Here is a 144179-nt window from a genome sequence, read left to right as displayed (position 1 = left end):
GCTGTTAAGAAATGTGAAAGAAATGCTTCTCTTTTTCTATGTAAATGTGGAATTTCCCTTCTGAGAGTCAGAAAAGCTTAATTTATTATTGCTATAGCCTGATAAAGATGTTGAAAAATGTTATAGCATAAGCACAGCACTTCCTGTGACCGTTGCGGATGGTCTCTGATCCCACTTATTTTTAATACATTTCCGATATCTCCAGACTGCTACTTGCAGCACAATGCAAACGTTTTCCACGAAGTGTGCCATACTAGGAGGTTCATTGTTGCTTCTTTCACTGATGGCTAATGTTACGTTTACAGTATATATTATTTGGCATAAAAATCAATGCACTCTGTGGCCAATGGGTTGCTGTGGAAATGGAACGCCAATGTGTAGGTCACTCCCACCATACTTCAATTTAACTGTAAGTAATTAATTGCTATTTTTGTGTTATTTATGAACAGAGTAGTATTTAAAATTTAGAACTGTAAAACTTTAAGACACCTCTCACTTTTATTCCTGAACACATTGCTTCAAGGATGTATTTAATCTGTTTTGAGACACCAGATTATTTTTATACCTCTTGAAAAGTAATATACTGAAAACTATCAAATGAACCATCCTGAAGTTACACTCCTTGTAAGATAATGGCAGCTTTTTGACTCAACACTGAATAATTGATAATATTTCATCCATTACATTTTCCTTTGCTATAGAGAGAAACAGTATCGCATTCATATATATGATCTTTATCAAAGTCCCAGACTTCCTTTACAGAATGAATTCTATATTTCTCACATTTCACTCTCAGATAACATATCAATTATTTTGACTAATGTTATGTTTATCAATTCTCAGCTGGTCACTAAAATTAAGAAATGGTAGTTTATAGTTGCCATTCCAAGACAAGTTATATTTACATTAAATACTTAAAATGCTTCATTGTTTACTGTTTTTCAAATATTTAGTTTGATTCATTAAGTTGACAGAGCAGATTAAAGCTGAATGCTATCAGCACACTGCTAAGATAAGTGAGAGTATTATGCATAAAGCTTTACAGGCCTTAGACTGATGACTAAACACTTGAACAATAACTGTAGCAATTGGTACAACAGGACAAAGGCAGAGGAGAAAGATTTAACAATAGAGAAAATAGTAAACAAAAACTGTGACCTGACACAGTGACAATAAGTATTGCACATTCTGCTATGATCTAACATGGCAGTGTAAAGCAATGCACATTAAAACCGCAAAATAAAAAGCTAGTCTAGGTCAGAGAAAATCTCACTAAAGTCACAGGCCATATTTCCAAAGGGAATATCAAACAGGACAGATCAGCAAGGTAGAAGTCCCAACCTGAAACTGCAGGCACAAATGCAAATAATTAGAAAATATATGTGCCAAGTTATCACACGAACACAGATAATTTATTATTTATTTTATATTTGTTGAATCCTGCATATTTCAACATTACACATAAGTGTTTACCCACAAGGGTAGAGCTGAACAACTATAAGAGTGGCAGAAGACATTAGAGTTACCTGACATCAAACTACACTATATGAACATTAATAGGAATGTCCACAGCAGGAGAGGTGCAATGCATAGGTCCAGATATTGCAAAATGCAGTAGTAACCTGGAAAATACAGATATATTTTATTTATTATTTGTTTACTGGGAAAGTCCGACTTGGAATGAGCCAATTTTCAGCAGAGGACTGGGGAGAAATGCATGTCTATCTAACATGGGAGGAAACCAGAGCACATGGAAGAAACTCACATGAATGCAGGAAGGACATGCAGACTCCACACAGAATGCATCCCAACAGAGAATCAAACCGGAGAACCTCTTGTTGTGAGACAACAACATTAACCACTGCACCATTGCCCTTCCATACATATTACAAGGTATCCAAAGATGTTTTGCATACAGAGGTACAAGGTGCTAACATTGTATTAGGATAGGAGTACGTACTATTCTAATGTGTAGACATTAGCAATTCATAACCATATGTATCAACATATGTCATAATTTACGGCACAGAGAAACTCCAAGCAACAGTAAATATGCAGCAATGGCTCAGTGAGGAAAATGCAGGTTCAAAATCTACGACTGTGACAGATTTATGACTCCCAAAGTTATGAAGTTGTTTCACTGTAAAAGACTGGCATTTCACCATGGTTGTGTGATTGTGATGTTAGTACATATAAATTCCCACACACAAGGAGTACCCATGCATACAAAAAAATTTGTTTACTGACTGTGGTGTTCAGGAAAGTTATTTGTAGTTTTGGGTCATGCAAAGTTTACCTATGGTGAGCAAAATTAATTGCAAAATCAGCATACCATGAAGAAAAAAGAATTTAGCAGCAGCCAAGGTAACAACTGAGCAGCATGTTTGAACAGAGTACAAATGAAGCAGAAAACAGCACTAACCACATAATCATTAAGGTGTTTAACTCACAGAAACAAGGTGCAGGGTTTGATTCTAACCTTTGAAAGGGAAATTGTCTAGGCTTAAAATGGCCTACAAGGACAGCTAGCTTAGTACTTACCTAGGAACCTAAAAATGTGTAGCTGTAACTGCTTAGCAATGACTGCAGCAAGTGAAGTGAGGCCACACAGTGCAAGGCTACCATGTGAGTTAACTGCAGTGCCAATGGGCACATACACCATATAGAGTCAGAATACACCTGCCACAGGAATACGAAGGATTCAGCAATTAGCCTGATATAAGGAGACAACATTCCAGCAATACATGGATGATAAGGTAGCAAGTGGCAAGGTTTACATAGAGTATCTGACTTGTTATTGGTTCAAATGAAGCATATAGTAGTACTGGTGACTACACAGAAATAGTACCAGAGGCAGGACTGTAATGCTGACAGGGATGTCCAAAGCAACTGTGGAAGGGAGACCATTCATTAATGGCACACGGTGCACACCACGCATCACTGGACAGGGGTGTATACTGCTAAGACACCTGGCCTTATAGATACAGGTGAGTAGTCAAGGTAACCAGACAAATCTTTGGAGTATGTTTTTCAGTACTTATTTTGTTCATTAACTAGGCAAATCCACTAGTTACAAAGCATCTTTTTTTCACAGGTGACCTAATAGCACTGTCTGGTTAAATGACTTACTCAACATCACATAACTGCAAATGGAGAATGAGGAATGTCTGGCAGCTGCACGGAATTTCTGGTTGCTGTACAGAATGTCTGGCAGCTGGCACAGGGGGTTAAGGCTGTGAGCTGAATACAGTGTGGTTCCCTCAGCCCTCCTTGGCCTACTATGTGATCTTGAGCAAGTCACTTAACCAACACTGCTCCTAGGCTGCCCCTGAAAAGGTTCTGTGTATAGATTGGGCCTACCTGTTTAACAAAAGGGTACTGCCATTAAACATACCCATGACTACAAATGAAGCTTGCTAACAGTTCACAAAATTGTAAAAGGTTACAAATCCTTCATATTTACCTCATCACTGGAGGTTTCTCTATTTCTTTGCAGTGCAGGCCATAAGGTAGGGATTTGGATTAATAGATCTCATAATAATAAAATTACCTCATCTGTTAAAAGGACTGCCTCATCTTTATATGTACCATTCTGTCAAGTTCCTTGTTTTCTAAGCCTATTTGTTTTTTCTGAAGGATTGCTAGAGATACAGCTGCCAAAATAAATAGGATAAAAGCCGAAGAAACTATCTTGTTTCATTCACCTACAAATGTTAATGTGTACAGATATAAAAGAGCCTACCTTTACTGCAGTGGTGATGCCATGGTAACATTTTAAAGGGGCGATTAGGCCCTCCAGCAGGCTGAAAAGCCTTAATACTTGAAAAGAGAAGAGCCAGTCTGTTTTAACAGATGATGTGTATCATAAGACAAGGATTATGCATATCTGAGAGTCCCTTTTCTATGTAGTAAGTAGCTGGATAGCTCTTACAGTGTTATCACAGTATGTTATCCAGGGGAAAAAGCCTCCTTCCTGCTCACTATGTATTAAAGATGACACACAGTTTGAGCTTAAAGCTTAAATGGACAAGCCTCCATATATATATATATATATATATATATATATATATATATATATTATGATCAGTGTTTAATAAGGAAACAGGGTTCCTGCAAATTCATCACACTATACAGACTTCATCAGCTTCCTAGGAACTGGGTCTGCAGCAGTCAAGCCTATGAAGAAAGCAGAAGCTTCCATGAGACTGCTACCTGAGCTGGGATTCCAGTGAGAGATTGGAGTGCTTGATTTTGATTGGTCAGTTTCTGTGGGGGGCATGGCTATATTTTGATTGGTTGGTTTCTGCAGGGGCCACCTCTGCATTAGCAAAGGATGTGGCTAGATGGAGAGGAAGTACCCCATACTGGCCAGCTTTCAAGGTTTCTTTGAATGCTCACCTTTTCATACTGGACTATGATCTTTTAAGTTTATTTTGTCTGTCATTTTACCTGTTATTTATTTGCACAATGAGTAAACATATCTTTTAGCATTTGTTTGCCTATTCAAGCATCTTAATAAACCTGAATTTAAGTTAGAATTTTTGATTGTCATTAAGTTTACCTAATATTCATATATATATTTTCTGTTGAAAGCATTTGTTCCATTTATGAGTATTGGATACCAAAGCTTAGGTTCTACAGTGCAGAATTCAGCTGATATATATGATTTTTTATTGCCTGTAAACACATCTGTTAATTGATCCTGGATAGACTGAAAGTTGTTATACGAAACTGTTAAATTATCGATACCGATAATTAAAACAGCAGTCTTAGTAGGATTACTTGCTGATGTCCTACCTTGTAAGAGCAACAGAAAGAGCAAGGGAAGAGTGGTCATCATACCTCTCGACTGTCGGGATTTTGGCCTCATATTTTTGGCCTGGGCCTCATAAAACTTGCAATTTTCTGGCAAATTACTGATGCTTGAAGCCACTAAATAATGGAATACATTTGAATTTCAAACTTCATATCATTCAGAAAATATACGCTAAAACAAATTGTGTAATTTTAGCAACTTTCTAAGTTTATAAAAAGTATGGCCCTATTTTTGGGCCTTTTTCCTCACATTATTTTAAGCTTTGTCCAGATTGCTTGCACTAGGAGGTTGAGAGGTATGGTGAACTCCTAGTCAACCGGAACTCAAGCAACCAGCAAAAAAAAAAAAATCGAAGAAATACAGTACAATTTTCATGTGTTGCACTTCCTGTTCCCCTCCACGTAGAAACATATCTTATGCTTTTAGAGTTTTAGAGTTTTAAAAAGGAAGATGGGAATAAATTCCCTCTCTTCCCAACATGAGAAGTCAAACCAAACAAATAGTATAGGGTACAGTAATGGTCAGGCCTATTTTTTAACAGTAACTCTCAAGCAACCAGAAACTACAGTTATCCAGCATCTACCAATCCCCATGGGTGCCGGTTAACTGAGAGCTGACTGTATTATAGAGAGACAAGTTTAAGTTAAGTATTTGTATCAGTTAACTTTTGCTTTAAAAATGAATTTCTTGAAACAACATTAAGTTGGTTTATTACAATGCCAAAACACCCTCAAGATAAAAATGATTTGAAAAAAGGCAGGATCCACTGTATAAAAAATATAATAATCAAAGACAACTGGAGGGACAGTGAAAGAGACACAGACTATAAAATGAATCCTCTTTTAGAGAAGGAAACTCACACCATTTATGCATTTATTTATTTTCTATCATTTCTAAATGGGTAAGCTGGCTGGTCCACTGACCCTCTTTATCTATAAATGACACGTGACACGTGGGCAAGAGTAAATATTATAGAGTCAATCAACCAGTATATTTTTGCGAGATGGAAGGAAACTCAGAGAAATTCACATAGACATGCAATATATGAGATAAGTATGCAAATGCAAACTCTTGTCTGGCACTTGAATGGTTGTTAGGACTTAGTCCCAGCATACAAAGCTCTTAGGCAGACATCTTTATCAGCTGTTAACCAAATGTCCTTTATTCAGTAAAAATCTGCCTAATTCATTCATATACCAACCATAGAATTTTAATTATATGTTCACAGGTTCTTACTAAGCTTATGGCCAAAGAAACTATTGAGAAACTCAGCCATGTCCCCCAACATTAGCTGGATATTAACAGTGCCCCCAATTAAGTACATTATCCTCAAATAAACCACATGAAAATTTGCAATCAACCATCCAGTATATATAGTTATACAGACTGCTTTAAATGGATGTCAGGGAAGTATTCTGATGTGCAAAAGAAGCCTACTCCAGAAAGAGAGGGACAAACCTGAGTTAGATATCTGTCACATCAATTGATATTGTTAATGTGGCGGTATAGCTTTAGGCCTCTACAGCAGCAATGTTTACCTCCAGTCTCATCCAGATAAAGGAATTAAAAGACTTCAAAGTCATTCATAGCACTGAAGGTTAAATGAAGATCATCTCTAATGAGGCTATATAAGGCTGAGAAGAGGGACTGAGATCTTAGTCTATAACACTACTTCAGGGTACTAAGACCAGAGATCCTTTAGTAAGGAAATATTGAGATCTTTTGAGGTGGTTTAAGTGATTAATCATGTATATGTTGAAAGAGGCAGAGTATTCAAGGATGGGCTTAATAAGTACGGAATAAATTGGGAATATAAATTTTCTACATCTTGAATGTATTCCACAAAGGATAATTTGAGTATAGTAGAGTTGCTAACCATGACAGAGTTACTGTAGTCAAAGAAGAGTACTTAATCAACAAAAATATTCAAGTCACTCATAGTGGATCAAATTTAAGTGGAAACAGATATATATATATCTGTTTAGGGGGAGGTTTAGCCAATTCTGGTGTGAAAATAATAAATTTGGTTCCATCAAATACCCATAAGCAATGTAATGTTAAAAAAAAAATCATTTGCCGATTTAACTTCTTCATCTAAGAAGCTGAGATTGCATATTTGACATCTTCACTTGCTGAAGTGGTACAGCGGTTTGCACTGTTGCCTCATAGCAGGAGGTTTTCCCATTCTATTCTCATCTGGGGTGCCTTCTGTGCGAAGTCAGCATGTCCTCCCTGCATTCATGTGGGTTTCCTCAGATTGGGGGTCTTTTTATAGCCAGGTATTGCAATGGTGGCAAACAATACAGAAGGTACCCTTTTATGTGTTTACTGACTGTTTGAGTAACTTCTTTGAACCAAGTATTGCTAACCTAAAAGAGGTTGTGAAGAGGAATCTTGCTTAAGTTAATGCTTTTTTAGATCATAACTTGTTTCCATCTTTAAATACATTCCTGGATGGCCAAATGAAGTCGTTCAGTTTGGAAATTGAGTCTCATTAATTTAAAAAGCTTAGGCAAGACCTTAAATACTATGAGTCAGGATAGGCCTTTGTGAAATTATAATCTAGAAAAACTGTCATTTTGCAGGCCTTAACAATGTGAACAATGTTCCCATGAAGAATAAAAGGAAACAATCCAATCTTAGATCGATTTTGTGACAATCTATGCTTTCCTCTCAGTCTTCAGTATTGTCCAGCACTAACACTGATCTGGAAATGTCCTCAAAGTCCAAAGAAAGTTTCCTAGGTTCACGTTTTACAAATGAGGTGGGCACAAACATCAGAAGCCCAAGAATGGAGGCAGTTCTCACATTAAATTTTTTGGTGATGTTAACTAAGATCCCGCTGCAAACATTTGTGCATACATTTGACTGGGTTTAACATCAATGAAGCAATGCAGACTTTGTTAAATAAGGGTTTGAATTTTGTTCCTAGTTTTTTGTTGTTTTGTCTAACTTGGTACTTGACATTATGTCTTTTTCTTGACTTTTGAATTTAAAATACTGGAATCATTCCATGAATAATGAACAGTTGAGTGAAGTAGACAAGTCCTTTATTTTAATACATCCAATTTAAGTCACCATATCACCCAGCAGTAAATACTTTTGAACTAGTTTTGCATGATTTATATATTAATCAGAGAGCTATATTTAGAAATTGTGGTTGTAATCTCACTCCTGAGGAAAGATTTGCATTGAAAGATTTAGCTATGGGCTAAAATGATTATAAATTGAAAGCATATAACCAGTTAAATGATTAAAAAAATTATTTATATTTAGAACTGGATCCAACAAGTATGCTAAAGAAATCTACTAACTCTTTTTTAAATAACATGGTAACAAAGAATGTAATACCTACTGAAGTTAAAAATCAAATTGTGTTTAAATATCCAATAAGTCAAAAGTTATATTTATTGCCCAAGATATATAAACAAGCAAATCCAGTTCCAGGTAAACCAATTGTTTCTGGGATGGGATTACTTACTGCACTCACCTCTGAGTTTTTGGAATTTTTATTTAAAACCCCTTTTGGTTCATGTTAGGACCAGATTATGAAATACTACGGAGTTCTTATCTTTGAAGAATGATGTTCAGGTATTAAATATGACTTTGTTATGTACTTTAGTTATTGAGAGTTTATATACATCTAAAACCTATTCTCTTGGAACAGAAGCAATAAAATATTGTTTAGATAAAAGTGGATTATATCCTTCATAATTTTATGAATTTCTGTTGAAATGTATATCTATTGTTTTAGAAATTAATGTTACACAATTTGATGGGAAGTGTTTTTTTACAGCTGTGAGGCAATGCAATGGATGGTACATTTGCACTTATTTATGCAGATTTCTATGATGATTATTTCTGATTTCTGCTTATCTATGATATGAGTTGCAATATTTTTGGTTCACAACTGGTTATACAGAGAAGCTTTTTGAAAGCTGAGCATTTTTTTTGGGGGGGGTGGAAGTCTTGATGAAATTAAATTATTTATCACTATATTGATAATAATGAAATGGGGCTTACATTTATGGCAAAGTATAATTTATGTAATATAGAATTTTTAAATGTTTCAGTAACAAAGTAGTTGAATGGCACTGTTAACATCACTGTATATCAAAAGCTTTTCAGTAGAAATTCTTTGCTGCATGCATCTAGCTGCTGTCTTTCTTTTAAAATTAAAAATATACTGTATTCTCAAATGCCCAGAGACAGACATATTTCTAGCAGTGATAAAGAACGGAACTGACTGGCATCTGACATTTGCAATAGATTTTATAAGAGGGATTATAGTCTTGATGATGTCTTAGAAACTTGAAATAGAGCTGCTGTTCAATGAAAGCAAAATTTGTTAAAGTGTAAGGAACAGAAAAAGATTAATGGTTTTGATACACTGAGGTATGTCACCACTTATGAGAATAATTTATTTAAGATAAGAGGTGTTACTGACAAATACTGGCATATTTTGTGAAATAAGTTTTTTAATAATGTAGTACCACAGAAATGTTGTTATTCTTTACAGAAGAGTAGTAATTTGTCAAGTTTTAAGTATCCATATACTGACAAGATTATTTGGGGATGAAACCATTTGGTTCTTATCCATGTGGTAATTGTGTTGTTTTGAAAACACATTAAAATCTTTTTAATCAGTTACTATATATACAACTTTTGATATTCAGGAGCTCATTGCATGTTCTACAGACTGGATTCTTTAGCCACTAACAAATATGGGGCTTTTTATGTTGGGGAGACATCAGGTATGTTTAAACAACATCTTTCATATTCATCTTAGTGATTTAAGATGTTGTAGTGAGCATAGTGCATTACTGCATCATCAGAAACTGCACAAAGCAGCAGGGCTTAGTTCTGTGGGTATTGATGAGGTTAATTCCAGTTCACACAACAAAAATGATAAGTTATGCTTTTTGGACATTAAACAAAAAAAGGTGGCTTTTGAATTTAAGAGCTAACTATTACATAGGTTTAAATGACATGGCTTAAAATTTGATAAAGAAAATCGATAATATATATTTTGATAGAACACAAATATTTATTCAATTATTTTTCTTTATATGTTATTTTGCCATCAGCATGTAAAAAACTTTTGACCACTTGGTGTCAATAAATGAACATGAAATAGGTTTATACAGTTGTTGTTTTTCTTTTGGCTTTTCCCGGTTAGGGGTCGCCAAAGCAGAGCTCCAGTCCACTAATGATTGGCAGTTGATTTTTATGGTACCGAGGTGCTAGCCCGGCACCAAACCTTCAACGAAGGCAGACCCATTCACGCATGTCTTTTGAATGCCACTCGACCATGGGGAGGACATGCAGACTCCACACAGAAGGCGCTCCAGTCGAGAATCAAATGGGAGAACCTCTTGCTGTACTTATGCTTATTTAAGTGACACTGTGGCCACTCCTGAAAGCCTTGAGCATTGGTCAAACTCTGCCATTTATATTACTATTAATTCTACTCAGTATAATTGGGTACCCTTGTAAGAGTCTTAGATTAGCTGACTAGTGGGAGCGTAATTACCTTATAGTCTAGGCAGAGTGTGTGAGAGTGTGAGTGTGAGTGTGAGTGTGAGTGTGAGTGTGAGTGTGAGTGTGAGTGTGAGTGTGAGTGTGAGTGTGTGTGTAAATCAAATATCCGAGTGTGTGCATCAGCTACTTGAACAGGGGCACAGAGCTCCAAAGTGGTAATTTGTTTGTTTTTTATTTAAGTGAGCTATTACTTTATTATTATTAGTAGTAGTATTTTGATAGTTAACATGCATTAATCATGAGGCTAATATGTTTTAAAATGATTTGGATAAACAAACTTTTATGTTACCTGCCAGAAAGGTTATAAAGCTGACTAATAATAAAGCTATGTCACACAGTGCAATTAGCACTGAATACGTTCTTTTGGGAAACCTGGTTTGTGTATATGAGGTTAGAAAATACACTTTTTTCCACTGTAGTGCAATTTTGGAGTTGGTATATTTAATTTACGGGGGGTGTGAGGGGTGCAGAGGGACTTGCCCCTCTGCAGAAACGTAGTAGAAAGTGCGTTTGTTAGTTAGGTGGTGTTACAGGTGGAGACAATGTTATTTACATATGTATTGTAGTTTTCAATGTTATGAAGTACACTTTCAATGTTCTGAGTTTTCAATGTTTTGGGATTTGGATGTTTTGGTATTAGTGTTATGAAATTCAATGTTATGAAATTTCAGTGTTATGAACTAGACCCATATACACACACACACACACACACACAAAAAAAAAATATATATATATATATATATATATATATATATATATATATATATATATACATATATACATATATATATATATATATATATATATATATATATATGCACACACACACACACACACACACACACACACACACACACACACACACACACACACACACACACACACACACACACGCACACACACACACGCACACACATGGATTCACTGCATAATCTCAAAATACTGAAATCTCGAATTTCAGTTTTTCAGGACCATGAAATCGAATTTACACAACATCGAAACACCAAAACCGCTAAGCCCAAAACCGCAAAGTCAAAACACCTAAAACACAGAACACAACTGACCACACATATACCACAACACCCACAAACCTACAACACAAATAATAATATATATATATGTGTGTGTGTGTGTGTGTGTGTGTGTGTGTGTGTGTGTGTGTGTGTGTGTGTGTGTGTGTGTGTGTGTGTGTTTCATAAGATATATATATATATATATATATATATATATATATATATGGGTCCACTTCTTAATTTCGAAAGTCCACAATCTTGACTTTCAGTATCTTGAACCGAGAATGTCAAGAATGTGGAATCTTGAAATTAAGAAGAAAAAAAATAAACAAGACATCAAAAAATATGTTTTTGCAGGGGAGCAAGCCCCCATGCAACTTAACTATACTAACTTTGAGATTGCGCTACAGTGCAGAGAACGGTAATGGAGATCGCTATATAATGTGGAATGGGAACATTACTGTTCTCTTCACTGTAACGCAATCTTGGACTTAGTATATTTAAGTTGCAGGGGGTTTGGGCGATACAGCCCCCCTGCAAAAATATGTTTTTTGATGTCTTTTTTTTCTTCTTCTTCTTAATTTCGAGATTCCACAATCTAGACATTCTGGGTTTGATATTTTGAAAATCAAGCTTGAGGGCTTTCAAAATTAAGAAATGGACCCATATGTGTCAGAGAAGTATGTAAGAGTGGTACAGGATATGTACGAGGGTAGTGTGACAGCAGTGAGGTCTGCGGTGGGAGTGACGGATGTGTTTAAGGTGGAGGTAGGATTACATCAAGGATCAGCTCTGAGCCTTTTCTTATTTGCAGTGGTGATAGACAGGTTGACAGACGAAATCAGACAGAAGTCCCCGTAGACTATGATGTTTGCAGATGACATTGTGATCTGTAGTGAGAGTAGGGAACAGGTGGAGGAGACCCTGGAGAGGTGGAGATATGCTCTAGAGAGAAGAGGAATGAAGGTCAGCAGGACTAAGACAGAATATATGTGTGTGAATGAGAGGGAGGATAGAAGAATGGTGAAGATGCAGGGAGTAGAGGTGGCGAAGGTGGATGAGTTTAAATACTTGGGATCAACAGTTCAGAGTAATGGTGAGTGTGGAAGAGAGATGAAGAAGAGAGTACGAGCAGGATGGAGTGGGTGGAGAAGAGTGTCAGGAGTGATTTGTGACAGACGAGTACCTGTAAGAGTGAAAGGAAAGGTCTACAAGAGGGTAGTGAGACCAGCTATGTTATATGGGTTGGAGACAGTGGCATTGACAAAAAGGCAGGAGTCAGAGCTTGACGTGGCAGAGTTGAAGATGTTAAGATTTGCACTGGGTGTGACGAGGATGGACAGGATTAGGAATAAGTATATTAGAGGGTCAGCCCAGGTTGGAAGGTTTGGAGACAAAGCCAGAGAGGCAAGATTACTTTGGTTTGGACATGTACTGAGGAGGGATGCAGAGTATATTGGGATAAAGATGCTAAGGATGAAGCTGCCAGGTAACAGGAAAAGAGGAAGGCATAAGATAAGGTTTATGGATGTGGTGAGAGAGGACATGCAGGTGGTTGGTGTGACAAAGCAAGATGCAGAGGACAGGAAGAAATGGAAAGAGTTGATCCGCTGTGTCGACCCCCTAATGTAATGGGAGCAGCTGAAAGAAGAAGATGATATATATATATGGTTTACTATGTTTTGTGCGAACGACATTCTGTCGGCAGCACTGCTGCCAAAAATCAGAATGTCGTGCACAAAACATAAATGGATGGGATAGTCGAACACACTTATGCGAATGCAGTATATTCAACTATCTGCACAGAGACCGCAGTTCAGTTGGGATAGGAAATTCATCCATATCACCACTGTAGTGCGATCTCAGAATTAGAATACATTAGTGGGGGGTGCAGGGGGGCTTTCCCCCCTGCAAAAATGTGATATGTCATATAGGAGTCTTAGTTCAAGAAAGATGGACAAAACCTAAAATAATTGGGGAAACAAGTCAAGGGTATAGCCAGATATACTCTTTGTACTCTGCAGTGTACATTTTTTCTTTCCATCATTCAGAATCTTTGGAGCTTTTTCAGGCTATATTATGTTTACATCTATCTAAAGTGATCCCTCTAACAACCGGTACATCTTGCTTAAATGGAGGATTGGCAATCTGAGAGCAATATCTTTAATAGTTTTAGAGGGGACCACTGGAAATGATTTGTACATTTATTAACTGCTTGGGCATTTTTAAAGATGTTTTCCATTTTTTAGATGCCGGGGGGGTTGGGAGGGTCAATAAAAAGAGTATGCGAGTACAAAGTGGAATTTTCTGTCTCCATCCAGGGGACAAAGGACAATAATGGGGACAGATTTTAAACATAGCCCTTATAAACTAGGTTACTAAGAATAGCAGGATTATGTGTTACCGTACATTTTCTGAAGGACATGAAGTCTGAAACCTAAATGTATGTCATTATTTAGTTTAGTGACTTCAATACTCAGTGATTTAGCAGAAAACCACAACTTTATGAGGAGCAGGGCAAAACTCTGGACATTCTACAAATATCTGGACTGCTAAGAGGTATGGCACACAGCAATGTACAGAAAAATTAACTAATACAGAAAGATCCAGGCATATTCATTAAAGGAACACTGCAAGACCTGTTCCATGGTGCTTTAAGATAAAGGTTTGAGAAAATAACTGCCTAATATGTTGCTCCAACTTGTCATATAAACGTGCTTCTTTTTTTTTTTTCTTTTTAAACAGGACAGAGCTTTCTCAGAGAATAACCTTACTGCTACACAAGATGAAATAGTACGCCTAAAGGCATTAAATAACGACCTGAACAGTAAGTACTTGTCAGCTTTGGTTCAGCTGAAATATGCTTCTTGTATACACCAAAAAGTTTAAAAACACAGGAAAAGTGCAAAACAATGCTGTCATCAATGGACAAAACCTTTCTCGTTGAGAAGAATTTATGACTAGGAAAAAGGGCATTCACTCTTCATTTCTCTATGACAGGAATTATACTTTAATAAGGAAAGTTAGTTGAATGATTCGTTTAAAGCTTTCTTTGTAGCTGTTATACAATGCTACTTGTTTCACTAGATAATTAAATAAAAGTTTCTGGCACCCTTTGATAATGGTTAACAACACTCTACCACAAAACACTGTATTATTAGCCTAATAGATTATGTAGTCAGTCTTATAACTGAACTGTGATAGTGACAGCTAAAAATAAGTTGTATAAAATTTGCTATTCAAGCCAGGATGGAAATGTAGTAGCAAATGCCTATTTTTTTACATGAGAACACTTTCTCTTGGCCTAGTTCAATGACTTGATCAGATTTGCTGACTATGATTGCTACTTAATGGTAAAGAAATCATAATTAAATATATGTTGTGTACAAAATGAGGAAGGACATTGCAAAAAGACTAGAAATGAAGTTAAATGAAATGGTGTTGGTTAACATTTTTTTTTTTTACAAAATATAATCTGCAAAATTTAGTAAAATTTGCCTTTGCAAACACTGTAGGGTTTTAGTCATTTAACTTGTAACATTTTTTATCCCCATGATCCAGTCTGTATTTATAAATCAGTCTACTTACCTTGTTAACAAATAAATAGATAACTTTATAAATAATTAAATAAATACATTGCCATAGCAGTGCACTGGAAATGAGGTATTATATATCATCTATTCAGAAGACATCATTTGCATGGGGGTACACAGCATAGTGTAAACAGTAGAATTTTGCTAGCCGTAATTTAGAGATATAACATGGCAAGGAGTACGCCCAATGAATAACTACACTATGAGGACTGTCCAAGATATAATTCTGCATTAGCTGAGTAAAATGCACAACATAACATTGGGACATTTCAATGCTGATGGTCCAACATGTGAGCATTTTCTTTTGTATTACCCTATTTAATGAAAATGTTTCTGACAGGCTTGAACTTGACTTTGTACAGTTTACTACACTTATTTGTTCTTTTGTTAACTGGGATAATGAGCTGATCCTCATGGACCATTTCTCTCATATCCCAAGCCTGAGGCAAAGATCATCTAAAGTAAGTCATGGCATACAAGTCTGAATAAATACAAAGCAGCAAAGCTGCATTGTTTTATGAGTAAAAGAGCAAGTAATATAACAAAGCGGCTGCAGTCACAGAGTTACAAGTAATAACACCATACTTGGGGAAAGAGAAATGGAGAGAGACAGAGAGGAATGAAATGGTATGAACAATAATGAAAGAAAATACTGGAAAAGATTGTACTACATATAAGGTATACTATATATACTATTTATTTTAAGACAATGTTTACAGGGTGCCCAAGAAGCCAGATCATGTCACATTACACTACTGTACTGAGTCACGTCTTTTTGAGGTCTTTAAAGATTATTCCTCTGAATATGCTACCATGGGCTTTTCTAGAATTACGGTTTGTTAATATAATCAGGGTGCTAAGCCTACTGTATTCACTTCTGAAACTTTGCTGTTCATTTCAAAAAGGCCATGATCTATGTATCTTCATGCTGAGGATGTTTTCTCAGGGATGTTAGATATCAACAGAGTAGAAATATGTTTATATAGGTTTCTCACGTATTTGTGTTTTTACCCTAAGGCAGAGGGATAACAGTACATTTTTTTCTGCAGGGAGGGAGGGATGTATCCTATGGGATGCTAACATATTAATGGCATGAGTTTGGGTATTGTAAATATTCTAAGATGATTTTTACATGCCTGGAATGTAAGCCATTAACAGCAGAATAGCCAATCTAAAAGTTCAGATACTCCACCTTAGGAGCCTTCGCTAAGCTAGAGAGAGAGAACACCAGCATTGACACCATTAGTGAAAAGTTAAAGCTGTGTGATATGTGGAAGGGGCCTGGTCTAAGTGGGCCTAGGTCAAGAACTCATCTATGGAAGTTTCTATGATTATTTAAACCAGCTTATTAACTATACCAACAAATCACAGCATAACATGCCACACTCCAACTGCTACATGGATTACACTTTGTATGCAAATATAGATGAGTAGCACTTCACATTTAAATAAATCAAAATAACTAAGCACAAGAGACTAGGAGCCCCCAACCATTTTTGTACCAAAGAAGCATTAACATAGCTGGCATTTGTGGACTGCACCCTGATAACATCCATGCATTACTTTGGCAAAAGTAGATGTTGGTTAATATGGGAGAGTCACACACCAACTGATGAAAAAGTAACAAGCCAAAAGAAAATAAAAAAAAATGCCAAAAGAACTCCAGGAACCACACCAGAAATGAAAGAGAAATCCAACTGTTTAATTAAGCACTTTTCATCCCACACAATTGTTGGACTTCTTCAGATAAAAACAGAATGGAAAAACACAACTTTTGTATTGAGACGTGCTCACACCAACCAATGAAACACATACATTTCCACTGAAATTAACCCTGTAATACCCAAAACAGTTCATAGGTAGGTACTAGGCTATCGGCCCAAGGGCCTATGTAAGCCTAACCAACAAGGTTCCCTGACTTTCGTTACCCAATAAGGTTATTTTCCTGTGCCCCTGTCGAGCAGGGCCACAGAAGTGATCCCCAGGGTGAATTTCCTATTTCCCATCCACTCATCAAGATTTTTCTTTAAGAGTGCTAGTGAAGAACTCTGCTTGACAGCTTGACATAGATAGGTAGCTTGTTCCAGAGTATGGGGAGTCTCTGGGACAGGAATCTATTCCTCCAGCATGTTCTGTTTATTGTGGTGACAAAGTTTAGGTCTCTAAAGCATGTAGCTCGAAGGAATTGGGATTTCTTTAGGTGTAGCATGTCCAACATTTCTGGGATTGACATAGCTTTGTATGTTAGGCAGAGATCACCTTGGATTAGGTGATATGCTATGAAGTAATGTTGGAGTTTGTTGAGATGGTCAGTGTAGGGCATCTGTTTGAGGCCAGTAATCCTCTTTGTGAGGTATTTTTGTGGGCTTTCCAGCTGTTGCAGATGTCCTGTGATGTACATTCCAAAAGGGGCGTTGTACTCAATAATGGGTCTAATGAGAGCAGAGTAGAGGGGAATAATGACCTCTTTTTTCCTGGATGAGAACCCTTTCGTGATGAGATGTGCCATGTAGAAGGATTTCCTGACTACTGTGGTGGTGTGATTATCAAAGGAGAGACTACTGTCCACCTGAGTCCCAAGGTCTCTTATCATACCCTCGGTGTTAAGTGGACTGCCGCCTACATTGTAATTCATGAGTACAGAGTTTTTACCAAAGGGGATGACAGTGCACTTTTTGGCATTGAGCTTGAGGCCATGGCTTTGACACTAGGCATCAGTCTCAATGAGGCCTTTCTGTAGGATGTCCACATCTTTTGGGGACTCAACTGTGGCACCTAATTTGCAGTCATCTGCAAACCTCATCAGCCAGAGGCCCACTGTGTTAGCCTGTACTTCAGAGAAGTAGATCCCAAACAGGAGAGGACCCAAGACTGAACCCTGTGGTACTACACTGGTCACATGTTTGAAGTTAGATTTGGAGTCTGCAACTTTTACAGTGTTGGCTCAGTCAGTGAGCCAGTTAGCAACCCACCTTGTGATGTATGGATTTATGCACAGATTAGTGAGTTTATCTATGATTCCAGAATGAGTGATGGCATCGAAAGCCTTGGCGAGGTCAAGATAGGCTGTGTGAACTGCCTTGCCCTTGTCTACAGCTTTGGTGACTGTTCCGAAGAAGTCGATCAGGTTCAGGAGACATGATCTGCCCTTCACAAACCTGAACTGGGTGGGATCCAGAGTTTGGAGGTTACCAATGAGTTCCATGGCCTTGCAAACCAGGCTCATCAGGCTAATGGGGGTGATAGTTCCCAGGGTCCGTGGTGGCTCCCCCTTTGTGGAGTGGTATAACTGTTGCTGTGCACCATTCAGTGGGTACAAAGCCTGTTGTGAAGCTAGGATTGAACATGGTGCTTAGGTGGGGGGGTGCCAGTTCATTCTGAAGTTCATGTAGAACGCAACCTGGGATGTTGTCCGGTCCCATGGATGCTGTGTTCTTTGTTTTGGAGAATGCAGTTTTTACCTGCTCAATTGTGACTGCAGGGGCACTGCATTCTTCCAGTATGGATATGGACCCTTTAGGGGGTGAGCAGGGGGTAAAGTTAGCACTGAACCTATCAGGATGTTTGTGATATCAGTTGGTTGCATAATTTTCGTGCCATTGTGCTGTAACTCAGAGCAGATCTGGGTGTTGCCATTGAGATTGTTGACATAGCTATAGAATGCTTTGTGGTTGTTCTTAGAGTCAGTGGCAATCTTGTTTTTGTAGCTGGCTTTGGAGGATTTTATGAGGGATCTCAGCTTATTACTGAGGCTGACCAGAGAGCTTCTCCACTCATAAGATTTTACTCTCTTTTGCAACAGTTTCTTCCTTCTATTATAGAGTTTGTTTAAAGCAGGGGACCACCAGATTGGCTTCCATTTTTTGGAGGATAGCATCTTGGTTCTGTTACGGATAGCACGATCCATGCACTCATGTACGTGCTTATAGAGTGCATTTGTATATGATTCGGCAGTTGTGACTGTATTGTCCATCTCCTTGGGTGTCGTGACGTTGGCCACTTCTGTCTTAAGAAGCATGAAGTTAGCTTTGGAGAAATTATTTACAATGGTTTCCTTAATGGAGGGTGGGGGCAGAATGTGAATATTAATTGTGATTAGCCTATGGTTGGATCTGACCTACAAGGAGTTGACTTCAGGTGTGGAACACCTGTCACTCATGCTGGTAATGATTAGTTCTAGGATATTATTGCCCCTGGTGGGGGTGTGGATAAGTTGATCCAGGGCATTGGAGTTTATGAATTCTAGAAAGCGCTGAGTGAAGGAGTTGGTACAGGAGTAGTTTTCCCAGTTAATGGTGGGGTAGTTGAAATTGCCCATTATTAGGGTGTTTGGTTGAACCCTAATATTTTCTAGTATATCATGAAAAGAGAAGTGAGAATCCTGGGGTATGGTGGAGGATCTCTAGCAAGCTACAATATGTATTGCCGTTGTGCCCAGAGTTAGTTGCACTTGGATAATTTCGGATGCATTATGTTGGGCAACTAGCCTGGAGTGTGGTTATCCTTAATGAATATGGACATACCTCTGCCCTTGGTGTTCCAGTCCTGGTTAGATGGCTGAAAGGTATGGTATGAGTTATATCCTGGTAAATCAGGGGTGCTCTCTGGAGCCTTAAACCAGGTTTCAGTCACTGCACAGATATGGATGTTCTCCATTTTAAGGAGTGCCTCGAGTGAGTGCATTTTGAGGTTTAGACTTCTAGCATTGAGTAGCATTACCCTCAATTTTTGCTTGCCTGTATCTGTTACAGTGGTGGGTTTGTCATTTGAACCCTGCCTAAAAAAGGCACTATAGGGGTGGCAAGAGCCTTAGCCAGTATCCGGAATCCCAGGGGTGACAGGTGCAGGCCATCTATGGCAAAGCATCGTGGCCTGTCAACCATGTCATCCCAGGCAGACAGATACTGGATCCCTTTAGAATGACACCAGAAGCTTAACCAATTGTTGAAGTCAATCATTTTGTCCTTGCACTGCGGTATCATTCTGGGTGAAGGTAGGATGCTACTCAGAGCTAGGGTCATACCTGCCTGGATTACAAGATCAGAGAGCTCCTCCATGTCTCTTTTTATGTAATCCAGGGAGGTATGTCTCAGGTCATTCACACCAATATGGACAATGACCGAGTCATATTTGTACTTGCTGTAGAGTGACCTGAGTGAGTGGGTTATGTGGTGGATCCTGGCACCTGACAGGCATCTAACAGTAACCTTCTTCTTGTCTATTCTGGTGAGTGGAACATCAGTGTGCCTGACTATAGAGTCACCTATGACTAGTGTGTTAGGTACCTTGTTTTGCCTTATGGGCTGTGGTTGAGTGGCACACTGAGTCTGTGTGTTATGTGTCTTTTGGGTTGTGATGAGGGGTGGAGGTTGCTTGTGTTTCTGCTTTGGAGGTCTCTGTTGCTTGGGCAGATTCTTACTGAGAGCATCCAAGAATGCTTTTGTGTATGTATGTGTGGGTTGTGGTGGATCGGGTATAGTGAAACTATGTGATGAGTGTGGTGTGGAGCAAGTGTTTACCTTCTCCTCCTGACTGACAAGTTCAGTCTTGGGTTTAGAGAGCTTTGCCTCCAGTTTGGCTAGATAAATGCATCTCTCACAGGTTGTAGTGTTGGGTGGTAGGAGGAGAGGGTTGTTGGTGTACATGAGGCAATTGCTACATTGCCCCAAGATGCCCAGATTCATCAGGTAGCCAGAAGAGAACACTGAGAGCTGTCCCTTGGACATGCCTGGGTAATCACTTTTTTCATCTAGACAAGTGAGGGGAAATAAGTACAAAAACTGATAACCACTAGGTAATGAGAAAGGTTGAGTGCTTCAGTAATTTGTAGCTTATTTAGTGCTTACAGCAGTTCTGAACCAGTGCTGAGCACGGAAAAGCAGATTCAAGTGCTAAGATTAAGAAACTGGCTAGTTCTAAGGGAAAAACTGAAGAGCAGACTTTATGGCACCGGGAATAGTTTAACCCTAGCTAAGCAGCACTGAGCAATGAGCAAACTTGCGCAAACATGGGTTTTTAACTCAGAAACTTGAAAGGAATATAAATTAGCCCAAAACAGCCAATTAAGTAAATTTCAAAGCTGGAAACCTCTCCTCTTGCGACTGATAGGCTACTCTTATGCTTACCACTCTCAATGATAAGCAGAAAGACCTCTCACCACCACATCTAGGTCTGGACCACTCAGAAACACTGACTAAAGTCCTGAAACCAGCAGAATGGGGATCTGGACTATTCTAGTATAGGAAAGGTCAGGAAATGAGCAGTACAGATAGTATTTTTTGAGGGTTTTTTTTGTAGAAATTAGGCAGCAAAAAGCAATTTAAAACAGTAGAAATGTACAGAAAGGCTGTTACACTTGAGTGTGATGCCTACAATGCTAAATACAGTTGAATTTTAACTTTTAAACAAATAAATCAAGTGCACACATGCAGTAAAATGATTTAACAGTACAAAGCAGCAGAAATACAGCAAAACCACAGTAAAACAGCTTTTTAAAAGTGTGATTAGCTAAAACAGTTTACAGAAAGCCAAAATCGTACTTAGATCAGAAAAAAAAATGTCTCTCCTCATTTCTGGTGCTGTATTAGTCTCCAGAGCACCCAAACATGATCCGCCAAGCTAAAACAAGCCAAACCCATGCAAACATGGGTTTTAAACTCAGAAACTTGAAAAGGATAAAAAATTAAAAAATTAAAAAAATTTAAAATTAGAAAAATTAGCCCAAAACGGTCAATAAGGTAAATTTCAGAGCTGGAAACCACTCTTCTTGTGACAGATAGGCTGCTCTAATGCTTACCACTCTCACTAAGCAGAAAGACCTCCCACTACCACAACAAGGTCTGGACCACTCAGAAACACTGACTAAAGTCCTGAAACCAGCAGATATGGGCTCCTGATTGACTGGTTTTATGTCCAGCTTTTGCTCAACAGAACTCTCCTAGGCTGGGCAAATAGACACTGCCAATAGGGGTACATATACCCTTCCCACCATTAGCACGGGCCTCTAGCATAAGTCAGAGAAGGCCGGGTCTCCATCCCACTTATCACCGGTAACTACCCATGCCCATTTTGACATTAGTCAACATGACCAAATCACCTACAGCCATATTTTACACCATCGTGTGACTAGCCCTGCCACAGTGTGCAGTCTGTGATCCATGTTCTCCTATCTTGAGGATAGTGTGCAGCACAGTAGATGCCCAAAGTGGTTGGTCTGTACAACTCTTCCCCCTATAGGGCACCATGTAAAGTCTATGCTGCTGTCCACAGCTCCATTCAGTGATATGTTTGAGATGGAAACATTCAACATGTTTTTCAGTGGTGGACGGAACTTCACAGAGTCACAAGAACATGCAAACTCAAAACAGGCATTGGTTGGAGGTCAGAATTGAACCTTATACCTTTTGCATGGGAGGCAAAGATCTTAACCACTGTGACAATTGGTCTAGTTATTGATATTAGCAGTTATTTTGGACATACTTATGACTACCTCTTTTAGTCAAATTTCAACAAATGTCTCCATAATGGTCTGACAATAGCACCTTTTTTACTACATTTGAACATACTTTGAACATACTGGTATATTTTGCAAAAATGAATGTGGAATATGCTAATATTTGCAATTTGAATTCAACACACCTTCTCATATTTATATTTTGAGGGAGTGAGAGATATACATTTGGACTGTAGAACAGGGATATCCCCTGCCATCAGGGATAATTTGGAGTTATAATTTGTACTTTAACAATAAATATTTGTACATATTTAGTTCTCCTCCCTAAAATACATTACTATGTATTTGATGTATAGCAATTTGTAGTTGTCTGTTAACAGCAGCTATGTGTTACATGACAGTGTTCCATTCTCTGAGGTATGAAAGTTTATAGTTGTGTTGTGACCACTGTGCTGATATACATTCATGCTTGCAATTTTTTTCATAAATGAACAGCATGTTGTACTTGTAAAGTGTAACCTGTGCTCCCCATTAGTACATCATCCCTGCACATTCATACCTCCGATTCGTTTAGCGGCATTTTTGCTATGCAATCTCAGACAAGATGGATTAGCTAGGCAGGTAGGTGTCAGGATTAGTGTGGAGACAGCTTAAAGTTGCAGGATTGAATCTCCTCTCATCTATGTTCAGTTCTGTTCTAATATGTAAAGGAGTGTGTGTGTTTGCATGTGAAACATGCCAAACTGTATGGAGAGTCTATAATCTTCCTCAATCTAAAATGCAGAAAACATGAGCTGAGCAACATATCAGTGTTTTTACCTACATCATTCATACATGCTTTTTACTTTTTCCAGCTAAATGTTTAACTGTGCTTTTCTAATACAGCACAGCAATCACTAGTTATATTAATGAAAAATGCTCCGGCTACAGGTTATATCAACCACTGAAAAATAATAATAATAATAAAAATATATAAATATATATATATATATATATATATATATATATATATATATATATATATATATATATATATGGGTTCACTTTATAATTTCAAAATACTGAAATACAGAATTTCAGTATTTCAAAATCATAAAGTCGAAAACACAAAATCGCAAAAGTGCATAATCGCAAATTCGAATTTGCGGTTATGGCTTACGGTACATGGCATGCGGTATTGGGAGTGTATTGTGTATGGATGTAGGTGGCTATGTCAATGTATCAAGCCTGGCTAACTCTCTCTAGAATGTTTAAAAATCTGTTAACCATTTTACTGTGTAATTTAATTTAATCCTGATTTACGCTCTGGATTAACTCTAACCTGTGGAACTTGTTTAACTTGCTTACTTATGTAATCACTGTAAATAGTCTGTTTGTAATATGTAATGCTGGTATTATGTAATGCTGTATATGCTTACCCTTGGAGCTTTTCTCCCCAGGCCTCCGCTGAAAATGGACATGTATCCAGTCGGACTATCCTGGTCAACAAATGTAAAATAAAATAAAAATAAAATAGGTGCAATTGAAGGTAAGTGAGTGTTTTGTAAGGGTTTTGTGTGGGAGTTTCAGTGTGTCTGAATGTGTGTAAGTGTATGATGTGTTGATGTATGTATATGTGTGATGTTTGTGTGTTTGCGAGGGACTGTGAAATGTGTGGCTGCATGTTTCCTTTTTGTGTCTGTGTGATCTCGGAATTAGTATATATATCAGTAGGGGGGTGTAGGGGACGCAGCCCCCCACATGGGGAGTGCAGGGGGGCTTGCATGTAGTGTAGGTTTGTTTGTGTTTTCATTTTGTTTGTTGTAGTGTGGGTTGGATGATGTATGTGTTGTGTGGTGTATGGTGTGTATGTGTTCATGATTGTGTGTTTCGCGATTGTGTGCTGTCGGGATTGTGGACGTTCGACTTTATGATTTCGAAATACTGAAATTCGGTATTTCAGTATTTCGAAATTATCAAGTGAATCTATATATATATATATATATATATATATATATATATATATATATATATAAACAGTAAGAACATGAAAATACAAAAATATAAAAATATACCTAACACCACTGACAGAGGTACAGAAAACATACTGCCTATCTCATCAAACTTCTTAATTTTAAAATACAAAATATAGAATAAACCTCATTTAAGCTTGGATAGTGGCAAGCTTTGCTACGCAACTGCCAGACCAGTTTGAGTCTCTCTAAAAGGAGTGAATCTGGGCCCCCTCTACCATCCAGTTGAACACAATCAATTGCTCTGAACTTAAAATTGTGATCTATAAATTCACTAATATGTCTGGCTAAGGCATTTTCTTGATTGAGCCTACTGATTTGATATCAATGTTCATAGACTCGCTCCCTAAATCTTCTATCGGTTTTCCCGATATAAAATGCGGGGCATTGCTGACATTGTGCCACATATACCACATATAAACCAACTTAGGGATTGTTAGGTCCTCAAAAGCCATAAGGATTTAGATGTGATTCATTACATCTTAAAACTTTTTCTAGCCTTTTAATAAATGAACATGATGTGATGCGTACTTTATGTCTCAGTACTCAGGCTGCGTTTTGCAAATGTTCAGCTAAACACAGAATTTTCAGGTACAAATTTAATAAAATAATGACTGGGTTCTATATCCTTATTGGGGATGACTCATGTCACATGGCTGGTTAGTGGCTATACAGAGAGGGGAAGGAGAAGAATGTGTTTATTTTTAGGTCTTCATCACAAAGGCACCCTAGGTATATCAATACTGCACCCCAGAATGTTGAGGCAACCAGGTTAGGAAATGCTGCAACAGTCTAAACATACTGTTTGTGAAAAATGAGGAAAAGTCAAACTATCCCCTTCACCCCCTACATCTCCCATACTGAGATACGTTAATTTTACTGCACAACTGAACAGAAAGGGCAAAAAACCCCACCAAAAAGAAAAATTACTGCTTTACTCTTGGCTGTAACACTGCTCTACAGAAAACAGTTAAACTGAATTGCAACTATAGTTCATACATGGTACAACACACATACAATTCTTATCCCTTCACATCTGTCCCCTCAAACTGATCAGTTAGAGGTCTTACGTAAATTACCATCAAAAACTTGTGACAATGACAACAGTGGCTGCAAAAGAAATATGATCTATGTACTTTAATGTAACTGCATTTGTGAATACTGTCTTCAAAGAAACCATATGATCTAATTCTATGCACATGGAGGTGAGCTTATATTGAAGTTTGAATCCCAGATCACACTATCATTTCTGAAGTGGGTTGACATCTATTTATATTCTGTCTTTAAAATAATGGTCGTACCCGGCCAGTCCCTTTTTCATATGTGCTGTCACCATTCTCTAAGCTAACAAGAGGACGATAGGGGACAGGTGCTGCTTTGTGAAGAAAAAGGGAAATAGTTGGGAGTTTGGTCATCCACTCACATTCCAGAACATAAATGTAATAGTTTGGTGACCTTCCTTTCTATGTAACCAGGTTGTCTGTCAGGTTTCCCTATGCCTGAAGTCTTGCTGAGCCCTCCCAACCAAACATTCCAAGGACTCCTGAGCTAGGATAATAGAAATTCCCATTGGCTACCCCCTGGTATTTATGCCCAGAGGAAAGAAAGAATTGCTGTCCCTGGTGACAGTAAGAATTATTACAGGCAAGGTAGTCCCCATCTTCCCCTCACCCCAGGCAACACACATTATATTTAAAAAAAAATCCTCCATCCTCATGGCTTGTACACTACTATAAAATTTTATTTGTAATACAGCCTATGTCCAGACCACATCACATAAGGCATAAATATTACAACTGTACAGTTTTTGTAGAGAAACAACCCTTTCCCTAAAGCTCAGTGGAATGCTGACAAAGTCATAAAATTCCAATAAGTAAATGATTAGACACATCAACCAAGGTACAGACTCCTATGACATAAAAACCATATCAATCTTGCTTACCTTTCAGCATCTATACTTGGATCTTGGTTCACTGGGCCATATTGTCTTTTCACCTGTCTTGCTCCTGCATAAAATAACACATCACAAAATGCCATCACACGTTTCACTTTTATGAGAGTTGTAACAAGGTAAAGGTCCACCACCATCACCAAATTGGGAAGAAGAAAAATGTACATTCTTCTATGACACTTGTTCTCATATACATCTCCAAATCTCCTTTGATTAAATACATTAGTAGCTGAAAACAGTTTTAAAATTAAACATTCTCAAGCACATGTCATAAAAGTTAAGTTGTCCTTACAGAGAACAGTCTCAGCCAGGTTCTATAGCTTTACACAGTAATCACACTCAGCCCTCGTCCCTCCTTTAATCTAATCACTATAAACCCTACACTGTCCAGAACTTTCCATCTGTGGAGTCAGACCATGGCCTTCCACTAGATGTGATTTGCTTTTTTGGAGATTTCTCAAATGTTAACACTTTATGGGAATGTCTGGGTCCTTCTCTGTTTTTCAACAGCTAAAATTCTCACTATCCTCCTCTTCATACGTTCCTTCTTTATCATGAGTTTTAGGTTTTCCTTCCAATTTGTGCCCAGAGGAGCCCAGTTCTTCCCCCTGCCTGTCCAGATAACTGGCATTATGCTCTGGTGGATTTCCCAATGGATACTTGTTGATTTGAAGTGCTCACAACTTTTCAGTCCTGAACTGTTTGAGTGTTCTTTATTTTGCTGCTCAGACTCTGTGTCACTCATACTGTGGGGAATTGTGTCCTCCTAAGCACCATTTCCCACTCCATTTCTCTTTCTAACCACCTGCTTCCTTGTTTTTCCTCCAGTTCTTGTAACTGCCCTTTCAAATTAGCCACAAAGCATTCAGCCACTGCCAGACTTCTCAATACCATTTCTGTTCATTCATCTTTTGGCATTAATAGTGCTAGATAAATCAGACTCATCTTGTAGTTTTTATAAGAAGGCATGGATTGTCTTAAACATTCGGTTTCTTTCAGTAATCTTCCTTGACCAGCATGCTGTGCTTTCCCCATCTAACATCATTTCACTGCTCTTTCATGTCTGCTTCCCTCTCCAGCCTTTTCACTTTCATCTGCTGCTGAGTTTCTATAGAGTGGTAGGGTAGATGCCTACCTCTAAGACCACCAAGGATACTGTCACACACAAAATGAGTAAATGGTCCTCTAGTGATGTCTTTTTTAGTGTTAAAGGAGTGCATTGAAACCTTGAACCATTTCTCCTTGTGTCACTATTGTTGTGGTCATTGGGGAAAATGATTATGAAATTTATTTATAATTTCACTTGTCCGGGATATCAGGAGAGATTATCTGGTCATAGTGTTTCAAGCCAGGCATACCCTCCCTCATATTGCTAATGCAAAACTTATTATTCTAGCAACTTTCTAAGGTGATAAGTGCAATATTTAAAATTTGTCCCCAATTTTGGGCCTTAGTCTCTGTCTTCAGCTTTGTCTAGTTTTCTTGTGCTTAGAGGTTATATTCACCCAATCCACCATCGTCCCCTAAAGCATCAGTATCATCAACATCCATACTTTAATAACTGGCTGAGTTAATAATAACATAAAGACAAATAAGTTTAAAAATCTCAGAAACAAAAGCAACCACCCAGAGAAGATGCTGTCCACAGGAATTGTACACAGCAAACTGAAAACGTTTACCAGTAAATCACAGTTGGAAATAGACATGAAATTCTTCACAACTCTTTAATAGGTAGTTAAGTACCCATGGATGAAAGCTTATTGTGTACATTTTCTGGGGACAATATCTTCTCTGTAGGGTTTGGTTTTGGGTAATAACACCACCTGATATCTGCACCCTATATAGTGAGAAGTAACCATCTACCCATCCTGTTTTTATACTCCTTCAGTACTTGCCTGCTGAGACTATCACATGATGTTCATTACCCATTTTTCACTGTAGAAACACAACTTAATATGGTCCAACTCTTTCAAAGATTCAGAAACCTTCACACTCCAGTTGTTTTCAGTTTAGTTTTCCAGAAAAATAAGCCATAGCTCTACAAGGTGTTAATATGTTTAAACAGGAAATCCAAACCTTAAATATACCATGTTAAGAAAACACACAATCTGGTTTCTGCAACTGATACATAAATGTACTGTATTGTGCAATCAAAACACCACTCGATAAAAAGAGAAGGAAAAAAAGAATATGATTGAGCTAATCTGAAATTTATCTAAGCAGTAATAACTTAAAATAAAGATTATGTTAAGCCAGTATATTGCTGAGATATAATGCAAACATAAATGATACAGTTATGTATTCATTTTCCAATTTTTCATTTATTTTATTTTATTTAATTAAGATTTGTCTATTGGGGAAGTCTAACTGGGCTAGTAGCCTGTTTTCAGTGAAGGCCCAGGGAGAAAACCTCCGATTACAAGAATGATTTGAATGCATTATTCTTTGTACAAATACATAAAACAAGTTGTCAAAATGCTGCAAGTTCATCACACAATTTACAGTAATAATTTGAATATTACCAGTGGGTAATTTGCCCAATAGTATGACTAGCATAGATTATTCAGAGGACATAGGTACATAAAATAGGATTTACATTATACAAAATGTTAAATACAAAAGGTGGGCCATTGACCCCTGGATGCTAGTGATGACATTCTGTTCAGGGTCACAGAGCAACCAATGTGTAAGTCAGCATAGGGTCAAGGCAGAGAAACTAATCCTGGATGGGTGCAAGTCCACTGTAGATGCATACACACAATCATTCGTGCACCTATAGAAAATGCGACAGGTCATTAATTTGCTTATCATGTGTCTTTGAAATACAGAGAGAAACTAGACCACCCATAAAAATACATACAAAGACAGAGATAATGTGCATCTTTCACACAGAAGGCACCCCAGCCAACAATCAAATTAGAGGACAAAATGTTGTGAAGTAAATATGCTGTTAAACCCCTGTAGTATAACATAGGTTCATACTAGGCTATCTGCCCTGGGGCAATTATAAGCCTAGCCCGATTTTGTATGGCTTACGCCACCCCTTGATTTGAGTATACTGTGCCCTTTTTAAGGTTTAGTTTACTGTGCCTCTGTCTAATAGTGACACGGGAGTAATCCCTGGGACAAACCTACAATCCCCCATCCACTTATCGAGATTCCTCTTGAAGAGATTCAGTAAGGTGCTCTGCCTCACATGAACTGGAATTCTATTCCAGAGCAAAGGGAGCCTCTGGGTTATGAACCTGTCCCTCCAGCAAGTTCTATTTATTTCTGTGCTGAGGTTCAAGTCCCTCGAGCATGTGGCTCTAAGGGATTTAGATTTACTGAGGTGCAGCATGTCCATTAATTCTGGATTTGACATAGCTTTGTATGTCGGGCATAGATCGCCTCGAAGTAGGCGGTATGCAACTGAGTAGAGCTAGAGTTTTTTTAACCGAGCAGCATATGGCATCTGTTTGAGACCCTTGATCCTCTTGGTGAGATACTTTTGGGGTCTTTCTAATTGCTGCAGGTGTCGGGTAAGGTACATCCCAAAAGGGGCATTGTATTCTATGATGGGCCTGATGAGGGATGAATAAAGGGGCACGATTACCTCTCTTGATCTAGATGTGAAACCCTTCATGATGAGGTGGGCTATGTAGAAGGTCTTTCTAACCACTTTGGCAATGTGGTTTTCAAAGGAGAGATTGCTATCAACTTGGGTCCCCAGGTCCCTAATAACTTTGTCTGTACTTAATGGGTTTCCGCCTATGTGGCAATTTGTGGGCACATTGTTTTTGCCAAAGGGTATGACTATACATTTTTTGGCATTTAGCTTTAAACCATGGTGCTGGCACCAGTTATCTGTCTCTGTGAGACCTTTATGAAGGATGTTTGTGTCAGCTGGAGAGTTGATTATGGCACCCAGTTTGCAGTCGTCTGCGAACTTGGTGAGCCATAGTCCTCCCACATTTGCCTGTACCTTGGAAAAGTATATACCGAACAAGAGTGGTCCCAGGACAGAACCCTGTGGGATGCCACTTGTGACTGGTTTCGAGTCTGACATGGCTTCAGCAACTCTCACTCTGTGGGTTCTGTCTTTGAGCCAGTTTGCGACCCATCTTGTGACATAGGGGTTTATATTTAAGCTGGATAGCTTATCTATGATGCCCGAGTGGGGTATTGTGTCAAATGCCTTTGCAAGGTCCAGATAGGCTGTGTGGACTACCTTCCCTTCATCTATGGCTTTGGTGACTGTTTCAAAGAAGTCAACCAGGTTCAAAAGGCAGGATCTGCCCTTGACAAAGCCGAACTGGGTAGGATCTAGTGTCTGTAGGTCCCCAATGTCTTTGTTTATGAGCTCCATGATGATCCTCTCCATAGCCTTGCAGACTAAGCTAGTCAGGCTTATGGGGCGATAGTTTCCAGGGTCCGTAGAGGCTCCACCTTTGTGGAGTGGGACCACTGTTGCTGTACGCCATTCTGTGGGCACATATCCTGTAGTGAGGCTGAGATTGTATAGCTGTTTTATTTGAGGGATTAGTTCCTCTTGGAGTTCATGTAGGGCGCAACCTGGGATGCCATCTGGTCCCATGGAAGCAGTGTTTTTTGCTTTGGAGAGGGCAGCCTTCAACTGAGCATCTGAGATGTTTGTGAGGCAGCCCTCTGCCAGGATAGATACTTGCTCTTTTGGGGGGGGGGGGTGGAGAAGTTTGCACTGAACCTGTCTGCCAGGATATTGGCAATGTCTGTGGGTTCAGTGTATTTTTTGTCATTTAGAATCAACTCAGAACAAGTCTGGGAGTTGCATCCCAGGTTTCTAACATAACTGAAAAAAGCCTTATGATTGTCTTTGGTGTCCTGTGCAATTTTTCTCTCGAAGCTGGCCTTGGAGGATTTTATGAGGATTTTATGAGGGATCGTACTTTTTTGCTAGTACTGATCAGAGATGCCTTCCCTATTAGGGATTTTGCTCTATCATGTAGTAGCTTCCTCCTTCTGTTGTACAGTTTATTTATGGCAGGGGTCCACCAGACCAGACGCCTGCCTTTGGATGATTGGGTCTTGGTTTTGTTTGGGATAGCATGATCCATGCATTCCTGGAGATGTCCGTAGAATGCATTTATATAGGATTCTGCAGTTTGGGCCGTAGTTTCCACTGGCCCTGGGGCCTTGAAGGATTCCAATTCGGTTTTGAAAAGTGAGAAGTTCGCTTTTGAGAAGTTTTTCACTGTGGTTTTCTGGGCTGGGGGTGGGGTCGGGATGTGGATATCCAGTGAAATTAATTTATGGTCTGATCTTACCAATGAGGGATATACTTCTGGTGTGGAGCATAGAGTCCCCATGTTGGTAATGATCAGGTCTAGTATGTTGTCCCCTCTTGTGGGAGTGGTGACTAGTTGTTCCATAGCATTTGAGTTTATAATTTCCAGGAATCTTTGGGCTAAGGTGCTGGGGCTTGAGTAGTGCTCCCAGTCAATGTTTGGGTAGTTGAAGTCACCCAACATAATGGTGTTCGGAGAGATCTTCATGTTCTCCAATGTTTTCAGGAAAGCTGAGTGGGATTCCTGACTTTGAGAGGGTGGTCTGTAGAATGCTATAAACTGAAAAGCAGTCTTGCCCACTGTTAGTTGCACATGGATGGTCTCCGATACTTCGTGCAATGCCACTAACCTGGAGGTGTGGATATCCTTGATAAATATGGAAACTCCCCCTCCTTTTGTGGTTTGGTCCAGGTTTTGGGGCCGAAAAGCATGATATGAGGTATAGCCTGGTAGTGCTGGGGTGCTCTCTGGAGCCTTGAACCAGGTTTCTGTCACTGCACAGATATCGATGTTCTCCATACTGAGGAGAGCTTCGAGTGCGTGCATCTTGAGGTTAAGAATTCTGGCATTTAGCAGCGTTACCCTTAGTTTCTTGTTCCTTGTGCTGTCTATGGGGGTGGGTTTGACTTTTGAGCCTTGCCTAAAAAAGGCACTATGGGGGTGGCAAGAGCCTTTGCCAATATCTGAAAGCCCAGTGGTGACAGGTGCAAGCCGTCCCTAGCGAAGCAACGAGGCTGGTTGAGAATGTCATCCCAGGTTGACAGACACTGGATCCCCTTTGAATGACACCAACATTTTAGCCAATTGTTAAAATCGATCATTTTGTCTTCATACTGTGGCATCATTCTAGGTGAGGGTAAGATGCTGCTCAAGGTCAGGGTCATACTAGCCTGGGCTACATGATCAGAGAGCTCCTCTATGTCTCTTTTCATGTAGTCCAGGAAGGTATGTCTCAGGTCATTCACACCAGCATGTACAATGACTGAGTCATATTTGTATTTGCTTTGGAGTGACCTGAGTGCTTGCGTTATGTGTCGGATCCTAGAACCCGACAGGCAGCTCACCGTGACCTTCTCTTTATTCAGCCTGGTGAGCGGGACGTTAGTGTGTCTGGCAATAGAGTCACCTATAACAAGAGTATCAGGTGTGTTATTCAGCCTTAAGGGCTGTGGCTGCTTGGCACACTGACTTTGTGGGTTATGTGTTGTTTGTGTTTTGTTTTGAGGTAGCGTTTGCTTGGATGTCTGCTTTGGAGGTCTCTGTTGCTTAGGTAGATTTTTATTTAGAGCCTCCGAGTATGTTTTTGTGTATTTATGCGTTTGGTTCGCTGATGTGGTGGGATTATGTGATACTGGAATTGTGTTGTGTGAGGTTACCTTCTCTTCCTGACTGGTTACACCAGTTTTGAGATGAGAGAGCTCAGCCTCCAGTTTGGCTAAATAGTTGCATCTCTCACATATATTTGAACCTGTTTGGAGGAGGAGAGGGTTGTCTGTGTACATGAGACAGTTGTAACATTGCCTCAAAATTCCCAGATTCACCAGCTGGACTGGTGAGGAAACCATTGACTGACCTTTGGACATGCTACAGTAATAAGGAAACTGAATTTAAGACAGACCAATAGAGGACAGGGTAATCGTAGAGAGTATAAGAGTAAGTAGTGCTTCTGGTTTAATAGTGCTAACTTGTAGGATTACTTAATTGGACCAGTGAAGGGCCTTAGAATGAGAATATGGTGTTTAAATTGAGAGATAGAGCAGTTCTAAGGGAAAAAGTGAAGAGCAGACTTTGTGGAGCCAGGAATAGTTTAAACCCAATTAGGCGGCGCTGCCCGCTGTTGCGCTATGCACAAAACCGCGCAAACCGCGCAAAAGAGGGTTTTAAGAGAGGAAGATGAAGGAGTTTTGGAATTGACCCAAAATGGCCAATAAAACTACAGTTTCAAGTCAGTAACCACTCCCACAGGGACAAGCAGGCTGCTCAATGTTTTTCACTGCCACTGATCAACAGAGAGACATACTGATGAAAGACTAACAAAAGTTCTGCAATTAAACCAACTGAATCTCCTATTTAAAAAGCAAGAAACCAGATAGTAGCACTTCAGTCCCAGCCTGTTGAATTTGTATAGTGTAAATGGCAGAACAGTTAGAAATATGAAAAATTCAGGTAACTCATGCAGCATGTCCATATACCTACTGCAGTGGTAATACTTCAGTATCATACCCCCATTGCTACAATTGGTATTTACACGTAGCAAGTAAGCCAAACTAAATAAAATATTCCAGGAAGAGCTTGTAGATATTGCTAAGAAAGTGAGCATTTTGCTAAATCACTTACAGTGGTAACAATAACAAACAAAATGCAGTCACTCTTCCCCTGTTATTTAGCAGTCACAGTGTCATTATCGAATATATCCTCTATCCTTGATTTACATTTTGATGCAGATGTTCAGTATCTTCCCCTTCATCAATGGGTGGGTCTGGGATGCAAAAATCCATTATGTCACTAGAGTCATATAGCAATGGTTTTTGCTCTTTGAGATGCAAGAATCAGTTGTGCAGCTACAGTTGTTTTTAAACATTTAGCTGTAACAGCCCTTATTTACAGTGACTGTATTGTAGTTGGCTTGACTTAGTTCCCAGATTTGCTTTCTGGCAATTTACATGAAGTCGGAATGGAGGTTTTTGGTACACCACCAATGTTAGAGTTTGGCAGTCTCACTACCACAGTCCATGTTTGATTACCAGCTAGGGAATATCAGTGGAGCTGTGTGCTATCTGCATAGAAGACCCAGGCCTTCCATACAAAAAGCTACTTCCACAGTCTGGCAATAGAGCTGACATACATCTTTAGGCTGTTTGATAAGAGAGTCTGAGTAAAAGCCAGAACATCAATTCACATTTTCCCATAATAATATACACAAAACATTGCTGGGAAGTGAAACTGGCATGATACCCAGTTGTCTCTTCATGGAGTCAGCTTATTTATTTAAATCCTTAGTATTATTCTTTATTTAACAACCTGTTTTTCAGCTTCTTAATTTCCATTCTATGAGCTATTACCAGATAATGTTGACCCTGCACCTTAAGAGATTGTTGTGTGAAAGTCTTTTCACTCATAGCTAATATTAATTCTAGCTTGGCATTTATTTCTTTCATAACTGACATAATATGCAGTACTGCTTGAACATGGTAAATGATCATGGTAGTTGGTGCAGTGGGTTAAGACTATGAGCTGCACTCCAGTTGTACAGGGTTTGATTCCTTCAGGCCTCATTTTCCTACTGTGTGACCTTAAGCAAGTCACTTAGCCAGACATTGCTCTTGGGTTGCCCCTGAAAAGGGACTGTAATTCCAGTAGACCTACCTGGTTAACAAATGTGCTTTATTAATATTCTTATGATTAATGATTGTTTAATATCTAATGATATAATCACCCATCATGCCACAAGGTATAGGGCTAACAAGTTTACTTCTGGCTTATTAACAAAACAGCACATGAGCCAAATTAGACTAATGATCAACAGCAATGTCACATTTCACTAGTAATACTGTAAATATTCAACATCATACCAGAATTAGTCTTGGAATGGGTTCATAGCTTATTACTAGGCAATTGATCGTATAATACATTCATAGCTTAGGCACTGTAATTACCACTACTTGTGACCCCTTTTCATGATAGTCCTGGGGCCCCCATCAGAGCTGTATTTGCAAGTACCTATCCATTCACTCAGGCTGAGGGTACTACTTTAACATAAAAGGGTGCTCTCTTCCAGAGGGGAAGAATTAATTGAATAAGGTATTCATCATGCCAGCAGGTTCTAATTATTTTTGTGATAAAGGCAGAGGTCTTTTGTACAGGTGTTCATGGTGATACAGGTTTTGCAAACATGTTGAAGGTTGTTCATGAGAAAGTCATTTGAGGTTTTGTAGGCTAGGCAGAGGTCACCCCGAAGGTCTGTATGAGACAGAGAAGAGAGAAAGAGCTTTAAGGCATTTTGTATAGGTAACAGAGTTCATGCTCTTGATTTTTCTATGTGAGAAAACAATGGGGACTTTCAAGTTAGGTCTCGTGTCAGGACAGGTACACACCAAAGGGAGCATTATGCTCAATTACAGGCTAACTAAGGGAGAAACAGAAAAATCTGTTAATATCCTTGGACCTAGAACATGTATCTTTAATACATGCATGATCATGGATGCATGATGGTCGAAGGGGAGTTTTTCAACAAGCATATCCGTATCTCTAATAATGATGTTGGTTTTGACATGGGTACTGTAAATATGCTAGCAGCATATATATATATATATATATATATATATATATATATAATGGATACACACACATACATCACATACATATACTCTAAGGCTACCATTAGTTTGTTATATCTCCTAATGCAACACACAATATACACTCTATTAATAGCAAAGTAGCAGACATAACTGGTGGAAAACAAGATGGTATATCTCTATATAGTTAGTATAGGACATAGTAACTTGAGCAGCATGTGCAGTTTGCAAGACCTCTTCATAACTGGAAAGAAAGTTCTGATGAGAACACCAAATGCAAGAAATAATTTGCATCATAAATATTTGAAGGGAGGTTAAGAATGCTTTCTTTGTGTAGTCATGAAAAAAAGAGACAGAACTCATAAAGAAATATGAACATTTTGATTACCATAAAGAATCAAGAGTACAGATGGACAGGATATTAAAAAAATATACAAAAATAAGAACCACAATTTGAGATTCAATGTATGTGATACAAGAGAGATATGAGGGCATGTTAGTAAATAGAAATGGTTGTGGTTTATTTTTAAAGCATTTCTGAAGGCACTGTGGGTCAAAAAGCAGTAATTGAAGTCAAGAAATGTCTAGGTAAAGTCATGATTTGGTTGGAATAAATAAGCCACTATGTAAGTTGGTTCTGCAAACTATCGGATTTATCCAGTATTTGGTAAAAGGAATATATTGGACTGGATCTGCAGTGTGAACTACTAATTACACCTTGGATGGCATAAACTCAGCAACCTGGCTACTTAAGGAGCTGGTCAGGGATGGAGTTGTGTGAGTGAAAGACCAATGCCAGAGACTCGATTTATTTGCTTCATCCAAGCACTGACGTGTCCTCTGTATGAAGTCCCAGATGTGTTCAATATACACAGAGTCTGGGAAGTGAGAGTATTTTGAGAAATGAATGCATTTATCTAAGTATCACTGGTGTGTGGAAGCATGTATTTACAGTAGGTGCACTGTCATATGAACTGTGCTGAGTTTGCTGGCCAAATGATGAAGGACTGAAGAAGTGGACAACATCTCCAAGCCTCCCAAAAGGATGATGATCAAGTTCTGTGTCCATCACATCTGCTTCCCTGTCATCCTTTGAAGCTGGTGATAGGAGGGGAATGAATGGGGCTGCAGGAGATTCACAGGTATCTGTGGCAATGAGGCCAAAGTAAAGAAAAAAGAACTCACCGAATATTTGTGGTCATTAAATTTTATAGGTTATTTCCTAATATCCCACCATCATAAATTTTTAATTCTAAAGCAGAAGGAAACTCATTCTTAAGGGCACCATTTTCAGATGAATGAGTCCCCATAAAGCTAAAGGAAAAAATGCATGTACACCCTACATATTCTTGCTGGATGTTGCTGTAATATGCATTAAACTCTCCTGCGACTTGAGCCATTCTGCATTTTTCTTATTAAAATTGCAAGCATTCCAGAAGAATTTAGTGCGTCTGATATTAGTAATGCACATTCATTAATAGGTCACTTGTTTTTAAAAGTACCCTATTTCATTTAAGTAAAACTCTTTAAATTGTTTGAAATGCCACCTTCTTTCTACTCATAAGCCACACATTCTCTTTTCATTTATAATGACTGGCTTTAAGTTTACTTTTTGCATAAAAATTCCCTTTCCCTATGCCTAAGCCTGTATTGTGATGGACTGGTTTCTACAACCCAGTCATCCTCAGAACCAGACTGCCTAGGCCGTTATGCTCCTAGTTGGTTCACTATTAGCAAACTCATCTATGAAAAGGGACCAGACAAAGAATGGTACAGAAAATGTGATCTTCAAAATGGTTAGTTCAGAGTTTCTTCCAAAACAGGGATGCTAGGACCACTCTTTGAGCCTAGCCTGGGGTGGTGTTTGCCAGTCTAAGCCTTGGGATTATGTGACCCTCTTACCTGGACAGGCATATGTCTAAAAAGTGTTTTGAAGCTGCCGTGTGGGTTTACTACCTAAAAGGTAAAGAACAGGAATGAAATGCAATACCAGGCAAGTAACTAGCCGAAGTACAATGCATGAGGGCAGAATAGATTCTGGCAATGAAACTGGCTCTTGGAACTAGAGCAAGGAATGTGATGTCTCTGCTGAAAAACGAACCAGTATGTGCTTGCAGGACATAAGCTTGATATAGCTTGTCATACCAGTACACATAGCACTAGTTCAGCAATCAGACTTCTCAAAAATAGCTAGTCCTACCCTACTCTGACAAAACAAGACGGATTATTCGCATGCGTGCTGATACAGGACATGGTCTCAATGATAAAGTCCATATGCAGCCTTTTTAAAAGCTAGGGTCAATAGGAAATAGTTATACATTTCTTATTCATAAACATAGTTATTAAATGTAGGTTTTACAAGCAAGCATATAGACTGTTGAAAAATGTATGGTTTCTATGGAGTTTTATTCGTGGCTAAAAATGGAGCTATTTTTTTATACATGTATTTTATTAGGCATGTCGTGATGTATGTTTAATATTAGTTTTTGTTAATGACTTTTGTGGTATCAGCACCTTGACAATGTTAATGTTTTAGCTGCAGGTTAGTTGCTCTTTGTATAGAATATAGTATAGCAATCTCAGTAAAACTGATACTTTAAGACTGTGAAAGTTTTAACTGCAGGTATTCTTGATTGGCTAGTTGTTTAAGTATAGGGGTGTATTTAAACACAATCTTTTAGTTGTCTATTACCTGATGAAGAAGTGGGATTGATACTGCAAAAGCACTCATATTTTTAATAAAGCTACTGTTTATGCCTGTCCTGCACCGGTTTTGGTTCATCTGCACGTTGTGTTCTATACTGGATTTTTTGGTTGGTGAACTATTTGTGTCTCTGCTACTGTGTTGCTTGCTGTTTACAGTATTAGTTTGTGTCTTCTAAAATATTCTTTACTGTTTTGTTTGCATTTGTTCATGTTTTATTGTCGATCCTTCGATTCCCAAATATTTATAAACACTCTTCTGTTCAAGTTCCTTTAAATCACATTCCTGTTTCAAACTGTTATTTTCTTGATGCTGCAGCTTTCCTGCTTCAAATGTAGCTTTTGCTCATTTATTAAAACCAACTGACATCCTTATATCATCTGAGAAAGTTTAGACCACTTCCAGTTGTGCTTTCAGTTCCTCCTGTGACGAATTATACGGTTTTAAACATCTCCAAAAAGAAAATGAGAAGTCTTTATACTTTGTTATTGTATGGGAGCCAAAGTGTAACCGTGACTTAATCTGTTAAGAAAACAACTTAATGAGTTAAAGATAAAACAAAAGAACAGCAGTGACAGAGTCACACTTGAATATACCCCTTTGAATTTTATTCCCTGGGAAAATAATTTGTCCTTTATCATGACTTAGCTGCAAAGTGATTTGCCACTGTTTTGTGGTCACTGTATTGTAACTGATCGATTTAGGGTTATCCCTGAATGTGGGATGCTGTCAAATGCTTTTTTGTAATATATCCATGCCATACTTAGATTATTCCCCTTTTTGTAATTCACTATTATGTCTTTACTTACCAACAAATGATCCTTTGTTCCTTATGACTTTCTTTTGTTACCCTTTTGTTCTATTACCATGATTGATTTTTTTTCTAAATGACTGCAAACTCTGTTGGCATCAGTTCCAGTATATAGCTTATACATCATGGGAAGGAAGGCAAGTTATTGATCTATAGTTTTTAGGATAGTTTGTAGGTTCACATCTAAGGAGGAGTGTAATTTCTCCTGTTGTTAACCAGGTTGGTGGCGGTTTGGGGTATGCATACAAGTGGTTCTTAGTGATAAATCTTCGTCTAACGATGTTAATACTTTTAGCCAGAAGTTAGGTACTGCATCTGGGCCTGGGGTTTTCCAGGTAAGAACTTTTCTTACTTTTGTATAAATTTCTCTGGCTGTTACTCCATCCCATTTTATATCCTGTACATTTGAACTTCTTACTGTTTCTTTTACTACTTCTATCTGTTCAGCATCTTTTTTTTGTCCAAACTTTTTTATTGAGATTTCCAACAAGACATCAAACATTTTCAATTTAAATAACAATACTGATAAACTATGTACAATTTTTACAAAGGCCTCAAATTCAAAAAATAAGGGAATAACATATTATAAACATACAGTAAGGTCATACAATTTCCAGTGTTCCTTGTTTCCAATTTAATTAAGTAGATGATAGTAAATCTGAATTAATTGTCTTAACAAGGGAGAGGACTTTCTCCCAAGGATTATTAGTCCATTTTCTGGGGAAAATTCTTAGTTCTTTGTTTTTTATTTCCAAAAGAGCTACTTCTTCCAATAGAATTAAAAAATCTTCAATAGTTGGAGTGAAGGACGAATTCCATCTTGTAATACATTTTTTGGCTACTGCCAGCATTGTTCAGAGTAAATATTTATTTTTGTTGTTCATTGTAATAGACTCATTTACATTCCAAATTATTAAAGATTTTGATAATATGAATGAATCAGTAAAAATAGCTTGAAGAAATTTTCCAATTTCATTCCAAAATTTCTTAATTAGAGAACATTCATAAAATATATGAGACCAATCAGCCTTACATTTTAGGGAACATCTCCAACATGTTATTTCTTTAGAAAGATTAAATTTAGCAATTTTATTAGGAATATAGAAAGCCCTATGCAAGAATTTCCAGGAAAAAATCCTCCAGACTTGTAGTTTGGATGTTAGTTTAATGGAGTGCAGGAGATTAGTTTTATTCTCCGAAGTTAGGGACATTGTATAATCTTTAGTAATAAAATTCCAAAATTTCTGATTAGGAGTAGTTTTATAAATAATAATTTTATAAAGTTTTGAGATTAAATTCTTCGAATCAAGTTCTCCATATAGTATTTCATGTATAATAAATATAAATTTAAGCAATGATTTAAAGGAAGAATTCGCTACTGTCCTACATAGAGCTTGAGTAAATGGAATTAAGCTATTAAGAGCTAACCAATCTGATTCTGATAGATTAAATGTCTCAATTAAATTCTGTGCATCTAGGATGACTAAGTTCATTGTACATTTGTACCAGCACTTATTTTTTTTTATTTCCCAATTATTAAGAGTATCTGTATTGATATTATTGGACATTCACTGTGGTGCAGTGGTAGCATTGTTGCCTCACAGCAAGAGGTTCTCCCGTTTCATTCTTGGCTGGAGTGTGGGGAGTGCCTTCTGTGTGGAGTCTGCATGTCCTCCCCGCAGTTGAGTGGGCATTCAAAAGACATGCGTAAATGGGCGTGCCTTCGTTGAAGGTTGAACGTCGAGCTGGCACCTTGGCATTCATCAAAATCTACTGCCAATCATTAGCAGACCGGAGTTCCGCTGTGGCAACCCCCTAACAAGGAAAAGCCGAAAGTCAACAAAATCTGTATTGATATTATTAAAAAAAATCCTTGTAATTTTAAAAGGGAATAATAAGTGTAACCATAATTTAATATCAATATTGTTATTGATGAAATTTCTAAAAGTGTTGTATGTAGATATAGTTTATAAACTTTAGATTGAGTTTAATAATGTTTTATTGTAAATTAACACAAAGTACATACCAAAGTTTGTTGTTTTGTTCATTAAGTTGTACATTTTTTATTAATTTATTCTCATTTAGAATAATAGTAGTTTGAAGAGACTTCCAAGCTGAAGAAAACTTTGGATCTATCCAATTTAAGATAATTTTAAGATTAGAAGCTTTAATATATGATTCTAAATCTGGAAAATTTATTCCTGCAAGCTCCCAAGGTCTAATATGATTTGATAAAGCTATTCGATTTTTTTTTTGGGTACCATAACAATTTTAAAAGTATTTTATTTATTTCTCTTAGAAGACTTTTATTTGGTAATATAGGAATAGATCATGCAATGTAATTTATCTTTGGTAATAATACCATTTTAATTAATTGTAGTCTACTTCAAATTTTAAGCGTAGTTTATTCCATTTCTCTGTAAGAATTTTAAATTATTTATAATATTGTTATAGTTCATATTTAAGGTTAAATCAATTTTCTCACATAAAACAATCCCTAAATATTTTAAAGCAGATACTTGTTTCCCAATTATTTCATTTATAGTTGCTTCATTGGTATCATTAAAATTTATTTTATTTAGTAGCAAGTGGTTAGATTTAGAACTACAAATTTTTAATCCTGAAATACAATAAAAATTCTTAAGTAAGTCCAATTCTTGTAGGGATTCCACTTAATTTCTTAAAGTAAGTAAGATATCATCAGCAAATAACATTATCTTAGAATCAAATTGATTATATATATTAATTCCTTTTATTTTTTTATTTAATTGGATTGCCACTGAGAAAGGTTCTATTGCTAGTGCAAATAGAATTGGGGACATTGGGCTTCCTTGTTTGGTGCCTTTAGTTATTTCAATAGATTCAGACATAAACGGTCCTAATTTTATATAAGCTAAATTGTTGTTATAAATATTTTTTATAAAAGTAATGAATTGGATAGGAAATTTATATGATTCAAGAATTTTAAAAAGAAAATTCCAATGTAATAAGTCAAAGGCTTTTTCAATGTCAAGAGTAATTATAAGAGCTTCTTGATTATCTCTATTTAAAATATCTATGGTAGTTAGTATTCTTTGAATGTTATTGTGGTTATGTATATTATAAATAAAACCTGTTTGATTTTCAGAGATGAGGTGTGTTAATGATTTTTTTAAATCTATTAACTAGAATAGACATTAATATTTTATAATCATTATTAATCAAAGATATTGGCCTATATGAACTACAGAGACTAGAATCTTTGTTTTCTTTTAATATAGGAGTAATTAACGAATACCTCCATGAGGGTGGAATTGTACGTTGTAAATATGATTCATTTAAAGTTTTGTGCAGAACTGATATAGCAGAGGATGGTAATAGTTTATATATTTCACTGATGATACCATCTATACCTGGAGCTTTGTTATTTTTGCTTTCTCTAATTTTTTCAGTAATTTCCTTTAGTGAAATTTGTTTCTGGATATCATTTATTAATTTTTCTGGTAGTATTTTTTTAACTTGGAAAAGTCTAAGTCATATTCCAAAGTTCTACATTGAAATTCTTTACTTTTGTATTGTTCCGAAAAATATTTGAAAGCATCCAAAATGTCACTTATATCTGAGACTTTTTTTTTTCTTCACCCTTCATGAACCACACTCACAATATTATTTTCAGTGGATTGTCTTTTAACTCTTATTGCTAAATTCGGGAGAAAACGTGTCGTATCAGAGAAGGAGACAAAAACATTAGAACCATTGTTCTTTAACATGTCAAGGTATGTACTTTCTAAAAATGATCAAGACTTGTTAAACAAAGGACTATCATTCGTCCCTTCACAGGGCAGTGTTTTATCAGACATACTTATTGATTTACGCTTGTTTGGGCGAGCAGTTGCTCTGAAGCTATATTTTTATACAGACGCTTCAAGACATAAGACTGAGAATGTATCTGGTCTGCATTTCCACAAAAAAAAAAGTTCTTATACACCTCCACTGCCAGCACATGTTGAATCCTTTATAAAAATTTGCGAACAAGATTTATATCAATATTTCTTTAGCGGTGAAAGAAAATGTTTGTATTTTAACATGTCTAGAGATATTAGATTGTCTTTAAATAAGCTGATTAATGATTCTTCTATTGTATTGAGACCAGTAGACAAGGGCGGTGGTATTGCTCTGTTTGATTCTGAGAATTATCAAACCCTGATGTTAGATATGTTAAATGATGATGCGACTTATTTAAAGATAGATCAAAGAAAGCTCTCAGGAATCATCAATGCCATCAAAGACGACTTATATGATCTACTTATGTGCTGTCAGTTATCACCTAGTCTTTATGAGTTTTTACTTAATGATAGCCCAGTTGTTCCAATCATCAAGGGTTTACCAAAACTTCATAAAGGTACCTTTCCCCCTCCTTTGCGTCCAATTGTGTCTAGTGAAAAGTGGGTCACAGAAAATATCTCCATATATTTAGAAGACACACTTAGACCTTTAGTTAATGAGGTCCCGAGTATCCTTAAAGACACCTATCAGCTATTATCAGCTTTAGATACATTAGAGACACATCTTATAAAAGGTAAACATTTATTAGTGTCTATGGACATTCAAAGTCTTTTTACTTCTATCCCTAATGACCAAGGGATACAAGCAATAAGAGAAGTACTCCAAGTTTTTCCTTCTGTGGACAGGAATCAGGAAATTTTAATATGTCATCTATTAGATTTAGTTTTAAATAATAATGTGTTCTCATTTGAAGGCAACTTATATTTACAAGTATCTGGGGTGGCCATGGGCACCCCTTGTGCGAACACGTACGCAAACCTAGTTTTATATCACTGGGAAAGGGAATATGTTTTCACAAGCATCTATTTTAGCAAAGTTCTAGTCTATAAACGTTTGTAGATGACATTTTAATTGTTTGGGATGGTTCCACAGAAGAATTCTGTTTATTTAAAAATTATCTTGAAAGCACAACAAATTTTCTTAAATTTACAGCAGTAACTTCTTTTGACTCGGTATGTTTTTTAGATGTCTCTTTAGATATTAGAGATGGTACACTGACTTCAACATTGTATAGAAAATTATGTTGGAGAAACACAATTTTACGTTATGATAGCATGCACCCACGTCATGTTTTCAGTGGGATAGTTAAAAGTCAGTTTATTAGACTCTCTAAGATTTGTAAAGACAACATGGATCTATTAACAGAGGCTGACAAAATGGAAAAAATATTTTTAGATAGAGGTTATGATCAAGAGTTAGTAAAGAATATCAGAAGGCAAGTTTTAGATAGAGCAGAAATACCCAGAACTGCAACTAGATACAAACACTCATTTTTTCCTCCTCATACAAATGGAAATAAAAAAAGCACAGATATGAGGGTGAGCTTTGTGACTACTTACACCAATGACAGTGTAAATATTAAGAAAATTATTGCTAATAACTGGAAAGTTTTATTAATAGATGACCGCACTTTGAATTTAGTAGGTAAGAACCCTCACTTTATCTATAGAAACAACAAAAATTTAAAAAGACTTTTATGTGATAAGGCAAATAATGGAAGACTTGACATAGTACATTTAAGGAATAATTTTGGTATGTTTCCTTGCAACCATTGCAATTATTGTAAGTATCTAACTAAAAAACAAGAATTCATACATCCAGATCTTTCCTATACATTTGTACCTAGATTCCAGGCTACCTGTGATACCACAGGCATAATATATCTGGCCACCTGTGAACAATGTTCAGTGTTCTACGTAGGCCTGACAAAGAGGAAGTTGAAAAATCGCATTTATAACCATCAATATGACATCAAAAATAAAAATGAGCTCAATGCTCTAGCAAAGCATATCCAACTTTTCCCTGGTCATACCTTTGTGTTTAGAGTATTACAAATAGTAGAACCGAACACTAGAGGTGGTGATTATATGAATTTATTAGAGTTGAAGGAACTAAAATTGATCCTTAGGTTAAAAGGTCACTATCTCCCTGGACTTAATGCCTATGTCTCATTAAGATCTTTTCTGAATACACGCAGATGAATAGTTGTATATTCATTTATCCATATTTACTTATTTATCTATACATATATTTTTATTTATCTAATCATTTATCTAATTGTTATATATATTTATATATATTTATAACATGGAACCTGATTTTAGACTGATTTTAGCATGGATTTACAGTACTACTTTTTTCTTGTAGACAAGGCCTTATAATTAGAAAATGTTTTATAAATTTTATGCATATACATTACTTTGTTTCTACAAATAGCAATATAGTTTAAAAGTAAATAAGAAGATTGTTCATAGAATAGTTTGAATATTATGCATAAATATTTAAGTTTTTATCCAGGGACTTGAACCTATGAATTTTGCAGAATTTTGCACTGTTTAGTTTGTATATTAACGTGCATTAAGATTTCTCAGGCATATTTTATATGAGTTTTCATATGCCTTAATTTTAAGCAGTGAGGTTTCTTACATACTTTTTTATTAATGCTTTTATTTAAATTCCAAATTTTAAAATATTTTCTATAAATAGAAAAAGTTCTGCATTACCTAGTGTTTTGCCCAGATGAAGCTTTTAGCATGCATAGTCATGTTGCTTGAAGCGTTTCTCTTTTAAGGGTTGATTGTTTTATTGTTGAATTAATTGAATAATTTGAATGTATCTTCACTATATATTCTCTGAAAGTTCATTTATTGTATACATGGTCTGAAGAAGCATATCAGGAGATACGCGAAAGCGCTTACCTTTGTTAAAATAAAGTCTTTTTTCTTTCATTGATAACAGTCGTGGTGAGTTTAAGTTTTGCCTACCAAGACTTTTTTTTTCTTCACCCTTCATGAACCACACTCACAATATTATTTTCAGTGGATTGTCTTTTAACTCTTATTGCTAAATTGTGCATATGTTTTGGAGACATAGAAAAATAATCTAGTTTTATTTTTTTAAAGCTAAGTTAGTTGTGTGAGTTAGGATGCCAATATATTTTTTATTTAAAGATTCAATTTCTTTTTTCTTATCTGACAAAATTCTCGAATTATCATTGTTAATTATATTTGTTTGTTTTTGTATGTTAGATAATTCAGACTCCCATTCCTTTGTTTTATTATTAAACCATATTATGATTTTGCCATATAAATATGCTTTCAGAGAATCCCATATAATTACCATATTTACCTCACTTGTTAAATTTATATCTAGGAAATATTTTATTTCTGAATCTAACCATGGTTTAAACTGTTTTAATTTAGTAATATAAGCTGGGATTCTTTTAGTATATATCAATTTCTTAAAGTCTGTTTGAATATTAAAAATAAGTGCATTGTGATCAGATAGAGGACACCGGATTATTGTAAAATATGATATTTTTGTTTTTCGATCTTGAGATATAAAGATTTTGTCAATTCTAGTCTGAGTGTTGTGTCTAAAATCACAGTGAGAGAATTCTAATGAATTGTCAGTTTTGAGATAAAACAAATCATATAATTGTGAGTTATCTATCAATTTTTTTAAAATTTTCCCTATAGAGGTAGCACGGAAATTTCTTTTGTTAGAGGTTTCTGAATCATTAAATAGACAGTTAAAATCTCCTCCTAGAATTAAACTACCCTTAGTATTTTTGGTAATAAGTTCTAAATGTGTTTTTATTGTTTTTGTTCCAATTCCAGGGAACCAATAAGCATTAACTAATGTCTCTCTTGATGCATTTTCTCCCCCTCTACTTACTCTCCCAATCCTGTGTTTAACTAATCTGTTCTTCTGTTCCTTACTCATAACGTTGAGATGGGAATCTCCCATATCCTTCTGAAGACTTTCTTCTTACAGTGTTCACAAAAAAAAAAAAAAAAAAAAAAAGGATTATCTTATCTTATTTTGGTTCTATTTTTCTGTTCCATCATGTTTGCTAAATTACCTTAAACACCTATTTTTGTCTGACATGCTATATGTATCTGAGGTTTAATGTTCTGTATTTGAATTCTTAATGCTCTGTGTGTTTATCTGTTTTATGTGGAGCTTTTATTCCCGGGCCTCTACTGAAAATGGACATATATCCAGTTAGACGAGCCCGGTCAACAAATGTAAAATAAAAATAAAATAAATGTCCAGAGCCTATTACTAAATTTTATTATTATAATTGATAAAAGACCTTCCTTATCTTTATAATTATAAATTACTTGAGGGGAAATTATGTTTTTCTTCCATCGTGTTGAAACTCCTCTAGGTTTTTTGATGTGTGAAGAATTAGATAATTTCAAGTATTCATTTGGGTTCCAAGAAAAGCTATCATTTGTTTTTAAGTGAGTTTCTTATATAAAGATTACTTGAGCTTTATTTAATTTCAGGTACTTTAGTAAATTGAATCTTTAACTTGGGTTATTTAACCCATTAACACTTAAAGAAAGAAAAGTTAAGCCCATCTTAATTTTTTATTGATTAGAGAAATTAGAGTAGTGTAGTAATAAGTATTTATTTTATTTAAATCTTGTATAACCTTCATGAAAAGTATATATTTTAATGACAGATTGTTAATTCCCATTAAAGAATTTAATTTAAAATTAAGTTGAGGCCTGAAAAAGAAAAAAAAATTCTTAAAAAGTGACTAATCTTCAATAAACCATTTAACTGACATGGAATGAGTATCATTCCCAATCTCACAGAACAAAGATATTCAGTCAGATTAACAATCATTTACTAACAATATTGATCAAAGTAGGCGAGTCTGAGCTCCAAGCTTAGCATCCTGAAGACCTCTTACTTATAGTAGAAGTTTACATTAGCATTCATTTTTAATCAAAATTATAGTTAAGAATATTTGTGTGGAAGTTTCCAAACCTTTAACTTAAAACAATATTCTGTTATATCTTAATTTGTACAGATTCAAATAATTGATAAAATAAAGTATTTAAAATTTCAACTACCATGCAATTTTAACTTCCATTATCTATAAATAATTATGGAAAATAATAATGGAACAAATCCCAAATTGCTTCGAAGTTAAAGTTTTATATGCACATTCTTACTCAAAGAAGTATTTAAACCAGATTTTAGTCGGTTACTGTTCTGGCTCCCCTCATTATATACAAATAAATTACTAAAACAGAGAAAACAAAGGAATAATCTGAATACATGCAGTTTACTTCAAATATGTTCAGACATATATCATAACCATGTGCAGACTAGTAACAATTAGATATTAAGCAATGTCAGTATACTAATTCTTAACCTGCATCTTTTATTCAGAAAAGATGTGAGCCTAAAGAAGTTCTTAAGTGCTTAGAAAAATAAAACTCATAAATATGTAGGTATAAATAAGTTAGATAATTTGCTTAAATTGCTTTATGTACATCTTTATCAGAGACAAAGAACTTTCAAACTCATTGTTTCTAGTTGGTAAATTTCTAAATTATTGTGCTTAGACTGGAAGTTATTTCAGTTGATGTTATCTCCTTTACCTTTTTTATGGAAAAGTTACTTCTTCAGAGAACTATGCATTCATTATAGGCTTTAAAATATTAATGTAATTCTGTTAACATAAATACTGATGTCTTCCGAACATGTTGAAACCTTTATGACAATTGTTATGAAAATCCAGTACATCAAGAGTTATAAAAATCTAAATTCATAAACACTACTATAACTTCTATATCAGAGTTAACCCCTAATATAAATATAATAGATTACAAAGGAGTCTTAGAGTGTATTGTTTATATTTGTTTATGTGGCAGTCATTCACCACTACAATCTGGTTCTTTATAAGAAAAGAAAGAGGGGTCTTCTTTCAAACACTTTACATATATGATAACAATATAAATATTTGCTGTGTTTCTGTTTAACAGTTTTTGGCATCTGTTTATAATATACATTTGTATCAAGGAAAAGGTTATAAGAGCATTACATCTTTATGATGACTTTAATCCGGGGTACTGGAACATGACCCCTCATTTCTCACTTCCATTGTCCATTATTTATTAAGCTTAAATGGACAGTTTGGTAGTCTTTTGGTGGTATGGTGTTAGATTTTAATTCAAGTCTTTGATATCTTCATGTTGCCATGTAAATAATTATTTATAAAGATCTAGGAATGTTTATTCTAAAAGATAACATTTATTATTATTTTAAAACCTGGTAGCGTTCACTTCACTAAAACTAGCACCAGGAACTGTAAAAGATTCACAACATTAAGCAATATATCGCTAAATCAATCTTGTGCAGACAGACCTTTAGTTCCTAACAGTAATATATTCATAGCCCAATGGCTTCATAACAGAACAGGTAATAATTGCATATAATACAGTTACATTTAGTGTTGACCTGTGTAGCATTTCAAATAAGTGCCTCCCTCACACTTAATTTCACATATAGTAATAAGAATATATACCTTTATCTGTTTTTTTTTTGTTTTTTTTTTTTTTTTGTAAATTAATGTATTAACATGGCCAACACAAGTAAAGATCATTCGGCTTCTTAGGTATATGTTTCCAAAAATATGCAAACTATTTTATCCTTCCTCTATGAAATAAACACATAATTCTATACTGAAATTGATTCATATACAAAACAGCAGTCTGTAAAATGATAAGTAACATTATGTTTATCTTTTAATGTTTCACATAGATACTGTGAGTAATACAGCAAATGAGGCATATTTTAGATCAGCATTGATGTAATAATGTCTACCAATAAACATGACTTTCCTTAAACATTTAAAAACAATCCTAATTGATTTGTGATAGTAACGTATGACAGTGTGTGTGATGTGATTTTTTTCCCCTTCCCTCTTTTTTTTGGCACTTTCCACCAAGGGAACACCATAATCAGCAAAATGCATAGACAAAAATGGAACTCCTTGTGTACTCTGTTTTGTAACTGCAAACAATCATGCCAAAAATTTAATGCAAAGCTTTCGGGTTAACCATCCTTCATCAGTACATAAAATCATATGAATTTTACCATTGTTTAAATAAGGAACCATTTTAAAATCATGTCTCAGCCAGCCTAACATCATGAACTAACAATTAACTTTTAAAGTAACCTCATACACAACATGGTAGTACATTTAAAAGAAACTTACATATTAAAACATAATTTTTTTAAAAAAACATGTAATCCTACTTAGTTAAAATATCTCTATACTCTAAACATATATGTGTCTATATGATAATAATAATAATACTTACAATATGAAAGACATATATAAATTAAATATTTTCTCTTTGTCTTTTTATTAATACTGGTTTTAAACTAACCGCATTCTTCAAACCAGGTTTTACATCTGCTTGAAGCCTAATTATCCATTTATATTCCTTCATTTCCAATGTGTTATTCATATCACCTCCCCTACTACCCATATTTACTGTACCTATGCCTCTAAACTTAAACTTATGTGTGCTATCATTCTCAGTAATATGTTTACTGAGTGCATTTGTTACCACTTTCCTTCTAATCTCTGATTTATGTTCTATTATACGTTCTCTTAGTTTCCTAGTGGTCTTCCTCACATAAAATGCTGTACATAATGTGCACGTAGCTAAATATACTACTTGAGTCGTGTTGCAATTTATGGGAAACCTAAAAGTAAATATTTTTTTAGTTACAGGATGCGCAAAACTATCTATCTCATCATATATATCACCACAACAGCTACAATTATGACATTTTACTGTTGTCATTTTACGTTGAGATCTTACTCTTTCTTCCTTAAAATCCTTATAACATAATTTTTGCCTTAATGTTTCCAAATTCCTATATGAGAACTGTGGCTTTTCTCCTACTATATTTTTAATCTTTGGCATAGCCATTAAAATAAGCCATTTGTTTTCTACTATATTACATACATTTTTAGTATTAACATTAAATGTGGTGACATATCTCACCACATTCTCTTTTCTATCTAACCACTGTGGTTGTTGTACTACCTCTCTACCAAAAATAGGCTTATATTTATCTGTTCTACCTTTTACTACATCCTTAAATATACTGTCTACAATTTGTTCAGAATAGCCATTCCCTTTAAATTCTTGCATCATTTCATTCGCTTGAACTATAAAATTAGTCTCCTCAGTATTGAGCTTACTAGCCCTTATTAACTGTACCTTCAGTATCCCTTTAAACGTATGTGGTGCATGCATACTACTCCTACTAATATATCTACAAATATTTACTTCCTTTTTATATATTGTAGATTCTATCTTCTCCTCTTTCTTATACAGTTGGATATCCGAAAATACTATACTTTCTTCTGATGCTAACATTTTAAACTTTAAGAAGTCTGTGGAATTATTTAAATATGTGGCATAATTCTCTAATTCTTCCTTACTGCCATCCCATATTAAAAAACAATCATCCACAAACCTTCTATAAAATGTAACCTTATTATTTAACTCATTTTCTTTACTAAATACATAGTGTTTTTCCCATTGATATAGTAACAAATTAGCATATGTATTTGCTACTGGGGTGCCCATTGCCACCCTAGTTAACTGCAAATATGGTGTTTTATCAAAAATAAAAACATTCTTCGTTAGTATTACTTCTAATATTACACATATGTTTTCTATTTCTCTAGCTTGCATATTAATTTCATTTGTGAGAAAACTACACATGGCATCCACTCCATATTCATTTGGAATTACTGTAAAAACCGATGTGATATCTAATGTTACAAAAATAAAACTCTTCCCAACATTCTCAACATGCCATTTATACAAATCAGACAGAAAGCTATTAGTATCTTTTAATATACTAGAACATTTACTTAAATATCTCCCTAGTTTCATTTGTAAATACTTTGAAATTGGTTCAGTTATCCAAACACCCCCTGAGATAATAGGCCTCAGGGGTGGATTATCTAAACATTTATGTATTTTTGGAATCAGATAAATTTGCGGTATCCTGGGACATGGTACAGAGAGATAATTCAATAAATCAATAGTTATGTCTTCATTTAACTGTAAGTCCAGAAAAACAGCAGGTTGCACAAAACAAACTCCAAACAGAAACGACAGCCAAAAACAACCCGCTGGCTGTCTGCTCACAGTGAAAATCAGCTGGACCAAACGAGCAATGGTAAAATCCAAAACAGCTTTAATGAACAAGCCAAGTGTTGAGCGCTTTCACTCGCAAACAGCGAGCTTCATCAGAACAAATGTACAATGGATACCAGTTGATTAAATAGTAAAAAAGGCGCCAAAATAGCACCAATCAATTAAGTGAATAAAATATGTATTAAAATGCAAATACGCATTGTTACAATATATTTGCAAAAAATAGTAAATAGTTAATAAAATGCCACAGTGTGAATTTACAAAGCTGACTAGACCAGTTTTACATGAAAGGAATCATATAAATGTGAGTGATGCATAGTATAAAATATTCTTCATTCTAACAATAATAAAGGCTTGATTGTCAAACAATCATTAATCCCTGGCAAAGTGGTGGCATCAGTGTAAACCTGCCACCATAACTCTCTATATGCAAGATAGTTTTTAAGATTACCACCCCTGGGTTTACTTCTAACTGTTTCTAAAATGCCAAATTTGAAGGAATGTTCAGTCCCAAAATCTAAAATATGCCTATATAAGGCATTCTTAGTGTCCATCTTCCTGATGGAATACAAATGTGAATAAATTCTCTGCCTAAGTTGCCTCTCAATTTTGCCAATATAAAAATACTGGCAAAACGAGCAGATAGCAATGTAAACCAACATAGTGGATCTACAATTGACTTTAATGCTATGTTTGATACTTTTGGGATTGAATTTATGAAAAAGTTGATCAAATACAATGATTTGAAATTATGTAAAACTATTTCGGAGGTGGAGAACCTCAACAATATTATTTTGCAGGATTTGGCATTTGCACAATGGGAGAAATTGTATTACAAACAATTCTCTTTGGCTGACGATAGGGCTAGAAAAGCTTTTGAACGAAAGTTTAAAAAGACACAGAGGGACAAAGAAGAGTATAACAGACATACTTGTTATAAGTGGGGGAACTATAAGAAAAACAGTGGTTCAGTTAGAGTGGATGGAGTTTATGAACATGATACATATTTCAATAATTTGGAGCAGGATTTTTTATCTCCTCGGACAAGCAGGTCTCAAGGGAATTGGAGGCAAGGGGGCAAATGGAGGAAGAAAAACTAACAGCATCTTCCCATCTTAGTGCTTTTGGTGAAAAGAAGGTCAATTTTAATAATTCGGATATTGTGATTATTGACAACGTTGTTAGTGAGTACAAGAATTTTAAGATTTACAATTACAGCAATGTCCAACTAAATACTTCTCATTTTAGTTTGTTTTCCAAGGGACTTAAATTCATTCCTACACCCCCTTTTCGGGTAGTTGATTCTTTATTCGAATTTAAGAAGTACATTAGAAAATTGAATTTGGCTACTATGTTTAACAACTCTAACCACAGTAAGAATGAAATTAGTAACGAGCCATTTCACACTAGGCCTAAAAAGAAAAGCACTTTCATGCCTATCAACAATCCATGCATTTCTGCTTTTGAAAATAAAGTTACTAATGAGATTTACAAATTCAATAAGGCTATAGGTTACAAAAAGAAATCTACGACTTTTTCTAATTTGACTGATGAGGAAGCCTTTATTCTCAGAGATTTATGTATGGATCGTAGTCATAGAATTATGGAGCCTGACAAAGGGAGAGGCATTGTTATTTTTGACACCATAACATACAGTTCCAAAATACACAATATACTTCACTCATCTGGTAATTACGCAGTGGCTTCTCTAAATGAGTTGAATATTGCGTATCGAAGAATTGATATGTTTTTGGAAGAGTATATGTTAGAACAAAGAATTACTGAAGAACATTTCAACTTTATGACAGTCGAATTTCCTATTTTAGCCACCATCGTGGGTATTCAGAAAGTGCACAAGGATCATCTAAACCCCCCTTTAAGACCTATTATTTCTGGTAGTAAAGCCAAGACTTTCCCAATAGGAGTAGTTATTGACACCACTTTGAAATTTATTTATGACCAAGTTAAGCATCTGGTCAAAGATTCATGGGAATTCTTGAGAAATTTCCCTGTTCACACTGATGTCACAAATTTATTATTTAGCTCTATTGATGTGATTGATCTTTTTAGTAGCATTCCTATTGAGGAAGGTTTAGAAGCTTTCTCTAGGAGCTTGAGAAAGCATACCGAATTTAGTTGGGATAAAATTTCTATCCTGGTTGAGCTTATGAGTATTGTGTTGGAATACAATTTCATATATTACGTGGGAGAAATTTTTTGGCAGACCAAAGGCGTAGCTATGGGTGTCGCTTGCACACCCATCTTCGCCAATCTGGTCATGCTCGATTGGGAGGAGAATCATGTTTTTAACAGCATACATTTTGACAATGTACTATACTATTCCCGTTACCTAGATGATATATACATTCTGTGGAAAGGTAACAGCAGCTCCTTTGAGAGCTTTATAGGGTATTTGAATAGTAGTTGTGATTTTCTCAAGTTCACTTCTACTTATAGTACTATTGGTGTCCCCTATTTGGACACCTTGATTACAGTGGATTCTGAAGGTGTTAAATCTTCAGTTTATAGGAAAACTACATTCACTAATTCGTATTTGGATTACAACAGTTTTCATCCATTTAAACTTAAAAGGAATATCTTCAAAGGTCAATGCATTAGGGCCATTAGAATGACATCCAAATATCAAGATATGACTAATGCAAAACAGAGCAAAGCAAGGCAGATCTAAACACTCAGGAACCAAAAATAATTCGTAAACATATTTTAATAAAAACGTTTTCGCTCCTGACCAAAGTCGAAGCTTCTTCAGACAAACAAAAAAGAGCGCCAAGTCACTTTTAAAAAACGTATATCATGATGTCATATCCTCAGACCTCCCAACTGTCCCGAATTACTCGGTTTTTACCGAGTTTTGGGGTCCAAATAGTGGGGTGCCACGATTCCCGAGTGGCACCCCCTCATTTCCGATTTTTTTTCTTTATTTTGTCATTTTTTTTATTTTTCGCGCTTTGTGAGCTGACGTCATCACGTGCGTGATGACGTCAGCTCATCAGGGCTACCAGCCTGTCGGAATTAAGCTTGGCAGACGTAGTTCCGGTTCAAATGTTTTCAGAGCGAGCGAGCGGGAACAGCAAGTATGAAGGCAAACGGAAAGGATTTATTTTATTTAGGTTCGCAAAAATGGATTTACTCACTCCTGGGGATTTATTTTATTCAGACTTGCCGAAACGGATTCCTGGCTGTAGTTTCATGCTCGCGCCAAAAGAAACAGATTTACTCGCTCCTGGCTGTAAACGGAGAAGTAAGTGTATGCAGAAAGGATTTAATTTAGGATTTACATCTACAAGGGGCTACTTCTTTAGATTTTTATTTATTGGTGACAGATTGACAAATATTAAAAGTAGGACTGTGCCTAGAAAAATACATGCTGTATAAGGTGATAGGCTGCCAAAATTGTGTTTTTAGTCTTTCTTAAATATTACAGGATAAAAGAGAGTGTGTGTGTGTGTGTGTGTGCACGCATGGGAAGTAATTTTATTTTGCATTACAGAACTCTGGAGGATGTTTGCACTCTGCAGCACATAGAGAAATATTGCTGCTACAAATGTTTGGACAGCACATTCCCTTACAGGTTGGAATAACGATTAAAGTGTTTGCTTTATAGACACAAGGTTAGGTATTGCATTTGATTCTCACATTTGGAAAGGGAATTGGATGGGCTTAAAATAGCCTGCAAGGGCAGCTAGTAGATCCTGAGGTTTCTTAAAGATATTCACTGCATTGTGCATTTTTGCTCACCTGTCTTGTATACATCTTTTAAATCATTGCTGTATATACATCAACTGACCTGTTACATTACTGTTCTCATTTGCCAAAGCAACATGAAATTTAAGTTGCACTTTTTTGTTACTGCAACCGAAGCATACCTGTACATTACCTTTACTACAAAAAGATATAAGTGGGGTTTAAGATCCTAATGTTCTGCACTTCCAGAATGTATGTGGAAATGTCCAAGTATTTCTACTTGTATGTTTGATTTCTGATAATATGCATGCATATACTCACCTATGGCTACAGACTTTAGGATTTTGGCATTTCTTATTTGGAATGATGTGCAATTCAGTGGATAGAGGAAGTGTGTCTCGTTGTATTACACATAGCATAAATATTTCATGACAGTGAAGTGCTGGTTTTACTTTTTATGTTGCACATTGACAACTGTGACATAGTATCAGAAACAGTGCTAATGTAATCCATGTGTGCATTATCAAGGAATTGAAGCTTGCATAAAATGCTGAAATTTAATATGCAAACTTTCATTTTAAGAAGCTAGATAAAAGGTTAGATTGGAAGCAATGTTTTGTGACATTCAGATGTTCAACGAGGCTTGGCAAATTTGGTGTTAAAATATAGGGCAGCTGTTTGGGGCAGAAAATTTAAATCACTCATAGTGACAGGACTTTTTTATGTAATATTATAAAAGCTTGCGTGTCTATGCACTTGTCTGTTTCTATAGATGACTGAAATTGACAGGTTTTAAGGCAACATTGAGGATATCATTTCTTTATTACCTAAAACAAGAAATTCATAGAACATACATGTTAACTGGCTTTATAGTTATTAAAAGATGGCTTGAATTATATGAAGATGCCATAAAACTCTAAAATATGTGTATTAGAATGTGCAGATTGACTGCTATTTGAACTAGAGAATGTATGAAATAAATATATAAACTGTTTTTTATATATTAAAAATAGACTGCATGCATTACTTTCTGGGTGCATTCCAATTATAAAGCATATGATCCTGTGGTTTTCTACATCTTACATATTTCCTGTAATAGAAATTAGTTGTAATAAACCTCATCTCAAAAATATGGGCAACATCCAAGTAACCTGAAACATATGGCACTAAGGTTAAATGTAAGAGCACAAATGACATTCAGATTTACCGTTATTTTATGTTGAAACAGTCTTTGCAATCAGCAATTTGACATTTTATGTACATTTATTGGTGTGTGTGAAATTCAGGCTCAAACCCTGTACCTTTAGTACAGGGTAAAAAAGAGCCTACTATCCCTAGCCACCACCATTTTTTTTCTAAGAGTTTAGAGCTATGATAAGAAGATGACTGAGTTGAGATCTATGATGAGAAGAACACTTTTTTGAGAGCTATGATGAGAAGTAAGAACACCTTTTTTGTGCTAAGAGTTTAGAGCTATGATAAGAAGTGAGCACAATTTGTATTTCCCTACTATTGTTTTTGTGCTAATAGTTCAGAGATATGGTGAGTGAGAAGTGAGAACTGAATTTGTATTCCCCCATTATTGGCTTTGTTGTTTGTCCATGTTTTTTGTGTTGAGGTTAAGAGCTATGTTGAGAAGTGAGAAATGAATTCACTAAATAAATGATGGCTATTAAGATTCAGTCTTCCTAATTTTCAGGCAACTGCTGATGTGGGATAGTGGTATGTTGTTCTGAATGTAGTGCATAGAGTACTGGGTTCAAAACCTGCCAGTGAAATGCATGATGGTAGCACAACAATTTATTCTAGCAACTTTACAAAATTATACAAGCAATGTTTAAAATGTGTCCCTAGTTTTTGACCTTTTGTCCCCCTCCCCCCAAAAAAAAATGAAATTGAAAGTAAGTGCGAAACGCTGTTCAAGATGCCTATGGCTTACACTACTGTCATTCTATTTATAGTGTGGGTATGGAAGCAGACTTTTATGATGGAATTTTGGAAACGTTCTGAATTGGGCAGTTTTTTCATTATTGGTTCATGTGTTTCCCTTGCCTACAGTACAGATTACTGGTAAAATGTTCAAACAATAAATTTAAAATGCGCTCTAACGTGTGTTGTATTATACAAGGAATATAATTTAAAGTCAGGAAGGTGTATAAAGAAAAGAACACATGCATGTTTCTTGTTTGTGTGCAAGGGGCCAATGATTTGAAAACAGCCCAAAGGTAATCTTTATCCACCACTGTGCATTTTCTTTGGATGTGGTGTGAGTTTCAATGCTGTTTCAATGAATGTGATTTTCAAGGGCAAAGTTTAATGTCAAGCCTATTTTCATTGTGAAACAGTATTGCTTTGTTTACCAGATGTATTTTAGTGTTTCTGCATTGTTGTGCTGTAAAATGTAAAAATAAAATTCAAATCATTGTAGAAGTAAAGCAGTGTGCATACATTAGTGTTTATGGTAAATGGGGCGAAATAGCCAGGTAACAGGACACTGAAATGGCTGCAGGGGGACTCTTGTCTGGTGCCATGTTTTGGTTGTCTGTTCAATTTGCGTTCGAAAGTTGGTAACCCACAATTCCATTGGAGTGGGTGGAGTTACATAATTATGTATGCAAATTAGATGTTAATCAGCGTACAGATTTGTACCTATTTTTCATGGGCCTTGTCCAGATTTTTGATATTTTCAGGTTGAGAGGTATGCATATCCTTAGCAACAGCCAAGCTGAAAACAATTAGTTTTCAATTTACAAAAGTAAAATAATTAAAATAAAACACATACTTAAACATCATTCAACCATTAATCAACCTCCCTTAAAAAATGTATATGTATTTTTAAGGACATTTCCAACAGCGGAACGCTTTACAGATTCCTGATACCACATAAGAAAACATTTATCTAACCACAAGGCACAGGAAAAATTCAAAATTAAAGCATAAATTTTAACCTCAAGAACTCCAAAGGTTTAAATAGGTTAAAAACTGTAAGCTAACTAAAATCTAACATTATAAAACCTTATCCATTATATACTGGGTATATATTCAAAAAGTTTCTGTATATGAATATATATCAAAGGATCCAATAAGTTACACGTACAAACAATCAACATGAAGTGCTTAAGGACCTTTTATGTCCCTAATCGACCCTATACAAGTAGTTCAAGAGAAGCTTTTTGTTCGTCTAAATGGCAAACATAATAGAGGTTACTTTAGATCTAACACCTAATACTAATTTCTGAGGTAACTTTTGTATTTTAAAATGACAGAGATATTACAGGTTTCATTAAGACCAGGGGGGGAAGAAAGCATTTAATAGTAACTGCCATTCCAGCTCCTTTAATTCAAGTAGGAGGGTTTGGGGACCCCCCCTGGCCCCGACCTTCACTACGTCAATCCCCATGAATGAAAAACTGTGCCCAACATGATCTAAAACATGTTTGGAAAGAGCGTTATCAGTCTTTTTGTTTTTTATGGCATAACTATGTTGGTAAACACGGTCTCGCAATCTGCGGTCCGTTTTACCAACATAAAATGCCGAACAACAATTACAAAATGCAATGTAAATTGTTGATCTAGTGTCGCAAAGAATCTTGTGTCTGATGTAGTATTTTTCACCTCTTATAATAAAAGAGTTCCCTGTTTTTAGTAGTCTACACCAATTACAAAACCCACAGGAGAATGTTCCAATTTGCCTAGATGGAACAGAGCATGAATCTCCTGTTTGCAACAATTCTTTCAGATTTTTACCCCTCTTAAATACAAAAAAGGGGGAAACACCCAAAATATCAAGTAAATGGGCATTATTTGCAATGAAATCCCAGTTTTTCTTAACAATAGAACACATACTAATGATGTGTTTGTTGTGTGTAATAACAAAACTGCTCTTAAAGTCATGGGTAGAAGTAGCTGGAACCTGGCCAGTGATGTTATTTTCATCCAAAAGGTTATCAGTTTCATAACTATTTTGTACTATTTCCAAGGTCACCGTAGTTTGAGGGTTATACCGAATAGGGCCCTGTAGTAATGGTTGGTAAAACCCTGAAGTCCTTTTAAAGGTAACCTCATCAATTATGTTGTCTAATAATTCCCCTGGATATCCTCTATTTTGAAACATATTTTTAAGGGTGACACACTCTTCTTCAAAGTCCATAAGAGTGCTGCACATCCGTGTAGCTCTCACTAACTGGCCTTTGAAGATGGACTTCTTTTGTTTCCAAGGGTGGTTACTGGTGAAATGTAGGAAAGCATTACAATAAGTATGCTTCCTAAAAATCCTTGAAAGGAAACAGTTGTTTTGAACATCTTTGACAAGTTTAACGTCTAAATACTCAGTCTCACTGGTTGAAAAGTGGTGAGTGAATGTTAAAAAAGTACAAGATTCATTCATGTTCTTCATTAAGTTGGTAACAGTATCCAAGTTCCCCTGGATAAGGACAAATACATCGTCCAAGAACCGAGTATAAAATATAGAGGCCTCTTTAAATTGTGGATGTTTAAACAAAAAGGTCTTTTCCCAATAGGCAACCACAAGGTTCGCCACACTGCCTCCACAAGGCGAACCCATGGCTATACCCCTTTTCTGCAAATAATGCTGGTTATTAAAGATGAAAAAGTTGGACGATAAAATGATGTCAAGGAGAAGGGTGACCACTTCCACCTCCTCTTTTGGTGCCTCCAGGTCTACTAACATAAGTTCCACCCATTCCACAGCTTCTAAATGTGGTATGGAAGTATATAAATCCACCACATCGATGGTTAAAAAGTTGTAGGAAGGGTTGAACGGAATATTATTGATAGACCTTAAGAAGGACCACGAGTCTTTACAGATCTGAGGGAGTAATTTAAGGTATTTACTGAGAATGTGATCAACTACCTTAGCACATGGATGGGTGATACAACATCTCCCATCCACTAGAGCCCGCATGGGTGGGTCCTCTAAGTTTTTGTGGATTTTAGGGATCCCAAACATAGTTGGAACTCTAGGGAAGGAGATGTTGATGAAATTATACGTATCAATGTCAATCTTCCCTTCAATGAACAGATCTCTAAAATATCCCCTAATCCTATTATACTGGCCTGTTGTCTCATTTACAGATGAACTTTCATAGGCTGGGGAATCAAGGATTTTAAACATTCTTGAATTATAGTCATTCTTATCAAGAATGACCAAGCCCCCACCCTTGTCTGGTTTGATCACTCTAATAGGTAAGTTACACAAATTTTTCAAACAAGATCTCTGTTCAGGTGTAATATTACTATTAGAATCAAACCATCTAATGTTCTTAAATAAATGTCTGAAATCAAGTTCACAAGCATACTCAAAGATGTGCAAGGTAGGATGGAGAGGGGGGTTAAAGGCACTTAACAATTTGAAGGGAGGTTTCTGGTTATTGGAATCACCATTAAACAGCACCTTAAGGTTTAAACCTCGTACAAAACATTTAAGGTCCATGAGAAGTTTAGGTAAACTGATCTTCTGATCAGGGACAAAAGACAACCCGAAAGCCAAAAGTTCAATCAAGTCTTGTTCGATGTTAACATCAGAAAAGTTGTAAACATAAAAGTCACCTTTAATGTTAGTCAAAATTGAAGGTTTATGAGGTGAAGGAATAGCTTCAAGATTAAGATTGACCTCAATTAAATTTTGTTCGGGTTGTTTTGCCGTTTGTAGTTCTTCCGCCCTAAAAAAGATTTTGTTTGATTTTTATAGTTAGGGCGATGTCCCTGGTTGTTGTAGTAGGTTTTAATTCTATTGCTTCTCCTTGGTTGGTGAAATGATGAACCCTCATCTCCATCGTCAATTTCGTGTTCATTTTCATCCAAGGTGTTAAGTGGGGGGGCCCCGTCTCTGTTGTTAAGATCTTTGTTGTGAGTTTCAACCTGGTTTTTAGGCCCATTTGGATTTTTGGGCTCATTAAGGTTTTTAACCAAGTTGGGATAAGCAATTTCTTTAATATATGCTTGTCGATCTCTCACAAGTTTTTTATTTTTGTTTGTTTTCAATTTAGCAAGTAGACCATCAATACTTTCAAAAATCCGATGGTAATCGTATTTATACCGAAGGAAATTAACATCAGTTTTGATCAGTTCATTAAGGGCATTAGTTTCTGTTAGTAAAGAGTCAATTTGTTTCCCATAATATTTCACCATAACCTCTAACAATTCCAGCCCTTGTCTGTTGAAAAGGCTAGAAAGTTCACCCATAAAAAGAGGGTCAAAGAATAAACTAGTAGGGGCAAAAGAGCTCCTCAAACCTTTAGGTACCAATTTTTCTTTTAAGCACTGTTTAAAATACGAAACTTCTAGTTGAAGCTTCTTTATCTTTAGCATTTTTATATCCAAAAGTTTTAAGTTGACAGCAATACTGCTTTCAATGTTACCTGAATTGTCAGCTCCAGTAGCCGGCGGGCCCATTAAAGATGGTGAGCCAAAATCAAAGGCTTCAGTATTCTTCACCCATTGTCCAAAAATAGGCACGCCAATAAGCTCCGGATGAACATTCAAATCGTTGACGCTAGTGTTCCCACCGTTCGGTACTATATTATCAATGCCCAGAATAGTCCCGGTTGCACCATGTTGATTATTGTAATGATCCTGTCTCAATGGATGAGGCAGCCCAGTGTCCGCGAGTATTCTATCACAGTTGGAGGTCGCCGTAGCATAGGACGAGCGTGGTACCTGTCCTGGTTGTAGTGAGACGGGCGAACCACTCCCCAGTCTCATATTGTTGCTACTCGGTTGACTAAGGGTAGCATTCAATGTAATAGGCGCTCGGTTGGACTCCAAATTGTCCAACCATGAGTTGAAAAGGTCCAAACGCTGTGTCAGTGATGACAGCAAAGTTTCAAGATTGTTCGAGTCACGCAGCAGTGGAACATCAAGTTGAATAGAGTTCCCAGACTCGAAAAGCACCGGAGTTTTCGGACTAGCCATGCCCCACACAAACAGACCAGGGAAGCCAACAAATAACGAAACAGTAGCAAAACAGAGCAAAGCAAGGCAGATCCAAACACTCAGGAACCAAAAGTATCAGAACGTATTTTAATAAAAACGTTTTCGCTCCTGACCAAAGTCGAAGCTTCTTCAGACAAACAAAAAAAGAGCGCCAAGTCACTTTTAAAAAACGTATATCATGATGTCATATCCTTAGCAACAGCCAAGCTGAAAACAATTAGTTTTCAATTTACAAAAGTAAAATAATTAAAATAAAACACATACTTAAACATCATTCAACCATTAATCAACCTCCTTAAAAATGTATATGTATTTTTAAGGACATTTCCAACAGCGGAACGCTTTACAGATTCCTGATACCACATAAGAAAACATTTCTCTAACCACAAGGCACAGGAGAAATTCAAAATTAAGCATAAATTTTAACCTCAAGAACTCCAAAAGTTTAAGTAGGTTAAAAACTGTAAGCTAGCTAAAATCTAACATTATAAAACCTTATCCATTATATACTAGGTATATATTCAAAAAGTATCTGTATATGAATATATATCAAAGGATCCAATAAATTACACATACAAACAATAAGCATGAAATGCTTAAGGACCTTTTATGTCCCTAATTGACCCTATACAAGTAGTTCAAGAGAAGCTTTTTGTTCGTCTAAATGGGTTTGCCATTTAGACGAACAAAAAGCTTCTCTTGAACTACTTGTATAGGGTCGATTAGGGACATAAAAGGTCCTTAAGCACTTCATGTTGATTGTTTGTACGTGTAACTTATTGGATCCTTTGATATATATTCATATACAGATACTTTTTGAATATATACCCAGTATATAATGGATAAGGTTTTATAATGTTAGATTTTAGTTAGCTTACAGTTTTTAACCTATTTAAACCTTTGGAGTTCTTGAGGTTAAAATTTATGCTTAATTTTGAATTTCTCCTGTGCCTTGTGGTTAGAGAAATGTTTTCTTATGTGGTATCAGGAATCTGTAAAGCGTTCCGCTGTTGGAAATGTCCTTAAAAATACATATACATTTTTTAAGGGAGGTTGATTAATGGTTGAATGATGTTTAAGTATGTGTTTTATTTTAATTATTTTACTTTTGTAAATTGAAAACTAATTGTTTTCAGCTTGGCTGTTGCTAAGGATATGACATCATGATATACGTTTTTTAAAAGTGACTTGGCGCTCTTTTTTGTTTGTCTGAAGAAGCTTCGACTTTGGTCAGGAGCGAAAACGTTTTTATTAAAATACGTTTACGAATTATTTTTGGTTCCTGAGTGTTTGGATCTGCCTTGCTTTGCTCTGTTTTGCTACTGTTTCGTTATTTGTTGGCTTCCCAAGATATGACTAATGAGTTGAAATATATTACCAGTCTTTTTATTGAGAGGGGATATGACCCTGTCATGCTGGAGGATGTTTCTACATACGTGTTGAGTCAATGGGGGTCCAGGTATTCCCCTCTTTTGGGGCTGAAAACGGGTTCACCCATTGATGGCTCAGGTCTAACTAACACCCCACGACAGGTTATGGAACCCACTAATGTTTATAATAAGGCTCTTATTGTCGAATATAGTCCATATAGTCATGAGCTTAAAAATATAGTACGTAAAAACTGGCACATTTTAACATCAACACAGGACATTATTAACATTGTGGGACACGAACCCATGTTTGTTGTCAAAATGGGTAAAAATCTTAAATCCATTTTGGAAAGTGCAACTACGTTCAAGTCCCAGGATATGTCCAACACCACAAAATGTGGTACCTGTAATCAGTGTAGACATATATTAGAGTCAAACAGTGTTTGTTTAAACAATATATGTAGCACGAAACTTTATCTATCTAAGGGCAATTGTAGATCCACTATGTTGGTTTACATTGCTATCTGCTCGTTTTGCCAGTATTTTTATATTGGCAAAACTGAGAGGCAACTTAGGCAGAGAATTTATTCACATTTGTATTCCATCAGGAAGATGGACACTAAGAATGCCTTATATAGGCATATTTTAGATTCTGGGACTGAACATTCCTTCAAATTTGGCATTTTTGAAACAGTTAGAAGTAAACCCAGGAGTGGTAATCTTAAAAACTATCTTGCATATAGAGAGTTATGGTGGCAGGTTTACACTGATGCCACCACTTTGCCAGGGATTAATGATTGTTTGACAATCAAGCCTTTATTATTGTTAGAATGAAGAATATTTTATACTATGCATCACTCACATTTATATGATTCCTTTCATGTAAAACGGGTCTAGTCAGCTTTGTAAATTCACACTGTGGCATTTTATTAACTATTTACTATTTTTTGCAAATATATTGTAACAATGCGTATTTGCATTTTAATACACATTTTATTCACTTAATTGATTGGTGCTATTTTGGCGCCTTTTTTACTATTTAATCAACTGGTATCCATTGTACATTTGTTCTGATGAAGCTCGCTGTTTGCGAGTGAAAGCGCTCAACACTTGGCTTGTTCATTAAAGCTGTTTTGGATTTAACTGTAAGTCATATATTATCATGTTGACATCTGAAATACACTTTCTAACTTCACTATAACTTATTTCTTTAAAAGTCATAGCATCATTCAGGATACTTTTAAAACTTCCCATATACTTTTCTCTATCCATTATTACTACTGCGCCTCCTTTGTCCACTTGCTTAATCATCAATCTATCATCTTTTTTTAACTTCTTTAATGCTTCATGTTCAGCATAAGAAAGATTATACAATTTCTTCCTATTCCCTTTACAATAAAGCAATCTCAGTTCTTTCTCAACAACATTTGAAAAAGCAATCAAAACCGAACAAATCTGAGGTGTGAAAGTACTTAATTTTTTTACAAACAGGTGTCCATACATCTACTTCCTTAAAAATGAATTTCAAGGTTACACTTCTCACAAACAATTTCACATACATAATTGCTTGCACTATGTTATCAGTGGCATTACGTATAAACTTCAGACCTTTACTCAAAAGTTCTATTTGAGCAGCACTCAATATCACTGTTGAAAGATTAACAGTACCTTTCACTATTTCCGTCAATGGCGAACCACTTTGCTGTAAGGTGCAGGGCTGTTGCTCTTCCTCTTCACCCCTGCTGCTGTTTGTTGTACCTGCCATTGTTGCGACCGACCTCTCGGCGAAGATTTCTGTTGTATAAGTATCTTTTCTGGCTGTTTTAACTGAAAAGGTGAAAAAGAAGTAATCTCACCTTGTATGCCTTTATCCTCACTACCAGATAGACAATGAAAGTTAGAGTGTTCATTCACCCTAGAACTAGTAGCATTGTTAACCGAGCCATTCCTTTGACCTTCTAAAGGAATCTCCCCGTCATCTGCTACACCTTTTAAAGGTAAATCCAGTCGCCGATTGGGTATGGGTTGTTTGTGAATTTTCATATGCTCCTTCTGATTGGACAGTGGTTCCACAGTTGAATGTACTGTCTCGAAAGTATCCAATTGATCTAAAGAGTTTGTAACTTTCCCTTTTTCTTTAGCAACCAAAGCATTACTCTTAGAAAACCAATGCTGGTTTTCATTTCTTGGCCACGAGAAGATGTGACCATTCCTAAAATCATTTACATCTTGTTGAATTTTATGTTTCTTTTTAGATTCTAACTTAGTATCAAGTAACTGTAAACGATCTAAAACTGCTTGATACATTCCACTGAAATTTACATAGCAAGGCATATTTAGAATGTCATTTTCCAGTTTTTCTATTTCTTCTAACAGTTTCTTTTCTATAGGTTCAAAGAAATTGTTCATAAGCCCCATGTAGTCTGCACTTAGCTTCAAGTTAAGCTGCTGCCATTGCACAAGGAGTTCCGTATAGGTGTTCACATACGAGGGCATTTTCAATATTCTTAGCCCTCGTGGTTCTACACCCAACTCCAAATAAGCCTGAAAGCTTAACCGCTGCCATTGGAGTTGTATGTACATCTGTACTTTTTACTCTAGGACACTCAGCATTTTCTTAAATTCCTCTGTCTGGTCAGCGGTTGCCAACAACGGAGGTGCATTAAACGCCAACTGTGGTAATGGATTATTCTGCATTTGTAACAGTCTCTTTACAGAACAATTCGGTTCTCTTACCACAGTGCTCAGAATATTAGATGAACTCATGACACTGGCTGAAACTCTCCCCTTTACCTTGACGCACACAGTACTAACCAACTCCAACAATTAAAATCACAGGCTGTACTGCACAAAAAGTCCAAATAAATCCAACTGCAAACAATCACACCAAAAATTTAATGCATAGCTTTCGGGTTAACCACCCTTCATCAGTACATAAAATCATATGCATTTTACCATTGTTTAAATAGGGAACCATTTTAAAATCACATGTCTCAGCCAGCCTAACATCATGAACTAACAATTAACTTTTAAAGTAACCTCATACACAACATGGTAGTACATTTAAAAGAAACTTACATATTAAAACATACTTTTTTAAAAAAACATGTAATCCTACTTAGTTAAAATATATCTATACTCTAAACATATATGTGTCTATATGATAATAATAATAATACTTACAATATGAAAGACATATATAAATTAAATATTTTCTCTTTGTCTTTTTATTAATGCTGGTTTTAAACTAACCGCATTGTTCAAACCAGGTTTACATCTGCTTGAAGCCTAATGATCCATTCATACTCTGTTTTGTATCATTTACATTCACTTTAACTAAACTCAAGTCATTAACATTCTAGTCATCAATCTCTTGAGATGTATAAAGTATATGACAACCATTTGACACTTAGACTCATTTTTACATTCTTCTAAACTATTAATCATTTCTTTATATACTCCCTTACAAGTCACATCAGCAGTTATATAAGAATGCTTAAAAAAAGAAAGAATTTATTTCCTTCCCCTTTTTTTTTCTTATTTTTCCTTCATTAATTCATTTCGTTCATTGCCCTCACATTATCGCACCCAGACTCCAGACTACACAAATACCCAACCACACTTGCTTGTAAGTATTCATACAGGCAATACTATAAATCATTTCGCAGCTTGGGTCATCTACCTCTCCGGTCACTGCAAAGATTAATCATTTCAAAGATAGTCCCATCCCTCCCAGCTGCAAGATACAAACTGCAATGAAGAGTCACATCACCTTTCCAATTCCGAGTCTCACAGAACAAGCAAATGTAATGCCGGGTGAACAGCCTCCCTCCCTTTTTCCCTTTCACACTGCATCATTCACAACCATTGCATCATTATATAAGCTCACCCCTTCACAATGTCCAAAAAGCGCAAGCAGAAAAGTGCTATTCCGAAGACAATAGCATGCCTTTAAGAAAAAAAAAGAAAAAAAAAAAAAACAAATGGAACTGGACTATATATATATATAAAAACAAAATGTATTACAGACACAAAACAGTCACATGCAACCAAAAGCTCCCTCACCCTTCTCCCCATGCGAAACAAGCATCCCAGGGAATTCAACTACATTGGTGCACCCCACCAACGATTTTCAAATACTGATGTACTTCACTTACAGAACGAACAAAACTCGCCTTGTGCCGAAATAACACTCTCCAAGAAGTGACACCCAGCCATTGCCCTAGGGACATGTGCCAAATTTCAATAATCTCGACAAGAAGGGCTTGTAGGTGAGCCACCCCTCCATCTCAGTCCGGATGTAACAACACACAAGCATCAGTGATACCTAGACACATACAAGTTTGCACCACAAAGAATGTATCCACTAGTAAACTGACATACCAACATAAGTTATGTCGCACCTTGAATTAACTCCAGACAACAATAGATATTCCAACTCCAATTCCATTTCAGCCAACCAATCAGTGCGACAGAACAATAATGGCATCCACAAAACTACAAAGCACAACTCCTCCTTCAATTTGCAATGCGAACAAGTACCCGGCACCAATCCCGGCCATAACAATACACAAGCAACCTCCAAATCTCTCACCATTTACATGTATGATCCAGATCATGCTCCACATGACAGCGCACCAGGGTATTTCCACTATACTTAACTCTCTTTACAAGTAAATGTTACAAACATTATAACTAATTTAAATGTGTATGATGAGTGAGAGTCAGGAATCATTAGTAAACAAACACAAAGGATGAGCGAGAAGCCCATCATTTAATAGAATATGCGCAGAATAGATTAAACTTCATTTAAGATGGAACAGTGACTTTGCTCTGCAGTGTTTCAAAACAAAAATATTTTGAAGTTAAAACAGGAGATAATAAACTCTTCAGCATTTTTGGGCTAATTCGCAATGTGAAACAGTACTTATTCCTGAAGTAAAGTGCCCTTCACACATAACTAATCTCCAGACAACAAATTCTTATGATTAGCTGCTTTATACACACTTTTAAACAGCTGCTTAAATCACATCCATGACCAAAATGCTTATGTGAAAGGCTTTACTGTCTGCAAGCTTTCTCGTACATTTTAGTGAAGTATTATGAAACAATCTCAGAACAAGAAATTAAAAAGACTACTAGAACAGGTTTAAAATCAAAGTAGTCACAAATAATTTTCTTTTTTCAAAACAACATGCAAATTTGCTTACGAAAATGGTGAACAAACCACAAACTTGTCCACAATCTCCAATCTTCTGTGAGCAGGCACAGACTTCTTTCCTATATAAAGGTGAAAGGGTCCCATACCCAACACCATTAGCTTTGTTTAATTTCTAAATACCATATATCTTTATCTACAAGTTGTAGATTATTTTACAATCAACTGCTGTCATGTACATCTTCCAATCAAGGATTGGCTTGCAAATAATTACTGGAACTAGAATGAAAACAACAAAAGTCTATAGCTCCCATTTTTTTCTATAAATGTGCCTTAAACATGAATCAAACCAATCACATACAGACATTTTTAAGGCTAGAGAAATGTCTCACATTCTGTGCATTAGTTAGTCAAAAGACTTTCTCTAGATTCAAGCAATGCATTACTATTCTTTACATGAAGCTTCTGAACATTCAAACAAATGCCGTTAATACATGACATGTAGGTTTGATTGGTCATCATGGTAACTAACACGTAACTGTACTAAGTAAATCAGAACCTAATAAATGAGGCGAACGGGCTACAATTTGAGTAAATTAACATTCTGGTGACTTTAGAATAGTGTGTGATTATATTTTATGTGTAAAAATAGAGATGGAGGCATATTTAGCGCTCGAGACTAGATTTAATGAAGACTGACAGCAAACTGCTTCTCAGAATTTTACACCACTAGTTAAGCGGATTTCCTTGTTTTTCTTGTTAGTCCAGAGACTGACAGTAAATCAAATTATGTAAAGCAAACAATACATTAAGTGAAAACAAAAACAAAAAAAAAATATTGCCCCCATAAATATCTATTTTAATATGTAATGTGTGTGCCTTTATTAAAATAAATTATACTTTCCACAAACTGCTAGAGTCCTACAAATAAGCTTTTTTTCCCTTTTTCCCCCACTAAAAATTATAGAACTCTAAATAATGTTACATAACTAAAATAAACCCTATTAATTTCTATTTTTTCTATTCTTTTTAACTATGAAGAGTAAAGAATTATAACATTAAAATATATACAAAAACTTCATGTGTGAACTGTTTAAAACAGTGTGCTGTGAGAATAAGAAAATAAAAGAAGGCTTATGCAAGTTCATATCTTTGCTGAATCTTTGAGAGATTTAGTGGTGTCAACAGAATTAATATCAGTTCTTTGTTTTTTCTTTCTTACATCAGTCCAGGTGTTTTTCCCTGATGATCTCTTAAGAGTAGTAGAGTTTGACCAATCCATTTCTTCTGGTAATGAAATTATGCTGTTATTTTTAATGAAGGAAGAAGCTTCTTCAACATTATTAAAAGTTCTTATATCATTGTTATGATGAATCCTAATTTTGGCAGGATAGATCATTTGTGCTTTTATTTTGTTTTGTTTGAGGAATTTCACCAATGGCCAGGTTTTCTTTCTTAGTTCTAATACTTTTGAGGAATAGTCATTATCAAATCTTATTTGACATTTTTTATAGATGAGTGTGGGTTTCCTCCAGGCTGATCTTAAAACCAGTTCTTTGTCCATAAATGATAGAAATTTGACTATAATGGATCTCGGAGATGAGTTAGGTGTGGTGAGTGGTGTTTTTCCGATAGCTCTATGTATTCTTTCAATACCATAAGATAGCCCTTCTTTTAGGTCTAGCATTTCAGGTAACCAAGAATTCAAGAATAAAATGATGTCTTCCCCTTCAGATTTCTCTGGAAGACCAAAAATCCTTATGTTTGTTCTTCTTTCCCTAATTTCTATATCATCAACTTTATTTATTAGCCATGTATTCTGTTGTAAAAGATATTCACATTGATGTTCCCCTTCTTTTAGTCTGCCATCTATGTCATTCAGAGAAGTCTCAATGTCTGATAACTTTGTTGTTGCTGAAGTATTTCCTACAAATATCAGTTTGCTTTTGACAATATCTTTAAGATTTTCTCGATTTTCAGTAAATCTGTCCATTTTCAGAGAATTCTTGAAGGGTAATAGGCATCAACTGGATTTCTTTTTTTAGTGTAGAGTCCGATTGAGAATTCCTTGTATTACTCATTTTCACACAATTTGGTTTGTCTTCAGGTTAGTTTGACAGGAAAATTTAGAGATATTTCCTTTAAATTTGATAAGTTTGTAGCTTAGTGGTTCTTCTATAAGATTTTCCAAAAGTTATTTGAATAAGTTAAATATTTTCCTGTTTTCTAGTATGAGTTTGTGGAGCTCAGAAATTTTGCTGCTAACAGTTAGCCATCTAGGCTCTGCCCCCTGTTCAGCATCTTTTGTTGTTACACAGGGTCTTCGTAAATATTTTTCCACAATGTGTCTTTTTCTTCATTTTTGGTATTGTTTCTATTTCTTTTGATTTGTTCCCCAGTTCTCTATATAACTTTTTTGGGTCATCAATGAATTGTTTATTTTGTACTACTCCTTTATATTTATCTACATATCTTCTAAGTTTTTCTGCCTGTGATGATATCTTCAATTTACATTTTACAACAGTGTATGATAGGACCTGGTCTGTTCTAATAATGCAAATTGCTTTTATCATGTCTATCTTTCTAAGTATTTTGTTGATATGTTCCCTTTTCTGTACTTTCCTAACAATGCCAATTCTTGTCTCAGTTGTTTGATAATTTTCACTATTTGATACATCCATGATGGAATTTGACTTCTTCTCTTCCTTTCCCTTACTGCCCTGTATTTTTGTGCTAAGACTTTATCTATTATTACTTTTCTTGCACAGTCTTCTTCTTCTTCTTCCGGCTGTTCCCATTAGGGGTCGCCACAGCGGATCATCTGTTTCCATTTCTTCCTGTCCTCTGCATTTTGCTCTGTCACACCAACCACCTGCATGTCCTCTCTTACCACATCCATAAACCTTACCTTAGGCCTCCCTCTTTTCCTGTTACCTGGCAGCTTCATCCTTAGCATCTTTTTCCCAATATACTCTGCATCCCTCCTCAGCACATGTCCAAACCAATGTAATCTTGCCTCTCTGGCTTTGTCTCCAAACCTTCCAACCTGGGCTGACTCTCTAATATACTTATTCCTAATCATGTGCATCCTCGTCACACCCAGTGCAAATCTTAACATCTTCAACTCTGCCACGTCAAGCTCTGACTCCTACCTTTTTGTCAATGCCACTGTCGCCAACCCATATAACATAGCTGGTCTCACTACCCTCTTGTAGACCTTCCCCTTCACTCTTACTGGTACTCGTCTGTCACAAATCACTCCTGACACTCTTCTCCACCCACTCCATCCTGCCTGTACTATCTTCTTCACCTCTCATCCACACTCACCATTACTCTGAACTGTTGATCCCGAGTATTTAAACTCATCCACCTTCGCCACCTCTGCTCCCTGCATCCTCATCATTCCTCTATCCTCCCTCTCATTCACACACATATATTCTGTCTTAGTCCCGCTGACCTTCATTCCTCTTCTCTCTAGAGCATATCTCCACCTCTCCAGGGTCTCCTCCACCTGTTCCCTACTCTCACTACAGATCACAATGTCATCTGGAAACATCATAGTCCATGGGGACTCCTGTCTGATCTCATCTGTCAACTTGTCCATCACCATTGCAAATAAGAAAGGGGTCAGAGCTGATCCTTGATGTAACCCCACCTCCACCTTAAATGCATCTGTCACTCCCACCGCAGACCTCACTGCTGTCACACTACCCTCATACATATCCTGTACCACTCTTGCATACTTCTCTGGCACTCCCGACTTCCTCATACAATACCACAACTCCTCTCTAGGCACCCTGTCATATGCTTCCTCTAAATCCACAAAGACACAATGCAACTCCTTTTGACCTTCTCTGTACTTCTCCATCAACAAGAGCAAACATCACATCTGTAGTGCTCTTTCCTGGCATGAAACCATACTGCTGATCACTAATCATCGCGTCCCTTCTTAACCTAGCTTTCACTACTCTTTCCCATAACTTCATGCTGTGACTGATCAATGTAATCCCTCTGTAGTTACTACAGCTCTGCACATCACCCTTATTCTTAAAAATCAGTACCAAAACACTTTTTCTCCATTCCTTAGGCATCCTCTCACTTTCCAAGATTTCATTAAACAATCTAGTTAAAAACTCCACTGCCATTTCACCTAAACACCTCCATGCTTCCGCAGGTATGTCATCTGGACCAACAGCCTTTCCGTTCTTCATCCTCTTCATAGCTATCCTTACTTCCTCCTTGCTAATCCAGTGTACTCCATGATTCACTATCCTCACATCATCCAACCTTCTCTCCCTCTCATTCTCTTCATTCATCAGCCCCTCAAAGTACTCTTTCCATCTGCTCAACACACTCTCCTCGCTTGTGAGTACGTTTCCCTCATTATCCTTTATCACCTTTACCTGCTGCACATCTTTACTAGCTCAGTCCCTCTGTCTAGCCAATCGGTAAAGGTCCTTTTCTCCATCCTTAGTGTCCAACCTTTTATACAACTCTTCATATGCCTTATCCTTAGCCTTCGTCACCTCTCTCCTTGCCATGCACCTCATCTCCTTATACTCCTGTCTACTTTCTTCATCTCTCTGACAATCCCACTTCTTCTTCGCCAACCTCTTTCTCTGTATACTCTCCTGTACTACTTCATTCCACCACCAGGTCTCCTTGTCCTCCTTCCTCTTTCCAGATGTCACACCAAGCACCTCTCTAGCCATCGCTCTTACTAGCTCTGCTGTAGTTACCCAGCTATTCAGTAAGTCTTCACTGCCACCCAGTGCCTGTCTTAACTCTTCCCTGAACATGAACTCACAATTACCATTTTTCAATGTCCACCATTTGATCCTTGGTGCTGCCCTCACACTCATTCTCCTCTTCTTGATCACCAATGTCATCCTACAAACCACCATCCTATGCTGCCTAACTACACTTTCCCCTACCACCACTTTACAGTCTCCAATCTCCTTTAGACTGGCCCTTCTACATAAGATATAATCCACCTCTGTGCATCTTCCTCCACTCTTGTATGTCATCCTATGCTCCTCCCTCTTGTTAAAATACGTATTCATCACAGCCATGTCCATCCTTTGTGCAAAATCCACTACCATCTGACCTTCTGCATACCTTTGCTTAACAACATACCTACCCATCACTTCCTCATCCCCTCTGTTCCCTTCACCAACATGCCCATTCAAATCTGCTCCAATCACCAGTCTCTCACCCTTGGGTACAGTCATCACCACTTCATCCAACTCACTCTAAAATATTTCTTTCTCATCCATCGCACACCCAACTTGTGGAGCATATGCACTAACATTCACCATTACACCATCAATTTCCAGCTTCATAAACATCACTCTATCCAACACTCTTTTCACCTCCAAAACACTCTTAGCATACTGTTCCTTCAGGATAATGCCTACGCCATTTCTCCTCCCATCCACACCATGATAAAACAATTTGAACCTGCCTCCGATACACCTAGCCTTGCTCCCCTTCCATCTGGTCACTTGCACACAGAATATACCAACCTTCCTTCAGTCCATCATATCAGCTAGCTCACTCCCTATATCAGTCATACTGCCAACATTCAAAGTTCCGACCCTCACTATCACAGTTCTAGCCTTTACCTGCCTTCAGGCATGCATACACCCTCCATATCTTATTTAATTATTTTATATCACATGAATCGCTCTTAATATTCTTGATTATTGTGTTCATTTTATCAGACTTCTAACATTATGAGTCTTATTGACTTCTGTAATCTGTTTCTTGCATCAATCTTAATACATCTTTCCACCTCTATTAAATCAAGTAACGTTTCCCTTAGATCTTTTTCTTCTAAACTGAGGGCACATTCTTTATCCCCTGTTTTTATGGGGATTCTACAGAAAGGTCCAGAACATCTTCCTGTGATATATATTGTCTTCAGCTGCATTTTGCATCATCCCTTGGTGGTTCATATGGCAACTCACTAGCCTATCAGTCGACAACATTGACTGTGTCAGAGTTGCCACCATTTCGTGTTCCTTCCCTTGCTGTGCAACTCTAACTGAACTTTTGTACTGGGTTACTACTGAACGCTCCAAAGTATCTTCTTGTGGCAACTGATCAGATGCTTCCTGTTCCACTGTTTCTCCATAATTGGGGGACTTAATGTTCCATCATACTCTGACGTTACCAGAGTTGGATTTTGTACACTAAATCCTTCACTTTCCTTCAGTTTCTATTTCTTTAACTTCTCCAGAGTTGGATTTTTTACACTAAATCCTTCACTTTGCTTCAGTTTCTATTTCTTTAACTTCTCCATTATTAATCTTCTTTTCTATTTCCTTCTTTGTTTTTTATTTTTTTTTTGTATTGTAAACATTTCCATATCTGGATGCATGTGCCTATATTTGTCTTTAAATATCTTTGGAGCTACTTTTTTGAATTGATTAGTTTTGGTTTCTCCTTTGCATAAATATTGCACCATATTAAATCTCTTTTTCTTACCCATGTTCATATTTCTTCTTAAGATGTCTTCCGCTCCCCATGTTTCTCTCTACTTTGGGGATTCATTGATCCATTATGCTATGACATAACCTGTGTTAGACAGCATCTATTTGTTTAACTTCTGTTTTCACAATCTTATGTTCTATGTTCCTTCATTGCGATCATATTTTTGTATTGTGAAATTTTCCATAATTCAGTGTCTTTGCCTGCATTTCTCAAATATCTCAGGAGCTGCTATTTTGTATTTATTAGTTTGGCTTTCTCATTTGCATAAATATTACACCATATCATATCGTAGAGGCTGTAACAGTCATAAAAGTGAATCCCTGGGTGTAGGAAAAATGTTGAGAAGCTACAAACACTCTACTTTGGGTGTTCTTTATGTGCTCTGGTAAAGCATCTACCAACTTAGGGTGGGGATGCACACACTGCCACAGTTGTTCTCAGGAAGTAAGTGAAAAAAAAAAAACTTTTACTAATAACATTGTTAGAAAGTAGATAGTACACTTTAAGAAATTCCTGAACCAAGTGGACATACTCAACTTTGAGGAGTCAAACAGCCAGGGGGTTGGAACAGTTTCTGTGGATGACATTGCTGTAATAATTAGATAGTTCTCCTGTGACAAGATCACAGTAATGAATGGACTAACCACTAGAGCTCACAAAGCACTCGCTAACCATGTCCTTCATCAAAAATTAGAATACGGATTACCTTTACTGCCTTTCCTCTCTGCATGTAATACACAAAGATTTCAAATCACAGAGAATAAAATAACTAGATGTGCTTTACTTACTGATTTCAAATCACACAACTGCAACATTTTACCAGCTCTAAATGTTCAAAACAGCCATTGGCGAATCTGCCTTTTCTAGACTATGCACAGCTTTTTGGAACACACTCTTCAAAAGTTAATCTCAAGGTTCCTTGTTACCTATCAAATGGGCATTATTAGAGCACTGTTTTAACTAAAGTTGAGTACAAATGTTTAAGGGATAATTCCTAAGAAGTGATTACTAATTCCAAAACTTAACACGTACTTTGAGTTACACTCATGCTTTACTATATAAATCTGAGACATAAGCTACTACCTACTGCATATACTGTGGCTTATTTGCTGTATGTAACCTCATTCTTTGTATATAATATACATAGGGCATAATCCTATCTAGCTGTACTGACGATCTCTGTTACTTCAAATAACTATAGCTGTTTTAACCTTAATAATGTGAAAAATAATTCCTCATTGCTTTGCTTGTCAGATATTACTGCTTGTTTGTACTATGCACTTATTGTTAATGTCTTTATATAAATGCTTGCATTGTACACTTACTGTTAATGTCATTATGCATATAAGCCTGGATCATGGCTGAAAAGTGACTTTGGACCAGTCTACCTACCCAGATACCAAATAGCAAAAATCTGGTTAGAAATGCTGAAAGCGATGGACACTGTTGAGGCCTACTGGTCTGTTTTCAATGCCGCATACCAAGAAAAAGGATAGCACTTCAGGACTGACAAAATGGGGTGACTGCCCTCACTTTCACAAGGGGGGATAAAAGTTGTTTTCCAGTAATAGGCAAATCATGATTTACAACTTCTCTGGAAAACCCTAACCATGGTATGGGAAAGAAGCCTCTAATATCTGGGACCCTAATTTAAGACATGCAACATGGGTTTCATTCTGGCCATAGGCCTGTGGATTTAGTTTTTTTTCCATGCAGATAGTGCAGGGATCATAGGAAAAGAACCAGTCTAGTTTCCATGTGTTCCGTTGCTGTGGATACCGTGTTTAACCATGCATTATAGGATGTCTTTGGGTAGGTGCTACAACAGTACAAGGTCTCAGACCCACTGTTGTGTACCATACAAGTCCTTGTATTTGAAGAGCAGAAGGTATATCAGAATTCTCAGTACTATATCAAATGTATTCAAAATGGGAGGACGACTTTATAAAAGGCTATGTCTTGTTTCCCTTTCTGATTTTGGCTTTCATGGACAGGATATCAAGGCATGGTTGATGTTAGAAGATTGTCTGATTTAGGGATATAAGGGGTGCATCACTGCTACCTACACATAAGGAAGTGCTTTTGGAGTCAGGTGACTGTGATCTCTGGTATGCACTGGATAGGTTTAATGTGAGTATGAGCAGGTGACAGAAAAATCAGAGATCATGGTTTTCTCCAATTGCTATTTGGAGGGAAGAAGCAAGTTTTTACTTACATTAAAGAATTTCGGTATCCTCATGTGAAGGTAGGCAAGATCAGAAGACCGACCAGAGGATGGGTGCCACAAGGACAATTCTGATGTACTGAAAAATGATAAGTGGAAAGTTAAGTCACAAGATAAAGGTCTCAGTTAACTGATCTCTGTGTCATCACCCTCAACCTCACCCTCACCCATGGTAAAGGCCAAGTCACAGGATAAAGGACTCAGTTAACTGATCTCTATGTCCTCACCCTCACCAATGGTAATGACCAAGTCACAGGATAAAGGTCTCAGTTAACTGACCTCTAGGTCCTCACCCTCACCCATGGTAATGACCATACATTCAGTGGAAATGTGGTTTGACTGCAGGTTTCCTCGGCTAACTCACCAGGAGAAGTTCGCTGGTCTGAGAAGATCTTGAAGTAAAACTGCTGCACTATCATATTTAGAGAGTTAGCTGAGTTTATATGGGCACCTTCTGAGTATGACCGCCTAAGCACCTCAAACGGGTGGTGTACCATGCACAACCCAATGGGAGAAAGCCCTAGAGTACACAGGGAAGAATATGTCTCAGGAGATCATACAGAAAGAGCTGAGGACTCTCACTGACATTAAGGAAGTCTGTTCTGCCCTGCACAGCTATACACCACTGCAGCACCCACCAGGAAAACACATTTGAAAAATGGATAGTGATGTGGATATCTCTTGTACATTTACAATATCTGGATCAAATGCAAATACATTTATTTTGCATTTTTTACTGGGAACGTCTGACTGGGCACAAGTCTTTTTTTCAGCAGAAGCCCAGTGAGAAAAGCGCCACTTGAACAAAACTATATAAAATGCAGATAAAGACACATTATGGACTTCGCTTAAACATACATGTAGAAGATAAACAGGTACATTCAGTTTAAGGTAACATAGTATATACACACACAGCTAGCTCAGCAGAATATATGTGATTGAGAGTACATGTGGATATTATTAAAAATATCATATGTGAGAGAATCAAGTAAGGATGAGTTATAATCAAGTCCATTCAGACTAGGTATAATGGTATAACTTAAACTACAGAGCTACAGTTTGAGATAATAGTAAGATTGCAATAGAGTTATTGAATGCAAGTAAAGGGATAAAATGTTGTGGATAAGTACTAACCAGGATTGGTATGGGAACAGAGCCATGTATTAATTAGGTAAGTGTTTATATGTTTTTTTTAAATTGTGCTAAGGAAGAAGTGCATGATATGTGGGTGGCTAGTGTATCCCATATTTTGGTATGAAGTTGGAGAAGGGGGATTCGCCAGCTGTATTTTTGGCTTTAGTTACCTCAAGAAGGAATTTATTACTGGAGCAGTGAGGTCTATTACTGGAGTAGATTTGGTAGTAGATTTTGTACTGCAAGAGTTTTCTCAGACTGATGTAGTATTTTATGGGCTAAGCTAAGTTGATTGTATAGGAGGAGGTGAGGGAGTTCCAACCAGTTAAGCTGTTGTGGAGCTGTACAGTGGTGTGGCCTATAAGGAGAGTCAGAGGCAAACCTGTCTATTGTGTTATAACAGGAGTCCAGTTTGGATAATTCAGCCTTTCTAAGATTAATGAGAATTTGAGAGGCATAAAGGAGTGTTAAGAGGATGTGTGTGTGTGCAATGGTGGACTTAGTGTTTTTAAGAAACTAATAAAATAATTATTCCACGACCTGGAAGGTGGCGCTGGAAGTCCAGAAGTAGAAAAGCCAGATGAAATGTTAATGTTCCTTCTTCTGCCCAAGCAGAAAATAAAAGGCTTCAATCAAGTAAAAATTCTTATTTTAATAAAACGATCACACCAAGCGCTTTCGCTCAGCGTAGTGCTGAGCTTTTTCAAGATACAGATATAGTTTTTAAGAAACTGCTTATTTCTGTATAGAACACCCTGTTTTTGGTGTACTTTCCTTATGGTCTAGGAAATGTGAGTATCAAATTTCATATTACTACCCAATCTGTATTCCTAATAATTTGGTGTGCATTACAGGAGAGAGAGTGATTTTATTCCTGGACAAGATATCGAATGAGAGGTTTGGCACAGTAAATCTTGTAGGCTGGAAGAGCAAAAGTTTAGTTTTGTTTGGATTTAAAATTAGTTGGGATTTGGTAAGCCATGCTTCAACAGAAAGAAAGGAATCTTGAGTTAGTGTGTATAGTTCTTGTAAGGAGGAAGGAGCACATATTACTGTGGAATTTTCTGCATATTGGATGACAGAAGCCTGTAGAGCAGAAGTATGGAGATTGTTAGTAGAAAGACTGAACAGTAGGGGTCCCAGGACGGAACCTTGGGGAACTCCTAAAGCGACTGGGAAAAGAGGGCAGAAGTAATGATGCTCGCTTGCTGCCGACCATTTAAATATCTTTGGAACCAGGCAATAAAGGATTTACTGAGATTTAGATCAGAAATAACATTAACAAGTTTACTATGTGAGACCATGTCAAAGGCCTTAGAAAGGTCTAGAAAGATAGCTGATACAGACCTGCTATGCTATGGAAGGGGCAGAAGCCATGTTGAGTGTTTGACCAAAGATTATGAGTATATAAGTAGTCCATTATTTGTGAATTTATACATCCCTCTATGATTTTGGCTAAAGGGGATAGAATGGTAATCAGGTGGTAGTTGGTCAGCTCAGTGGAAGCACCCCCTTTGTGTAGTGGAATAATATGAGAAGTTTTACAAATTACAGGGACTACATTTTCAGACATGGATCTGCCAGTAAGAATAGCTACAGGGCAGACAACTGCTTCAGCAGGAATTTGCAGAAAGTAGACAGGTAGTTTATCTGTGGGCAGTGTTGTAGGCTTTAGTTTTTAAGCAATTTTTATTGCATCTATAGAGACGGGGTGAAAGGTAAATTGGTCATTGTTATTATGAGATTTGGGTGGTTCTGTGGAGGGGGAGAGATCCTGGGGGTTAGACAGGGTAGATTAGACTCAATTAAGTATTTATTGAATTGAGTTGCTATGTTCTCTGTGTTGTTTGATGTAGTTGGGGAGGGTGTACTACATTTACCTGGAAACAGTGTGTTATTAATAGCTGCCCAGAACGTTTGAGGATTATTTTGATGCTTTATTTGTATGCTGTGGTAGTAATTAATTTTGTCTAGTTTAACTGCTTTCTTTGCTTTGTTTCTAAGCTCTAGGTAGATTTGTTTTGAAGTTTGGGATCTATTTTTATGCCATTCGTCCCAGGCTTTGCCTCTGGTTTTAAGCAGTGACCCAGTTTCTTTACTAAGCTAAGGATCAATAGTAGATTTGGTTCTCATTGTCCTGTGAGAAGCATCTGAGTTCAAGATATCTAAAAAGGTAGAAGGTCAAAGTATTTTACATCTAGGCTGAGTGGAGTCCAGTTACAATTTTTTTAAGGTAGATGTGAATTTGATGGTGTTAAAGTTTCTTTTGTTTTTTTATTAGAGGGTAGGTGGTATGTTTTGTATGATGAATATAACATCTTAGTAAAAAGCTTGGTAGATGGTCACTCAGGCCATCTGGGAGGCAGCAGGACTCGAGGTGTGGTCTGCTCTATATCAAAATCCAGTCAAGGGCTGATTGCCTTTTGGATGGTTTGTCTATTCTTGTAGAAGATTGGATGATTTGAGTAAATCCGTGGAGGATGATATAAGTAGTGGGGTTTATAGGGTTGCAGGTGGGCCAATCAATGTTAAAATCACCCATGATGATAGTTTCCTGTAGGAGTGAAATGGAGGTCCAGTGCAATAAGTTTTCCAAGGTGGATATGTTGCTCTGGGTGGGATATAGCATCCAATTATGTTAACCTGTTTTTTGGAGTTAATTTTTAATTTGGTAAAAATTACTTCAGCATTGTCAAAGTTGGGGGTGATTAGGTCCACAGTCTCAACTTTATGGTAATTTTTGGATAAAACTGCTATACCACCTCTCCTTTTTGCTATTCTGTCCTTCCGTAGGATGTCATATCCTGGAGACAGTATTTCATTATTAATATACTCAGGTTTTAGCCATGTTTCAGTTAGACAAAACAAGCTCCAAAAGAAACAAAACACTGGTTGAAAATACCAAACAAACAAAACAAGCTCCAAATGAAGCAAAACACTGGTTTCAGTTAGAATTATAATATCTGGTGAGTACAGAGAAAGGATGGCATGCAGATCATGGATTTTTTTAGTAATGCTTTGAATATATATATTTAGTAATAGTAGGTCAGCTGCTCTCCCTGGTAGGTGCAGTGTGGTGGGGGAGTGATTGATATATTGAGTGGATAGGTAGATTTGAGTGATTCATGGTCCGAGATTGGGATGAATGTCTCCACTGAGATAGATAGCTTAGATGAAATAAAGATTATAGTTTTTATCATTTTGGCCATGTACTTATCATAACTCAGGGAAATTTTGGGGGGGGGGTGATGGTGAGGTCATAGTATGAAAGGGTGGGTACAGGGTGGGAGATAGGTTAGAGAGAGACGGGGAGATGAAAATTATATTCAACTTGTATTTTTGAGGATAACAGAAGGATGTAGCAGGCTAGAGAATAGGTTCTATTAGGTCGACATGATATGATGTAAGTTGGGCAATTAATACAGCAGGAGCATATTGTTGTAGTGTAGTGAATGCGGTGTAGGTGGTAACTATTTTGTTTGATTCAATACTGTTATGAGGCTATGGAATTTATCATTTGCTATCAAGTTTGTGTGTGAGCAAATGAATATTACATGGGAGGGGGCTATTAAGTAGAGTTGGTTGAGATCGTATGGATGTTTGGATATTATGGATGATGGGGTGGCTGATCCAGTGGAAAAGTAGGAGCTAGGGGCATCATAGACTGCCAATTCTGAGATTTATATCATTTTAGTGCACTGCAGGAGCAAGAAGTTTTGTATAATTCATCACTTGGGTTCAGTAATAATATGATCACAGTATTCAGCTACAATTGAGGTAGATAAAAAATGTCTACAGTTTTTATATGCAGAATAATTAGAGGATATTTCAGTTTTGGTTATAACAATGGGGCAGGAAGGTAAACAACTTTATTTATTTATTTTATTTACATTTGATAACTGGGTAGAGTCCGGCTGGGCAAGTAGCCCGTTTTCAGCTGAGACCCATGGAGATAAGCTCCATAACAATAGTACAAATTTTTAAAAGATTTACAAACAATATACAAAATGTCTGACATTTGCCAACAATCGCAATTTACAGAAAGGGGAATGTAAAACAGAAAACATTAAATTTCTTAAGCCTTACTACAGACAGTAATATGAAACTCATTAGATATATAACTAAAAAACATTGTGGTATTTTTATTTGGTAGAAGACAGGCAAGAAGATAGCAGAATAGAAAACATTAATCATTTCCAATTATAGCAGTAGAGAGGAGTATAAATATGATATTTCAAATGAATATATAGTCTAAGCAAACCTTGACTGGTTAGGATATGTTAAGGCTTTTAATTAAATGTAGGTTTGGTGTGTGTGTCTTTTGGCTTTTCCCAGTTAGGGGTCGCCACAGCGGAACTCCGGTCCGCTAATGATTGGCAGTTGAGATTTACGTGCTGAGTTGCCAGCCCTAATGCACAACCTTCAACGAAAGTACGCCCATTCACGCATATCTCCACGCAGAAGACGCTCTAACTGAGTCTCGAACCAGACAGCGTCTTACTGTGAGGCGACAAATTAAATGTAGGTTTGATAAAGCTGTTAAAGAGAGGTTGGTACTAGTATAAGAGGTGATAATTTGAAGTAGTATGTTTAGGGTAATTGCCAAGTTTTTGTTAGAGAGAAAGTGTGTAGGTATGCTAGTATTTGGGAAGTAGTTTCCAGATAGTGATAGGAACTTGGCTGTTACAGGTGTAGGAATTAAAGGAAGGAGGGATTAGAAAGATTGTGATGGGTTGAGTGGTCAGGTGGTAAGATGATGCAGGAGAGCTGTCATTGGTTTATATATAGGACTAGGAATGGCTATGGAGTACAAGAGTAGGTAGGATTTGGGGTAGGGTAGGGGAGAGAAGTGAGCCCTAGCAAAGTGAGAGGAAACGCAGTGGGTTGAACCATGATGCTAACCAGCCCCCAAAAACAATCATTCACCTTACAGAGACATTTTCCAGGTCAGTGCCTTTTGTTAGTGACTAAATGATTTCAAACCCATTAGTAATTAAAGACAATTATTGATTTATATTGTATTAACTGGGACAACTGTAGCCTTACTAGTGAGGTTTAAAATGGTGCATTTTAGTACTGGGGAATAAATAAACTGTTTCACTCTCAAAGGGGTGGGGCAGAACTTCCACTGCTCTGTGGGATTACAAGATTGAAAATAGTAACAAAATCTAAGAACTGAACCATGATGCTGACCAGCCCCTGCCAAGAACAATCATTCACCTTACAGAGCCATTTTCCTGGTCAGCGCCATTTGATAGTGACTAAATGTTTGCAAACCCCTTAGTAATTAACAATTTGATTTATATTGTATTAACTGGGTCAGTATTGGGAACAAGGAAATTATTTTTATAGGGCTATGGAAGAAGGGGGACCTAAACAGTTTACTATCAAAATGTTGGAAAACAATTGCATTCCCGGTCATAAACATAAAAGGAATATGCAAATGTTAAGTAAAGTCTGCTTACACCATTGACTCAAATACCCGACAACTACAGACTCAATGTTAATGTCGAACATAAAAAATACAGTGGAAAAATTACATTACATCTTCGCTGGGGGGCAAGCTCCCCTGCACCCCCCACACCCCTACTAACTATATATTCCAACTCCGAGATCACACTACAGTGAGGAAAGGGATGAATGTCCCAATCCGCATTGTACCGTGATCTCTAGCCCATATATCGACTTTATATCAGTGAATACACAGTGGCATCTGCTGATATGAACAACTGACAGTCGGCAACATGGCAATCGACCATTTACCATCCAATATCCTGTTTGCAGAGCATTCGGGATTTTGATAGTAAACCGACCTAAACTATAGCACCCGATTAGTGTACACACCATTTTCTTTGCAAAACTTACGTTTTCATCTACGAATGTTAAAGGAGTAAGCAAATAATGTTTGGGACCTATAATACAGGCACTTTGGTTTTAAGGTTTGATGCAGGATCTGTTATGTGGAAAGGAAGATTGAGTTCCAGGCAGTTAGCACAATGGGGAATATCACTCGCTTAACACTGCATGAGAGGCTTGATTAATTAATATATGGAATATGTTTTTAAGATTTTTCAGAACCATGTTTCAAATAACTTATAACTGTAACTGTTAAATGGTCCATGAAATATTATTAATTCATGTGTATTATGAGGGATAATGCATTCTGATTACTGGAATTTTAATGCAAATAAGTGAGCTACCACAAGAGGGCAGTAAAACCACTTATTACTGTTAAACAGATTCCACAGAACTCCAAATGCAGCTTTGTCACCTAGGCCAGCAGGAATCACAATAACAAACCTATATGCCCCTGTACATTCAGAGGATGCATATTTTAAGGATGTCTATTTGCTTAAGACCACTGCAGTTCTTCATTCCTTTAGTGAAAATTACTTTTAAAATGTGGAATAAGTAAAAATCTTACATATTTCACTAAGTAACCTCTATTTTGACATTGAAGAACTGATTTCATTTCTTTACTGATTCAGCAGACACAGAATAAAAAAATCAAAAGGTTGTTACCTATAAATTCAATGAAAACAGTATATGCTTTATGACAAAATATTTTAGTTCAGGCTCCAGGTAACTAAGTATGAAAGCTCTTGCCTAAGGCACTTTTCTGTTTCAGTAAAGGGCTGGGAGGGTGGCTTAATGGTTAAGGTGTTTGCCTTACAAACACAAAGTGCAGGGTTTGATTCTCACAAGGAATTGGCTAGGCTTAAAATGGCTCACAAGAGCAGTTAGCTTAGTACGAGCCTATGAGCTTTAATATCCTATGAGTAATTTTGTTACAGCCATCCAAAGGGTTAAGAACAATCAAACTAGGCAATCAAGAAATTCAGATTAATGCCTTCCACTTTGCTGAATCACAAAATGTAAATATGATTTGGATCGTTTCAGCTTTCTATAGCAGCTGAGTCATTGTAATGTGCTGCTGTTTTGAGACAGTTATTTCTCCTGTTTAAAAGTTTGATGTTCAAAAGTGCAGACTCTTGTTTGTAAAGCTGACATTTTAACAGCAAATTTCAAAAGCTTTATATTTTATATGTAATCTAAAATACAATTTGTAGTTTTTAGTTCTTTGGTATGGATTCAGTAAAGCTCAGCATTGGTAGTAACTGTATCAGTTCTCTGCGATGTGTTTTACGATGGGACTTGAAGGAAGCATGGCATGTGTTGTAACGTGCCTATGTGAGTGCTGTTTCAGACAAAAAAAAATTCAACATAGCATTTTTACAGTATTTGCAGAAGTTCTGCAACTGTCAGAAGGAAAGAGCCCAGTGGTGGTACTTTTGAGCTATTCTTCAAGGTGGACTTGTCGTCTTTTTTTTTTTTGGTGTGGTGTCAAGAGTTTTACAGTTCTGCCATTTCATTTCATTTTTTGATTAAAAATTTCTAACTTCATGTAGTCTTCTTACATACTCCTTCTCATATCATGTCCACCTTCCTTCTCCACATTTCATCATGCCTCTCCTCAGTCAGACAGCCTTTTTCACAAGTCTTATATTCACCTCTTTAAATACTCCTATGCTGGACCCTCGCCTCTGCAAAACAAGCTTTACAGTAATACAAAATTAAAACAGAAGGAGCTGTTCTCCTACAGCCTCTCACACAAACTCCAGCTCTGTGGTGACATTCATCCTAACCTTGGACCATCCCCCCATTGACCAAATATGATTCTCCCCCCTTCCCATCCGACAAAATGCATCCACTACCCATTCAGAGCTGAAGTTTCTCCATATTACTGCATTACTAACAAAATAATGGACTGACATGTAGCCAACCATGCACTCACCACACATTCACACCATCACTGAGACCTGGCTGAAACCAGGCATCAAAGTTGGGGAAATGATTCCCCCTGGCTATATTATCCACAGACTCACTCGTATAAAGAAAAAAGCAGGAAAGAGGCATTGTTATAATGTTCTCCAGTACTCTTGAACACACACTATACCTTGACAATCCATCAGTTTTCAGAAAGGATGAAATCCTCATGTCCTTTCCCAGATTTAACACACAGAAAGAAAAATGTATGTATCATTGTCTTATATATCCCACCAGGAGGCAACATCACTACTATTGAAGATATTCTTTCCTGGATAACATCAAGCATCTCTTAGGAAACAAACATTCTTTAGGACACAAACACAGACTAGTTCTCCTTCACTACTGACCTTACCTCTCAACATCTTAGTGTAAGAAATCTGGACAAAGCCTGGCCAAATGGGAGAATAAAGGCCCAAACATGGGGACATATTTTAAATAACGCTCTTATAAACTTAAAATGCTGCTAGAGTAAAAAGGTTTATTTTAACATGCATTTCCTGAAAGAAACTCAAATGTATGTCATTATTTAGTGACTTCAATCTTCAGATCATCCCAGTGATTTGGCAGAAAACCATAGCTTTTACAAGGAACAGACCAAAAACATGAGCCAAAAATCTGGACAGTTGAAAGGTATGCTACTGACTCGTCCCACTATATCACTAACCCTATTTGGCTACACTCAAATTATCCAAAGCCCAGCTAGGTTCAACAAGGCCAATAGTAAACAATCCCTTTATGACTGGATACTAACCACCAATCTAAACAAAATATCATGCTCAGGTACCTCACCAGACAGGCTTAATGATCATTTCCCCACCTTTGCAATTAAAAGTACTATGCACGTACCAAGAAGATATTACTTTATTGAAATGTCTAGTGTAACCACCTTTATCCCAGTATATATATATATATATATATATATATATATATATATATATATATATACTCTAAAATCAATTAATTGGAATAGACTAAAACCCATTCCCCTAGAAGGTGCTGTTCTTTTCTTTAATACACCTTTCCATTAATGTACTAAACAATCAGTTTCTAATTTAAAGAGTCAAGCATAACACCACCACCTGGCTGTCCTCTGACAACAAACTGCTCATTCATAAAAGGGGCAAGGCCTAAAAAATCTAGCAACAAAAAATTAAGTCCACAATACCATCAAAACTTTAGATACATCCACAATCTTACAAAAAAAAAAAAAAACAAAAAACAAAATAAACAAAATGTGCTGCCACTTTGAGTCACAAAGCATTTTATTTATTTTATTTTACGTTTGTTGACCAGGAGAGTCCAACTGGATTACAAGTCCATTTTCAGTGCAGGCCCGGGGAGAAAAGCTCCAAGAGAACAATTTTTTTACAAAACATAGTTTTAAGGACAGAGTTTTGACATACAACTTCCATAGAAGAGACTCTGACATACATATTAACTAACAGATAGAATACATTCGTTCTCTACAATACAATATTAAATTTTAGAAGATATTCCTAAGTTTAGGATTCCTGTGATAGATTTACTATCAGAGTAAAAGCAGAGAGACGTAGAATAAGGCTCCGAGAGGGCAGATGATGCTCGCTATAGTTGAGAAGGATAACAAACTGATTCACTATATGTCTTCACTTGGTTTTAGTTGAGAAGGATAACAAATTGATTTACAATATGTCTTCTCCTGGTTTTAGTTGCTTAATGAAAGCACAATATTGCTGAGGTAGTTTTCCCTAACTCCTGGGGATATGGGATGAGCAGTAGATTAAAAGTCCTAAGTGAGTGCAGTACTAGGACTGGTTGGCTTAGCAGAGTTACTTAAGTTAGGTGAAGTGTTCTAATGAGACATTAGCCAGGGGGGATACAGGAGCACAGTCAATTATTCAAAAAGTGAGTTTTAACAAGTTTCTTGAACTGTGATGGGGATTTGTTGTCAGTTATGTGGGCAGGAAGAGAGTTCCAGGTTTTTTCTATACAGTGGCTGTAGACAGAGTTACCATTCATGTAATTGTATATTTATTCATTCATTCATTCATATAATTCATATGCATTCATTATAAAAACTCAAACAAGTTCTGGAGTTCCATCAAAAAAAATCTTAACTCCGTGTAGATGTCAACAGCAGAAGTATAACTAACTCAACCAGCTCCCTGTGCCGGTACCATGAACCAGTGCCTCACCTCCTCTTCAAGCGTATAATTGCAAATCCATCCCTCACAGACTAAACAGCAAATCAAAAAAAAGGATATTCCATCTAGGACCTTCCATGAACGCCTTTTATTAAAAAATAATTTCTTCTTTTGAACTGTGGCAAAATGCTTGCTACAAATATAGCAAAGAGTTGCTAGAATTTATATCCCACCTGCCTACATGGTGCCCTAAAACACTCAGGTGTTAATCAAAAAAAAAAAAAGAGAGAATGAGAGAGATTTTTTCCTTTTAAACTGTAGCAAGCAGCTGCTACAGTTTAGACCACGCATGGACTACTACACCATTCAGGTTTGGCTTGGATTGCATTAGAGAGCATGATCAGCCAATCGTGCTCACTCCAATACTTTATACCTGGGGCATTTCCCCCCTCGCCTAGCTATGCTACTGGTCAACAGCCCAACTCATGCCTTGATATGGCGCTTGGAGCTTTTCTCCCCGGGCCTCTACTGAAAATGGACATATATCCAGCTAGACTAGCCCGGTCAACAAATGTTAAATAAATAAAATAAAAAAATAAATATGGATCCATAAACTCCCATTTTATAAACACCATAAATCCATTATTCAATAAAACTAACAATCATAATCCACAAACTACTACTCAACCCATCAACAATTCAAATGCCTTCTTCCAAAGCTCTTTTCCTACCTGTACCATATAGTAGTGCATCCTCAAACTTAATCCCAATCCTACCACCTTAGCTAATGATAACTTACCAGGCAACTATCTCAAAATTGCTTCTGAAGCCATAGCATATCCTATAACTATTCACATAAATAGAGAACTATACAAGAATTTTATGCCCCCCTATGGAAGAAATCTTACATCCCGTCTCTTTACAAAGGAAGCAACATCACTGAAGTCCCCAACTACAAAACATCTGCCATATTTTTCCCATGACTATTTATTTTTTTTTATTTTATTTTACATTTGCTGACCGGGATAGTCCGACTGGATACATGTCCATTTTCAGCGGAGGCCTGGGGAGAAAAGCTCCAAGTTACAGACAGAAGAAACGTTACATAATACATGATAAACACAGTTTGCAGACTCTGTTCAGACAAGCAAGTTATACAATCTCTCAAAATTAAGATTTGATAAGGTAAAAGACCTAAAAATGTGGTGCAGGAGAGTTGCAAATGAATAATATAAGCACACATTCATAGGGAGAGAGCTAGTCAAGCTTGGTGCAAGGACATAGCCAGTGTGATTTAAAATACTGTTTGAGGCTTGAATTGACTTAGGGTGGGTTCTAAAGTAATGTCAGCAGGAAGTGAGTTCCAGGTTTTACCAACAGAGTTGGCAAACAGAGTCACTGGCTGTATTCTTGGGTTTGACAGTTTGAACTAGGAGTCTATTTAGAAGAGCGAAGTGATCTGAGGTTACTGCAAGGGTTGATAATGTTTTTAAGTGCTGGTATATTTTCAGGTTGGTTAAGTACTTTATATGCCACTATAAGCTGGTTGTACTGAATTAGGCTGGGCAGTTCTAGCCACCCATGATAAGTTAGGTTATTACAGTGGTGTGTCCTGTAGGGCATGCCAGTGGCAAATCTGGCAATGTGATTATAGCAGCTAGAGAGTTTATTAAGATCAGGTTTGTTTAAGTTGGTACGTAAAGGGGAAGCATAAAGAAGAGTTGAAAGTAGATGAGAGCATGTGATGGCAGTTCTAGCAGGTGGGCGTTAGGAAAGGTTTAATCTTATAAAGTGAGCAAAGCTTTTTATTGATGCTTTTGATAGTTTGATTGACATGCATATCAAATTTAAGGTTGTTGTCTACCATAACACTTAGGAGTTTCATACAGGCGTCTGGGGAGATTATGGTGCCATTATTAGATTTTATGGAAAGGAATAATGTGGGGGGCCTACAAGTAGGGGAGAAAAGTAGCAGCTTCGTTTTGTTGAGGTTTAAGATCAGACAATGATTGGAAAGCCAATTTTAAACTATATTAAAAGCATTCTGGGATAATGTCCACAGATCTGACTGGGAGGTAGCAGAACAAATCAAAGTGGAGTCATCCGCATATTGAATCCAATTTGCATCTGGGCTGACATTTTAGAGGTCATTAATAAAAATGGAAAACAGAAGAGGTCCTAGTATAGAACCCTGGGGGACTCTCAGGGTGTTAGGTAGGGGAATGGGTAGTTTGTTCTGCCATAGGACGGCCTGTTGTCTACCACTCAGACATGATTGGAAGCACTGGAGGGCTTGACTATGTAAGCAAATCGATTTCAGAGTGTGGATTTGTAGTTTTTTTTTATTTTTATTTATTTATTTTATTTATTTAACATTTGTTGACCGGGAATGTCCGACTAGGTTCAACAGAGCCTGTTTTCAGCGGAGGCCCGGGGAGAAACGCTCCAGTAAAGCTATAGTTGGTAGTCAATCATATCGAAAGCCTTGGAGAGATCTGAAAAGAGGGCAGAGGATAAATTGTTATTGTTTCAGTTATTGTTTACGGTGTTAGAGAAGGCTAGGAGGGTTGTAGTGGTACTATGATAATGCTTGAAGCCATGCTAAGAGTTAGCCAAGAAATTGTTCGGAATCAGATATTGCAGCAGTTGTCTTTGGATGCACTTTTGCATAATTTTAGCCAGTGGTGACAATATACTATGGGTCTGAAATTTGACAGTTTAGTGGACCTGCCACCTTTATGGAGCAGTATAACATGGGATATTTTCCAGATGGATGGAGTGGTAGCTTCTGTTATGGTTTGACTGATTAGAATGGAGATGGGGTATGCTATGGCATCTGCAGCTTTTTGCCGATACTCAGCGGGCAGAAGATCAACAGATAGGGTAGTAGGTTTTAATGTTTTGATTAGGGATTGAATAAAGGATGAGGAAACTGGTTGAAAGCTAAAGGAGAATTTGGTACTGGGAACAGCTGCCTTTGAGCTAAGGCAACTTGGAGCTAGCTGGCTAGCTAGCCACTGGATAGTCTCAGTGAAGAAACTATTGAAGGAGTTAGCAATATCCTCCGGGGGATTATCAATACAGGCTACGGAGGTTGGAGTGGTGGTTTGTCCCGGGTGCAGTAGTTTATTTATACCTGCCCAAAACTTTTGAGGGTTGTTTTGATTTTTATGCTGTAGATGGCAAAATCCGGGACAAATAAATCCACATTGAACAACTTCACATCATTCTATGCTCTCCTAGCCAGCATGGATTCAGGCCAAATCACAGCACTAATACTACATTCATCAACTTCATAGACCTCATCAAGCAAAAGTGCACTGCAACAAATGTTGCCACCTCACTACTATTAGGCTTATCAAAAACATTTCATAAAGGCTCCATGGCATGCTACTGTTTGGACTAGGATTCTTAGCGCTATCCCATCATGCTACTGTTTCGACTAGGATTCTTAGCGCTATCCCATCCCATTCTCTTCCTGTTCCAAAGCTACCTGTCAGACTGCAAGCTGCTAAAAGGAAATGAAGCTACTCCACCTTCCTAACAGTGTCCGCTGGCATACCCCAAGGGGCAATACGTGGGCCCTTCTTGTTCAACATATTTATTAACAATTTGCACATTACTGTTAAGCATGCCAACCTAATCCAATATGGTGATGGTTTTACTCTTATGTACTCAGCCTAGAAACCTATTCAACTTCAACAATTCAGTCAGGACTCCATCAACCCTTTCAAAAATCTGCTTACCAAATCTGACCTCATCTGAAATCCTATGAAGAAAATGTACTGCTTTTCACCACTAAATCTAATATAGATTGCAAAAATAAACTTCAAATACCTCCTCTCCCAACAATTCTATAACTGAAGTAGTCTCCAAAACTAAACTACGTGTCACTATTAATGATAGCTTGTTGAATATGCAAGTCAAATTTCAAGTTATCAAAAAACACAACAAAAGTTGGGTCTCTTCTACAGAATTAAACACCATCTCATTGAAAGTAGCAGGACAATCCTTCCTTCTTTCCACCCTCCTATATGCTTGATCAATTTTCACCAAACTCCAGGCCTCAAAGAATAGCAAGTTAGAGAAATGCTACAATGAAATAGCCAAATGTGTAGCCAATAAAGTTTAATCTACTCATCACTGCATTGCCCTTATGTACCCCAGCTGGCTAGAGCTACCCAACTACCATCAAGTTCTCTCACCTACAAGTAGCGCACAGTATAATGCATCATTCTGAGAGGAGTCCTGCCCTCAGCTCTTTGCTACCAGGGGTTACACCCCAAACTAACTCCACTCTAGTGATAAACATCTTATGGTTCAAAAGTCCAGCAACACAGCTGGAGGTACTCTGTACTCCACACATATCTCCAGGCCTAGAATTGCATCCCACTCTCTATTAGACTCAATGAAGACTCACTCATCTTCAAAACTAAACCCAAATAACTCACCCTTAACTCTTGGCTATACTGTAGGTACCCTCCACGATAAAATTACCAACTAGCACTGCTACCCTCATGGCAATTGTTGGACTTAAAATTCTATTGAACCATATGAAACTATAGCATTGTTTAAACACTAATACAATGTACTATTCCTAATACATGTTAAGTGCATTCAGGAAGCATTTTTTAATACCATGTCTTACTATTATATGGAAATGTATAATGTCTTGGGTATTATTATTGGGTCTATATTATATACTCGAAAATTCAGTTTAGCTAACGGCATTTATATCGAACATGCCATTCAGCGAACTGTTCATAGTAAGATTGCCATGCAGTGAAGGCTGTAAAATTTGCCCTTTCCTCACTGTAGTGCGATCTTGGAGTTGGTATATAAAATTAGTGGGGGGAATTCGCTGAACGGCATTTTTGATGGAAGTGCCATTCGTTTAACTAGACCCATTATTAATATCCACATACAATATCTTAGTATGTGAAAATTGTAATTGTAGAATGCATTTCTCTAACTTTATTTATATGGAGCCTTTCTCCCTGGGCATCCACTGAAAAAGGGCCTTGTGCCCAGCTGGACTTTTCTGGTAAAGATAATTAATAAATAAATACATTTAGTGTGGGTTTTCTAATGTGCAACTTTTTTGAATTTGATATCATCCGATATTCTGTGATCTACATAAAGTTTATTGTGGAATAAATTAATACAGAAATAAATATGTAAAGTATTTACTTTAAGTATGGCAGAGCACTGGTCCACTGGATCATTTTCAGGATGAGCCTGGGGAGGTAACAACCATGACGAGATTTTATATAATGTATTAACATTACCAACAAGAAAAAGAAAATTGTTGCAATTCAGTCCAGTTAGTAATTACTTACCTTCATATAAAGTTAGTAACTATGAGGCTAATGTTGCAGAATAAAATATAACAGGAGTATTCATGTACTGAGAACATATGCAATTAAGAGCATTTATATATCTTACTTGGACTACTACTAAACCTGCGTCATGTCACTTATACTGAACATGCTAAATGTCAATCAACTTTTCTGATCTTTTACTTTGTCAAATATTTTGCTGTTCTATTTGCTGCCATGCTGCGTGACCTGTATTTATTTATTTATTTATTTATTTATTGACATTTGTTGACCGGGAACGTCCACTGGGTTTAAGAGCTCATTTTCAGTGGAGGCCCGGGGAGAAAAGCTCCATGGTTAAAAACAAGCAAGCAGATATAACACAAATATAGCAAAACAAAAATACGGCACAGCAAAAAGTTTATACCATTAATATACAAGCCTTTGGTAAAGGCCTGACAGTTACAGCAAATAATTATAACAAGTCAAAATATAGAAAAAGCAGGGGCAAACTTGAAATAGTTGCCTGTGTAGCTTGTTGGTGCAATGAGATTTGGGGTTATGTGGGTTTAGATGGTATTTCACATGTACATCTTGGATTTTGTAAATAGTAGGTTTTTAGTGCTGTTTTAAAGGAATTTAGGGAGTCCAGTTGTGTGATAGATGAGTGGAGGCTATTCCAAAGTTTGGCTATATTATAGGAGTACAGGGTTTGTCCTGCTCTCTTATTGGGTTTAGCTACCTTTAGGAATTAGGTAATATGCTTCTCGAGTTTATACTTCTGTGCTGACATTGAAAAAAGTCTGTGAAGATTAATTTAAATCCCTGTGAATTACCTAGTTTCCCCTTTCTTCCATCTCACCCATTGTCTCTTGATATAACAGCTCTTCTGTCCCTCAACAGTCCTTCCCACATCCTTCCTAACTTGGTAGATCACTGCTAGGTACAATATGTAATCCTCCCCTCCTCCAAGACACACTTTCCTTCAAACTCTGAAAATACCTAAATTCTCTACATTGTATCCTCAGCATACTATAAGCCTCACCTTCTTCTCTCAGAATGTCTTTCCCCGAAGATCCATCTCATCCTGCCATCCAGCCTCCCAGAAAACCTGCCTAATCCCTGCATCGTTCACAGACACACTTCTAAGTATACTTCCATCTCTCGGTATCCTCCTATATTTTCTACTGTCCTGAATCATATTCCATTCCTCCTGCCTCTTCTCCCATCTCAGAGAAACCACATCCAATCCTCACAGTTACTGAGTCATATTTACACCTTTTCAGTTCAGGTAGCATCTACCCTCCAAATTCTTTCTACTCACTCAGCTAAACTTTATTAATACTACACCCCCCCACCCCTGCCACACAAACCTATCACATGTTCTCTGCAAGTCCGCCACCTCCTTATTCCATACATTGACGTCCATATGCCAAAACGAATACAACACTAGGGAGAGAGCCATCATCCTTCTCACTACCTCTGTTCTCCCTACTCAAGTTTCTGTCTTTCCTGCCTGCGTATGTAACGGGGCCTCTCCTTGTCTTATTTCTCTTTGTTAAAGTTTTTTGTCACAGTGTTCATTTAACAGGCTGGCAATTAAGTAAGTGTTTCACAAACATTTAGTCACACTAAATGATTCTAGCTAGACCTGCCCCCCCCCCCCCCCCAAAGTGATTTACAAGCCACCTGCTGGCATATTAATATTAATGCCATAAATATGGCATGACTGTCTCATGCTTCAGTGTTCTGAAGTTTTTTAAACAACAATTTTCTCAAAATAGCAGAATTTAAGTTTTATCGTTAGATGAAAAGGTGTTTGCAAGTACTAGTAGCACTTTTTATGAAAAATTAAACAACGTTTTGTCACTTTATGTATGATCTTTAAATGCTGGTTATCTGAATATACTTGCATTATAAAGGACAAAAGTGAAAGATGTATTGCCCCTATCAGATGTCATACAGAAGTAATTAAGAGTCTTTTTCTTGTCTGACATCAGAAAAGGTACACCCTTGAAAGGGTACTAACTACAGATTCATCAACACATCATCTGTTTTGCATGATAAAGAAGTCAGAAAGCACATTTATCTGCAAGGCATAACTTTTTTATCTGACCATTTTTATGCTAAACTGAATAGTACATATTTTTTTAATATCAAACTGTCATATTAATTTGAAAGGAATAAAATATTGCAGACCACTATTTTTTTAAGTATTCCACTGAGACAGATACCCAAAAACATGTGAACTCTGTTTCTGGAATAGGCTGTCCTTACCTATCAAGCATAATATTTCCATAGTAACCTTCAATGACAGTCTGGAGGACTTGATGGGTGACTGCAACTTTTCACTGGTGATATGTGTAGAAAGTCTCCTTAACGGAGAACATTGTTAGTGTCCCACATTATTGGGTGAAGTAGCCGAGTTTCTCAACTGTCTTCATTGGTTATCAGATTAGTAAAAACATGAATCTATGCTATGTCTTGTCAAATGGGTAAAGGATCTGTGTATGTGAGAGATCAAGCTGTTACCTACCTATACGTGTTATTTTATATAGGCTGGTGTGATTTTGTTTTTCTTAAATCTACTGTTATTTAACAGTTTTTGTTACAACTTATTTCCTAATGCATATAAAAGAGATTGCGTCAGTTCTCCATACACTGAAACAGTCAGTGCAAATTCACAAAAACCTGCTGCTGACTTTAAGACTATACTAGACTAAATATGTCAGCATATAAAATACAGCCAGCTGTAGTCTTGATCATAATGAAAAGTACTTATCTGTCTGATTAACAAATGCATAAATGTGTAATAAAACATCAGATCCCAGTATGTGTGGATAAAAAGCACTGCCATTAAACCGGCTCTACTCAAAAAAAGTACACACACGAAACACTGCAACACAACAAATCAAACAAGCTAAATCAACATGGCGTTTGTCATTCGTGTGCAACCACCACTGTGAGGACTTCTTCCTTTCCGCTTCCTACTTCAGTCTGTAAGTATACTATCGCTGAGATCATACAGACATAAATCAAAGAGAAAACTAGTGAAAAAAGAGACATTTTTCTTTTACTCTTAAATCATCAAAATTTGAAGACCACATTAATCTCAGTTGATGGAAACCCCACAGCCACTGCAATTAAATATTAAGCATTTCATTAAAGAAACAGTGAAACTAAGTGGAGTATGACAAAACAGAAATCCCAAAGGTATACAAGTGGGAGAGAAAGCACACACACAATAAGTTTTGAAATTAAGAAAATTTCAACCTATACATTTAACTGGAGTTTTGCTAACAAAATGTTTATAACAAACATCAGAAAATAGAGCATTTAAATTACGGCATTACAGAGTTAGAAGCAATTGCTGTAAGTCCCCCTGCCAAAAAAAGGAATCGCAACAACCAATGTAAATAAGACATTTCAATGCTTGTACTTATGCAATCAGTGAATTGTGACCAGCATTTAAACAAAATGGGCCCATATAGGTGCATATGGAACAGCTAAACCAACTAAGTAGCTGTAGAGTACAACACATCAAGTAAACTTTACTTTTGTTCCAGTATTAGAATAGAATAACTGTTTTGCAATAACTGTATCCTAGAATGTGATACTGTACTATAGCTTGGAGATGAGACTGTTAAGTTTTAGTATAAAGTCATTGGCTGAAAAGACTAATGCCGTCTGCATTGCTAGAAATCTTCATCCCACTGAGACCGTGCACATTAATGCTACTGAGACTACCATGAGTGAAGCTGAAGGTGCTAGTGCAATGTTTCTGAACTCCAGCCAGCAGTCAAACTGCCCAAGAGTAGTACCTTCCCACTGCTGGTTGGAATACAGTAGTAGCACTGTTATCTGTTCACGCATGCAGAAGAATCTCTCCTCAGTTCATCAGTTTCTTAACCATTTAGTAGTGGATGTTTATGCAAAAGAAGGGTGTTGCGATGGGGGTGGTGTGCACCCCCATCTTTGCAAACATTGTAATGTTACAATGGGAACGTCATTATATTTTCCACAAATATGACCCCCCACCATGGGCCCTTTATTTAAGACTTTTGGATGATGTATTTATCTTGTGGAAGGGCCCCCATACTGATATAGTTCCATTTACTGAATATATAAACAACTCAACATTTTTTTTTAATTTAGTTTTTCAGTAGGAATACACAGTATTAACTACCTAGATATGGAAATAGCATGGGATTTAAACCAAAGTGACCTGATTAGTAACATCTATCAAAAACTAACATATTCAAACAGTCTTTTACATTTTTCAAGTAATCACATCAGAAGACAGATATTGTAAAGGATCATTTTGTTCATCTAACTAGATTAGTATCTGAAGATGTGATTTTTGAACAAGAAGGTAACAAGCTTACGCAGATGTTTTTATCTTGAAGATACCCCTTGGGTTTACTACAAAATGTGTTTAGTGAGGTTAAATCAAAAAGGGAGAGGAGAGGGGTAGTTTGGACCCTTTATTTAGAAATAGACACACGAGGGGAGAACTAGTGCTTCTAAGAGAGTACAAAATGAATATACAAGTTCTTTTATGACTACATATACTGTGGATAGTGTTAACATTTTGAAAATTTTGAAGGACAATTGGAGAATTTTTAAATGTTTTGAAAGTACTCATTGGTTGGCAAAAAAGACTCCACATATAATTTATGTTGTTGTTTTTCTTTTGGCTTTTCCCAGTTAGGGGTCGCCACAGCGGAACTCCGGCAGTCGATTTTTATGGTGCCGAGGTGCCAGCCCGAAGTCCAACCTTTAACGAAGGCACGTCCATTCACGCATGTCTTTCGAACGCCACTCGACTGCAGGGAGGACATACTTACTCCACACAAAAGGCACTCCAGCCAAGAACTGAACAGGAGAACCTCTTGCTGTGAGGCGACAATGCTACCGCTGCACCACCGCAGCTTTTTCCACATATAATTTATAAAAAGGGCAAAAGTATTAAACAACCCCCAGGATTCACAAAACCTCCGTGTAAGAGTTAATATGTCTTACACGGAGGCTGCAGTTAAACAGTGTTACGTCAGCATGCCATGCATATTCATGAGGGCATGCTGAATCACACCCTAGGCTAACACGGTCCGTGTAGGAAAGTAGGGGGCGTGTCCACACGGCGAGTTCTGTATAGGGACACGCCCCCAGAAGAGTCACAGTCCTGAAAGTAAACTCCCACGAGCGAGTCCGCGGAAATGTCAAGAAACACAACACCACACATGCCCCCACAGACCATAAGCCCAACTGTAATGTAAAATGTAAAAATCAACAGTTTAATTTTTTTTTATAATTTCAAAAATGTTTGCCCATAGTTGCGCTCATTTGCGCGGGTGTGCCCTCCGCTCAGCCACAGTTAGCAGTCATTGAAAAAGCATACAAGATCTAAATATGCAAATTAAGCCAAGTAGCAATAGCGTAGCGGTAGAGACGTTGGCCAAAGAGGAGGTAGTCACGGTTCGGCCCCAACAACATCATTTTCTATTTTTAGTGAAATAAGCACGAAACAATCCCCTGACATATATGTATATATATATAACTATAATTCAAGTAAAATGTAAAGAAATGGGCCATGTATTTTTGAAGAAATCTGAGACAATAAAAAAAAATAATTTTATAAGTGCCCATAGCTGAGCAGCGCTCCAACAAGTTGAGTATGACTGCCCGCAGGTGAGCAGTGGTTTAACAGGTGTAATATGAGTGCCTGGAGTTGAGCAGCACTTTAACATGCTGAAACTGTGTGCCCGTAGCTGAGCAATGCTTCACACAGCGTAATATGTGTGCTCATAGACAAATAACGCGTTAACCAGTGTGAGCCGTTTGCGCGGAGCTGCGCAGCGCGCCAACCGGCTTACCGGCGGGCAACGTTGAGCAAGCTGTATCAAAGCCACCTTTACACAGACACACCTCCTAGCCTGTCTAGACAGTAGTAAAATAAAAAAAAAGCAATACCCAGGCTCGAACCCAGGATACTGTGCATCATAGTCAAAGTACTGAACCACTAAGCCATGACAGTTGTACTGAGAAATGCAGTATTAGCATATATATAGGAATGAATGGAACTAGAAGCATGACAAAGCAGGTTTTTTTTAAGCTGATACAGTTCCAAAATGGCCAATCACAGATAAGTGCGGGAAAAATGGCATATATATATACGCCCCATAGGCGGGAATACACATCATAACTGATTGTGGAACCTATTTGCAGTCAGGATGGCAGGTGTAGGAGAGGGCATTCACTTCCGAGCACAGAGGTGGGGTGTTGAGGAGTCCAAATATATGGTTTGGCTCCTAGTCCATGATTATGAGGCTCAACTCATGCAGGGCCAGGTTCACTGGGTTGCATATAAGGCAGAGGCGTGGAACTGGTTGGCACATGATCTCACCAGTGCCACAGACATACCAAGGACTGGTGAGCAGGTCCATCACCACCATGCGGACCTGAAGAGACGAAAGCAGGACCAACTGAACCGTTGGATCCAGGAGGCCCGGCAAATGCCCAACGCCCCACTACTGAGTAAGTATCCATGTAATTAAAGTAAGAAATTATCCTAGCTGATATTATGGAGATGTATGTTCCAATATTACTTCATTTATATTACAGCTGCAGGTGTGCGTTCTGCGAATCGGTGAGCCTATGGTGATAGGCTGGTTCGGTTGCGCCACCAGGCAGGTTAGTAATTATTTTGCTGTAATTGTTATAGAATATAAGTGAGACAAGCTTGTAAAAGAGTTCAGTGTTGTGACATATTAATAAAGTTCAAATAACACTAGAAGAAAAATTCTGCTAGTACTGTATGATTAGATAAATGATGCAGCCTGTAATCCAGAAATAAAAATTAAACAAGTCTGAAATAGAGATTTACCACCTGTATTGTAATATCAGATAACTTGCTTCAGCCTGAAAATTACTGGTAAACAAGCTAAAGATGATAGACATGTGTCAAATACATCCCCATTTAAAATCTGCCACATGAAACAAGTGAGTCTGTTGGAAAGAATTGTTGTAAGCAAGTAAGAAATGTTAATAACACCTAGAATTAAGTACCATCTTGAATTGTAAAAATAAAACAAGTGAGAGTGTGAGAAAGAGGTATGAATCGACCAAGAAAGCTGTAATAAGTCTTGAATAAAGTTATACTGCAGTCAGTACATAATGAAATGAATGAGACAGCCACAACCAAACAGTGAAATGTTTGTAATAAAGTATTGAAGCTGGAATGTGTCCATCCCACAATTTGGATATTTTGCTGTACCCTTGCAATATGGAGATAGTATGGTTGTATGAAATACTGAACATCCACAGTTGTCTAGAGTTGTCTTATTCTAGCCATATAAATCAAATGTAGCAGGATGCTGTACCTGAACACAGCCAGATATGAACGTGTAAGAATAAAAATGCAATGTATATTAATGTAGCAGTAACATTCCCATCACCAACATTCCTAAGGTTACATATAGGAAACTGTACTAAGACATGTAGGGGATATATATCTGCAGCTACTAGAAATGTAGAGCATATGTATAGGTAGTTGAAGTTGTTAATGAAATATTTCTTCACCCTACCCTATTTTCACAAATAATGCCATTCCACACCAAACTGGGTATGTGTATTCACAATTAATTCCCATGGACATTTGTCCTGTTGGTTCATACATATTTGCATGTATGTTGATGCATGTGCCCTGTTCACATATCCAAATCTGATGGCCTGTTGCCATCAATCAACCCTGCATGCTGTTGGATTGTGTACTGTTGTTCAAAATATGCATGTGTTATGCTTGCTGTTCAATGTTTGGAATTCATGGGTGTTTGGTTAATGGGAATACTGATGCATGCTGTTACAACTAATTTTGAATGGTATTGTTTGTTACTAACCCAAAATGTCATAACATATTGCTAAACATAGGACAACAGGGAAGGTGGGTTCCAGCGGACCCACCTCTCCCACCTCAGCTGGCGAGTGCACCTGGCACTAGTGCCCAGGCCGGAACCTCCACCGGTGGCCCTGTGCCACCTTCAGACGGAAGTGCTGCAGGGGATGGGGCTCGTCCCCCCTCTGCAAGCGTGGCCGGAGGAGAATGTCCACTCACCCTCCAAAGTGTCCGGTCTGTGGTGCGTAGCAAGATCAGGTGCTCTGTGCTTGATCCCCTAAGTCAGCTTGAGGTGAGGGTGGCGCAACTCACGGGTGTGACTGCCCATCCCCCAGCACAGCACCCTCCTGGGCCGTGAAGGTGCAGTGGCAACTGCCCATGGGTGGGGATCTCAGTTCCACTGTTGCCATCTGTGGGCTCATGGGCTCGCGATATCTAAACATCCATCCCTGTCAATTGTGTTTACCCCCCACATGTGTCATACTCCACCCCTGTATGCATCTTGTTTGTCTTGTCTGTTAACCTCCCCAAATATACCTACTTCCTGTACCTCACATTCCACTCTCACCTGAAAAAAAAAATAAAAAAAGGGCACTCTGTTCCCACAAAAAAATTACGCCCCATACATAGCAGACATGTGAACTGGTAATTACAATTGGCTGTACAACATATTTTGTTGTCCTCACCCCTCTCTCAGGGGTGGAAGGTTTCAAATTTCACACCAAATTACCCACATATGCACAGCTGTTGCTGATAAAGAAATGGGCAGCTATGGGCATTTCCTACATCCTTCCTGCAAATCCCGAGCTTGTTTTCCTACTGTCCTACACTCTTTGTGCCCCCTTTTTCACCACTTTCCTATCTCCCCATTTTCTTTTCTTTCAAAGAAATTAGCGCGGGTGTGCGCAAGAGTAAACACTTTTAAGCAGTAGTCTGTGGGTGTGCACTTATGTGCGCTTAGCTAAACGTGTGTGCGCGAAGCTAAGTGCCACTGCGCATGCGTGAGCACCACGCAAACCAGTGCTAACCCACTTACAACTGCTTAAAAGTGCCTTAGTCACTCTGATTGACAAGGCCTGTAGTCTGCTCAGCAGCAAAATAAAATTCCTCTGTTAGTCTTGAACCCAGGACCTTGGAAACACTAGTCTGCATGACTTACCACTAAGCCATGACTGATATAGAAGAACTTTGTGCTGAAAGCAATATATCAGGAAATAGTAGGATTGAATGTAAAGGGAATATAGGAAGGCTATTACAAAAAGCTTTTCTTGTATCTTTACTGGCAATTCTTGTGGAATTGCATTACATTAGTGCGATAAGAGAAACAGCCATGCTAGTAGGTAATAATGTGACAGTAGCACCTTGCAAACCACACACACTATCAGAGCAGGATAAACACCGCCATATTTGAATAGGTAAGAGGCCAGACCTCGCAACTGTGACTGATTTACAGGGATGTTCCTGATTTGCAAACGAATGTTAACTGTGGCCCACTGACTCCCTGTGAAATGTACTAACAATAGGCAGAAAGGTGTGGACTCCCACATAATGGTAACTGTCAATTAGTTAAAGTACACACTACTTGCATGTCAGAAATGGTGTAGTAATACATATGCTCAAAATACCCCACAGTCACAACTGCAGAATATCTGAAATATATCACGGGTGTATCCCACTGATATGTACAATTCCCTGAGGCTGCTAAAATATACACCTGAGAGTATCTGAGGCCTGCAAGTATCAGAAACTCACAGGCATATCATTCTGTCTGCTGTCACACACTCTGTGAATAGCTGTAGAATTGCTTCCACAAGCATACCCTCATGTAGGAGTACAACCCAGAAATATCAAAGGATGTAGCCATCTAATAAAATAAGGACAGTATAGCAGTTTACAACTGCTGCATGTGCCTGATATTCATAACTGTTAGTACAAAGTACAAGGCCCCAGTACTGCTCAGAAGCAAAATAAGATACCCTTGTAGGTGTCAAACCCCACACCTTGGCCTTACCAGACTGCATGCAGTACCACCAAACCACACCAAACATATAAGGAATTGCTGCTGAAAGAAATATATCATGCATTACAAGGAGTGAATGTAAATGGAAAATAGGAGAGCCATAGCAACACATTCCAGTAAAGACACTTATCAGGCCTTCAAGGAGTGAATGTAAAGGCTAAATACTGAAGCCATAGCAACAAATTGCAAGAGCTACTGTTGTATACCAGTTAATCCACAAGTCCCACAGGAAAGCACATACTCCCATTTAAACAGTATTAGTATTATTAGGTGTCAGTTAACATACACACCGAGAAGAATGAACTGGAAGAAGCAACAGTCAGGTTTCAGTAGAAAATGCATTTCAGTGCCTACAACACAGCCTTAGATATGAGAGACATACCAACCTTTACACTCACAGAACAGTGTCCACAGCAAACCAGCATGGTCCCCACCTTGAAAAACTGAAAGGGCTACGCCTACCTAACCTAACATTTTATAGCACTGTCCTAAAATCACAGTGAGAACTGCAATTACCACACAGCAGGCTGCATGCAATTAGTAAATGCTGGCTAACAACTGGTGCAGAGGCCATCACATGCACATATGCAGATACCTACAAAAGCAGCCTGTAATCCCAGTCCACACATGCAATAATTTCATTGCAGCAACTGGAGGGGGAGAGAGAGAGTGAGAGAGAGAGACCAAAAAAAATAATAAAAAGAAAAATCCATCAAGCCATACAGCAGCAAGCCAGCCAGCAGCAAGCCAGCCAGCAGCAAGCCATCCAAAACAGTAGTCAGAAACAAAGGTGATGTAAACTACATAATCTAATAATCTTCATACAGTGAACCCTCCATATGTGTTAGCAGTCTGTATCTATATATATGAAGATGTGCATAGGGCAGGGGACATACTGCAACTGTTAGTGAAGGCTGGACATACATATGTAGTTGAAGGTTGCTATGTGCACATATCAATGTAGGTTGTAGTACAACGTACAATGTAGGTTGTACAGTAATGGATGTTTAGCAGTATGTTAGTGTGTGTATTCATATGTGTAAATAAAAATATATATATGTATATTTATATATGTATATATATATATATATATATATATATATATATATATATATAATATGCATATATGTGTACATAGATAGAGAGGTATGTATAAATAGATAGACATATAGATAGATAGAATATGCATATACATATATATGTAATAGACACATACATATATAGATACATACACATATACAGACAGATGTGAATGTCTAGGGATATGTATGTATATGCATATCTCTCTCTCTCTCTCTCTCTATATATATATATATATATATATATATATATATATATATATATATATATATATATACTGAGAGAGGCACATGTGTGCAGATGTATTGCAACAGGTGCCTGGTGACAAAGGCATGGACTGAACACCAGTGTGGATACTGGAGTACCATACCCCATTCCAAAACACTTTAACCACTAACTACCACATAGGTGGTTGCCTGTCTACTACTGGATGTGTCAGAAGGGAACATGGGAAATAAGTGTACAATAGCCTCCCCTTTGATATTCACAGTGGCACACTAGTCTTGTATCCACAAATCTATCCACAAATAAGCCATACCCTGGAGTAAACCACCCAGCATTAAGCAGCAAGGCTCCTTATTAGTAGATGTCAGACATACCCCTGATGAATGTTATGCAGATAGGTAATATGCCATATGAGTCACCCTGTGTAACTGTTTCACAGGAGCAAGTACAATCACATTACATGTGTCCCAAGGGGCAGGGTAGCAGAACAGTATGCTGCCGTAGGCCCAGGGCCAATAGAATACTACCTACCTATGACACAATGCACACACACATGTACTCATTGCAATACCAACTATGTGAGGTGGAATGAGTGTGCCACTGACTGTGTGCAAGGTCTGTAATGGTGTGATTGCTCAGCATGACTTTGTGTCTGTCATAGTAGTGTGTGTCCTTGGTGCGAGGCCAGAGAAAGATGTGTCAGTTAATGGGATACAAACATACGACATTGCCATATGTTGTGCTGTGGTTCCCTGTATATGACTGCAGTGTAGGTAGGGGTATGGCCGCAAAGACCAGGGTGCATTACCATTGACATTGTAACTGTGCATTGCATGCATTGCATGGGATGACAATATTCCCCATCCATTACCTTGATACGTACCCCCAGTGTGAGGTTGTGCATTGGACCTCAAACAGTGTGCCGAGTGCTGGTGTATACTAGTTTGTTGTATGGAGTGTGGCAGGCACTGTCACACAGTTGTTGGCTGAGCACTGATATGTGTTAATTTACATGTGTATCCCCTGATAGACAGACAGATGCTATATATGGCAGTTCAGTGATATCACTACAGTAGAGTATTATGTGTGCCATATTACTTGCTCACATATTTTTCTTTTCCTTCCAGGGCGATGGTGCATCAGCGCAACCCCTGTTATTTGGCTGCAGAGGATGAGGAGATACTCCAGAGCCTGGTGCGGGATTTTGCAACACTCTTCCCGGACCAGCCAGAACCAGCAGGAGAGGGCTGCACTGTGGCAAGACCTTGTCCGTCGGGTAAATGACATAGGCATGCATAACTGGACATATGAGCAGGTACGCCATCACTGCAGTGATTTAATTAGAAATGTCCGTCAGCGTGCGTCTGATATCCACAGGCAACAGCTTGCCACAGGTGGTGGGGCACCTATACACTACCCCTCACCAGACTGGAGGAGCTCCTCCTAAGTGTTGCAGCTCCAGCCCAACAACAACAACATCCACAGACGTGTGTAATGATGGAGGCTGGAGCCACCCAACATGTGGACATGGAGCGTGCAGGTAACATGCCATATCTGTAGTTGACTGTTCTCTGCACTGGCAGTTTATGCATGTATGAGATGTGTACTGTGTTTGTAGCTGTTATCCTGGAAATTATTGTGCAAGATTGATATTCACAATATCAGCAGTACACCTGTGAAAGCCAACTGTTGTACTACTGTACTGTATCATACTCACAGTATCAATGGCACAGTTGTGCCCACTGACAATAACGGTCTTATTTGTGCAGGTCCCTCTGGAGTAACAGCAAGGGAGCCAATCCATGCTGGTGAGTGTGTAATAACAATACTTTTAATACTAATGATAATAATAGTAATAATACCCTCAAACAGTATTATATGTTGGATTGCAGGTGTGTTTGTGTCTGTGTGTTTGTATCTCATGTACTGAGGAGTGTGCATGTGGCCATGTGTGCATATGTGCATGTGCCCATGTGTGCATGTGCCCATGTGCCCATGTGTGCATGTGCCCGTGTGTGCATGTGCCCATGTGCGCATGTGCCCATGTGCGCATGTGCCCATGTGTGCATGTGCCCATGTGTGCATGTGCGCATGTGTGCATGTGCCAATGTGCGCATGTGTGCATGTGTGCATGTGCCCATGTGTGCATGTGTGCATGTGCCTGTGTGCATCTGTGGTAACATTGTGTACACATTGTAAACTGTGTTTCCCGTCTTCCTCTCACAGGTTCTGGTGTTGCTCTGGTGGTGTGCAGCAGGGAACCTGAAGCCACTGCTGGGGATAGTGATAATGATGATACATGTGTAATGGCACAGGGAGGTGTGACAGGGTCTGTTGTTGGTCAGCCAATCGACAGTACATAGCAGTCAACCCCATCAATGCACACAGTCATCCTGCCGATACATCCATTGTCACCAATGTCCTTAGGTGAGGGACAGCATACAGTGGGCATTGACCAGGGTAATGTGGTATCAGTGGCACATGCATCCCCTCACAGCAGCCATGGCCAGAGTCCTGACATGGTACCACACAGGCAGATGTCCAGGGGTTCTCATGGGAGCATCCGTGGTCATACTGCCCCTGTCAGACATGCCCACAGAGGACTTTCAACCTCAGCTATGTTCCGGGCTGTAATGCAGGCACAGGCACGTATAGAACGGTACACCAGACAGGGTCTGAGGAAGCTTAGACCTCATTGCACTGCTATGAATGACACTATGCGTGACGTTGCGGCTGCCATCCGTACTGTTGGCGAGGTCATTGACAGATGTTGGGGGGACACATTAGATCTGTTCCACAACTACATGTCCATGAGCCGGGGCAATGCAGGACGGTTGAGGCATCGACGTGGACGTATGCCAGCAACATCAGCAGCTGGCAGTCGTCGCAGATGACAACAAACCTGCAGTCGCTCCCATAGTGCCAGTACCAGCCCCAGCAATGCTGGGTCTGTGCTGTCATCAGTCTGCCCTAGGAGACCATGTGCACGTGGCTCTGGACAGTCCCAGCAGGGACATGTGTCCAGTCATCAACCAACTGCTTCTGATGACAGTACCCAGTCTGGCTTAGTACCTGATACTGTCCGTAGCACCCCTGCCAGTCACAGGTACCGTGTCCATGGCCAGAGACAGTGATCTGTATGACCTGGCAGGTACAGTCTGTGGCTGTCCACAAACACCCGTATATAGCAGCCACAAGGTGGAACTGTGCGCATGCATACACACATGCATAATGCTAACACCTAGGGCTAACACATACACACACACACCGCATCAACATTGCCCCATGTTGTACTGTTGTCCCTCACTAACACATATATGTCGATTGGATGTATCAGTGGCAGACTCAGGCATACCAAGTACAAACCCTGTGCATATGATGAAACTGTGCCACCTCCTGCAATCTGTAACATTGATGCAGGAACAGGATAACATGGTGCTGATGCACAGGGTGACTACATGGAACTGTAGTAATATTATCATGTTGTTAACAGTACAGTGTAATGATATCATTGTGGGTATATCCCAGCATGCCTGATGCATTAACAGTATGATTGTCATTGTATTGTTTTGTACACCACTATTAATTACAAAAGTGTAATGTCTGCACATCTTTGCATTCTGGTGGTAATGCTGAAAACACAAGCCCACCTACATAGGTAGCACAGGGGATAAGAAAATGGAAGTAATGATACGCATTGCCAGACATGTAAACCGCAAGATGCATGCAGTCCAAACTCTACTCAACATGGAGAATGTTGATATCTGTGCAGTAATAGACAACAGGTTCAAGGCTCCCAAGAGCACCCTAGCACTACCAGGTTACACCTCATACCATGCTCCCTTCTCCTGCTATACTTATAGGGTGCTGACATCATCAGTCTTTAGAAAGAGGAATGTACATCATGTAGTGTGTTCTTCCAGTTGCCAAAAGGGCCATTTCTTTCAATCAGAATTGCACACACACTAACCCCCCCAACACACACACACATACACACACACTGAGCATTTGCAGGATTCAAACCCCTACTTAACTATGTTATGACACTTGAGAGAGATGCATTAGCAGAGCGCGCTATTTGCATTACTGGGAGGTTTCCCTTCTCCTGCTATACTTATAGGGTGCTGACATCATCAGTCTTTAGAAAGAGGAATGTACATCATGTAGTGTGTTCTTCCAGTTGCCAAAAGGGTCATTTCTTTCAAACAGAATTGCACACACACACACACACACTGAGCATTTGCAGGATTCAAACCCCTACCTGACTATGTTATGACACTTGAGAGAGAGACGCATTAGCGGAGCGCGCTATTTGAATTGCTGGGTGTCTTTTCTTCTCCTGCAGTATTTATAGGGTGCTGACATCATTATTTAGAAAGCGGTATGTACATCTATTACTATCTGTCAGTATGGGAGATAGCATATATATGCATTAACAGACGCCTACTTCAGGGTCACATATGCACATCAGCACTGGCAGGTTATGTTTTATACCATGCTTCGTGACCACAGGACTTGTAACACACAACACAACCAGTTCAGACCACCCCTCCCATATCCAGGAACCACACTTGGCTTCCCTGGGAACAGTGTAGGATATGAAGGTATTCACATACACCATTACAGTGGTTAACGTCAGGTACAGGAATATTGAGTGGGGGAACTACTCAGGCCTCAACAACATCACCCTACAGCCACTACAATTTGTGAATCCATGTGGTATGGCAGGACCAATCACCACAGCCACAAGGGGGAATACATATTGGACCTGACCATCAGCAACATGGGGACTGTATGTTCCACACCAGAGGTAGACCACCATTGTTAATATCTGACCATAACCAACTTTCCCTGGACATCCATATCCCATCCCCACCCCCAGGCAAGGAAATCACTGCAAAGTATTTATCAAAAGCAGACTTTGCACTTATGAAGACTGGGGTGGAATACTTCATAGGACCCATGCTGGAGGATTATACAGGCCAATCTGCAGAATCCTTGACAAATGCATTCTATGAGCATCCGGAAGGTTTGCATTGATCATGCTATCCCAAATAAACCCAAGACTCCTCCACAACAGGAGACCTGTCTGGTTTACACCAGCCATATATAAGCTGTACAACAGAAGGAGGGAGCAAATACATTACAGAGCAATATCCCACAGAGGGAGGACATCTCTGAACAGTATTGGCAAGACACTTCAATCCCTCAAAATCATCACTTCAAAATGTTGACAGTGAAATTGTCCAGACACTGCAGATAAGGCTCCCCTCAGTCTGTAATTGAATCCCAATTACTGTTATAACTCCTCGCCAACCCTCTTCCAGCAAACTCCAGCCACATGGATGTGACATTGCAAATTCAACCCCTGGGATCTCCACTGTGTCCCTGCTTGATGGAGGCACAGCACACTAGCCTTAAACGGTGCCTTCTGTGACCTACTTTACAGAAGCACAGTAGCCTACTGTACTGGGGAGGCAGACGCCAAATACACTCTGGCTAAGCTTATGCATTCCCTAGGGCAAACAGCCTAGTATTGACCTCTACACCCATATGTTTAAGTTTTAGATGCACAATATTTGTTGCTGATAAACTGTTTGCAGGTCTTTATTGCCATAGCTTTCCCTGTTTCTATGAACAACTTGTGTATCTGTGGAAGATGTTTGAATATGAGAGGGATCCACTATATTACTTATGTCTCTGTTGTCATTTAACTGTGTGCACTGAGCAGATTGCTGTATTGTGGGAGGTTCCTGGCTTAACACATACAAATGCCAGATATGTGTAGCCAACTGCTAAACTGAGACATGGCCTAAGTGTGTGAGCATGCCCAGTTCAGGCTTTCCATGGCTTGTTGCCTGACATATGTCTCATTTATCAAAGTGTGCGAGCATGCCCAGTGTGAGCTTTTCATATGTTGAGATCTGAGGTCCACCACATTTGTGGTTGTGTGTGAACTTCAACAATATTTCACATTTATAGTCGTGTGTTGGAAGTCATGTTGCGTTCTTACTGCCCAACTGCTTTGTGTCTGAACCCAACAGGGATTATGCTGTACCTGCAGAGTTTCCATGGGATAGTTTGCATACAGTTGTCAACATTCTTTCATACTGACCAAACACTGTAATATCGTATAGTGTACTGGTTCAGTACTTTCACTGTGGTGGACAGTATCCTGGGTTTCAGTCCTATCACTGCTTTAAATATTCATACTGAGCACACCAGACTGGTTAAGGGCCAGTTGTGTAAATATGACCATGTTGCATTTTGTTCAGCTATGGACTACTTAAACCAGGCTTGTCCAACATTAGTAGTGTATTCAGCAACTTGGGTGGACATTGACAAACACTATCTATGTGCCCTAGGCCATTTCTAATGTTAGTCAGAGAGTGTGTTTGTCCTTCAACACACATTTTAACTGGAGTTTGCCATGACATTTTTCAAGGTTAGTATACTGTGCCTCTGTCTACCCATGACATAAAAGTGATACCCAGGGTAAACCTACCATCTCCCATCCACTCATCAAGATTCCTCTTGAAGAGAGTCAATGAGGGACTCTCTGGCTAACCTGGACTGGGAGTTTACTCAAGAGTGGAGGGAGCTTCTGTGTTATGGATCAATCACTACAGCATGTCCTATTTATGTCAGTGCTGAGGTTCAAGTCTCTCATGTGCATAGCTCACTGGCATTCAGATTTTACAAGGTGCAGCATGTTCATTGATTCCAGCTTGGACATGGCTTTATACATCAGGCACAAATCGCCTCTGGGCAGGCAGTATGGCACTGTGTGGAGCTGCAGTTTGTTTAATCAGGCAACACATGGCATCTGTTAGAGCCCTTTGATCCTCCTGGTGAGGTACGTTTGGGTTCTTTCCAGTTGCTGGAGGTGTCTGCTAAGGTACATCCCACAAGGGCCATTGTACTTAATTGTGAGCCTGATGAAGGATGACTGAAGAGGCACGATGACCTCCCCTGATCTAGATGTGCATACCTTCATGATTAGGTGGGTATATGATATGTTTCTGTAACCACTACGGCCACATGGTTGTCAAATGCAAGATTTCTATCAACGTGTGTCCCCAGGTCTCTTATTACTTCTAAAGTACTTAATGGGTTAACACCTATGTGGTAATTGGTGGGCACTTACTGTTTTCCAAAGGGGATGACTATACACTTTTCTGCTTTTAGCTTGATGACATGGCTCTGGCACCAGTTGTCTGTTTCTATGTGGCCCTTTTGTAGGATGCTTGTGTCAGCTGGAGGGTCAGATATGGTGCCCAGTTTGTAGTCATCTGCAAACTTGTTCAGACACAGTCCTTCCATGTTGGCCTGTACCTCTGTGAAATATATACCAAACAAGGGAGGTCCCAGGACCGAGCCTTGTGGGATGCCAGTTGTAGCTGGTTTGTAGTCTGACATAGCTGCAGCATTTCTGACCATGTCAGTTCTGTCCTTGAGCTGGTTTGCAACCCATCTACTTGAATAGGGGTTTATATTTAAGCTGGTGAGCTTATCTATAATGAACAAGTGGGGTATTGTATAGAAAGCTTTTGCAAGGTCCAGATAGGCTGTGTGGACCACATTCCCCTCATTAATGGCCTTGGTGACTGTTTAAAATGAGTCAAACATGTTTAAGGGGCAGGATCTGCCCTTAAGAAAGACACACTGGATAGGGTCCAGTGTTTGTAGGTCCCCAATATCTTTTTTTCCGAGGTCCATGATGATCCTTTCCATAGCTTTGCAGACCAAGCTAGTCAGGATTCTGGGGTGATAGTTTGCAGTATCTATTCAGGCACCACCTTTGTGGAGAGGGACCACTGTTGCTGTACACTGCTCTTTGGGTACATATCCTGTGGTAAGGCTGAGATTGAGCAGTAGTTTTATTTGGTGTTCCATTCTTCTTGGAGTTCATGTTGGACGCAGCCCAGGACGCCATCTGGTACTATTGATGCTGTGTGTTCTGCTTTGAAGACGGTGGCTGTTACCTCAGCATCTGCAATGTCAGGGGGCCAGCACTCTGCTGGGATGGATATATGGCATTTTGGTGGGGGGGGGGGGGATTTTGCACTGAACCTGTCAGGTTGGATGTTGGCAATGTGTGTGGGTTTGGTGTATTGTTTGTAATTTTTGAGTAATTCTGAGCATATCTGTGAATTCCCACCAAGGCTTCTACCATCAGTTAAGAAAGCCTTGTGATTATCCTTAGTGTCCTGTACAATTTGTATCTTAATAGGTTTATAGGTTCATACTAAGCTATCTGCCCTAGGGCATTTAGAAGCCTAGCCAGAGTGTGTGTGGCTTTCGCCACTCCTTGGAATGTGAATATTATGCCCATTTAGGGTTTAGTTTACTGTGCCTCTGTCTAGTAGTGACACAGAGATGACCCCCAGTGTAAACCTACGATCTCCCATCCACTCGTCAAGATTTCTCTTGAAGAGAGTCACTGAGGGGCTCTGCCCAACATGGACTGGGATTCTGTTCCAGAGTGTAGGGAGCCTCTGGGTTATGAATCTGTCCCCCAGCACATCCTATTTATTTCTGTGTTGAGGTTCAAATCTCTCGCTCTCATGGCTCTGATGGATTTGGATTTTCTGAGGTGGAGCATGTCCATTAATTCCAGATTGGACATGGCCTTGTACGTCCGGCATGGATCGCCTCTGAGTAGGCTGTATGCGACTGAATAGAGCTGGAGTTTCTTCAGACGGGCAGCATATGACAAATGTTTGAGACCCTTTATCCTCTTGGTGAGGTACTTTTGGGGTCTTTCTAACTGCTGCAGGTGTCAGGTAAGATACATCCCAAATGGGGCATTGTACTCAATTATGGGCCTGATAAGAGAAGAGTATAGGGGCACAATGACCTCTCTTGATCTAGATGTGAATCCTTTCATGATAAGGTGGCCAATATAGAAGGTCTTCTTAGCCACCTTGGCAATGTGAGTGTCAAATGAGAGGTTACTATCAACTTGTGTCCCTAGGTCCCTGATTACTTCTTCCGTACTTAATGGATTACCACCTATGTGGTAATTTGTGGGTACCTTGTTTTTCCCAAAGGGTATGACTATACATTTTTTGCCGTTCAGTTTAAGGCCATGGCTCTGGCACCAGTTATCCGTTTCTATGATGCCTTTCTGAAGGATGCTTGTGTCCGCTGGAGTATCAATTATGGCGCCCAGTTTGCAGTCATCTGCAAACTTTGTCAGCCACAATCCTCCTATGTTTTCTTGCACCTCGGAAAAATAAATGCCGAACAAGTGTGGTCCCAGGACAAAGCCCTGTGGGACACTGCTTGTGACTGGCTTAGAGTCTGACATGGCTCCAGCAACTCTGACCTTGTGGGTTCTGTCCTTCAGCCAGTTTGCAACCCATCTTATGACATATGGGTTTACATTTGAGCTGGTGAGCTTGTCTATGATGCCTGAGTGGGGTATTGTGTCGAAAGCTTTTTCAAGGTCAAGGTAGGCGGTGTGAACTGCCTTACCCTCATCAATGGCCTTAGTGACTGTTTCAAATAAGTCGACCAACCAGGTTCAAAAGGCAGGATCTGCCCTTGACAAAGCCAAATTGGGTAGGATCCAGTGTCTGTAGGTCCCCAATGTCTTTGTTTATGGGTTCCATAATGATCCTCTCCATAGCTTTGCAGACTAGGCTCATCAAGCTTATGGGGCGGTAATTTCCATGGTCCGTAGAAGCACCTCCTTTGTGGAGTGGGACCACTGTTGCTGTACGCCATTCTTTGGGTATGTATCCTGTAGTAAGGCTGAGATTAAACAGCAGCCTTATGTGTGGGTTTAGTTCCTCTTGGAGTTCATGTAGCACGCAACCTGGGACACCGTCTGGTCCCATTAATGCTGTGTTTTTAGCTTTGGAGAGGGTGGCTCTCACCTGGGCATCTGAGATGTTAGGGAGCCTACACTCTGCTGGGATAGATATTTCTCCATTTGGGGGGGGGGGGGGGATTTGCACTGAACCTGTCTGCCAGAATGTTGCCAATGTCTGTGGGTTCAGTGTATTTTGTGTCATTTTGGACTAACTCTGAGCATATGTGGGAGTTTCCACCCAGGTTTCTAACATAAGTGAAGAAGGTCTTGTGATTGTCTTTTGTGTCCTTTGTGATTTTTCTGTCAAAGTTGGCCTTGGATGATTTTATGAGTGATCGTAGTTTTTTGCTAGTACTGATCAGAGATGCCTTCCCTTTTAGGGATTTTCCTCTGTCATGTAGTAGCTTCCTCCTCCTGTTGTAAAGTTTGTTAATGGCTGGGGACCACCAGACAGGATGCCTGCCTTTGGGGGAATGGGTCTTGGTTTTATTTGGGATTGCATGATCCATGCATTCTTGAAGGTGCCCATAGAAAGTGTTTATAAAGGATTCAGCGGTGTGGTCTGTGGTTTCCAGTGGCCCAGGGGCCTTGATGGATACCACTTCAGTCTTAAGAAGTGTGAAGTCAGCTTTTGAGAAGTTCTTCACTGTGGTCTTTTGTGCAGGGGGTGGGGGCGGGATGTGGATTTCCAGTGTGATTAATTTATGGTCTGATCTCAGCAATGATGGGTATACTTCCAGTATGGAGTATTGTGTCCCCATGTTTGTGATGATCAGGTCTAGTATATTATCTCCTCTTGTGGGAGTGGTGACTAGTTGTTCCATCACATTTGAGTTTATGAATTCTAGGAACCTTTGGGCTAGGGTGTTGGGCTTGAGTAATGCTCCCAGTCTATGTTTGGGTAGTTGACATCTCCCAATATGATGGTATTTGGAGAGACATTCATACTCTCCAGTGTCTTCAGGAAGGCTGAGTGGGGTTCCTGAGTTTGAGAGGGTAGTCTGTAGCATGCTACAAACTGTACGGCAGTTTTGCCTACGGTTAGTTGCACATGGATGGTCTCCGATGCTTCGTGTGTTGCCAGTAACCTGGAGGTGTGGGTATCTTTGAATATGGATACTCCCCCTCCTTTTGTGGTTTGGTCCAAGTTTTGGGGCCGAAAAGCATGATATGAGGTATAACCTGGTAGTGCTGGGGTGCTCTCAGGAGCCTTGAAGCAGGTTTCCGTCACTGCACAGACATCGATGTTCTCCATACTGAGGATGGCCTCGAGACAGTGCATCTTGAGGTTTAGACTTCTGGCGTTGAGCAGCATTACCCTTAGTTTTTTTCCACTTGTGTTTTCTAGGGAGGTGGGTTTGTATTTTGAGCCTTGCCTGAAAAAGGCACTATGGAGGTGGCAAGACCCTTGGCCAATATCCGGAAGCCCAGGGGTGACAGGTGCAAGCCATCCCTTGTGAAGCAGCGTGGCTTGTCAAGCATGTCCTCCCGAGCAGACAGACATTGGATCCCCTTAGAATGACACCAGTAATTGAGCCAGTTGTTAAATTGTTGTTGTATTCTTGGTGAGGGTAAGATGCTGCTCAGGGTCAGGGTCAGACCGGCCTGAGCTACATAATCAGGGAGCTCCTCTATGTCTCTTTTCATGTAGTCCAGGGAGGTACGTCTCAGGTCATTCACACCGGCATGGACAATGACCGAGTCATATTTGTACTTGCTTTGGAGTGACCTGAGTACTTGTGTTATGTGGCAGATTCTAGCTCCCAACAGGCAGCTTACTGTAACCTTTTCCTTGTTCAGTCTGGTGAGCGGGACATCAGTGTGTCTGACTATGGAGTCACCTATTACAAGTGTAGCAGGCATGTTGTTTGGCCTTAAGGGCTGTGACTGTTTGGCACAATGACTTTGTGAACTATGTGTTGCATGTGCTATGTTTTGAGGTAGTGGTTGCTTGGGTGTCTGCTTTGGAGGCCTCGGTTGTTTTGGTAGATATTTAATTAGAGCCTCCGGGAATGTTTTTGTGTGTTTATGTGTTTGGTTTGCAGTTGTGACAGGTCTATGTGGGACTGGGTTTGTGGTGTGTATGGTTACCTTCTCCTCCTGACTGGTTTGGCCAGTACTGAGTTGAGAGAGCTCAGCCTCCAGTTTGGCTACATAGTTGCATCTCTCACATATATTTGTATTTGTTGGGGGGAGGGGGGTTGTCTGTGTACATGAGGCAGGTGTAACATTGCCTCAAGATTCCCATATTCAACATGTTGTAGCTGGCCTTAGAGGATTTTATGTGTGGCCATAGTTTTGTGCCATAATACTGATCAGAGATTACTTCCCTTTTTGGGTTTTGCTCTATCATGTAGTAGCTTTCTCCTTCTCTTGCATGGTTTGGTAATGGCTGGGGTCCACCATGCCAGATGCCTGCATGTATGGAATTGGGTCTTGGTTTTCTTTGGGATTGCATAATCCATGCATTCCTGAATGTGTTCATAGAATGCATTTATAAAGGGTTCTGAGGTCTGGCCCATATTTTCCACAGGCACAAGGCCTTTAATGGATTCCACCTCAGTTTGGAGGAGTGCAACATTTGCTTTACACATGTTTTTCACTGTGGTTTTCTGCCCAGGAACTGGGGTCAGGATGTCAATATCCAGTGAGATTACTCTATGGTCTGATCTTACCAGTGAGGGATACACTTCTCATCTGGGCATACAGTATGCTTACCCCTCTTGCGGGAGTGGTAAGTTGTTCCACAGAATTTTGGTTTATGAATTCTAGGAACCTTTGGCCTAGGTTGTTGGAGCTAGGATAATGCTCCCAGTCTATGTTTGAGTATTTTCAGTCGCCCAATATAATGTTGTTTGGAGAGACCTTGATATTTTCATGTGTTCTGAAGTAGGCCAAGTGCAGTTCCTGGAGTCAGGAGGGTGGTCTGTAGCAGGCTACAACTGGGAGGCAGTTTTAGCCACTGTTACTTGCCCATGGATAGTCCATGCTGCTTCTTGCTGTGGCACCAACCTGGGGGTGTGGTTATCCTTGACAATTATTGATAGTCACCCTCCTTTTGTAGTTTGTTCCATGTTTTGGGGCTGTAAAGCATGGTATGAGGTGTAACCTGGTAGTGGTAGGGTGCTCTTGTGAACCTTGACCCAGGTTTCTGTTACAGAACAGATATCAACATTCTCCATGCTGAGGAGAGTTTGGACTGCATGCATCTTGCAGTTTAGACTTCTGGCATTGGGTAGCATTACTTCTAGGTTCTTCTCCCTTGTGATACCTATGGAGGTGGGTTTGTGTTTTGAGCCTTAACTATTCAAGGCACGGTGGGGGTGACAACAGCCTTTGCCAGTATCCAAAAGGCCAGGAGTGATAGGTGCAAGCCATCCCTAGCAGGTGGAGCATCATGTCTTGCTCAGCATGTCATCCCAGGCTGACAGGCATTGGATCCCCTTTGACTAACAGCAATACTTAAGCCAATTATTGTAATTGATCATCTTGTCTTCATATTGTGGCATCATGCTTGGTGAGGGTAGGATGTTAGGGTCATCAAGTTTGCATATACTACATGGTGTTACATTGCTTAACACATGGCAATCATGCCTCAGGTGGTGCTGCAGGGCTGCCTATGTTGGATGCACATACTACACTCCCTGTACATGCTTGAAAGCAGGTTGTGTCAACTTAGGCATCCCTTTTACTATATGTGTGAGTCAAAGAGAGGTATCATTTCCAGGGTTCCTACTGAGCCAGTGTATGTGCTATGTGTTGCCTCTTTGCCAAGGCCAAGGCATACTGGGCATGCCTCCTTCTGCCTACTGGGGCAGGCTCAGGTTGTTCCTCCTCTGAGTCACGCTCTGCCTGTGATGGCCTTGGCAATGGTGGGGGGCTGTTTGGCCCAGGCCTATGCTGGTCCTGCTGCAGCTGTTTTCGCAGAATCATATTATGTAGCATAGCACATACCATGACAATTTGGGTACATGTAGTTGGTGAGTACTGCAAGGCTCCACCAGATGTGTCCAGGCACCGGAACCGTGACTTGAGCAAACCAAACACATGCTCGATTACATTTCGTGTTTGTGCGTGTGCCTCATCATGGCGTTCTTGTTCAGGTGTGTGTGCATTTCTGATGGGTAAGCGAAAAACAGTCCCCTGCACAGAGAAAATTGCACGGCCAGAAAAGATACCCAGGAAAAACAATAAAGCCAGCAACTGGATGGCTGTGAACAAGTAGTTTATTCGTCAAACATCAGTCAGACTTCATTCTCACAGACCGGTTTCGGCATAGAGTTAGCTTAGCCTTCTTCAGTGTGATAAAACAAAAGCAAAAAAGAAGTCCTTTTATACAAAATTATTAATTAGAAACACAAACCAAAAGACATGATTGGTGAACTCATGAATAAATAATAAACCATTCAAAGATGTTCATTAAGTCCTGGATAAGAAAGTGAACCCAACTTAATTATCCACTTTTTCTCTTTAATATCTAATTTCTTATGCCAACCCGATTTCACTTTGCGGTCACCTAGAATTTTATCTATAACTAAAAAATGAAACCTTGCTGTGGAATGTTTTAATGTATGCTTATAAAGCGCATTACTAGATTTTTTACATTTTATATCACTGAGATGCTCAGAGATGCGTAGCTTGAATGGCCTTGATGTTTGTCCTAGATAAAAACAACGACAACTGCAACATGCCATATAAATTATCCAATCGCTATTACAATTAGCAAAAAAATTATATCATATACAGTACTACAATTACTACTAGAAAATTATTTTGTTTTTAAAACATGTTTGCTATTGTTACAATGGCCACAAGGCACACACCCAATAAGTTTATCCCCAAGCAAAGTGGTTTGTATAATCTGTAGCAGCATAGATTGGGAATGATGTTTGTAATGATTGAAATAAGTGCCTAGGTTTTTACCTTTCCTAAAAGAAAAGGAGCAATTTGGTGATATAACAGAAGATAATGCAGTATCAGCAGACAGAATATTCCAATTATCTTTAATAATATTAATAAATTGCCCAATATTCCTTCCATAAGTAAATCATAACGGAGAGGAAGAAGAACAACAACAACCAGGTTTCTCTTTATATGTAAGCAAATCATCTCTAGTAAGTTGTGATGCATACCTTTTAGCAATTGTGACATGGCCCGGTTTATATCCCCCGTTATTAAACCTATGTACTAGATCCTGGCTGTATTGATGGAAAGTGTTATCATTAGAGCAGTTACGCCTGATACGAATGAACTGAGACTTAGGAATGTTTCTGGCAATATGTTTTGGATGAAAGCTGGATGTGTGGAGTAAGGTATTATAGTAAGAAAACTTTCTGAATACCTCAGTATTAAGGGAGTTGTCAAAATTTCTTGTGATCTTAACATCCAAAAAAGTAATAACATTTTGGTCATAATTAATTGTGAAATGCAACCCCCATTTGTTATCATTCAGGTATTCAACAAATTCATGTAAATATTCAATATCAGCCCTCCACACCATCCAGCAATCATCCAAATACCTACGCCAGATATCAATTTCCGGTAGGTATAAATTATGCATTTCATCATAAATAATGTGGTCTTCAATATATGCCATGTATAAATCGGCATAAATTGGGGCAAACAAAGCCCCCATAGCAGTACCCTTAATTTGTAGGTAACACTGTTTGTCGTAGAAAAACACATTCTTAGTTAACACATGTTCTGTTAAAATGATCAAAAATGTATTAAAGCCAGGTTTGTACATATTGGATTTTTCCAACCAATATTCAATAGCATCCAAGCCTGCCCAATGAGGTATGTTGGTATATAGCGAACTTACATCAAGAGTACAGAGCCACCAATCTTCTTCAATCTGCATGTCACTAATGATGCTGAGAAACTGTGTGGTATCCTGTATCCTGGATCTAACCCATGAAAGTAAAGGTTTAAGATGTTTTGTCAAATATTCAGACAGGGGCTCAGTTAAAGAGCCAATTCCTGCTACAATAGGTCTGCCAGGTGGGTGTAAAAGATCTTTGTGAATTTTTGGTAAGAAATAGATATATTTCCTGACTGGATCAGAAATGGTAAGGTGTTTCAAAATAGTAGATGCAATAATTCCATTTTCTACCGCCGAATTCAAAAACATATCAATTTGCTGTTTGAACATAGAAGTCGGGTCAAGAGGCATCCTAGTGTAGTACCTAGCGTCATCAAGCTGTCTATGTGCCTCCTTGTCATAATCAGTCCAATTCATTACCACAACAGCTCCTCCTTTGTCAGCTTTAATAATTACTATTTCTTTATTACTGACTAGCTCCTCCAAACATATCATCTCAGACTTAGATGTTGTTGGGTAAAAAAGAACCTGTGTTAGTACCAAAATGTAGATCTTTGAGAGTTTTGTGCTGAAATAAGCTGACTGATGGATGCATCAGAGGCATGAAAGATGAAGGATGATATCTGAAACCCTCAGTTGTAGAACCAAGTGATTGATTGCCCTGAAAGAATAACTTAAGATTAGTCAATCTACAAAAAGTTACTATATCCTGAGCAAAAGTGTCCTCTGAAACAAAAAAACAGGTATAAATGAAAGTCCTTTATTGAGAAGGGTAATTTGTTGTTCAGTTAAATCAATATCAGAAATGTTGCATACATTATCATGAGTATTAGTATTTATTTGTTCGTAAGCATTTCCACTAAATTCTGTAAGCTTGTAACTTTTGCGGTGTTTTCTGCCCCCCCCCCCTCCTGCATGACCTAAAGGGACCCCAAGATTGTTGCGTTTGGGTGAAGGAGAATCCATGGTGTGCAATGTGTCAATATCAGTACCAGAAGCGATATCTGCATATGTGGTATCTGAATGAGTATCATGAGTATGATGTTTTTTTAAAATGGATCTTGGCCTTTTACGTTTAGGATAAGAATTATTAGTATTCTGTGATTTCCCAAACTTAACATATTTAGTTTGTTTAAAGGGTTGCCCTCTTTCGTAATCAGATTGATCACAAGTGAATTTTTTCAATTTCCTTTCTTTCAATTGTACTTCAAAAGTAAGGAGGTCAGAACTAAGCTTAGATAGTAGACCAGGAAAAGAGCTATCATGCTTATATCCTTCACAATCAGCAACAAGTTTGTTAACCTTAGGTGATTCCTTATCAATAATTCTAGCATAATATTTAGAAAGTGACTCAACAAATTTCAAAGAACATTCCTGTCGAATAGAATGCCACTTATTCATCAAAATGTCATCAGGGTCTGCTACCAAGGGTTGAATTTTAACTCTCAAACCTCTCGGAGTTATACCTTTGGTCAAATAAGCTTTAAACAACTTGAAATGCCATACCAAAGATCTGAGTGGCATTCTATTCAACAGGAATGTTCTTTGAAATTTGTTGAGTCACTTTCTAAATATTATGCTAGAATTATTGATAAGGAATCACCTAAAGTTAACAAACTTGTTGCTGATTGTGAAGGATATAAGCATGATAGCTCTTTTCTTGGTCTACTATCGAAGCTTAGTTCTGACCTCCTTACTTTTGAAGTACAATTGAAAGAAAGGAAATTGAAAATATTCACTCATGATCAGTCTGATTACGAAAGAGGGCAACCCTTTAAACAAACTAAATATGTTAAGTTTGGGAAATCACAGAATACTGATAATTCTTATCCTAAACGTAAAAGGCCAAGATCCATTTTAAAAAAACATCATACTCATGATACTCATTCAGATACCACAGATATCTCTTCTGGTACTGATATTGACACATTGCACACCATGGATTCTCCTTCACCCAAACACAACAATCTTGGGGTCCCTTTAGGTCATGCAGGAGCAGGAGGGGGGGGGGGCAGAAAACACCACAAAAGTTACAAGCTTACAGAATTTAATGGAAATGCTTATGAACAAATAAATACTAATACTCATGATAATGTATGCAACATTTCTGATATTGATTTAACTGAACAACAAATTACCCTTCTCAATAAAGAACTTTCATTATACCTGTTTTTTTTGTTTCAGAGGACACTTTTGCTCAGGATATAGTAACTTTTTGTAGATTGATTAATCTTAAGTTATTCTTTCAGGGCAATCAATCACTTGGTTCTACAACTGAGGGTTTCAGATATCATCCTTCATCTTTCATGCCTCTGATGCATCCATCAGTCAGCTTATTTTAGCATAAAACTCTCAAAGATCTACATTTTGGTACTAACACAGGTTCTTTTTTACCCAACAACATCTCTAAGTCTGAGATGATATGTTTGGAGGAGCTAGTCAGTAATAAAGAAATAGTAATTATTAAAGCTGACAAAGGAGGAGCTGTTGTGGTAATGAATTGGACTGATTATGACAAGGAGGCACATAGACAGCTTGATGACGCTAGGTATTACACTAGGATGCCTCTTGACCCGACTTCTATGTTCAAACAGCAAATTGATATGTTTTTGAATTCGGCTGTAGAAAATGGAATTATTACATCTAATATTTTGAAACACCTTACCATTTCTGATCCAGTCAGGCAATATATCTATTTCTTACCAAAAATGCACAAAGATCTTTTACACCCACCTGGCAGATCTGTTGTAGCGGTAACTGGCTCTTTAACTGAGCCCCTGTCTGAATATTTGACAAAACGTCTTAAACCTTTACTTTCATGGGTTAGATCCAGGATACAGGATACCACACAGTTTCTCAGCATCATTAGTGACATGCAGATTGAAGAAGATTGGTGGCTCTGTACTTTTGATGTAAGTTCGCTATATACCAACATACCTCATTGGGCAGGCTTGGATGCTATTGAATATTGGTTGGAAAAATCCAATATGTACAAACCTGGCTTTAATACATTTTTGATCATTTTAACAGAACATGTGTTAATTAAGAATGTGTTTTTCTAGACAAACAGTGTTACTACAAATTAAGGGTACTGCTATGGGGGCTTTGTTTGCCCCTATTTATGCCGATTTATACATGGCATATATTGAAGACCACATTATTTATGATGAAACGCATAATTTATACCTACCTGAAATTGATATCTGGCATAGGTATTTGGATGATTGCTGGATGGTGTGGAGGGCTGATATTGAATATTTTCATGAATTTGTTGAATACCTGAATGACAACAAATGGGGGTTGCATTTCACAATTAATTATGACCAAAATGTTATTACTTTTTTGGATGTTAAGATCACAAGAACTTTTGACAACTCCCTTAATACTGAGGTATTCAGAATGTTTCCTCAATATAATACCTTACTCCACGCATCCAGCTTTCATCCAAAACATATTGCCAGAAACATTCCTAAGTCTCAGTTCATTCGTATCAGGCATAACTGCTCTAATGATAACACTTTCCATCAATGCAGCCAGGATCTAGTACATAGGTTTAATAACAGGGGATATAAACCAGGCCATGTCACAATTGCTAAAAGGTATGCATCACAACTTACTAGAGATGATTTGCTTACATATAAAGAGAAACCTGGTTGTTGTTGTTCTTCTTCCTCTCCGTTACGATTTACTACCACTTATGGAAGGAATATTGGGCAATTTATTAATATTATTAAAGATAATTGGAATATTCTGTCTGCTGATACTGCATTATCTTCTGTTATATCACCAAATTGCTCCTTTTCTTTTAGGAAAGGTAAAAACCTAGGCACTTATTTCAATCATTACAAACATCATTCCCAATCTATGCTGCTACAGATTACACAAACCACTTTGCTTGGGGATAAACTTATTGGGTGTGTGCCTTGTGGCCATTGTAACAATTGCAAACATGTTTTAAAAACAAAAGAATTTTCTAGTAGTAATTGTAGTACTGTATATGATATAAATTTTTTTGCTAATTGTAATAGCGATTGGATAATTTATATGGCATGTTGCAGTTGTCATTGTTTTTATGTAGGACAAACATCAAGGCCATTCAAGCTGCGCATCTCTGAGCATCTCAGTGATATAAAATGTAAAAAATCTAGTAATGCGCTTTATAAGCATACATTAAAACATTCCACAGCAAGGTTTCATTTTTTAGTTATAGATAAAATTCTAGGTGACCGCACAGTGAAATCGGGTTGGCATAAGAAATTAGATATTAAAGAGAAAAAATGGATAATTAAGTTGGGTTCACTTTTTTATCCAGGACTTAATGAACATCTTTGAATGGTTTATTATTTATTCATGAGTTCACCAATCATGTCTTTTGGTTTTTGTTTCTAATTAATAATTTTGTATAAAAGGACTTCTTTTTTGCTTTTGTTTTATCACACTGAAGAAGGCTAAGCTAACTCCATGCCAAAACTGGTCTGTGAGAATGAAGTCTGACTGATGTTTGACGAATAAACTACTTGTTCACAGCCATCCAGTTGCTGGCTTTATTGTTTTTCCTGCATTTCTGATGGGTGTCATCAGCCACGGCTCCAGTGCATAGCCAGCATCCCCCACTAAGTGACCATATGGGATGTCCCCATTGGTAAATGTCTGGTACAGCTGCGTCAGATGCCAGATATGGGACTCATGGTAGCTTCCAGGGCAGCCAGCACACACATTCATTATTATGCCCTGGGCATCACACACGACCTGGCAGTTGATGGAGGGGAAGCTCTGGCGGTTAATATAGGCCCTAGCCCATGCACCAGCTGGTGCTTTGATGCATATATGCGTGCAGTCTATTGCACCCACTACCTCAGGGTATTCCGCTATTTGCTGGAAGAGATGCATATTGCTGGCCAATACCTCATGGGAATTGGGGAAATATACATGATCACCGACATGTGCTGACATGGCATCCAGGAACTGGTGCAGTATCCTGGATGCTGATGCCTGTGATATCCCCATCATATCACCAGTTGGTCTCTGGAAGGTACCTGTTGCTAGTATTCTTAGGCCAACACATACCTTGGTTTCCACTGGGATGGGTTCCCCTCTGTTGGTTGTGTGTGTGAGGAGTGGCCTGCACAGCTCAACAATTTGCTGTAGGAGGTCTCTGTCCACTCTATAGCACTCCACTATCTCCAGCTCATGTAACCCCTGGTAGGTGACCCTGGGCCTGTACACTCTTCTCCGTCTCCTCACTGTGGGTTGTCCAGCAGCATTTGCATAGTCACCTCCCTCAGCATGTTGCATATGTCTCCTTATAACAGCTATGGCAGCCCCTAGCATTTTTGGTCTGAGTGATGCTTTTTCAGTTTTCACTTCTAATAGCTTACTCCTGCGTTGCAGTGTCTCTTGAGAGAAACATACTACACTGTTGTTTGCAGAGTTTTACATGCTGGGCTGGGCTACTGTTCTGCCTGTGTAATTGCCTGCTTCTGATTGTTTTCACCTGCTAGCTCTGCCAGTATTCCCTGCTAGCTTCTTACTATTTCTTCTGCTTCCTTTTTCCTTTCTGTTTCTTCAGGGGGGAGCGACGAGCATACAAGCGCAAACACACTCACAGTGGCTAACACACGCACACATATGCTTAGACGGACTAGAATCTGCTTATTCAGGTTAAAACGCGTGCACACCAGCGCAAACAAGTTTACAGGTCTTTAAACAGGCTCCTATATGCTTACTCCAGCTTAAACATGCACACTCTGTCTTACTCGCGCCTCCCAGCGCACACACGCATGCATGCACGCACAGCAAGAAACTTTGGTGTTATCCATAGTGTACACCTTCCATTTCTTGGCTTTCCCATGCCTACTTGTTGACACTCCTCTTTCCATGATGTGTGACTGGCATCTTTCACATGTCACTGTGCTCCAATGAGCTTCATTTCTTTCATACATACCCCCCTGAGATGTCACCTATCTCCTACTCTGTTACTCCCCCTTATCCTACTCCTACACTCCAGGGAATGTGCTCATTTGCTATGTGACAGTGCGATTCACTATCCTAACACTCATTTACATAGGATTGCCTACTAATGCTTAGTTACATGTCTTACACTCAGCTTCCCCCCTTAGCAACCCCTACTCGGTGGCCATGTTGTTTTCAGCCTGCTATTCCCTTACATTGTAAATTCATGCTTTGCATAAAACCCACGTTTGTGGGTTTTAAATTTTTATTTTTCTGTTTTTTTTATAGCGCAGCCCATTTGCGCGGTGCTGCGCTACGTTTAAACATTGACAATCGGCGAAAAAAAAAAAAACATTTTTATTTTATTTTTGCATCGGGGTACGTTGCCAGTGGCCACATATTTGGCCATTGGCATGCTGCCTGGAACATATGCAACCTTTATTTGGAGCTGACAACGTTCCATTGTGTTATTTGCAGAACGGTACTCAGTTGTCAACTGAGTACATTTCTGCAGATAACACGGCTCTTACACGGGCAGGTTTCTGCTTCCTGGATCACAAAATTACCTCATTTGCATGCCTTTCGGCTTCAAGTGAGGTAATTAGCATATCCACGCCCTGTCCGTGTAAGAGCCATTTTAGGTGCTCTCTTACACGCAAATACAGGCTGTTCCTGGATCGCTATGGCTGCATGGAGTCTTACACTACTCTCAGACTCCGTGCAAGCCATCGTGAATCCTGCCCAACATCTTGAAACAGGGGGACTAAGTGTTATTCAACCTACACAGAAAAAAACATGGTTTTAAATGTGGTATTTGCCCCCAATGGGAGACTAAGTGTTATTCAACCTACACAAAAAACATGGTTGTTTTAAATGTGGTGTTTGCCCCCAATATAGATACATATATGAAGCTAGGGAAACGGTGATTAATGACTGTTTAATGTGGTTTTCATTGCACATGCAACTCATTAAGGGTGGTTTATGTTGCAATATGTCAATCATGTAATGCTTTTTACGTGGGGAAAAACCAGAGACGTTTTAGAGAACGTATTTATGAGCATACTTTGGATATTAAACATAAAAGGGAACACAATGCCTTATACAAGCATATTTCACTTTTCCCCACACATAATTTTCTCTTTTTTGGAATAGATGTGGTTAAAAAAAGATATTAGATGGCGCTCTTGGTTGCCAGTTAAGGTGGCAAATAAAACAATTTCCTGGCGTCACCAGGTTTGAATGAAAACTGTTCTATAACCAATGTGCTAAAACTCAGGTCTTACATTATTTGATTATAAAATTTATTTTTATTTCTAAATTTATTTTTTATTTATTTATTTTATTTTACATTTGTTAACTGGGAAAGTCTGACTGGATGCAGGTCCATTTTCAGCAGAGGCTCAGGGAGAAATGCTCCAAAGTACAATACAATACAATACATAAGAGAAGTATAACATACATATAAGCATATGATAAAGTAGAGATTAGCAAGCTCTTAAATAAACAGAAAAAAAACATTTCATTGAAACTTGATTTTTTAAAGATAACAATATTGAAACTGCAGATTACACATAGATGTTTTGAGGGATAAAAACAGGCTGGTAATGGTGCATAAACTGCATGAGTTAATTTGAGGCAACAGGAAACGTTTGCCAGTTTTACGGAAGATAGATATTAGTTCAGTACAGTAACAATCAACAGTTTAACAAACTTTCCAGTGTAAAAACTGGTGTCACTTAGTGGAATTCTTGTGACAGATAACAGGTATGTATTAGCCAGGGGAGTAGCAGGAAAAAAGACAGTTGTTTAAGTAGTGAGTTTTAAGGAGTTTTTTAAATTGATTAGTGGAGGTGGTAGAAGTTATGTGGTTAGGTAGTGAATTCCAGATTCTAGCAACAGTGCAAGAAAAGAGAGATTTACCAGCATCATTTTTGTGTTTGATGACATCTAGGAGGTTCTGGTTACTGGATCTTAAGGTTCTAGTGGTAGTGTGGGGTTGAATTAGATGCTGGAGTTTCTTCGGGAAGGTAGTAGAGCTTGTGTGCTATTGCCAACTAGTTGATTAGCAATAGTTGAGGCAACTCAAGCCAATTAAGCTGCTTAAGGGATAGACAGTGGTGGGACCTATATGATGCTTTGGTAGCAAACTTGGCAATCTTGTTATAACAAATGTATTTATTTAAGTTTTGATGTTAAAAACATATTTTCATACTGTTTGATCATACAGTTTATATATATATTTTTAAACTGTATTTACTTGACATGGTTTGGAACCAGAGTATTTGATACATGGTCTTTATATTTGTTAATGGGAGAAGATTACCTAATGGTATTGAATATTATCTGGTATTTTATTGGTTGGGTTATGTCATGTGATTGTTCGAGAGGGATTTTTAAATTGTGATTTAGTATTTGAAATCTGATTCTGATGAAGTCTTGGCTATGAGAAGGCAAAAGTGCTAAATCAGCTGTTTTGAATAATAGGTTCTATGGGCTGACATTCTTGGTGTGGCTTCCTTTCCAGTTTTTGACTTTCCTGTTTTGGTTCCTAGTTTGTGGTGGATATGTCAAACATTCAACACTAGCAGAGTCCTTCATCTTAACCATGATATGCCGGTCATGCACACACTAAAGTGAGAAACTGAGATACAATAATCACCAATAAACTTAAAACAAAAGGACTGTAGAATTCCAGACATTTTTGTCATATAGGTCTTCATGAGAGCACAGCAACCAAACCAAAACTCCCATTGGGCAACATTAAAAATATTTACTGCCAATAAGAAAAAGTAAAACACAAAGGCTCCAAACTCACAAATGATGAGATACACATATCAACACAGAACAGTATCTTAACGGTTAAAAGAACACTGCAAAACATGAAAACAAAATAAAAATATATAAAAATAAACTAGAGATACATTAGAACAAAACTGAATAAACTTTACCCAGAACATTTAAAGAAAGCCAAATGAAAATAAATGCAAACAAAGAATAAACAAACACATTTTCTAACAAATAAAACATTCAGATACATCCTACAAATAATAAAGCACAACATACAAAACACATCATTCCATAAAAACACAAAGACAACTATTTGCGTGTGTAATAATATCCTCTGAGGATACCATATAGGAAAATAATTGACTCTCCAGGCATGAAGATCCTCTTTCCTGTGGCTATAGGCCTTTAACTACGTTTTATCTATCTGTCTCTCTATCTAATGTCCCACCCATCCATCCATCCATCCATCCATCCATCCATCCATCCATCCATCCATCCATCCTTTGTTGACAGAATTAGCTTCACTAGGCTAGTGGCCTCTTTTCAGTGCAGACCTTAAGTTATATTTATACTACTAGAGGAAATTTGACAAGGCACCATGCAATTTCCCTTAATCTTTTCAATAGGTGCCATGGGATCTGTTATGTCCACCTGAGCTACCACCATGGGATCTTAGTATAACAGTGTAATGTCAGCAATCAAATATCCCCATGAAGTCATTATTTCTCAATAATTGCTATCCTGTTGGACATTACTGCTTACATATTGACATTGCTTGGATACTCTCTCCAGAATGATAACTTGAAATTCTAAAAAAACAATAGCAGTTTAGATGTAGGTGGTAACATGCATCCACATTTCAAAACATTATAGCTGATGCTTGTTATGCTGTGGTTTCCTGGCAAATACAGTTGTTGCCACCTCCAAATTCTTAGAAAGATAAATGGCATGTAAAGCCAGTAAGTACTTCACACATGTCATCAGCCTGCCCACGTGGACTGGAGGACTGCAGCAGCGCTATTGATGGCTGCTGCCACTAGTGTTGTACTTTTAGATTTAACTGGGAGATGAATTAATTAAATCATTAAAAAATGTCCATGTGGATTATAATGGATTACTCAGAGTCTAGCTTTCATAACTAGCAAAGTTGATAACATACACAAGCAGGAATGCAAAAATTGCATCAGCACAAGACAAATATATCACCACCAATAATTCTTGAATTCATAGGTTCATAGGTTGATACTAGGCTATCTGCCCTAGGGCATTTATATTTGGCTTTCACCTCCCTTTTAGATTAGTTAACTGTGCCTCTGTATAGTAGGTCACAGAAGATAGCCTTTTTAAGTTAAGTTTACTGTGCCTCTGTCTAGCAGGGACATAGAAGAGATTCCAGGGATAAACTTACAATTTCCCATCCACTCGTCAAGATTTCTCTTGAAGAGGGTCAGTGAGGGGCTCTGCCTAATATGAACTGGGATTTTGTTCCAGAGTGAGGAGAGCCTCTGGGACATGCATCTGTCCCTCCAGCATGTCCTATTTATTGCTGTGCTGAGGTTTAGGTCCCTGGAGCGTGTAGCTCTAAGGGATTTGGATTTCCTGAGGTGTAGCATGTCCATTAATTCTGGGTTGGACATGACTTTGTACGTAAGGCATAGATCGCCTCTGAGTAGGCGGTAAGCAACTGAGTAGAGCTGGAGTTTCTTTAGTCGAACTGCATAGAGCATCTGTTTGAGGCCCTTGATCCTCTTGGTGAGGTACTTTTGGGGTCTCTCCAGTTGCTGCAGGTGTCAGGTAAGGTACATCCCAAATGGGGCATTGTATACAATTATGGGCCTGATGAGTGATGAGTAGAGGGGCACAATGACCTCTCTTGATCTAGATGTGAACCCTTTCATGATAAGGTGGGCTATATAGAAGGTCTTTCTAACCACTTTGGCAACGTGATTATCAAAGGAGAGATTACTATCTACTTGGGTCCCCATATCCCTAATTACTTCTTCTGTACGTAATGGATTACCACCTATGTGGTAATTTGTGGGCACTTTGTTTTTCCCAAAGGGGATGACTATGCACTTTTTGGCATTTAGCTTGAGGCCGTGGCTCTGGCACTAGGCATCCATCTCTGTGAGACCCTTTTGGAGGATGCTTGTCTCAGCTGGAGAGTCGATTATGGCTCCTAGTTTGCAGTCATCTGCAAACTTGGTCAGCCATAGTCCTCCCGTGTTAGCCTGTACCTCAGAGAAGTATATACCGAACAAGAGAGGTCCCAGGACTGAGCCCTGTGGGACACTACTTGTAACTGGTTTAGAGTCTGACATGGCACCTGCAATTCTGACCATGTGGGTTCTATCCCTGAGCCAGTTTGCAACCCATCTTGTGACATAGGGGTTGATATTTAAGCTGGTGAGCTTATTTATGATGCCCGAGTGGGGTATTGTGTCAAAGACCTTTGCAAGGTCCAGGTAGGCTGTGTGGACTACCTTCCCTTCATCTATGGCCTTGGTAACTGTTTCAAAGAAGTCAACTAGGTTTAAGAGGCAAGATCTGCCCTTAACAAAGCCGAATTGAGTAGGATCCAGTGTCTGAAGGTTCCCAATGTCTTTGTTTATGAGTTCCATGATGATACACTCCATAGCTTTGCAGAGCAGACTAGTCAGGCTTATAGGGCGATAGTTTCCGAGGTCCATTGTGGCACCACCTTTGTGGAGCAGGACCATTGTTGCTGTATGCCATTCTTTGGGTACATATCCAGTAGTAAGGCTGAGATTGAACAGTGACTTTATGTAAGGGTTCAGTTCTTCTTGGAGCTCATGTAAGATGCAGCCCGGGACACCGTCCGGTCCCACTGATGCTGTGTTTTTTTGCTTTGGAGAGGGCAGCTTTCACCTGTTCATCTGTGATGTCAGGGAGGCTATATTCTGTTGGGATAGACATTTGCTCTTTTGGGGGGAAGGAGGGGAGAAGTTTGCACTGAACCTGTCTGCCAGGATGTTGGCAATGTCTGTGGGTTCAGTGTATTTTTTGTCATTTTGCACTAACTCAGAGCATATCTGGGAGTTGCTACCCAGATTCCTGACATAACTAAAGAAGGCCTTGTGTTTATCTTTAGCGTCTTGGGCAATTTTTCTTTCGAAGCTGGCCTTAGATGATTTTATGAGGGATCGTAGTTTCTTGCTAGTACTGATCAGAGATGCCTTCCCTTTTTGGGATTTTGCTCTATCGTGTAGTAGCTTCCTCCTACTGTTGTATAGCTTATTTATGGCCGGGGTCCACCAGACAGGTCTCCTGCCTTTGGAGGAGTGAGTCTTGGTTTTATTTGGAATAGCACGATCCATGCATTCCTGTAGGTGTCCATAGACTGCGTTTGTAGAGGATTCTGCTGATTGGGCAGTATTTTCCACTGGCCCAGGGGCTTTGAAGGATTCCACGTTGGTTTTGAGAAGTGTGAAGTTTGCTTTTGAGAAATTTTTCACTGTGGTTTCCTTGGCCGGGGGTGGGGACGGGATATGGATGTCTAGTGAGATTAATTTATGGTCGGATCTTACCAATGAGGGGTTTACCTCTGGTGTGGAATATTGAGTCCCCATGTTGGTGATGACCAGGTCTAATATGTTGTCCCCTCTTGTTGGAGTGGTGACCAGTTGTTCCATAGCATTTGAGTTTATAAATGCTAGGAACCATTGGGCGAGGGTGTTGGGGCTTGAGTAGTTTTCCCAGTCAATGTTTGGGTAGTTGAAGTCACCCAATATTATGGTGTTTGGAGAGACCTTCATATTCTCCAGTGTTCTCAGGAAGGCCGAGTGTGGCTCCGGAGATTGGGAGGGTGGTCTGTAGCAGACTACAAACTGAAAGGCAGTTTTGCCCACTGTTAGTTGCACATGGATGGTCTCCGATGCTTCGTGCAGTGCCACTAACCTGGAGGTGTGGGTATCTTTGATGAATATGGATACTCCCCCACCTTTTGTGATTCGGTCCGAGTTTTGGGGCCGAAAAGCATGGTATGAGTTATAACCTGGTAGTGCTGGGGTGCTCTCGGGAGCCTTGAACCAGGTTTCTGTTACTGCACAGACATCGATATTCTCCATACTGAGGGTCGCCACGAGTGTGTGCATCTTGAGGTTTAGACTTCTGGCATTGAGCAGCATTACCCTTAGTTTTTTTCTCTTTGTGTTGTCTATGGAGGTGGGTTTGTCTTTTGAGTTTTGCCTAAAAAAGGCACTATGGGGGTGGCAAAAGCCTTAGCCAGTATTCGAAAGCCCAGGGGTGACAGGTGCAAGCCGTCCCTAGCGAGCACGTGGCTTGTCGAGCATGATTATCATGATTATCTGAAGGATTATTCTTCAATAGGCAAATGCATGAACATGAATCACTGAAAAACACTTTCAGAGAACATGATTTCAAGCTATTGTACAGAGGGCTAGCCCCACCATCACCACAATCCTTGTGTGTTGGGAAGACCCTTCACAACCCCCTTAACATTTGCTGAAAGTAGCTTTCAGTGGTTGAGTGTTCATACTGCCTTCCATCATAGTATAATCTATTCACAAACTTTCACATCCCCTAATTCTTTCACAGCATATGTTAAATGCACTGAATGATTATTGTCTTAATTTGTAGTTGCAATCTGCCTTATACATACTGCAATTTATGGTTGCTAAATGCCTCATACATCTTCATTTTTTATTAACCAGACATTTTTAACCATTACAGCTGCAGCTCAGATTCATTACAGGCTACATCTAGCTTTGACAAACGCTTATTCTGTTTTTCTTTTCAGGAGAGGTGTCAGTCTTGCAGAAGAATTACTCAATGACCTTTCAACAGCTGGAAGCCTGCCAAATGACAATGTAAGAGACATGAGAAAAATCCAAGAACACTGGTAATAATTATCACAAAATAAGATATATGTTTATTGGGATATAGCAGGTTATAAAAAGACACCGCAAATAACAGGAGTCAAAATTGTTGTCTTGAATTTGAGATTACTTTAGAAATAAATACATAAAGATAAATACTGCAGTTTTAGGTGTAGGTTATTTCAGAAAAAGATCAATGATTAGATTATTTATAAATCTGCTGTCTATGTGCAGAGATTACCAGTAAACAGCTGGTTGCCTTTTGTTCAGGTCACTTTCAGAGACATTTGTTTTTGATAATTATGTAGTGCAGGACCTGCCAGAGTAGAGAACGGGTGCTTTGATACTGATACTGGTTAGACAGTCAACTCAAATGACAAAAATATCAATGGATGTGCTGCAGTGACACAGAACTCTAACATGCAGATTTATACTGAAAGCTGTAGTGTGCTTCAGTGGTACTTATAGCCTGGAAATGCAGTCCTGAAGCAGTCCAGAATCAGTGCTTTACCGTGGTGCAAACTGCACCATGCACCCCATCATTACCCATGTTTTAGAATAAGGCAAATGCGCTCAGTGGTTGCAAGATCCTAGAGAATGCTTTTGGGGTGGTGATGGTGGGGTGCTTATATGATTTACAAAACAGTGACCAAAATTAATTGCAGAATAAACCAGAATTGCAAATAAAGGATTATGTCTATTCTATTGACAAGAGGCATATTATAGTTACATGAGCAAAATTAATTCAACAACTGGATCTTGTGGGCTAGGATTTTTTCTTTATTTTATTGATGATGTATATCCCACTCAGTCAGAAGACTTTGCATGAAAGATGTTGTCCCAGTTTTATGCACACTATAACTCATAAACCAAATCTATTTCATCAGAATCAGTGAGAGCATACAACTGTTCCGAAACCATACACACAAAGCACCTGTAAAAGAGCATTTCCTAAAATTGGAACACATGAATAGCTACAAATATTCAAAAACCCTCAAGACCCATCTTTTTTTCTAAAATACAAATGTAACCACTTTAAGGACATAGGCTAATGTACTGGCCACTAATTATTTCATTCCCTCTGTGCAGCTCTGCTGTTTTTGCAGTACTTACTCACACTGAGGGGGCAGGGGAGTAAGGACTTTAAGAATATCAGAGTGAATTTAATATACAATTGCTTTTTTCTTTCAGAGCTTCTGACAGCCAAACTGCCTTAGCAACCATTTTTAGACTAAGTTATTGTACATGAAACATATTTTGCATATTATTTTCTTAAGTGCTGTGCTGTATTAATTTCTTGAAACTCTGCCGTAACTGACTACACTTCAGGATTATTCCCTGCAGTTTCATAAGGCACTCTATATAACTACTTATTTGGAGTTATCCTTTTCACTAACGTAAACAGATGTACAGCGGTTATGATCCTTACATAACAGACGGTTATCCAATTCATATTTACACTGCTTGACAATATGCAACATGTGTATCACCGTAACATTCATACATCCCTTTCTGATGTACTGATTACATGATCTTACAAGACCATAATGTTTTCACTAGGTAAATTGTTTTTCAAGGGTATAGCAGTTTGCATCTCTTCATAAAATATTACCAAGTTTTAGCCTTTTGGTTCATGTAATGTTGCCTGTTAATGTAATTCTGCTCATATATGTAACTTCCTTTGCCCATGTGGTGATGTTCATAGCTGAAAAGAGTCCTTGGACTAGTTGACTCCCCCCTTTAACCCCCTTTAACAAATGATAGATAAAGAAATTAAATAAATGCATACTTAAATAAAAGCTTTTGCGTGGTAAGGACCCAAGCAAAGACCTGTGGACACTTTTTTACAACTATCTTAAAACAAAATAAAGCTATCATTAGTGCAGTAAAGAGAGAGCAGTACAGTACGTCATTAAACAGAAAAAAGTAAATACAAGATAACATTAAGTGAATGGCTTAAACTCCTCCAACAACAACATAATTTTAAGTGTAAAAGTAGATGTACTAAATATGCATGTGAAAAAAAAATTGTTATGCATCACCTTTATAACGTATGCTGCTTACAGATAAAACTAAATGATCTTATTGGTTATCGATCCTAGTTTACTATAGATACTGTTATGATAATTTATGCAAGTACCAGCATAGCCAGCTGGAGTTTTGTAAAGAATGATATGTCCTGTGAATATCTACGGTTGCCACCCGTCCCGTTGTCAGTGGGACACTCATGGGTTGAGCCTTCTCATGATCAAACTGATTTATACAAGATGCTTTTGTTACAAATGTACAAGAACTGTATGTCATTTGTATATCAAACTGATTTGTACAGATGCTTGTGCTGAAAATGCATTGGTGAGGTTTGCTTGTGCCTAAATGCATCAACAGTGCACCCTGCTGGATGAAAAAAATGTATATATATATTATTGTAACTGAATTAAATGTATATGTTTTATGATATGAAGATCTGGAAGCTTTAAGTGTGGCCAGAGCCAAACTGAACAAAGATTTCAAAGAGGCAAAAAGATCCTATAGCAGAAAAATCCAAAGTCACTTCAGGGACCAGAAGGATACCAAACAACTATGGAAAAGAATTCAAACCATCACCAACTACAAGCCTGCATCAGCTTCATGTGATGATAGCATCAAGTTTCTGAACCAACTGAACAAATTCTTCAGTAGGTTTGATGCCGACAACAAAACAACAGCATGCATAATCCCTGAAGACAAGGATGCAGCAGTGCTGAGCTTCAATACAATTGATGTCACCAGAACCCTAAAATGTGTCAACCCAAGGAAAGGAGCTGGCCCTGACAACATCACGGGCAGGGTACTACAGAAATGTACGACAGAACTGGCTCCAGTACTCATTGACATCTTCAACACTTCACTCTATCTAGCCAGTGTTCCAAAATGCTTCAAGGAGATGACTATCATTCCTTTACCAAAGAAACTGCAGCCAACATCTCTGAATGACTACCGACCAGGTGCTTTAACCTCGATGGTAATGAAGTGCCTGGAGAGGCTGGTCAAAGATCATATAGCCTCAATCTTACCTGTGTCACTAGAAGCACTGCAATTCACATACAGGACAAACCACAGTACATGGGATGCCATCTCACTATCTCTGCATGAAACACTGACCCACTTAGAAGGCAAAAACTGCTATGCAAGACTGCTATTCATCGACTTAAATTCTGCCTTCAACACTGTCATCCCTCAGAATCTGATATCAAAGCTACTTTCAATGGGCATAGACTCTCATTTATGCAATTGGATTCTGAGCTTCCTTACTGAAAGGCCTCAAAAGGTTCATATGGGAGACAACTCCAGAAGTATCATCCTGAACACAGGAGTACCACAGGGGTGTGTCTTAAGCCCTCTCCTTTTCACTCTGCTGACACATGACTACATGGCCACACATGAGATGAATAGGATCATCAAATTCGTGGATAACACCACTGTTATAGGCCTGGTCAAAGACAGAGAGGAGGAGGCCTACAGGAATGAGATTGATCAACTACTGGTCTGATGTGACAGCAACAATCTGGCACTGAATGTCAGTAAGACAAAGGAGTTCATTGTTGATTTCAGAAGATCTCAAGTACCACACAAACTTCTAGTGATGAAAGGGATGACAGTGGAAAGGGTCAAGAGTACAAAGTTTTTGGGTGTTCATCTCATGGAGAACTTATCCTGGTCAGTCCATGTATCCAGCACAGTCAAAAAAGCTCAGCAATGCTTGCACTTTCTAAGGAAACTTAGAAAGGCAAAATTACCAAGCTCCATACTTCAGAGCTTTTATAGGGGCACCATTGAAAGTGTCCTGACCAACAGCATTGCAGTCTGGTATGGGAGCTGTAATAATCAGGATAGGAAGACTCTCAAGAGAGTTGTAAGGTCAGCAGAAAGAATCAGTGGCACCTCCCTTACATCTCTGGAAGATCTACACAAACGCCGATGCATCAACAGGGGAAAAACGATTTCCAGTGATCCAACACATCCTGCCAATGGTCTGTACACTCACCTATCCTCTGGCAGGAGATACAGAAGCCTGCACTGTAAGAACACCAGTCTAAAAAACAGTTTCTTTCCACTCTGTTTGACTGTTGAACTCTTGGGAAAAATGAAGCATGACATCTGTTATATAACTAGCCTATCAAATGGCTTATTTTATGGATGTGCAATAACTAAGCGCAATACTAAGGTAGCTCACAGTGAAGGACTGTAAAGTGCAATATACAAATTGTGCAATAATTCAATCTAAGCAAAGATATGTTGCTATTGTTTCAATTTTACTTTGATAATATTACCTTCATATTGTTCCTTGTCATCCTTATCTCCTGTTCTGGGATGGGTGTGGGTTACTGCTGTCCTACTTTACTTACAAATTGCTACCTATTAAATTTCTACTGTGATATTTTATTAATTCTTCTCTGTCTATATGTGCAACTGTTTCCTGCAATGAGAACAAAGCATTGCAATTTCATTCAGCTACACTGCTGTGAATTCTGAATGACAAAAAACGTTTCCTTTGATATGATTTAATAGAGGATACTGGCACAGCAGAGGTTAACCAGCTATCTTACTTTAAGACAAATAAGGGGGAAAATGAGCTGTTAAACCATTAAAAGGCACCTCACAGTGCAGAATAGAACCAGAGACCCTCACCCACAGCACCTTGCCTTGCTGTAGTAAGTAACTTAACTAGGGAATAGTAAAATTATTTAGATTCAGTCAGGAATATAGTGAAGTTTAGTTCAGACAGAGTTTTTTTTTTATTTGTATGAGTCTTGTCCATCAATATTAATTTCAATATTTTCTGGGACTTGAACTCTGTGGTTTACTGTAAATATATATTTAGTATTTTCAGGCTCTTTTATTATTAAATATATTTAAAGTTGTATTGTGGCTGGTCCTTGTAGAAAGTATTTAACCTTTGAGAGTGCTTATATTTATTTGGTGACACTGTGTGGGCCACTCCAGAAGGCCTAGCTATCTTAGTGAATAACTACAATTTGTATTAGTATTGATATTACACAGTATAATTGGAATGCTTTTTATGGGCCGGTAGCTGATTGGGCAGTGTCTGGTGGTGATAACTACTTTATACTCTGAGCAGAAGGGGCACAGCAGGTGTGTGTGTGTCCGTGTGTGTGTGTGTGTGTGTGTGTGTGTGTGTGTTACTTGGGGCAGGGACACAAAGCACTAGGTTTACAAAAAGGGTGTTGGAGGACTTGGCTTGAACACTCGGCTGAGGACCTAACCCTACAGCTGTACTAGTGGGGAGTCTTATTGGGGACCTAGAGGGAGACAGATATACAGACATCCCAACCCCAGGCTGAATGTGTTCCCTGTGTGCTCTTAAGGGAAATTGTACTTGATGCAGAGAGGTCTGCATCTGGAAATACTGAGTGTATCCATTCATACTCCAAGTGCACAACCCTCTCCAGTGTTAGTGGTGAGGATTCAGGCAACTTTATTACTGACCCAGCATGGGGATGACACATATTGGTGGACATCACATATTGGCAGCAGTGGTGGGCATCACAACTGTCACAAAATATTCTTTGAACTAGGTTATGTAGTTTACTGGCATGATCCAGCTACTGAAAGGAGCATAAGCAAAAGGGTGTATATCTCCAAGATGGTGCTAACCTTGATTTCAGTGTCTTTAAGACTTTAATGTTAGGAAATATTCTCCATTTTGATTCTTAGGGGTGCCACTTTGTAACACAGATCTCAACAGGCTAAAACCAAGTGTAGCAGGGCTAAACAAACAGTCTATCATTACTTAATTACTTAGTCCCATACAAAAGCAAAAAAAAAAAAGTCTGAGGCTTCCCAGCATTAGGAATTCAGAGATTTTTAAATATACTTTAATTGCATGATGAAGTCTGCCAATTTATGTATAGCAGCAGCACTCAAGATTTTGATACAGTAGTTATAGGTAGACAATTTTTTCTCACCTAGATTAAACTTGAATCCGGTGAGTACAAGCAGATCTAAATATAGTGGAAAGTTTAACAGCAAATCATCCTGGTGGTCCACAAACATAAATTATAGAACAAAATAATTAAAAAAAATTAAGAAAACACTACACTAGCATCAGAAACATTAGAAGCTGAGGATAGTTACAAATCTTCCTTTAGGTATATAAGAAAATGAAGAAATACCACCAAATTTTGCTCAGACCATACTTAAAATGGAATTATGTACTCAGAAATCAGTTGGACATTGACAACATACTAGCAAACAAATTCAGTGCAAACATCACGCCAGATGCCCATTCATCACTAAAGGACATATACTGAAGGTTATTTCCAGAACTAAAAATACAACCTCCATTGAGCATGATAGTATTATTTAATAAGTAGCCAATCATATTAACAGGCATTGGCAGAACCATGCCTTGAGCTATTCAACCTGAGCACAGCTACTGGCTTGTCCCCGAGGTCTGGTGTACAGCAGCTATGATGAATGGGTAGCCCCACCACTGATCCTGGTAATTATACCAGCAGACTAACAAGCCTCATTTGCAAAGCCATGGAACATACCATAACTGAACTGATGGTTAGCTGTCATAATAAAAATCTTGCGGCAATATGACTTTGTCAAGGGTAGATCCTGGCAAATTAGTCAGGTTAACTTCTTTGAAACGATAACACAGACTGTTGACAGTGATCATGCTTTGAATATACATTGACCGGGCCAAGCATTCCATAACATTCCTCATGTTAGCATAATAAACTAAATACATGTCAACTAGACTTCTATATAATACTGGATAGCAAACTGGATAAAAGATAGAACCCACAGAGTGAGCATAGCGGGTGCTTCCTCAGACAGTAAGAAGGTGGCTAGTGGCGTTCCTCAGGGCTCGGTACTGGGACCTCTTTTGTTTGGCCCCTACTGCTTGGTTCTCCAGATCATGAACCAAGATCTTTGGCTAACCAGGTTTGCAGGTGACTGTAAAGTAGGTGTCATACTCAAGTTCATTCTGACATCCAGGCCCACTGGCAGAAACTGACACCTGTCAATACCCAGTGTTCAAATAACAGATGAAAATCAAATACAAAAATGTGAATATTGTCACATCCTTCTAGCATATAACAAAGACAACATCCCATCTCAAAATAAGAATGTAGTTAGATACCTTGGAACATGGATTGACAGTTACTTCTCCTTTGATCATCACGACGACAATATGTCATTCTACTTAGGATAACTGATTTCCAATGGATCATTCATCACCCAGATTTAAAGATGTCAGAACCCCAGCAATTCCCAATTAAAAAGAAGATCTGCTTAAAGCCCTAAGTTACAAGACAGGACTAGAAACACTGTAGTTTCCTATAGTTCTCGAGGGGTGATCTGTGCCTTGTCTTCTATGCTATTAGGGACCAGGTAGTCCAAGATCATTTCTATTTCTGTAAATCCTACAATCCCATGAAGACTAAGACAAAAAATATAAACCTACATCAGCAAATCAATAAATCATGGTGCAGAGAGAGATTTGTTCAGCAGTGACCTCTCTACCTCTGGAACAGATTTCCACTGCGAACTAAGCTATGCAATACATTATATTCCTTCAAGAGGGAAGCAGATGACCAGACTGATTCTCAGATTCACTAGTGGCTTGACTGTCCTTACCCTCCTTGAAAAAGCACGTAATGTTTAAGTGTGGACATTGGCAAGGCATAAATGGTCACTAGGCTCAGTTGTCTTGTATTTCCTACGATCCTGTGAAATGGTTCAGAAATATAGCAGTTGACTTATCTGGTTTACAAAAAAAAAAAAACTAAAATAAAATTATTATTTTTCTAAATTTCTTCTATATTTTTCAGAAGATTAGGATACTGTATCTGGAATACTGTAAAATGGTACAATGAAACTAAAATTCCTTATAACTGAGGCTTAAATTCATAATCCAGCAAACAATTATTTGACCATTCTCCATTATTTATTGTGCATTTCTTCTGAGGTGCCCTGGCTGAAAGGGAGCGTATAAGTTTTATAATGGAAGTAGACTCTCAGAAAAAGCAAAAAAAAAAAAAGACAAAAAGTACTGTTTAATCCAAGCAGCTGGCAATCTCTCGACTTGTTTCTTGACAAAGTGGAAGCCTACCTAGACAAGGTTAAGCTACAGTAAGGTTACTTGAAGGTGATTAAAAGAATATATTACCAAACCATACCTCTCAACCTCTTAACACAAGAAATCTGGACAAAGCCTAAAATATTCAAGGGGGGAAAAAAGGCCGAAAAATAGGACAGATTTTAAATATTTCCCTTATAAACTTAGAAAGTTGCTACAATGACAGGATTTATGCTAGCATGCATTTTCTGAAGGATGTGAAGTCTGAAACTAACATCTAAGTCATTATTTAGTGACATCGATCCTCGCTGATTTGACAGAAAACCACAAATTTCATGAGAAGCAGACCAAACATATGAGGCAAAAGTCTGGACAGTTGAGAGGTATGTACCAAACGTGTATGCTGTGCTGCTCAAGTTCATTAGATACGTCTGAGTTTAATCCATTCTAGCAGTCTTTTTTAACTTCTACCTTATGAGTCCATTTAACTACAATGAATCTTCTGCTCTGTTTACTCATACGTGGATCACAGAAAATTTGTAGCTTTCTCATGAGGTAATACATTGTACTCATGATCTGTAGCAAAGCTAACATGGGAATAAAAAACAAAACAAGAAATGTAAGGCAATGCTTGTATACTTAATATATGTAGATGTTTCAAAGGGGGTGGCCAGTGACTACCTTTCAAAAGTACAAGAACCTTAAGTGCAACCTTCAGAGAAGTGAAACTAAGTGCCAAATGGAACAACATACAGTAGTTTTGAAATTGTAGCATCTCAGATTACT

Source organism: Protopterus annectens, chromosome 13.part0 (genome assembly GCF_019279795.1).
Source record: "Protopterus annectens isolate FY-2018-M chromosome 13.part0, PAN1.0, whole genome shotgun sequence".
Lineage (NCBI taxonomy): Eukaryota > Metazoa > Chordata > Ceratodontiformes > Protopteridae > Protopterus > Protopterus annectens.
This window is presented reverse-complemented; position numbering follows the sequence as displayed.